At 56.8% G+C, this 135,117-nt stretch overlaps 8 protein-coding genes and 1 long non-coding RNA gene across 14 annotated transcripts in view; 5 read left to right on the top strand and 4 right to left on the bottom strand.

Annotated features, from left to right (window-relative positions):
* LOC134148738 (uncharacterized) overlaps window positions 1-6,287 on the bottom strand; it is a 15,764-nt gene extending 9,477 nt beyond the window's left edge. Inside the window, exon 1 of the long non-coding RNA XR_009960267.1 lies at window positions 6,161-6,287. This is a non-coding gene — a long non-coding RNA (uncharacterized LOC134148738). The remainder of the gene's footprint in view (window positions 1-6,160) is intronic.
* Window positions 1-22,349, top strand: part of NPDC1 (neural proliferation, differentiation and control 1) — a 33,568-nt gene extending 11,219 nt beyond the window's left edge. The window contains exons 2-9 of the mRNA XM_062591297.1: window positions 8,689-8,832; window positions 16,665-16,772; window positions 16,934-17,110; window positions 17,301-17,367; window positions 18,439-18,523; window positions 18,729-18,808; window positions 19,045-19,141; window positions 20,573-22,349. Coding sequence (XP_062447281.1) covers window positions 8,689-8,832; window positions 16,665-16,772; window positions 16,934-17,110; window positions 17,301-17,367; window positions 18,439-18,523; window positions 18,729-18,808; window positions 19,045-19,141; window positions 20,573-20,650 — 836 coding nt within the window. The 3' untranslated portion in view covers window positions 20,651-22,349. The remainder of the gene's footprint in view (window positions 1-8,688; window positions 8,833-16,664; window positions 16,773-16,933; window positions 17,111-17,300; window positions 17,368-18,438; window positions 18,524-18,728; window positions 18,809-19,044; window positions 19,142-20,572) is intronic.
* Window positions 22,350-27,442: 5,093 nt separating this feature from the next.
* On the top strand, window positions 27,443-32,381 carry LOC134148663 (POU domain, class 5, transcription factor 3). Its single transcript, XM_062591032.1, has 5 exons — window positions 27,443-27,970; window positions 29,877-29,988; window positions 30,466-30,596; window positions 31,306-31,470; window positions 32,130-32,381. The coding sequence occupies exons 1-5, from the start codon at window positions 27,443-27,445 to the stop codon at window positions 32,379-32,381; spliced, it is 1,188 nt and encodes a 395-aa protein (XP_062447016.1).
* A 3,263-nt stretch (window positions 32,382-35,644) lies between these two features.
* On the bottom strand, window positions 35,645-36,688 carry FUT7 (fucosyltransferase 7). The gene has a single exon (XM_062591295.1). The coding sequence runs from the start codon at window positions 36,686-36,688 to the stop codon at window positions 35,645-35,647; it is 1,044 nt and encodes a 347-aa protein (XP_062447279.1).
* Window positions 36,689-60,171: 23,483 nt separating this feature from the next.
* ABCA2 (ATP binding cassette subfamily A member 2) lies at window positions 60,172-91,837 on the top strand. Of its 2 annotated transcripts, none has more exons than XM_062591331.1 (48): window positions 60,172-60,193; window positions 62,227-62,338; window positions 62,858-63,024; window positions 63,313-63,440; window positions 63,735-63,839; window positions 64,330-64,515; window positions 64,836-65,054; window positions 65,767-66,101; window positions 66,697-66,856; window positions 67,168-67,296; window positions 67,836-68,003; window positions 68,413-68,509; window positions 68,977-69,150; window positions 69,230-69,332; window positions 70,132-70,246; window positions 71,052-71,242; window positions 71,671-71,821; window positions 72,107-72,311; window positions 72,914-73,078; window positions 73,437-73,617; window positions 73,927-74,139; window positions 74,500-74,696; window positions 75,185-75,367; window positions 75,878-76,062; window positions 76,430-76,550; window positions 76,853-77,143; window positions 78,331-78,549; window positions 78,940-79,042; window positions 79,481-79,809; window positions 80,351-80,564; window positions 80,746-80,851; window positions 81,261-81,372; window positions 81,812-81,872; window positions 82,100-82,274; window positions 82,362-82,477; window positions 82,781-82,928; window positions 83,350-83,473; window positions 84,434-84,566; window positions 84,817-84,934; window positions 85,146-85,324; window positions 85,650-85,791; window positions 86,212-86,346; window positions 86,649-86,752; window positions 87,068-87,160; window positions 87,481-87,583; window positions 87,784-87,921; window positions 88,178-88,384; window positions 88,724-91,837. In XM_062591331.1, exons 1-48 carry the CDS (start codon window positions 60,190-60,192, stop codon window positions 88,757-88,759), a joined length of 7,380 nt encoding a protein of 2,459 aa, XP_062447315.1. In that variant the 5' UTR covers window positions 60,172-60,189; the 3' UTR covers window positions 88,760-91,837. The 2 variants fall into 2 exon arrangements, with proteins under 2 accessions (XP_062447315.1, XP_062447314.1); XM_062591330.1 differs by having other exon boundaries at window positions 73,434-73,617.
* Window positions 91,838-92,376: 539 nt separating this feature from the next.
* On the top strand, window positions 92,377-96,136 carry CLIC3 (chloride intracellular channel 3). Its single transcript, XM_062591294.1, has 6 exons — window positions 92,377-92,412; window positions 93,265-93,374; window positions 93,876-94,001; window positions 94,115-94,221; window positions 94,629-94,804; window positions 95,211-96,136. The coding sequence occupies exons 1-6, from the start codon at window positions 92,377-92,379 to the stop codon at window positions 95,370-95,372; spliced, it is 717 nt and encodes a 238-aa protein (XP_062447278.1). The 3' UTR covers window positions 95,373-96,136.
* Window positions 96,137-96,466: 330 nt separating this feature from the next.
* PAXX (PAXX non-homologous end joining factor) lies at window positions 96,467-100,248 on the bottom strand. Of its 4 annotated transcripts, none has more exons than XM_062590600.1 (7): window positions 100,119-100,248; window positions 99,970-100,030; window positions 98,638-98,687; window positions 98,347-98,540; window positions 97,665-97,739; window positions 97,079-97,175; window positions 96,467-96,932 (listed from the first exon to the last, which is right to left on the bottom strand). In XM_062590600.1, the coding sequence occupies exons 1-7, from the start codon at window positions 100,214-100,216 to the stop codon at window positions 96,893-96,895; spliced, it is 615 nt and encodes a 204-aa protein (XP_062446584.1). In that variant the 5' UTR covers window positions 100,217-100,248; the 3' UTR covers window positions 96,467-96,892. The 4 variants fall into 4 exon arrangements, with proteins under 4 accessions (XP_062446584.1, XP_062446586.1, XP_062446585.1 ...); XM_062590602.1 differs by having other exon boundaries at window positions 97,079-97,172; XM_062590601.1 differs by having other exon boundaries at window positions 97,665-97,736.
* On the top strand, window positions 100,229-102,062 carry TMEM141 (transmembrane protein 141). Its single transcript, XM_062590604.1, has 5 exons — window positions 100,229-100,347; window positions 100,424-100,490; window positions 100,652-100,735; window positions 101,076-101,207; window positions 101,763-102,062. Exons 1-5 carry the CDS (start codon window positions 100,294-100,296, stop codon window positions 101,840-101,842), a joined length of 417 nt encoding a protein of 138 aa, XP_062446588.1. The 5' UTR covers window positions 100,229-100,293; the 3' UTR covers window positions 101,843-102,062.
* Window positions 102,063-103,887: 1,825 nt separating this feature from the next.
* ENTPD2 (ectonucleoside triphosphate diphosphohydrolase 2) lies at window positions 103,888-117,749 on the bottom strand. 2 transcript variants are annotated; one of them, XM_062590598.1, is made up of 9 exons: window positions 117,588-117,747; window positions 109,641-109,758; window positions 108,871-109,021; window positions 108,138-108,297; window positions 107,810-108,037; window positions 106,982-107,245; window positions 106,643-106,762; window positions 105,652-105,786; window positions 103,888-105,030 (listed from the first exon to the last, which is right to left on the bottom strand). In XM_062590598.1, the coding sequence occupies exons 1-9, from the start codon at window positions 117,696-117,698 to the stop codon at window positions 104,830-104,832; spliced, it is 1,488 nt and encodes a 495-aa protein (XP_062446582.1). In that variant the 5' UTR covers window positions 117,699-117,747; the 3' UTR covers window positions 103,888-104,829. The 2 variants fall into 2 exon arrangements, with proteins under 2 accessions (XP_062446582.1, XP_062446583.1); XM_062590599.1 differs by lacking the exon at window positions 106,982-107,245 and having other exon boundaries at window positions 117,588-117,749.
* Between the last annotated feature and the right edge of the window lie 17,368 nt (window positions 117,750-135,117).

Genomic DNA, 135,117 nt, shown 5'->3' with positions numbered 1-135,117 from the left:
GAGCTAGAGGCGCCTAAGCAGGCGAAGGGCTGAGCTCTCCCCTGCATCCGTGCAGTGTCTAGGGCTCTGCCACCTCCTCAAGGCCCTGCCCGAGGAGGGAAGGAGCCTTTCCAAGCCAGGCCAGGACTGCAGGAAGCCAGGACTTGCAGGAATCACCTGCCCAGTCTCCTGGGAAGTCACTTTGGGACACTGGGCAGAGACAGGTTACGCGAGTATGTGCATAGAGGGAGGTTCCTTGCTGCACTGCAGCTTGGTTGGTAGCTGTGACAGAGGTGCCAGGTTATCCCTGTCCTTGGGCTGTGCAGGGTGCATGCTGGCACTTGGGTGCTGTGTGGTTCCTTCAGAGACGGGACCATGTCTTGGTGGCTGCAGCAGCCCCATATACCTCTCTGCGTGGCCGCAGATCTCCAGGGGCAGTCAGGCTGGGCCGTTCGACATCCCCTGCTTCTTACCGTGTCCTCTGCTCCCCGTATGCACCTGGACCAGGCCATGGAGCCTGTTGCAGCAGGCCAGCAGCAGCATCGAGGATGACACAGCCCAGCTGGTGTCACTTCTGCACCCCAAAGAGCCCTGCACCTGTAAGCAGCTTTATGGGGACAGGCTTTCATTGTGTGTTTTATCCACCAAGCTGTGCCAGACCTCTGAGTCTACCCAGTAAAAAAAAAACAAACAAAGCAAACCCAAACCGCAGCCTAGTCCAGATAAAAAAGCCCAGCAGGTTGCTATTTGCTTGAGCAAAGCTTGATAAACAAGAATGCATACTGGTGTTTTAAGCTGGGGCCACTTTCCACTTCCACGCAGACCTGGAGGCACTGTGGTGTCACACGCCTGTGCCAGGGTAAGGCCTTACGTCTGGGGTACACGTTGCCTGGTCTGCATCAGGCAAATCGTAGACAGCACGTGTCTGTCTTTTAATTGCTTCTCTTCCTGAAAATCTGAAGTGAAGCACTTCTGACTGGAAGCAGGCCCTTATGCTGCAGAGTCAGCCCTGGCATGGGTAGGGATGAAATGTTTAATCCTCCTCAAAGCTGCACAGCCGGCAGACGCTGCAGAGACCGGACTGTGTAAGGAGCAAGTAGAAACAGGCAGCAAGGTCCTGGGGCTGGCCCAAACCCAGCAGGTCACTGGGAAATGCTGGGGGTCTGAGGTGTATTCTTCGGCTCAGTACGACTGGAACAGACCTATTTTGCTGTGGTCTGGGGGAAGGGGTGACGTGTGCTGGGGAAGGGCTCTGTGACTGATTCCCGCTGCAGTATGCACCCTAGGGAGAGATGTGTACCACTGGAGAGCTCGACAAGGTGACAGTGGTCCCTAGGGTCCTTCTCTTCTCCCCAGGTGATGCATGGTGGTCGCACCACCTTGAGATGATGGTGTGACCTTCTTGAAATGCATTTTTGAGATGACGTAGCACGTGAGGCAGTAGAAAGGGCATAGGTTTGTGTCCTCTGCCACTGCATGGCTCTGCGCTTGCATCTGCTAAACAGGCACATGCCTTTGGCTAGGTGGCCTTGAGCACAAGCGGTGGAGGGCGAGCGGGCAGGCTTTGGTTTGTGAGACTCCATCAGGGTCTGAAGCTGCGGTTTGCAGTTGTTTTCATCCATCCCGGTGCCGTATCCCCTTCCTGCAATGCCCATTAATCCTGTTTCTGTTTCCTTAATGTGCTAGGCAGAATGCCAAGGCGGTGAAGAGTAATTTTTTGCCCAATAAAGGGTTTTAATAGCAGTTACGTGAAATCCTACTCCTTCAGTTTGATACCAGCAGGTTGCCTGGTGCTCCCTGCTTCCGGGCTCTGAGGTCCATGGGCACGAGAGCTCCTTAAATTTTGGGGGTGTTTGTAGCTTGGGTTTCCTCTAGCAATACCACGTATGTCTTCTAAGGTGGGTTCCTCCTCTACACGTGTGCTTCTTGGGACTCCCTGCTTCTCTCGCTCTGCTGAGAGGATAACCCTGAACCCCATCTTTGAAGTTTTTGCGTTTCCCCCAGGTGACTAGGGCTGATTTGACTTAGTCTCTGGGATATGGGAAATGCTGTGGGTTGGTGCCCTGCATGATGCCTGCTGAGTTGCTTTGGAGCAGCCTGAGCTTGGGAGCGTGCAGTAGGGCCGTACAGGTCAGGCAGAGCTCCTGCACTGCCCTGGAGGCGGTCGCTCCTCGTCCTTCACCATTTCTTACTGGGGAGCAGCCTGCCACGTCTCCAAAGGCACCTTTACAGGCGGAAACATAATCAGGAGAGTGTTTCAGGGAGGGATTTCTTTTGCAGCAGGGCTGCAAGGCCCTGCGTGTCCTCAGTATGGCATGTGCCCCAGGAACAATCTGGGCAGAGGCTGCTGTCCCCTGCCCCATGCTGCTCTGTACAGCACGGAGCCCGGCTCCCTGCATTGTTCCAGCTTGGCCCTTGGTCCACATCCGTCGTCCCACCTTCAGCCGACACGTTGGGAACCGCGCGTCTTCCCCCTCTCGCTCGAGGCACAGTGAACTTCGGCTCAAAACTCTTGAGCCGTTTGCATTTCAGCCTGGTTTTTGCACTCAGTGGCTTTTCCTGTTGCTTTTTAGGCTGGATTCGTCCCCTCTGCCAGAGCTGGGGGGCGAACGCAGCTGCGCGGCCGCAGCGTGCCGAGCCCTGAGCACAAGGCTGGGAGCGCTGTGTCCCGCCGCGCGAGCAGGAAGCCCGTCTGCCGTGTATTGTTTTGTTCTGCTGGGCAGGGAGGAAGGAAACCTGCTTTGCAAAGCTCAGATTTATTATTTTTTTTCTAAGTGGGTGTTGCAGCTGAGGGTGCAGGACTGCAGAGGAAAGCACTGCCAAGCCGGTCCTGCAGAGAGCGAATCTGCGTGGGGATCTCTGTGTCCCCAGGCTGGTGAAGCGAGACTGTGAGTGCTGAGTCTGCCTGATTTGGAAAAAAAAATACAAACACAAACCAAAAAAATGACCAAAAAACCCTCCCACAAAGCAGCAAACGCAACCTAAGCCAGAAGGACTCTGGGCAGATAAAAGGATAAAAGCCCAGCAGATTGATATTGGCTTGAGCAAAACCTGATAAACAAGAACACAGATAAGTGTTTTAAGCTGCAAAGAGCAGCAAGGCGCTTTTTAAAGGATGATTTATTTACGACCTCCAGCACGGACTGGCGGCCTGGGAAGTGCTGTGCTGAAAAAGATGTTCGCTGTGCGAGACGACGGGAATGGTGGTCCAGCAGCGTGGAGGCGAGTTGGGGGACGTGTGGCACCCTAGCGCGGGTCACAGGATGGTGCTGCTCAGCGCAACCTCATCCGTCTGTCCGTCCGTCCACGCCACTGTTGCCCCAGGGTGCATGGCGAGGAGAGCTCTTCTGAGCAGGGAGCGGGGCCGCGTGAGCAGGGCTGGACTGAGGGATGGGAGAAGCTGTGTTGCAGCCCCTGTGCACTGGCATGTGGGCACACGTGGTGTTTTCCAGCATGCAAAGGAGTTTTTGCCTGGAAATAGTGTTCCTGCCAAGGATACCTGCCCATAATGTACTGCTTAATCCTGAAGGTAGCGGGGCCTGGTGTGCAGGCCCCAGCGTTATTCTGCTGGATGAGACCCTTTCCAGGCACTGGGACCCTGAAAGGTTTCTGTCTGCAGCTTGTTCATGTGCTCGTGCCATGCGCTCAGTTCCCAGGAACGTGAAAACGCAGCAAGTCTCTGGGTGCTTTGTCACACGTTTCCCATGCAAGAGCGATGGCCAGGAGGGGCCAGGCTTGACGCGGAGAAATGGCGGTGGCTGCAATTGCAGGGGGAGGTGGATCTGTGGGATGACTTGCTGACGGATGTCGCGGGTGTTCGAAACGGACATGGGCCCACAAGGAGAACAGAGCAGGTGGGGCTGGCTGCAAAAGAGGCGTCTGGCTCAAAATCACTTGAGCTGAAAACGGCCAAGGACTGGGGGGAAACAGCTCATGCAGTCACCCTGTCCTGGTCTGCTGCCTGTGGCCTTTGCTCTTGGTCTTGCTCCAAGGAAGGATGCCAGACCTGGGGACCATCGCTCTGAGGCGATGCTGCTCGTTGCGCTCCCCGGGCTGTGCCGTTCCCATTCAGCTCAGGGGCTGTAGCATGCATTCGGGGTACAGACAGGAGAGGCTGGTTGTGACCCAGCAGCGCTGCTGATGTCCACGTGGCTGTGGGACGACCGAGGGCATCACCTGATGCTCCTCCACATGGAGCATGGGCCCTTCTCCCCACCTAGTGACCAACTCCAAAATCTAGGAGCAAAAAAGCAGAGCTGAGCACTTCCTCTCTGCTCTCCAAAGCTAGCGTTTTGATAAAGTGTTTTTTTTTTCCCTCCGGAGCTGCAGGACCTGTTCTGTCTCCATGTGCCAGAGGAATCGAGTTTACTGCATTTTCAGAGGCAGGAGCACGGCTTGTGACGTGTGCTGGCTGCAGCCAGCAGCTGGCTTCCAGCAGCGGCTGGATGCGAGGAGCCAGAGCGATCCTGCCGCGCTGGGTAGCGGCTGCCTCCTGCAAGGAGGCCGATTTGGGCACGGCCTCACGTGACGCGGTGCTCTTCCCTCCCCTGCTCACGCTCAGGTCTGCAAGCGGCGGCTTTCGCTTCAGATGTCCTCATGACCTGGCTTGCTTTGAAGCTGTTCTTTGCTCATCCTCTTCCTGCTGAGGTCCGCTTTGCTTGCAGAGCTCGGGGGCATCCGTGCAGGCAAGCGCTCGCCATCCTTGGCACGTGGATGGGCCTCCCGGCCCAGAAAGAGCCTTCTGAAATGCAACTGGAGCACGAGCAATCTCCGGCTATTTGGCTGGAGTGGCTTCCTGGGTAATCCTATCCACCCAACCTGATTTTTGCTGGATGTTTTCCTCCTCTTTTTGTGGTTTTCCCACAGGAGGCTTCTTTCAGCCGAGCTGCGCTCGTGAGCCCGGGAAAAGTGCGGAGCTGAGACTCCTGGATGGGTCTCCCCAACCTTGGGGGTGGCACAGGTGTGCTGAGCAGGGCCTGGGCCACCAGTGACATTGAGAGGAGCCCTGCCTCCGCTCACCTTCTCGCTCGGGAGATTCGGCGCGAGCCACCAGGAGCCAGCAGCAATGCTTTTCTGCCCAGAAGGTAGTGGCCAGGCCAGGCCGCGGGAGCTGGATGGGGAGGGGACGAGAGTAGTGCAAAGATCCGTCCCTCTTCTCCTGGCCTTCCCAAAGCTGATTAGCACCGTGCCCAGATAATCCCCAGATGCTTAGCCTGGCCTCTTTCTCCCCCATCGGGGGCTTCCCTCGAGGTGCCGGCATCTCCCGGAGGCCACGGTTAGCAGCCCACTTCGGGCCGCCAGGGATCTTTAGCATCCCTTTGTGCTGGGCGGGAAGCTCTCCGGGCTGCCACTCGCGCTCAGCTACCTGCTGGCCGCCACGGAAGAGGGGCAGAGCCGCCGAGTGGCAGCGGATGCAATCTCCGGCTGGGCCCTGACCACTCTGCTTGGATGCGGCCGGAGTCTCGGATCTGGTTTCAGCACCGGGGGCTAACGTCACCATTTGCCCGGCGAGGCTGGGCGTTGCTTGTGTGCAGAGCTTGTGTGCTCTTAGAGGACTTCTCCTGAATTAATATCTCTCTTAAGCCAACTTTTATCTTTTCATCTGCTGCAGTTAAACACGCAGGCAAAATTCCCGTGCTCCTTTGCTAGCCGGATGTCCGCCTTTTGTTTTATTTCATTTTATTATTTTTTTTTCTTTTTCCCTGCTGTGCTTTTCCATGTGACGGTGGGAGGGGGGGGGGAAACATTTTACCCCAGGCTGTAAACATCAGTAATGCAGTACTCAATGTCTCAGCCGGGTCTCCGTATCAGCCCGAGGAGGGCATGCGTCGGCACCTCTGGCGCTCGCTCTGTGCCCGGTGTCCCGCGGGGCTCCTTGGGGCCTGGGTGAATGGCACGGCACCCTTGGCCAACCCTCGGATGGCCGCTTGGGTTTTTTGCCCTGGCGGCTGTGCGGTCGAGGGCTGCCGTGCGGAGGGGAGCACGGCGGGCCGCGACATTGTCCTCGGAGCCTGGGAGCCGCGGTGACGCCTTAGCACCTTCTGGGAGCGAATGGTCTGGGTGGGCCCACAAGTGGCGGGGATTGGTGCCTGGGGCACGCGCGGGCCAGGGGGGTCCTAGTTTTTGGTGCTACCTGCCTCTAGAGGGGCAGCTGGGAGGTCTCTACTGCCGCCGCGCTTACCTGGGTGCTGGTGGCAGCTCCGGGGTCTCTCTCGGGTGCCGAGCTGTGCGGGAGAGCCGCCGTCGGTGCGCTCCGCCGCAGCACGTGCTCACTGACGGGGAGGCAGCGGTGCGCGGAGCGAGGTCTCACCCGGGGTGGCCGGTGAGCGGCCCCGAAGCGGGAGGTGGGACTCGCGCAAAGCTGGCTGGGTGCCTTGGCGCGCGCTGGGTCTGCGGGGTGAGGCGGAGCGTCTTGGCGGGGGCTGCGCGGGGCCGGCGGAGGATGCCGGGCTTGCGTCCAGCCACGACGGGACCTAGCCGTCCCGTTTTCTGGCCGGACCAGCTTTTCCTCCTCCGTGGGCCCTGGGGAAAGCGTGCTGCTCGGGCGCCCACCGCCTCCAGCTGAGTGTGGGCCCCGCTGGCTCACGTGCCAACCTCCGGGGCCACCGAGCGAGGGGGGCGAGCGGCGGCAGATGCAGAGGCAGCTCCCCAAGCGACTCTGCGGTCTGTGGACTAAACCTCCCCTGCAGCTGCCAAGCGCCCGGCACCCCAGTCCCAGTGCTTGGCGTTTGCGCTTCTTGGTGCCCCTCCGCCCTCCTCCTCCCTGTGCCTGGCTTGTCCTGGGAATGCGGTACAGAGGTGCCCGCTCTTACCAAAACTCTCCAGAAATGGCCTGGAAAAAGCCTCCGCTTAGCTGCCCCTGGGCTGTCCAGCAGCTTGCAAAGCCGTAGTGGCTAAGCAGGGAGCCACGAGCCCGGCGCAGTGGGCTGATGCGTGTGCTCGCTAAATAACGACTGATTAAACATTTGGAGTTTAATTAGATGAGTGCCTGTCTCTCTTGCCCGTGACAGTCGCACAAGCACAGCACGTTCCTCAAACACAGATGACGACCTTCTCGGTATTCAACGTGGGGTTTTATTTAATCGGTTGCTGGGCGCTGGCTGAGGATGCTGCAGCTTGCAGCTCCCGCGGGGGAAGCGGCTTCAGCCCTTGGGCCCGGCTCTGTCCTGCCTCTGCACCCCAGCAAGGCTCTGCACCGTTTTGCGAATGGGGACCACCTTTCCCAAGCTGTCCTGCCTCCCCTGGGGAATCCCGCTCTCCTCTATGGTGGGTCTGTGGGGTGTCGACGGGATCTCGCAGGCCACTTGGCACTGCCAGGCATCCAGCAGGGCAGATCTTGCTTTTTTTTTTTTTTATTTTTTTTAAGATGCTCTGCAGTGGCAGATCACCAAGGTAATGCAGAGCGCAGCACACTTGCATCGGTGGCAGCCTCTGATTTTGAGCGACGGGTGGGCTGGCTTGCTTGCTTCTGCGTAAGAAAAGCTTTTTACAGGGGCTGTTCCTGGGAGAGAGGGGGAGGAAGGACCCGCTTTCTCGCACCCGTGACGCCTGAGGTCTCAGAGGGTCTCCAGCTGCTGCGTCCTCCCCAGCCCCACTGTGGGAAAATGCCGGGGTTTGTTCTCGCGGCGCGAGTCTCTTCCCTGGCAGGAGCATGGGGACAAGTGCCCCCAGCCTTTTGCAGCCCCCAGATGGAGCCCGGATTTGCCATCTCCTCTGCCATCCTAGGGAAACAGGGTGCTGCCTGCTAAGGAGCCCCATTTCCCTATTTGAGGTGTCCCCAAGCAGGATATTTGGAGATGCGAATGAGATGCCCTGTTGACCTGGGACTATTGACCTGGCATCTTAATGGGAGATGGTGGCTTTGACCTCCAAGCTTCCCATGAGCACGAGGATCTCCAGCCCTAGCAGCAGACCCCGCTGCAAGGTGACACTCAGGGTCCTGGAGAGCAGCAGCGTGGGGTTATGACAGTCTGGAACAGCAGCGCCCAGGCTTCGAAGCATGGGGTTTTTGTTTGTTTGATTGATTTTTTTTTTTTTTTTTTTTTTTTGATGATTTGGGGAGGATTCGATTCGCTGGGTTCTATTTCAGTTGCTGCTGCAGGAGCTGAAGACCCCCGTTGCAGATGGCCCAGCGGCGAGCTGGCCCCTGCTGGGCTGCCCCGGCTGCCGAGCTGGGGCAACACGCGCTGGAGGCCCGTGGTCCCAGCACTTGGGGTCCTTGATGGCGGAGGGGAGGAGAGCGCTGCCCACTCATCCTGCAGCTAGCCAACTGCCTTAAGCAGGTCGTTAGAGTGTGAGCTTAATTGCAGCGCCTAATTGCTTTGCAAAGGTGGGTTGCTCTGTTGCAGTGCTCGGCTGAGGCTGGGGCAAAGGGTCGGCTCCCAATTAGCTGCAATTATCTGCGCTCATTAACTTCTGCGGGAGCTGAGCTGCCCTGTGCACTGGAAGAACAGGCTTGTCCAGGGGTGGGTCAGAGCATGGGTGCACGGGAAGGGACCTGCGGCAGGTCCGGTCTGGGATGGGGCTTCAGCACAGGGGCTGCTGAGCTGTCGCCCTGAACCACAGCGGGCTCCAGGCCTGAGCTGAGCTGCGTGTAGCCAAGATGGAAGAATGCCCAGGCTGATGAAGGTCCTGGAGCTGCCCTGGCAGGAGGGAGCATGCCTGATCCTTTTTCTCCGCCTGACGTGTTTTTTCCCTCCCTTTCCACAGCGGAGTCGTGTCCCCGGAGCCTGGACTGCACCCTGCAGCGCCGGGAGCTCTGCCCGCCGGGATCCCACACCTGCGGGCCGTGCCTCCAGCAGTTCGTGGAAGATGACCACGGGCGATGCGTCCAGAAGAAACACTCGCCCACTGGTACGTGCAGCTCCATCGCAATCCTTCTCCTCTCTGTTACGGGCTGGTCTGTGTCGGTAAAAGGAACCTTGCTTGGTTCCCTGTCACCCCAAGCTTCACGCCAACAGTGGTGGCCACACATGCTGCTCAGGGCCTGCGGAGACCCACGGATGCTGGGGCTTCCCTTCTGCACGGAGGTTTTCGTGCCTTTTTGCTCATGCCCAGCAGCAGCGATGGAGGAATTTTTCCCGGTCCCCCACTCTAGCTGTTGGATGGGAGCGATGCTCCGTGCAGGGGTGCAGGTCTCCTTGCAGCATGCAGCTCATCTCACCCGCTCCTGCAGGGCAGATGGGGTACCTTGGGCGGAATTTCTCTCTCCGGCCAGGATAGGGCACCTTGCTCACCCCTGCAGCCGGGGGTGCTCCTGGGATGGGTTAAGCCTGGAGCCTGGCGTGGGCGGCCCCTTGCTGAGTGTGGGAGCTGACACCCTTCATGCTACCAGCAGTGAGCTGGAGGAAATGGGCTTTTCCCCTCCTCTCAGCGCTTCAGTGAGCCTGGCTGTGGGACATTGGTGGCTGACCGCCTTTTGGTGCTGTTTCCCGCTCCTTTCAGACGCTACTCAGCAGCTGATGGGGCATCTTGTAATGCGGGTTGGTGCACCTGAACGTGGGACCTGTGCTTGTTCCTTAGTCTCTTCCTGGGATCCTGGATCCTTCCATGCCTCTGCGTGCCCACCGACAGCCCACGCTGCTGAGCCGCCTGCTCACCAGCTGCTTTTCCCCCTGGACCCAGCGCCCTTCGCTGGGTATCAGGCTCCTGCCGCAGACTGACATCAGCTGCATGCAGTGCTTGGGGGCAGTGGAGAGCTCCAGGCTTTGCAGGAGCATAGCGGCTTTCCCTGCGCCGAGCCGTGAGTCACGCAGCCCACCCACCCTGCCAGCCGGGGCCGAGGAGAACCGGTGCCCACGGCTGGAGCCTGCCTCCTCGCTCATGCTGGCACTGAGCCAGGCTGGCGCTTGGGATCTCAGCCCTCACTTTGAGATGTCAGCTTACGCTTTGGGCCACCTCCAGCACCGTCTCCCCACGCAGCTCAGCCCACCGGCCCTCGGCTCTGCAGTGCAGCCGGGGGCGGCCTGCTCGGCGGCGGCTCTTCCTGACTTGCTTTTTTCCCTTGTGGCACTTTGAGCTCTTCCGGTTTCACTCCACCCCATCTCTCTGGTTGCATCGTGAGCCAGTGATGGCTCAAAACAGGAGCTCATGCGGAGGCGCCTCCTGCGTGGCAATCTGCAGGGAGGGTATGTTGGCAGCAGGCAGGGCTCAAGAGCTGCCCGTCGGAGGGAGATGGGACGTGCGTTAAGCAGGGCTTGCAACGGGGGAGAGCTTGAAGGCATTAAAGGCTGCATGGTGCGTTATCTAGATATTAACCTTCTCCTTTCCAGAAGGAACGAGGTCCCCATGGGGCTGTGGCTCTTAGCTGTGCACTGAGGGCCTTCCTAAGAGCTCCTCGCCTGCGGAGAAGGGCCAGAGAGGTGGACAGGAGAAAGGCAGAACATCCCTTTGCAGCAGGAGGGGAGTCCCCTGGTTGCCCAGCTCCACACGCAGCCCAGCACTGGGGTTCTCTCCACTTTGTTGGGGGAGAGGCTGTAGGTACTGGTCATCAGACCCCACTGCCTGCACAGAAGGATGGAGCATCCAGGTGTTACAGGATCCCTTGAGAAAGCACTTCCCGCACATCTCCAGGGGCTCCTCCCCACGGCTGGTCCACAGGACCTGGTGGATGAGGAGACACCCCTCTTCCTCTGGCCCCAGCGGGTTTCGGGTGCAGGCTGCACTGGGAGTGATAGGTGCCTGGCAGATGGGTGACTTTTGACTCTTCGTGTAGTTTGGAAAGGCAAATTAGCTTTAGGCAGGGTTATGTCTTTACTTCCCCCTGCCCCAGGCTTTTCTTGCAACTTCAATAAGCAGGTGAATTAAAACTGTAATTACAGCTGCACCCAATTATCTTCGCTCTATCTAAAACCCAGCAGCCTCTTTGCACCAGGCAGGAGGAAGTACCTGGCAATCCCCTGGCTCTCTGCTTGCCCTGGGCAGGTTTCACTGGCGATGAACTGGGTGTAAAATTGGGAGGTGCCTGATGCTGGTGCCCATGGGCAGGGTGCTGCCCTGCTGGAGGGCGTCAGCAGGGTCTGTTGTTGCACCCTGGGCTTTTGCTCTTGGCCCACCTCCAGCCCCGCTGCTGCTGTGGGCTCTGCTCCGCTGATGGGCAAGAGCCTCGTTGCTTCTCTGCCCCGAAGAACCACTGTGAATCCCGTTAATGCCATCTTGCATAGGGGAGGGGGACCAGGCTGTCACCATCAGTCTCCCTCTGGACATGCTCCCAGCAGCTGAGCTGCTTTCTTGGGATGTTTCTCTTAGCTCGCTGCTCCCTGAGCATCTCAGAGCAGTGAAGGAGAGAGCGAGAGCTTCCCACCCCTCCCAGGTCAGGGCCCATGCGTTATTTGTGGCAGCCCTTGCATTTCAAACAGCCCCATGAGATATTCACCGGAGCCTTCAGGAAAGAGCCCCAGAGGCCATGCAAAAGCTGGAAGATTCACCTAATGGTTGAGGCTGGCAGGGACCTCTGGGGATCATCTAGTCCACCTGCCCTGCTCAAACATGGTCACCTAGAGCATGTTGTGCAGGATCATGTCCAGCTGGGTTTTGAATATCTCCAGAGAAGGAGACTCCACCGCCTCTCTGGGTAACCTGTTCCAGTGCTCTGTCACCATCATAGCAAAGAAATTCCTCCTGTGGGTCAGTTTGTGCCCACTGCCTCTTGTCCTATTGCAGGCCACCACTGAAAAGAATTTGGCCCCATCTCCTTGACACCCTCCCTTCAGGTACTTATACACGTTGATAAGATCCCCCCTCAGTCTTCTCTTCCCCAGGCTGAAGAGGCCCAGCTCTCGCAGCCGTTCCTCAGAGGGCAGGTGCTCCAGCCCTCTGATCGTCTTCAGAGCCCTACACTGGACTCTCTCCAGTAGCACCATGTCTCTCTTGTACTGGGGAGCCCAGAACTGGACACAGTACTTGAGATGTGGCTTCACCAGAGCTGAGTAGAGTGGCAGGATCATCTCCCTCCACCTGCTGGCAATACTCTTCCTAATACACACCAGGATGCCATTGGCCTTCTTGGCCACAAGGGCACGTTGCTGGCTTATGGTTAGCTTGTTGTCCACCAGGTCCTTCTCTGCAGAGCTACTTTCCAGCAGGTCAAGTTTGCTCATGTAGGCTCCTTAGGGGAGACTGGGCAGGAGGACAGGAGTCCTGGCCCTCATCACCCCAGCTGTCCCACAGCTAGCATGGGGCCCAGCACTCTTCTCGGCTTGCTTGGGGCAGCAGTGGGGGCTTGCCCCACGGCACTGGAGTCATTCTGTCACCAGAGTCTGTCCCACTCATTGGATGGCTGGAGCTATACAGGTTGTTTCACAGAATCACAGAATGGTTGAGGTTGGAAGGGACCTCTGGAGATCATCTAGTCCACCCCCCACCCCCCTCCCCCCGCTCAAGCAGGGTCACCTACAGCATGTTCAGTTCTGGCTGCCTGCGAGGCTGGTTTCTCGGCCTCCGCGCGTCCTGCTCTGAGCGCTACCTCTCTGCTCGAGGAAAGAGAGGGGAGAGCACCAAGCTGGAGCCCTTTCGAGGTGAGGGCTGTGCTGAAGCGATCCCCTCGGGGCTTGGGCCAGTGGGGTGAGCAGCTGCATCCTGCTCATGTCGGCCTCTCCAAGCCCCCCCAGAGCAACTGGCTTCGGCGGGGGGCGTTACAGATTTGGTTTTTTCCTGTGAAATCTCAGAAGCAAGCAGCCCTCTAGGAAGGGATGCGCGTGCGCCCGCGTCTCCATAGCAACCCTGCGTGGTACCCAGAGCTTTGGCCGGCTGCACCCCCTCCTGGAGGGCGGGTGCGGTGCTTCCCTGCATCCCCCCCGCCCCCACCCTGCGCCTCGCTGCGAAGGTGGGAATGAGGATTGGGAATGGGGATCCCCCGCTGCCCCACACCCTCTGCCTGAGCTCACCCGGCGGCGAGGGTGAGGGTCGCCCCCAGGGTGCTCGTCTCCCATGGGAGAGCAGATGGCAGCCGGGTGCTGCTGGATTGGTGGGTGCTTTTGCGGCACCTGCGAGCAGCGGCGCCTGGCCAGCTCGCCGAAGCCAGCTCTGCAAGGGCTTTCCAGGTTGAGCTGCCACCGGGGGTGATGTACGTGTGCCGGCTTTTCCTCCCTGAGCGCCTGTGCGCCTCGGTGGCCGCAGGCATCGCCGGCACCACGTACCTGCCTCAGCACAGATCATGCCAGCCCACATGGGAAAACCTGTCTCGGTGCCCGCCGAGCAGCGGGCTCCCTGGCTGCAAGAGCGAGGGCCGCACCAGGCTTTCCTGGGACTCTCCATCCACGCCAGCAAAAGCCGGGATTTTTTTCCATGCAAAAGCAGGTCGAGTCTCCAGTTTGCTCTCAGACATCTCTGTGCCTGGTGCTGGGCTTGGCAGGCTCCTGCTTTAACGTGCTGGCGAAAGGTGCCGGCGGCGGCTCTGTTTGGCCACGGAGGTGTTTTCCACCGATGGGAGCGCGCACAGCTCCCTTGACCTCTCTGCCTCGGTTTCTGCGAGCGCCGGGGCGCTGCCGCCCTCTCTGCCAGCTGTGGGTGCTCGCAGGGTGCTGCAGCTGGGTGCTGGGCTTGGAGCCCGGCGCTGCCTGTGGTTTGGCACCAGCATCCCCGGCGGCTAGCCCCTGCTCTGCGATGCTCCCTGCACCGAGGGAAGGAGCGACCGTCGGCGCCGGCCGCCGCGTTGCCAGCCCCTCCTCGCCTGGAAAGGGTCGGATAGGTGCCCCTATCCCTCCTCTTTCCGTACGCTGTGCCCGGAGCAGCTCTGCTCCTCCTGCAGCTGCACAACCCAGCAGCTTTGCCGGTGGCTTGGTGCAGGTCGGAGCAAGGAGCGGGGTGTTACTCAAATTAGTGGCAATCCCTGCCAGCCCTTGGGGGGCACCTGTCCCCCTTTAAACCAGGCCAGTTTAAAGGGTCAGTGGGCCTTGCTCCGGCTTTGGGTGCTGGTGCTCGGTGCTGGCCAGTGGCTGAGGTTAAGCTGCAGCTGTGCAGGGGCTCCGGCGGGGTGCCAGCGCATCGGCGGCTCTGCTCCAGATACCACTGCGCCAAATCTTCGCAGCTTTTGAGACTTAACGGCAAAAGATGGGGTTTTTATGGAAAGATTCTAAATTTATTTTGAAAACTATTGAAAAGGGGGATTTTTCTTAGCCAAAAGAGAAGCAACTGGCAAAACAGGAAGGAGAGCGCCGTGCCCATCTGGTTCAAATTCTTTGTCGGGCACCGCTTGAAATACTGGGAAGAGTTTTGAAGCCTATGCCAAGTGGAGCCATCTCGGCAGCTCAGGCTGCCGCAGGTTTTGCTCGAGAGCCTCAGCGTGGGTTGCGCACTGGGCTCTGGCCCTGCTTCACAGCGCCTGCAGCAGGATGAGGCCTGCAGCTGCTCCCAGCCTTTCCTACATGATTTTTCAGCTTTTCACTTATTTTTTTCTGCTGAAGCAGGTCACATTAATCTGCTTGAACCATCAGCTGTTGCAATCACAGCTGCCCAAGGTGGAAGGGTACCACGGCGGGACTGCACACAGTGTTGCATTTCCCGTGAGTAAGATTTAGGAATATAAATGATGTAACATGGTTGCCCGCTAGGCCTGAAGGAGAAGCTTCCGTGCGTGCAGGGCTGTCCCACAGGATTACTCAGCACCCCACGAACCGCTCGGACCGCAGTGCCAGCCAGGCGCGAAGCGAGCCCAGCAAAGCCCGGGGCTCCGTAGCACTCCAGCTCCGTCGTCTCCAGCCCGACGGCTCCCCGGTGTGGCACCCCTCGGGTTTTGTGCCAGGGCTGGGAAGGGAGTTGGTGTGTATTTCCAGCACCGTTCAAACTCCAGGGGAGCTGTAATTGTTATAACCTTGAATTATCCTGGAACGAAGCTGCCGTGGTACCACCTTGCCTTTGTGTGGCTTTGATTTACCCTCCAGGGCTTCTCACTGCGGCCGGCCCTGGCTGAATGCAGCAATTGAGGAGCAGAGGGAGCCTGGACCGTCTTGCCGCTTTGAAGTTGAGTTTAATCCTGTTAAAAGCCCAACGCTTCAATAGCAGCCCCTGATAATGCGGCTGCTGAGCCATTTGCAGAAGCAGCCTGCAGAAGAGCAGGTTCCTCTCCTGCCCCCCCAACCCCTTCCCTGGGACAATGGGTCGAAATGTGCTGTGGGCACCGGGCGGGGGGGGGGGGGGGGAAGGGGGGGGTGCAGAAGCCACCCTTGCCCCGAGCGCCACGGTGACACCCAGCCTGCCCTGGGGTGCCCTGGGGTGGCGAAAACGCCCGATTTTGTGGTGGGGGGGGTGGGGGGGGAGAGTCCTGCTCACCTGGCTGGTTTGACAGCCTGTTGTGCAACTGGCAGCTTTTGCGCTGTGGGCGGTGGGAGGCTTTGCGGGGTAGGTGCAGTGCTCGCTCCGGTTTCATCCCTTCCCCGCTGAAACGCCCAGCCCCAGCGAAGCCCCCGAGGCCTCTGCGAGGTGTCCTCGTCGCAAAGGCAGCGGGAGCGGGCAGAAATGACCCTGGAGCTGTTGCTTGCAGTGAGCGGAGGGCGTCTGACATGTCCTCACGCTCCAGCTCCTTGGGTGTCCGGCGCAGAGCGTCCTTGCCTGCTGGGCCGGGCCAGGGGGCTGCCTTTCCCGCCGGGCTGGCCGGCCCCTGCTAGCTGCTTTCTCCAGCGAGCGGGTGTCCCAGCAGAGCTCTGCCCTCTGACCGCTGGCCCCGGCAGCTCTGCAGGGCTCAGAGGGCTCCGGAAGGACCTAGGTCACCCCTCTCGGATCGGTATTTCGGAAGCATGAATATATCTCCCTGGAGAGCAGCCTGGCTGGGGTGTCTTTCCCATGCCAGCCCTGCTCCCTGTGGGTGCCGGGAGCTGTTGTCCGTCTGGGCTCGGCTGCTCCCTGACTGTGGCTGCCGGGGCAGGTGAGGATGGGCCATGGCCAGTCCCAGGGGACGGGGAAGGCTCTCGGCAGCCACTTGTGTGAGGGGTGGGTGGGTGATTGGTGGTCTGGCTGTCTCCAGAGGTTTCACATCGGCGCCTTCGGCTTGCTCCGTCCTGCCGCGGGCGAGCCACATGCTGTTACATGGCTTTGTAGCCCCACCGGATGCTGTCATGGCCCCTCAGGGTTCCCCAGGACCATGGACCGTCCCCATCACCTTTCTCTCTGCTCTGGGCCAGGCCCTTCCGGCCCCACACTGGGGCTAGCCTGGCTCCCAGCAGCCAGCCGGCCTTTCCTCTTGCCCTCCAATGAGACTAGTGTGGACCCACGGCTCACAGGTTGAGGAGGAATATGAGGGCCACCAGCCTTGCTCTTCCTCCACATCCTGGTGGCACCGCATCCTTGTCTCCAGCCACGTTTGTGACCTGCCCTGTGCAGAGGGACGCCTCCGGGCCACGCTGCTCAGGGTGAGACGAGAACACTGGGGCAGGCAAGGGCTGGCAATGTTCGACATGCCATGGCCAACCTGGGCTGCTCCCCAGCGCCTCTCTTCCTCCCCTTCCTCCCCTTCCTCCCCTTCTGCTGGCTTTGTGCAGCCTGGCCCCAGAGCACCCAGGGCTGCTCCCGTTGTGCGAAGGGGCTGCGTGTCCCCACTGACGTTGCGTAGGAGCCCCTTGCCAATGAGCCTGTGTGCTGCTGGGCACGGGGCAGAAGGCCCCACGGTTGGAGGGTTGCTGCCAGCTGCTGGGCATGGCTTCGGGCGGCCCTGGCTGCCCCATCTCACGCTCTCTGGCTTTCTCTTGCCTCAGGGAGGGCTTCAGTTCCCAGCTTGGAGGAACAAATCGATTTTCTGGCAGACGTGCTGGCCAGGCAAGATGCTCCTCATGCCCACCCACTGCACGATGGCAAACCCAGAAGTAAGTACGCGCTTCTCCCAGTTTCCTAAGCCTGAACGACACATGCCAGGCAGCACCCGGCTGTCCCTCTCCTTGGTGGAGGGATGCCTGCTCTCACTTTTAACCCTCAGTACCAGGTGTTGCTCTGCTCATGCACCTGCTTTCTCCTGCCTCTTCTGCAGCTGTTGCAACCCTGGCGGGGAGGCATCGTGTGGCCAGCAGGTTGCAAGGGGAGTCTTTGCAGAGGGATCCTATGGGCAGCAAGGCAGCCACGACCCTCCCCACCTCTACGACCGAGGCAGTCCAGAAATACCCTGTGGAGGCATCGCCCATGCCTTCAAATGATGACGTAGTGCTCGGTAAGATCCGAAGGACGGGCCTCTGGGGCTCGGTGGAGAATGTCTTGGTGTCCTCGCCCATGGGACAGGGGCAGGCAGAGATCCAGGCTGGCTCCTCTGCGCTCTGTGCAGAGCCGGGCCAGGCGCTGGGCTGTCAGAGCTGCCGCCGGACTCACCCCCACGGTCTCACTGTGCCGTCCCTCCTCCGCAGGGCTGATTGTGGTGTGCACCGTGGCTGGGATCTCCGCTCTCATCGTGGCTGCTGTCTGCTGGTGCAGGTAAGCCGGAGGCTGCTGGTCCCAACGAGTACCGAAGTGTCCTCATGGTACCTGGGGGAGCTTCTTCACACATTTCCCTGGGGTCAGGGGAAGATTTGGATAAGAGGAAAACAACTGTACTTACTTATCCCACCACACATGCACTGGTGTCTGTGTCCACCAGGGTACGGCATCTGCCAGACCGGGTGGAGGACAGTGCTGTGGGTACACGGGACTCCTCGGGAGCCGGGGGTGCTTGGTTCGGCAGCAGGCTTTGCCTTGCAGCCCCCACCGCAGGCTGCATGGGATCTGGTAGGAGCCTGCAGGAGGCTCCAGCATGCTCCAAGCTCATGATCCCAAAGTGACTTGCTGCCCCAGAGAGTTTTGGGGAGCACAGAGGTATTGTCACCCGACCTGCCAAGGTGCTGGCTCTGCTTGCGGGGAGCAGACCGCTTCACTGCTCCAGGTTGTCCGCCTCAGACTCTGCTCAACCAGCTCACTCCTTGGCACAACCACTGTGCGTTGTGTTTCAGGGCTGCTGGTGCTTTCTGACCCTGGCTAAGAGAAGCAGGGAGCGTGCACAGCAGCAGCTCTGTGGTTTTAAAATAGAGGAATATGGCTTGTCCCATAGTACCCTCTGAGGGCCAAGTCTGCAGGAGCAGACGACCTTTGATGGCATGACCTGGTGCTCAGGGGACTGCAAGAACAGAGTCTGGGGCTGAGCAAGTGAAAAGCCCCACAGAGTCCGTTCTGCTTCCTTGAGAAACCCCATGAGCTGTGGTTTCCCTTTCCTTCTGAAACACTGGGGGGGGGGGGGTTTAAGTACGATTCCAGCTTTACTGCTCGGTCCTTTCCTGAGCTGTCCCGTGGCAGCAGGACCTGCCACGTGACGGTCTCGTGCATGGGAAGCGCTTGCCTGGGCAACCCCAGCCCTGGGCCACACTCAGCCATCCAGGGCCCTCACCATGCTGCTTGGCACAGCCAGGGGTGCTGCTGGCTGTGGGTGCCCCTTGCAGCAGTGTGGATCCGGGTGGGAGAGCTGGGTCCCGCTCTGGCCACTCCTGCCCGACTGCTGTCCTCTCCCCTCGGCAGGCTGCAGAAGGAGGTCAGGCTGGCGCAGAAAGCAGACTACTCAGCGCAGAGAGCATCCAGCCCTTTGCCCTACGACAACATCTCGGTAAGGTGCCCGGGTGCCTCCTGACAGGGCATCTGGCACCTGAGCCAGGCCTGCAAGAGGCTCCCAAACCAGAGGCGAGGGAACAGCCGTTAGTTAGCTCAGGCTCTGCTTTGGGCCGCTGTCCACCAGGCAGAGCCCACGTCCTGGGGAGGGCTGGCGGCTCGCCGGAGCCCCGCGTTCATGTCTGCCATTGCTCTCTTTGCAGCCTGGGGACAAGACGCTGGCTCAGAGTGCCCAGATGTACCACTACCAGCACCAAAAGCAGCAGATGCTCTCCATGGAGAAGTAAGCAAGCTCACCCTGAGAAGAGAAAGCAGGAGCAGCCCCCAGAGCTGCCCCGGGTGGAGGGTGCCAGAAGCCGGGGACGAGAGTGCGCAGTCCTGGCGGGTGCCCCAGTTGCTGGGTGTTTGCCCCAGTGGGCAGTGCTCAGAGCTTGGAGCGCGCTCGGCCCGTGCTGAGCCGTTAACAGGGGAGTCGTCCCTCTGGGCTTCACCCACCCTCTCTGCAAACTCTCCCCACAGGCATAAAGAGGAGCCCAAACTGCCAGACTCTGCGTCATCCGACGAGGAGAACGAGGATGGAGACTTCACTGTATATGAGTGCCCGGGGCTGGCTCCGGTAAGGCACAGGGTCAGAGCGGCGGCCGGAGCAGGGCACCCATGAGCTCTGCTCCTGCCTGCCAGCACCCTCTGCACAGCCGAGCTGCAGCGAGGGGCAGAGGGGAACCTGCACATCCGAGGTGGGCTCTGGGGTGTGGGGGTCCTCATGAGGAGGCCGTTTACAAATGTCCTTTGTCAAACTCGCTGATGGTCCAGCCCTGCTGTGTCCCCCAGCAGCTCCCGGCAGAGCGCCCACCATCCCGCTTGCTTCGAACACCAGGCACTCTCCCGGCCAGAGCTGTTGGGGCAGCTCAAGGCGATGTGAGATGGGGCTGCTGCTGGTCCCCCTGTCCATACTGGTGTCCAGTATGGGTGCTAGTGTCCACAGGGGCTCCTGCTCACTGCTTCAGGCCCAAAGCTGCCTCAAAACTTCCCCCGCAGGGAGCATGAGGCTGGCTTGGCTCTGTGAGCAGGGCTGGTGGTGGAAGCCAGGGCAGCTCTCAGGGCGAGCAGGTTTGCATTGCTGCAAACATGAAGCCTAAGTTTGCTCCAAGTATTTGAGGGACAGAAGTGGGGCTTCTGGACATGGGGACATTCCTTGGGGAGTGCTTCCCTGCTTTGTCTCAGGAGCTGAGAATCGCAGCGTCCATCGGCAAACCGAACCCAACCACCCCCGAGATGCAGGCAGCAAGGCCTCACTGGGGCTCCTGGACGCTGGAGATCTGATGGCTCCAGGCCACCAGGCGGATCCAGGCCCCGGTCCATGACCTCCCTGACCACTGGCTGGACCATGGGAATTGTGGCCAGAGACCTCACTCAAACCCAGAGGGGACTTTTCTGGCCCTTCAGCTCAATGGGAACCTTGGAGAAGGGCAGCTCCTAACAGCCCTGCTACAGGCCAGGGTGTAAAGAGCACAAAGGGACCCAAAGGGAGCCTTTCACATGGTAATGGCTGTGGTGCCCAGCCATCAGGGCCCAGTTAAGGGTCATCATTAAGTCTTTACAGGCCCATTAAAGGGCTGTTGATGACACACTGGCAGTCTGGGCAACCAGCCCATTGCTGTCAGCGAGGCTGGTGGGTGCTGGCATGGGAGAGCACTGCCCATTCCCCCCTGGAGCATCCCATCTGGTCAGTCAGAGCATCCCAGTCTGCTCCCTCCCCACCCCAGTACAGAGCCAGGAGCTTTCCCAGCAGTGGGTGCTGGGACTCTGGCGCATGTCCCCCCACCCCCGGGACTGGACCGCCCGGCTTCCCACCCAAGTCTCTCTCCCTCTCGGCCTCAGTTTCCCCCCCGGCTGGCTTGCGCGTGAGCGGGTGCTGTGCCTCCGGGGCCCTGTGCGTCGGGGTCACTCCCGGCCCCATTACGGAGACGGGCTGGGGAAGCTCAGGAGCCCATCGGCTGCTTTCTGACCTGCTTTTTTCCCTCCCTCCATCCCGGCACCACCGCAGACGGGAGAAATGGAAGTGCGCAACCCGCTGTTCGATGACTCCACCTTACACCCCCCGAGCCCCAAGTTGCACCAGTAACACCCGTCCTCGCTCCTCGCACCCAAGCTCGCTACGGACTGTACGCAGAACGCCCGGACCTACCGCAGGTGGCCACCGCCGCAGGGCACCCGCGGGGCCCCAAAAAACCCCGCTCTGCCAGACTGTTCGCCGCCTGCCCAATAAACACCCGCTATCAGCTACGGGACGGGGGGCCGCCCCCCCTGTTTCCAGCCTCCTTGGTCTCTTTGGCGACAGTGCGTCCCTGCCTTGCCCCATGGCTCCCCCGTGCCGCCGCTGTGGCACGGAAATGGGGGGGCTGCAGTACCAGCTCCAAGGAGGGGGGCGAGAGCTGCTCTGACACCCGCAGCCAGGCTAAAAATGCAAGAGGAGCTGGGAAAGGTCCTGAGAGGGAGGCACAGAGCACCGACAGGGCCGCAACACGCTCTCGGCTTCAGCCGGCAGCGCGGCCAGGGTTGGTCGACTTTGCCGTGAGCCCATCCAGGAGGGCTGGAAACTTTCCCAGGATTCGGCAAGCATCTTTAAAGGCTGGCACTGGGCTGCCTGCTCTGTCCCCTCCTGCCCCCAAAAGCCTCTGTGCCCGGGGCCCTGCTTGAGAAGCCCAAAGCGGGAACGAGAGGGAGATGAGGAGGCTACAGGCTTTGCTCCAGGTGATGCATCCGTGACTGCTGCCGCCGCAGGGAGCATCCCCGCACAGTGCGCGGCCGCTGCTTTGCACAGGCAGCACAGTGGCCTTCCCCCCACCGTGGGCCCAGTGCTTTACTCCTTGCTGGGGCTGCTGGTCCCCAGAGGTGCCCATGCTGAGGAAGGCCCAGGTGCCCATGGGGACCCCCTTGCCCAGGACGGCGGCACGAGCCCCTCCAACGGGCAGGGGATTTCCTTGAGATGTGCTCGCGATGTTTTAGGCTATCTGCATCTTCTCCACTGCTCTGGCCGCCGTGGGGCTGGATTTTAAAGCGCCCTGGGGTGCCAAGGACAAGAAAGCTGTCATGTGCAGTGCTCAGCACCACTGGGCTTCCCGGGCATCAGTCAGAAAAGGTTAAACATTTTGCTTTGAAACCGGCTAGCAGTGGAGAAGAGAGCAGAGAGCAGAGCATCCCCAGGGCTCGAGGAGGGCAAGGAAAGCCGTAGCCAAGCAGTTGTCCGGACGATGGCAGAGCTTGCCAAGTGAGGGGCGCAGCAGGCACCCCCACGGCTCGCTGCAGCGCCAGCACAGCTGCATTGGGACCCTGCTGCCCGCCAGCATCGCCCCGTGCCCGTCCCGAGACACCGGTCCCTGTGTAGGCAAATTCCGGGCTGCTCCGCTGCAGCCAGTACTCCCTGCATGGCACGGGACGGTTCCCACGTCCATCAGGGCACTGTGTCTGGCTCCGGAGCCATGGTGGCCAGTGGCTGCATGTTGTGCCCACTCGCCAGCCCGTGCTGCCACATCCTGGCTGGGAGCCCCACATCTCTTCCCAGAGCCTCCAGGGTGGTTGCTGCATGCAGGTGGCTCATTGCACGCGTGGGTGATGCAGGCAGAGACGTGGCCCCGTGCCGGTGAGCAGTGGTGCAGCGGGGCTTAAAGGCAGAAGTCGTCCCTTCATGGATGCTTTCTCTTCGCTGCACTACGTTAAATGTGGGTTGCTGCCCCCTCTTCCCTGACAGCATCGTCATTGTATGGATTGTAGTTATTTTTTTTTAAAAAAAGGAGATTTTATTAAAACAACCATGTTTGAGACCCATTGCGAGTGTGTGGTGTGGGGCCAGATGGGCTTCTGCCCACCGTGGCCCCTGCTCTGTTGCATTGGATGGGGGGATCCTCTCGCCCTGGGGTACTCCTCACCCAGCCGCCTGCCCGGGTGCAGGGGGCTCCAGGCTGAGACCTCTTTCCTTATTCCCAAGGAAGAATGCATCAAGGCTTGGAGCTTCCCAAATGCTTGGGCCTCTGCCAAAGCGTCTGAGTGGGGAAGAAGGCAGGTGAGTGCAGGATTTACACCCGGGGCCCGTAAAGCAGCGTCGGGCCCTGCTGCCCGCCTAACGTCTCGCCCTCCAGGGCCGGGTCCTTCACACCTTGGTCCTGGCCTCAGATAAGAGCTATATCGGGTGCTCCTCCAGCCTCGCATTGTTTAGCAGGGCTAAATGTCTTAGTTCCTCTCCCGGCCCAGCTCTTTGATCACATTAACCCCCTGGTGCTGATACAATCTCGGCTCCTCCGGGGTTTCGGCAGCGCCGGAAGGTCGGGTGCTATTGTCCAGCCTGGAGCCGGGCATCTTGGTCACTTGGTGACTCACCTGTGGTCAATGGGGGGGGGGAGGGTTGTCCCCACTGTTGCAGGCTGCCATCACTATTAGCCCCATAGAGCTGTTGCTGGAGGGCCTGGCTGGCATTGCCCTGGGCTGTGACGGGTGCCCTGAGCCCCGCCACAGCCACTGCCTGGTTCCCAAGAACCAAGGACAAAGCTCAGCCTGAGCACCCCGATTTGGCCCCACATGCTTGAACCCTCAGGGACACGATGCAGGTTCCAGCTCCGTGGCGAGTGTGGCATCTCTGGTGAGCTGCATAAGGGCCGTAGCTGCTTAAATGGCTGCAGGCAGAGGTGCTGTGGCCTCTTACAGAGCTGTCAGGCAGGAGAAGATGCTGCCACAGAGCAAAGGGGGAGCTGGGAGGGGGGACCTGTGAGTCACCCTATGGCTGGATGGGTGCTGCCAGCATGGCAGCTGCACAGCCCGTGCCGTGATAAAGGTGATGCTTCTCATGCAAGTCTTAAGGCCAGAAGTGGGGAGTTCATGCTCTTCTGGGGCTTCTTCAAGTCTTTGGTGGCTTTTGCTCTCTAAGTGTGAAGACAGCATCCCCCAACCACTCCCGGTTGGGTGCCGAGGCCACCTCGGCCAATGCTGCCCTGGACCTGGGGGACTAGAGCTGCCCGCTCCCCCTTGGGAGCCTTCCATCTGCTCTGCTGCCAGCCAGGAGCCACCCCGGGCTCCCGACCTCTGGCTGCAGCCCTGCTGGGCTCCCACGCCTCGAGGGGACAGAAAGATGCCTCCTGTTCAGCACCACGCAGCACTGCTCGGACGCACATGACAGCGCCATGCGCTGGGACGCTTAAAGCCTAGAAAAGGCATCTGCCCTGGAGCAACACTTCTGTCCTGCCGCAGCTTGGACGCAGGGGCTCTGCTGGGCCCCCAGGCTGTCTGTACCTCAATTCCCCACCACCACCACCTCCAGTAACAGCAGAGAGGAAGTGCTGGTGGTTCCAGCTCACGGTGACATGGGTGATGTCTGAATTACAGCCCAGGCTCTGTACCACTGGGCCATTTTAATGAGGAGGCCAAGTTAACAAGGACACAGATGTGGACCAGATCACCCTTCAGGGCTTTCATCTCAGCCTAGGCGCGTACACTACAAGCAGCCCTTTCGTCTTCCCAGCGTCAGCAAGATGTGGGGCACGGGGGTGGGGGGGGGATCTTCCTGCCCGATGCTGTCAAGCCAAGGGCATGTGGTGAGGGCAGGAGAGCAGCACCCACCTCCGCTCCTGAGGCCGAGCAGTCTTGTCCCACACTCGTGGGCAAGGCTGGGGAAGCAGGACTCGTAGGTCATGGACCGTGGCCAGGGGTGCAAAGAAGACTCTCCATCACCCCAGCTGCATGAGTCTGTCTGTCCAGCCCTGACAGGACCATTCAGCTATGGCCAAGCAAACTGGATTGCCATGGAGGAGCTTCAGTTTTTGCTCCCACAGGAGGGAATTGGGGGGGGGGGGGCTGAAGCCACTGGCCTGACCCTTCTCAGATGGACCTGGAGTGAAATTTTCAAAGGTGGACCCAGCTGGGCCCTTCATGTTGCTGCTGACCACCTCCGCCCCAAGCCCACCTTGTGTGGGGCTGCAGCCCACCACATCGCTCTCCTTTGAGCATATTATGCAATAAACCCAGGGGCATCCAGCAGAGGCCTCTGACAGCTCCTATCTCCCCTGTCTGGGTTTGATAGTGATTAAAACAACATCTTCGGCTACACGTCACACCACCTTCTGCCACCAAGCCAAACCAGTATGACCCAGCAAATGGGAGAGAGACAAATTCACGTACACCTCAGTGCCCCCAGCTTGCTGTTGTCCCACCAAAGTGAGCAGGATACAGCTGTCACTTTCTGCCCCCCCTTCTCCTAGCAGGAGCCCACCGATGGCTGCTTTGGCTGGGGGGTTTCCCACCGGCCTGGAAATGCCGCGGGTTGCCGTCCTTGTCCTTCCTCCGCTGAAGCACGGGGACTCCGGCAACGTCTGCTCAGAATGGAGGCTAGCCGGATGGCTAGGAGCTGCGACCGGGGGTGGGGTGGGGGGGACCGTTGCGGGGGGGTGCTCACCCCATTGAAATGGATGGAGATAGGGGGGGACGGAGAGAAACCCCACTGACTTGCTCCACATCCCCCAGCGAAAACCATCGCTGCCCACAATGGGCCGGGCTCCTACAAAGAGGCAGTTCAAAGTCAACGTCTCCCCTTCTCCTCCGCCTGTATATGAAAGGGAGCTGGAATGCGTTTGAGGGCGCGATGGCTCGGTCCCGCTTCCTGGGGGGATGGAGAGAGAGAGCAGGTCGGGGGGGGAGGAGGCGGGGGCCCCCGGGCGAAGAACAATAAATCAAAGGGGAAAGAGGAGTTGCTGCCGAGCTGAAGACTCTTCTAAAAACGTCCCAGCCCCAGCTGGAGCCCGGCCCGAGCAGAGCTTGATCGCTGCCCATCGGAGTCCCGCGGCGCCACTTCCTCTGCCCGCGGGCCCCGGCGCAGCCTCCGCGGAGGGGCCTTCGGCGGCCGGGCAGCGGCCCAAGCCCAAGGCGGCGCCCGGCCACGTCGAGCAGAGGGGGCTTCGCTTCTCGGCCTATTCCCCCACTCAAGACTGCTTTATTATTATTATTATTATTATTATTATTATTATTACTACATTTTTTGCAGCCGTCAGGTCTTCCGAGGGCATTTTCCGAAGGGCTGGCCGCTCCGCGGCTTTGCTAGAGCAGCACGGCACACGGACCGACGCTGTAGCAGCAGGCAGCTCATCCCCGTTTCAGGAAGGGCTCCAAATCCCGCATACCCCCCTTCCTCCTTTTTTTTTTTTTTTCCCTCCTCCTCCATCTATAAAATTCATTGCAATGCAGGCGCTGGTTCCTCCCCCCTCCCCCCCCTTACACGCCCGCACCCACACCGGTGCCCAAGGCGATGTGTCAATGGCCGCCGAAAGGAGGGAGGCTGCTCGGCCTGCCCGAGGGGAGCCCGGCCCAGCTGCTGGCGCTGCGGCCACCACCCAGAGCAATTGTGTCATGAATGGGTGACAAACCGCCTCCCTTTCAGGCCCTGCCAGAAGCCCCTATCTCCTCGGCATATCTCCTGAGTGCGAGACTGCAGAGGGCCAAGCCGCAGCTCTCGGTAATCCGGGTTAATAAACAGCGAAGGGTTCTGGCGGCGGGCCTGCCCCTTGCCCTGGGCATGGGGCTACCCCCCATCTTGCCTGGGGAGGCACCGGCTTGATGCCTGGTCTGTGGCACAAGCTCCTCCGCAGAGGTCCATGGGGCAGCAGGTCAGTGCCACCTCTGCGGACTGTCCTGGAAAGCCACTGCAGATGTTGGGGGAAGGGGGGAAATGCCTTGAGCCCAGCTCCGATAGCTCCATTGCGAAAGGGCAGTGGGAAAGGAAAGCCCCTGAGATAGGGAAAACATCATGCCAGGGCCATTGTGCAGCAGATGTCCCTGATAGCCCCAGCGGCACACCCAGTGCTCCGGGGGCCTCTGCACAGCGAGAGGCAAGAGCGCAGCTCTGCAAAGCAAAGCAGGCGCCCACCCTCCCAGATGCCAGCCTTCCTCCTGCAGCATGAGGAAGAGGAGAGCACCAGCGGGAGCGCAATGGAGCCCAGCTTGCCTCCCGGCCGCTGTCCCTGTGGCATTGCCGTGGTGCTGCAGGCCTGTGCTGCTCGGCCCATGCTTCCTGCCTTGCTGCAGACAGGCACCAAGTGCTTGCAGAGCAACCCCAGTGCTTGAAGGCACCAGCATCCTGGTGTCATCCCTGGAGTTCATCCTCGGTCCTCTTGATGAGGGGCTGCCCGCAGCCCTAGGCAAGATCTCCGCTCTTGGGCACCTCCAACTTAGCTTAGCTCAGGCTGCTGCGACTATCACCTGCCCCCAAAGTGTCCCCTCGACTGCTGTTTTCCTGCCCTCCATGAGACCCTACAGCAGGAAGTTCCCCAGATCAGCAGCTGCTCAGAAGGGAGCATTGCCCAGGGAGGGATGGAGACGTTGGCCTCCCCCTTCCCGGGCGTCCTGGGAACTGTGTGCAAGGGGACAGCGAGCCCTGGCCCTGCCACTTTGCTGTTGGCTGCACAAACAGGGTGTTCACAGCTTGGTGGGTGGGTGTCCCACGGTGCAGCTGCTTGCCGGGGTTTATTACCCCACTCATGTGACATCGAGCCTTCTCCTTTCTGTGGCCCTCAGTGGGAAAGGATCCCAGAGAGCCATAAATCACATAGTCCCTGTGCTTAATTTCCCCTCTGGGTGCACACCCCCGTGGCCGGGCCGAAGGTGCCCGCTCCTCATCCTCTCACTCCCTTCCCCCCTCCCAGAAAAAGGGGATCAAGTTCACGCCCGACCCACCGGTGCGGCCATGCCGCCGGGGCCAATGGGGCCGAGGCCCATTTCCATACGGTCCGGCCCGGCCCGGCCCGGCCCGGCCCCACCGCCCTCAGTGGCCTCGGCGGCGCCGCAGCATGGAGGCACCGTCGGGTGAGCTGCGCCCGGCCTGAGCGCCGCGGCCGGGCCTTGCCGCAGCGCTGCATGGAGCCCTAGGGTCGCGGGCACCATGTTCAGCCCGGATGGGGGGCTGCCGGCCGCCCCCTTCGGCCTGCTGCCCGACGGCGGCCCGCCTTTCCCCCGCGGCGGCTACGACGGCGCAGCCGCCCAGCAGCTTTTCTTCCCCTTCGCGGCCGAGCCCGACGGCGGCCGCGACGCCGCGGCGGCGCCCCGCGCCTGGCTGCCCGCGCCCGCAGGGCCCGCGGGGCCCGCGGCCAAGGCTGAGGCGCGCCCGGCCCGGCCCTGCCGCCAGGGTTCCCCCGACGGCCGCGCTGCGCCGCCCGCCGCGCCCTGCTGCGGCCCTGCCTGGGCGGCCCCGCCGTGGGGCGGCCCCGCGGCCCCCGCCGCCACCGCCGCCGCCGCCGCCCTGCCCGGGCCGCCCTTCGCCTCCGCCGCCTCCGCCGCCTTCCCCGCCGGCCACGGCCTCTGCCCCGCCGCCCTGCAGCAGGGTTCGGGCGGCCTCTCCAGCCTGGGCAGCAGCGGCAGCTCCAGCGGCGCCGCGAGCGAGGGTGGACAGTCCAGCGACAGCGGCGACGAGGTGAGAGACTCGCGACGCCGGCCCCGGGCCCGAGCAGAGCATGCGGCGGGCAGGGAGGCCGCGCTCCCGGGCGCCGGGCGCGCGCCCCATCGCGCCTCGCCGCCTGCCCCGACGGTCGCCTGCCCTGGCCGGGGCGGCTGTTAGGCCGCGGTGCCCTCGGCCCTGAAGCCCGGCCTGGGGCAGGGCCGGAGATGCTACCGTCGCGGGGGCGCTGCCGGCGCCGTCGGGGTCGGGCCCACTGTGCCCGCGCGCAGCGAGGCCCAAGGAGGCACCTCGCACGGAGCAGACGGCTCAGGCGGCACCCTCTGAGTTGGAAGGGGCGCTCCATCCTCCCCCCTGCTCGGGGAGAGGCTCCCCTGGCTCCGGGAGTCACTGGCGTGCCTGCCTCCGACACCCTGCCGCTGGGCGGTCTCTGCTCGCTTTGCTGTGGTCCTACCAAAACCACTTTTTAAATGCCTTTTTTTTTTTTTAAGGGGGTATTGGGCTTTTTTTCGGGGGGGGGGGACTTTTTTTCCTGGGCATTTCAAAGCAGAGCTCCTGGGTGGCAGTTTTGAGTTGGGTACGTGTTACTTCATGACAAAAACCTCCGCTTAGATGAGAATCGCCGGAGCACCACAGAGGATTAAAGCTCTGGGATCTGTCTTGCTGCATCTGATCTAGCCGCTGCAAGAGTCGCCTCCAACCTGCGCTGCTGCGAAAAGACCCCACCTCTTTCTTCCACCCCGCTCCCCACTCCCTTTTTGGAAAGTTTTTGCAAAGTTTTTCCACTGTAGGTTGGTTTGTTGGTTTTAGGTAGAGCTGCTGCAAAGTAGCTGCCTAAGGGAGTTAGAAGCACTCGGACCCCCTGAGTTCAGGCTGTGGGAGCCGGTGGGGGTGCATGTGGTGTGGCATCGCCTGGGCTCTCCTGGCCTCTGTGTGGCTCTGTAGTGCCAGATCGGGATTAGATAAAACTTTTTCTCACCTGAGAGAGGGATCGGGAGTGCTCTGTGGCAGGGATGCGCTCAGGCTTGGTGTGGACGATGTCTGTGACCACGTAAAGGGGACTTGTTGGCAGGAGGCACCTCTGTAAAATCTGATATTCTGCTATGAGTATGGAAACTTGGCAAATGGTTGCAAAATGCCCACTGCAGCAGTTTGAGACTGTAATGCAGAGAGGAGATGAAGCGCTTGGTAAGCAGCTTTCCCGAAGTGAAGAGCCCAGTTGTTGGAAGGATTGGTTTAAAACCCACTCAAATCATCTGCGCTTTCATCGGTTTCTTTATCTGAGTCATTTTGCCTGCCCTGGGCATCACCAACAAACCGGGCTGGTGCCTGCCCCTCTCCCTGCCGCAGAACTGTGGGAGGCAGAGGCCTGTGATCCTGGGGAGCTGAGCCCCGTGGTACATGTGGCAGGGTGGGACAGAGGAGAAACGCCAGGGACATCAGCGAATGTGCCACAGGCTGTGTCTGTGCTGCCCCTGGGCAGGAGCAATGGTCTGAACCCGGGGGTGGAAGTGCTCCCTGGCATGTTTAAGTGCTCACCATGACCTAACCTTTGCACCAGCCATCTGAGAGCAGTAGCTCAGCCACGTGGTGCTACCGTCTTGATGAGCCACTGCCAGGATGGTTACTGATGGGTTTTTCCAGGTGATTCTGCTGTGGAGCGAGGTGGGGTGGAGACGTTTTGGGCTTCAGAGCCCAAGAGTCCTTTGCTCAGTGTTTGGGAAAGCCTTCTGCATTGAGCCTGGTGGCGGCAGCAGCCGGTTGATGTGTGCACTGCCGAGGGCTCAGCTGAGCCCACCCCAGTCCCGCTGCTGTGGTGTCCAGGCACATGCAGGTCCTGGTGGGTGGACCAGACCCCTTTTCTTCCCAGCTCCAGCCCACAGAGGTGCAAGGTTCTACTCTGACTTTGCTTCTGCCCGTGCAGGATGCACCAACATCAGAAGAGCTGGAGCAGTTTGCCAAGGACCTCAAGCACAAGCGCATCATGTTGGGCTTCACGCAGGCTGATGTGGGGCTGGCTCTTGGCATTCTCTATGGTAAGAGCTGTTCTGGGTCTCTTCCCCCATACCCAGGGCCCTGCATCACGGTGAGGAAGAGGGGAGGTCTGCCTGGGGAATGGAGCAGCCCTTGGGTGAAGGGGTTGCTGCTGCAGAGTGCCCTACAAAGGAGCTGGTGAGCATGAGTGCCCTGATCCCCTGGAGTTCCCTTCTCCTCCTTGCCGTATTTTATGCACTTCCATAAACCTGGAAGGATTTGAGCCTAGTGTGAGCAGTAATAAACTGCTCAAAATAGCTACAGCCGCTTTTTGAAGGGTGTTTCAGAGCTTTAAATCCTGCTGAAATAGCAGGGAAAATGCCCTTACCAGATACTTTGGTGCCAAAGGACAGGGCTCCTGGGGGGCTGGTGGAGATGGGAGCTGCAGAGCTCCTTTCCCCAGGCACGTGGTGTGGGGAGCTCAGAGATGGGAACTGCGAGTAACCAGGGCCCCTGCCTGCCCTGTCTCCTCTGCCCAGGGAAGATGTTCAGCCAGACGACCATCTGCCGGTTTGAAGCTCTCCAGCTCAGCTTCAAGAATATGTGCAAGCTGAAGCCGCTGCTGCAGCGCTGGCTCAATGAGGCAGAGAACACTGACAACATGCAAGAGGTGCTGAGCCAGAGTTATCTTCCTGTCCAGGGCTCGGGGGCATCCACAGGCCAATGAACCATCAAGCGGCAGTTCCTCCTGCCTCAAAAAAGCGGTTTGGGGGAGAGGAGAGAAGCAGGCTTCCCCCATTTTAGTGACAACATTCTGCCCTTCTCGCAGCCAGGGCTTTGGTCCCAGCTTGCCAAGCTGCAGGGGGAGAACCGTATCTGCTGGTGACCAGGTAACACCTTCTGAAAGGCTGGCAGGAGAGCAGAAGGGGCTTCCTCTGAGGGAAGTGAGCCAGCATTTCCAGCATATATCCCTTGTGACAGCTTTGGCAGCTCCCTTGTTGGAGCAGCCAAGTATTGCTGGAGCCTCAAATGTCAGCCAAAAAAAAAAAAAAAAAAAAAGCTGATGTAAATTTGCAGAGATTTAAATGCAGATTCAAACGTGTCCATCTCCCACTGCACCACCTCGCAGGCAGAGTTAGTGGCAGGACACTGGGCATGTCCCTGGGTGCAGTAGGGTGAAGCTTGAGAGCAAAGTCTTCTACTGCATCTCTCTGGAAAGCAACTGCTGTGAAGAGGCTGTGCTGACAGATATTCCCAGGGACCCGAATTTGTCCCCATCCCTCTCCAGACCTTTGCATGCATCTCCAGAGACTGGGAGGGACGTTCCCAGGCCTGGACTGCTCTGTGACCAAACGCCATGGCCTTTCTTCACTTTCCAGATGTGCAATGCAGAGCAAGTGTTGGCTCAAGCCCGGAAGCGAAAACGCAGGACCAGCATCGAGACCAATGTAAAGGGCACGCTGGAGAGCTTCTTCCGCAAGTGTGTGAAGCCCAGCCCCCAGGAGATCTCCCAGATCGCTGAGGATCTCAACCTGGACAAAGATGTAGGTTTGGCAGAGGGCAGGGAGGGGAGTTGATGCCCAGGCAGCGGTGATTCCTTGGCACCCCTCTCAGGCCAGACGAATGCTTTTCTGTGGAAAACAGTGCTCTGGTTTGCAGCACAATGGTAGTTCACAGTGGGATGTTTGCTTTTTCAAGAGCGCTAGGGCTTGCAGGGTGAAGGATACCACAGCTGAATATAGCCGGGTCACCCTGGCACCTTGTGGAAGGTGGGACTGGGGAAGTTCATGCCTTCCATCTCTCTTCGGATCAGTCTGTCCACCTGGACATGTTCTCCATGAGGGTTTGGGTCACTAGAGATATGTTGCTCCTAATAGCAGGGGATGGAGGAGGGTGGCTGGTCTGAGGGCTGGTGAAGAGTCCCACTGCCTTGAGAGATGGAGTGCACTGCACTGGGAGCGGACTGCCCCAGCTCACCTCGGGGGAGCTGTGAGAGTGAGGCCAGGGCTGGGTGGTCGCCTGGCCATTTGCTAGCGCGCCTGTCCATCCTGAGCCTCCAGGAGGAGCTGCAGCATGGATGGAGCCATGTGGGAGGTCAGGATGCTGTGGGGCTGTGGAGACCCACTGTCAGAAGGGCTTTTTTGGTCTCTAGCTCAGAGTTAGAGCTGGCTGAGCTCATGCACCTTCGTCCCATCCCTCGCAGGTGGTCCGGGTCTGGTTCTGCAACCGGCGTCAGAAAGGCAAGCGGCTGCTGCTGCCCTTTGGCAACGAGGCAGAAGGGGTGATGTACGACATGAACCAGTCGCTGGTGCCCACCGGCCTGCCGATCCCAGTGACCTCCCAGGGCTACAGCCTAGCTCCATCCCCTCCTGTCTACATGCCGCCATTCCACAAGGCTGAGATGTTCCCTCAAGCTCTGCAACCTGGGCTCTCCATGAGTAACAGCAGCCACTGAACCAAGGGCTGCGGGGGCAGTTTGGGAGCTGGATGAAGGTGTTTCCCAGACAGCGCGGCTCGGCTGGTCCCCTGGAGGCGGCTTCCTCCCCTCGCCCTGGAGGGGCCCGTGGCTCTGGTCCTAGTGCCCAAGAGCCTGGCTGGGTGGTTGGCTGCATTTTCTGTTTTTTTGTGCATGAGGGGCAGAGGAAGGGCCGGGAGCCGGGCGCAGAAGCAGTCCCCACTCTCTGCGGTTGCTCCCAGCCCTTCCCGGTTAGGTGAATTGGCCGGTCCCAGCGCTCCCACCTCCATCCTGGGCCCGGGGGGGGGGGGGGGTCAGCATCCCCTTCTCCCTCTCCAAGCTGGGGGCAGCTGCTCCTGCCTCACTTTGACCTGCCTATGCCAGCTGTGCCCAGGGTGCTGAGCCGAGGCCCCATGCCCAGGGTGCTGAGCGGAGCCGCCTTTGCCTCCTCCCGGCTGAGCTGAGCTGCTCTCCTGCAAGAACCACAAAATGAAGCATTTTTTTTAAATTTGGGGTTAAATGGGGTTAAGGGTTGGCGGGGGAGGAGGGTAGGGGCTGGTTTTGTTTTTGTTTTGTTTTCTTTTTCTTTATTTTATTTTTGTTCCCCCCCCTGTGGTTTTTGGTTGTATTTCTAGTTTTTAAAAAGCAAAACTCTTCTCTGTAGCGATTTCTAGTTTCCCAGCTGCCTCCCCTCCCCGGCACGCGCTGCGGGCATCTATGCCCCGGGCTGGGGTGGGAGGAGGGCACCCCAAAGGTTCTCCCCATCTTCTGGGCACCTGGGGCTCGCCAAGAAGCCTAAGGGCTGTCATGTGGAGGGAGGCGACCCTGCGGCCCCCTCCCCAGGCTCGGCCTGCCTCGTCCTCCCAGCCCCCCCCCCTTCTCCCCCAGCTTGGGAGGGATTTGGCCCCAATGCCCAACCGTGGGGTGGTAAAGAGGGGGGCCAAACCCAGGGCCCACGGTGGGGCCAACGCCATCCCATCCGTGCCGCTAGCACCCCTGTGCCTTTGAGCTTGCTGTAGTTAATGATTTTTTTTTCTCCCCCACCCCCAAACCTCTCCTTTAATCATATTCCCTCTGGCAATGAAATAAATCTCAGTTCTTTGGGGCATGAGAGCCAAGTCTAGCCCTTTCCTTGCCTCTGTGCACTGCAAGTGGAGGTGCTGCCGAAACCCCGCAGTAAAGGGAGCCCCGCAGAGAGCAGCTTGTTGAGGTTGCGCCTCCCTGGAGTGGGCCCGGGCGAGAAGGGTCTGCCGCTGGCCTGCTTTCCACTGCCGGTTCCTTGCTGACTGCTTTTGGGAAGGATGAAAATCCGGCGGGGTCACACTCCCTAGGTTTTTCTCCCAAGCAGGAGAACGGCAAGTGCCCTGGGGGATAACCGCACTTTCCCGTGCAGCGTCCTGTGCACGCAGCAGCAGCCGTGAATATCCCGGGGACTTTTCCCACAGCAGAAGCGATGCAGTGACCGACGCTGTGGTGTAACCAACCGGCGTCCTGGCGCACATCACTGGCTGCAACCCCCCTAGCAAGGGGCCGGGGTGCTCCCCATCCAGGCTGTGCAACCTGCCTCCTGCCCTGGGACTGGGGGCTCCCTTTTTTTTATTTATTTTTTTTTAGGGAGTAGGATTTGTGCCTGGGTGAGGTGGGCTTGGGGGCGCCCATGAGTGTCCACACACCTGCAGCCCACTGGAGAAAGGAGAATGGCAGTGGTGGACGATGACTCCTTGGTGTACAGGTCCCCTAGCTGGGTGGGGTGGTGTCACTCATTGTTTGCAGGCACAGGTAGAGCTTGGGGTGTCCCCAGGCCTGAAATGAGGGAAACTGGAGTGACACTTGTGGCCAAAGAGGACATTAATGGCATAGAGCTGCAGAGGCACACGGGAAGGGGGAGCGCAGCGGCAGGGACTGAGCAGTCAGGTCCTTCTACTGGGTGCTGTCACCCAGCCCCAACTGGTGCTGGTGCTGCCAGCCCACACCACCCGCAGCCTGGGCAGGTGCTTCCCATGGGATGCCTGAGGGCCACCTGTGTCCATGGCACAGAGTGTCGATGGTGCAGGGGGTGTGGGTGGTGCAGGGTGCCCATGGGGCAGGATGTGTGCGGTGCAGGGGATGTGGGTGGCACAAGGTGTGCAGGGTGCCCCTGGTGCAGGATGCCCACAGCACAGGGTGTGTGTGGAGCTGGGTGTGTACAGTGCAGAGGGTGTGTTGGGTGCAGGATGTGTGTGGTGCAGGAGTTGTGGAGGGTGCAGGGTGCCCCTGGTGCACATGGTGCAAGTTGTGTGTGGTGTAGGGAGTTTGGAGGGCACAGCATGCTCAGGGTGCCCCCGGTGCACAGTGCCCACAGTGAAGAGGGGCTGTGGTGCAGGGTGCCCCCGGTGCTCACAGTGCAAGGGGTGCCAGCAGAGCAGGGTGCTTATGATGCACAGTGTGTGTGTGGTGCTGGTTGTGCACAGCTCAGGGCGCAGCGGCTGGCCCAGTGCACCCACAACGCAGGACACCTATGTGCTGTGGGGTGCCGTGACGGCGGGCGCCTGCAGCGTGGCGTGCGTGCGTGTGCGGGGCAGCGGGGCTCGCCATGCAGGGTGCCCACTGGGCAGGCGCACTGCACGGCTTCATGCCAGAGCAGCGTGCATGCCAGAGGGGTGCAAGAAACCACAGCCGTCTCTCTTATTCCGCCGCGCACTGAACAGGCTGTGATTGCTTGCGAGATAGCATCCGGTGTCCTGCTTGTTCTCACTGCCTCCTCTCAGCCCACATCCTCCCTCGTGCAGTGACACCCATGGCCAGGAAGCAGGGGTGGGCACAGTGGGTGCTGCAGGGCTGCACCAGGAAGTGGCAGAGCAGAAGGTGTTGGAGCCAGGGACGCCCACGTGGGCAGGTTGAGGGAACCTTGGGTGATTCCTCCTGCGGTCCCCACCAGCCCTTGGCCCAGCCCAGGTCCTGAATGACAGACAGAACCTCTGGAGCACATGCTTTATTTCCAAAGCACCTTCTTGTCATCCCGAACACCGTCACAAGGTTGGTCAGTACTGGGCAGGGGTGGGGGGTTAGTCATATTTTGCAAGAACTCAAGTCATGCACAGTTGCTCAAGGTCACGTTGTGTGGCAATAGTAGGGCTGGGATGAGAGGTCAGGACTCCTGGGGCCCTCTGTGCTCAGTGTGCCGTTTCACAGGAAGGTGCCTCGCTCTCCCCTGCAACTGTTACCTACCGCCCACACATACCCATGGTGTCTCCAGACATTGCTGAGTTTCCTCAGCACACATGCTAGGCATTGAACCAGCTCTCCAGGTTGGTATAGACATGACTCTGGGGCAGGCTGGGATACTTGGGACAAATCATACACATCCGCTCCCTCCAATCCGTGTAGACCTTCACACTGTACCTCTTCTGCCATCCAAAGAACTGCTGGTAGCGGCTGGAGTTCATGGTCTTTAGGAAGCTGGCCAGCTCTGCCAGAGACTCAAAGTCGTTCACATGGATGAAAGAGTCTGCAGGAACAAACTGCTCATAGTTGGCCCGGGGCGGGCCCAGCACCACAGGCACAGTACCAGCCATCAGTGAGTTCCTCCAGAGCTTCTCAGTGATGTAGTCCCGGTGGATAGAGTTCTCGAAGGCAAGATAGAACTTGGACTTGGACGTTGTTGGCAAGAGGCAGTCCTTGCAAAGTGGCTTTTTGTTTGCCTTCCCATATATATCCACATGGAGGTACCTGGAGAGGTTTTTGTAGACTTCTGCTCTTTTCTGAGTCCTATGATAATTGCTAATAACCCAGGACACCAATCCGGTCTTCCTGGGGATGTTCACACTGGCTGATTGGTTGGGCACAAGCTTGCCATAAGGGATGAATATGTCAGAGTCTTGTCTGTATGTCATGACCCAGTTGAAGGTCTGGTTCCATCCTGTTAAAGCTTTAGTGTTTGTTGGGGACTCCAAGGAGACCCAGAGCCAGTTCTGCCCAGGAGGCTTCTCCTTTGGAAGCTTGTCCCTGCTCTGCTGGAGCATGTTATGGTGGAACACCACCACATCTGCCTGACTGAGCAGCCCACGATCCGTGGTGAGCCAACAGCCCGTGATGTTGTAGAGGTCTCTACAAATGTCTGTGCTGAAGTTTGGAGCCTGCTTGGAGGGCCATTCCCAGACCAGGATCATCAGTGGCTTAGTGTGCTTGGGGGCTTTATTGAAGATGTCAGACAAGTTAATAACATACCTGAGGTTCCAGAGCATGATTACAAATAACCCAACAGTAATTAATGCCTTCACACTGGGCAGGCTCCGTGGAGACTGTGGCAGTGTCCATGCTCGGGACATACTGGTGGGTTTCTTGCTGGGCTGATTGTCACCTCCTTGTGCCCCAAGATCCCACACCTGTGGCAGAGGAGAGTCAGCAAGGGAAGACATCAGCTCAGCTTGACCAGGAAGCAGGGCTGGGCTGCATGCAGCGCCTGGAAGGTGGGGAGCCCGGAGGTGCCAGGGTTGGAGAGGATGCAGAAAGGGCTCCTCTGCAGTTTCCCTCACAACTAAAACCCTGGCAGGAGGCTCAGAACCAGCAATGTTGGGTAGGACATGCGATCCCTGGAGACTGCATGCACCAGGTGGATATGCACCAGCGCTGGGAGAAAAATGAGGGGTAAAAAGAGGCTTCCAGGCTGGCAGTGTAACGTGCAACACCTAACCCTCCTCTCCAGGCACTTTGCATTTTGGCCAGGTTTTTGTGTTCAGTTTTTGATTATTTCATTTCATTTCATTTCATTTTCCTTCTTCCTAAGCTGAGGAAATCCCTTGTGCAGAATGACATCAAAAGACAGAGCCTGAGGCTGCGCTGACGGCGTAGGAAGCAGCAGGAGCTGCCTTACGCAGCCCTGCCGCGCTGTGGCTTCCCCATCTCTCAGGTCAGCCCGGCGCGTGGCAGAGAGGGGCCTATCTCCAGGGCGAGGGTGGCAGCAGCCACCTGCAGCGGTGCCAGGGCTCTGCGAGGCTCTTGGGGTGTTCAGGCACAGGGGGTCCCTGGGCATGGGACAGGCTGGGAGCTGGTTGCCTCAGCACCAATGCTGAATTAACTGATTTTATTTCTGGGCCATCATGAATTTCCAGTCGGAAGCAGAAAGCAGATTCACCGTGCTGTGAGGAGATGGCACAGCCCCACGGCTCAGCACCAACCGCATTGAGCAGCGCCGGATACTCCCTGGCCTTTTCCCGTGCTCCTGCACTGAGCAGGATGCAGCCGGGGGGAGCTGAGTGAGCTGCAGGACATGGCACTGGGAGCGCTGGGAGCTCAGCGTTCCCATCTCGGGGGCTTGCCACTATCTCCCAGCAATGTTTTCCCACCTGTACAGACCAGCTGCATTTTTTTTTTCAGAAGTTGCAGCCAGATTTTTTTTTTTTGGCAGGGCTTGGTGCTTGCGGGCTGCCTGCGGTGTTCAGCACCAGAGACACTTTCCCTTGCACAGTAACATCTGCAAAGGGCAATGGGTGCCCGAGCCACGCTGCTGGCTGGAGTTTGGAGCCTCATGGAAAATGAGACCCTCCTTTAACACCCAAGCCGCTTCAGCTTTGCTTTGAAAAATCCCTTCCCTGCCTTCTCCATTGGCCCCGTGAATACACAGGAGCTACGCTTAGGCTTCCGAAAAATACCTGCCCCCCTCCTCCGCACGCTGGGCGGGGGGGAGGACCAGCATGCCGGGCACCCACTGCCCCCCAGCTTCTGGCACCGTGCTGCCTGCCGGTCCCATGTGTGGCTCCGTCACCAGCTCGGAGCCCCAGGAGCCCCCACACCCCTCGCCGTGGCACCAAGTGGGGAGGCAGCCTGGCCCGAGGCCTCGCTGCTGCTTTGGGGCTGCGGGTTTCGGCGAGGCTGTTTTGAAAGCGCACGCGGGTTTTCTGCTTCTCAGTCAGTCCCAAAGAGGAAAGCAAGGAATAACGGGGGTTTGGGGGTTGCTTCAGGCTGTTTCGCTCTTTTTTTTTCAAGGTGCATTTGGTTGCTGTGCCTGGATTTAAACCACAGAGTGCTCTTCTCCCTCCTCCCCAGCTCCCTCGTCAAAGAGGCACTGGCCCGATTTTTGGGGGCTGCTGCAGGGGAAGAGCTCCCGGCTCCGAGCAGCACTGCGCTCCTGGCAGTGTGGGGCAGTGACCCATTCCTCGGCTCCTGGTGCCCGTGGCGGGACCGCGGCGCACGGCGGCCCCGACCCTGGCGGCACTGGCGTGTGGGCTCAACCCGCAGACTTACCGGGGCTGGGAAAGCTTCACGGCGCGTCTGGGGAGCCTGTGTCTGCCCTGCTGCGTGCGCGCGGGTGGCTGCAGGCGCTGGGCCCGGCCGGCAGCTCGCTGCACTAGTCAAGGTCACTGGAACGCTTCCTCTTTTCTGTGGCTTTGCCACCTCCTGGCCTCCGAGCAGGTCCTTCCTGCTGCGCTCGGCTGCTGGCACAACCCTTTCTGAGCACTTCCCCCCCCGCGCTGCACCAGTCGTGGTGATGCGAGGGCTTTGCAAGCTGGCAGTGTCCGTGGCGAGCTGCATGATGGGTGCTCCATGGCCAGGTGCACACCTCATGGCTAAGTCAGTGCCCCGTGATGGCATGCATGTCCTATGGCTAGGTGAGTGCTCTGTGGCTGGGTGGGTGCCCCATTGCTGGGTGGGTGAACCGTGCCTGCGTAAGTGCCCCATGGCCAGGTGCATGCCCTATGGCTGGCTAGGTGCCCCATGGCTGGGTGGGTACATCATGGCTAAGTAAGTACTCTGTGGCCAGGTCCGTGCCCCCTGGCTGGGTCAGTGCACCATGACTGGATGCATGGTCTACAGCTGAATGGGTGCTCCATGGCTGGGTGGGTGCCCCATGACTGGTTGCATGTCCTATGGCCAGATGCATGCCTGATGGCTGAGTGGATGCTCTGTGGCCAGGTCCATGCCCCATAGTAGTGTCTAGGCACCCATGGGAAAGGCACCCCAGTGTACGTGCTGCTCATCACCTCCTGTGCCTGCATAATCTGCTCTGTCCCCTCATGTTTCCCCTGCGACTTGCCAGCAGGCCACAGCTCCAAGGCTCCTTGGAGAAGCAGTGTACACGGTCACTTGTGGGGTTTCAGTTCACCAAAGCAGTTTTCCAGCAGGTGGGTTTGAAACCAAGTCTGAATCTCATCTCCTCTCTCTTGAGCCCTCTCCTCTCTCAGCCTTCAGCTGGACCCCCCCACGCCTTGGCCAAGTTGCATTTTATTGAGGTGCCCTTCCTCAGTTTGGGATTTGCAGGACAGCTCTAGGGCTCTCCTCCATGCTGCATGGAAGGAGCACATCTCCTCACAAGCCGGGGGCTTGGACCATGCCCATACTGGCTGCTTTCATTGGCGTGGGGCGACTGAGCTCCAAACACTATTACTATTATTATTATTTGCAAGTAGGATTTTCAGCTCTGGCCCTAATCTCCCCGGACACACAGCTATTTCCAAAATCACCCAGGAGCAGCAGAAGCACCAAGACGCCCTTTTGGCTTGGGCTACAATCTGCTTCCTCAGCGTTTGCTTTGCCCTGTTGCAGAGGCACCAGGCACGAAGAGGCACCTCTGCCCAGCCCTGCCGTGCGGACTGCCGGTGGCGGTGGCGGGGGGCGGGTGTTGCCTCCTGCAGGGTGCCAGGAAGATGCTGAGCCCAGCTGCATCTGAGCAGCCAGCATGTGCTGAGACAGCCGCAGGCAGCACCCTGCCCTCAGCCTCGCCGGCGTGCCCCCCTGCCGCCGCTGCATCGAAAACAGGATGCCAGCCTCCATTCAGTTCCCGCTGACTCATCTTGAAACTGGTTTCTAGGCTAGCGTGGCACTGGCAGCTCCGTGGTGCTGCCAAGGCCGGGCAGCTGCCCTCGCTGGTGGGTTTTCTGCCACTGCAGGAAGCGGGCAGGCTTTTGCCTCCTCTGCAGCTGTGGGGGGAGCTGCCTTCCATGCCCAGGCATTGCCTGTGCCCGCTGTCCCCAGCATGCCACGCACCCGCTGGCTTCCTTGGCAGGCATCAGGGTGCCCTCAAAGCCCTGGCAGGGGGAAGGGAAAGGGGGAAACTGAGGTGGGGGGGGGCAGCCCACAGCAGGCTGTGCTGTCCCCAAAGGGGGCTGGTGCTTGCAGATCCATGGCACTCTTTGGGATGCCTCAGGGTGCTCGAGCCACATCGGGTTTGGCACCCCTCTCCCTGCACCCTCGTTCCCCTCCCTGCTAGGCTGCCTGGAGCCCCCCTGCAGCCTCCCATGGCCTACTGGGCTGGTGGGGCTGCTTGTCACCCTGGGGTGTCACCATGACCCTGGGGTGTTGCTGTCAGCCTGGGGTGCTGTCATCCTAGGGTGCTGCAGCAGGATGGCCTGATAGCAGGGAGAGTATCTGTGGCCAGGGGGTCCAGGCACCTTGTATCTTGGTACAGAGCCCTGGCAGTCCAAGGTGTCTAGGGGGAGCTGGGTGCCGGAGGCCACGCTGCGCTGGGGCTGTCTGTCCTGCTCAGACTCACGCTGGGAAGGGGACATGGCCCTGCAGCCCCTCTGCACCCTCTGCCCCAGGCTGGCCCAGCAGAAACCCTCTGAGGCCTGCAGCCCAGCTGGGGATGAGCACAGAAACCCAACCAGCACCCAGCCCTGGGCAGGGAGGTGGGTGCGTGCTGCCCTCTGCAGATGTCCCCCTGTGGCTTGGCCGCACACAAGACACCGGGCTGCAGCGGGTGGCCACAAGGGGTGCTCAGAGCCCCAGCGTTCGTAGAGGAAATGGGCCACCCAGCACAGCCCTGGGCTGGTGCTGAGCCACGTCCTGCTGCCAAGCCCCTGTCGGGACTTTGTGATTGTGCCAAGAGCAAGAGGAGCTGCAAAATCAGACCAAGAGGCAGCAGGAGGGGTGGAGGCGGGAGACCTGGGTTGCAAGCACTGCTCTACAGCAAGTCATCAAGCCCATGTGACCCATGGTCCCACTGGCAGTCCTCATTTTACTGACCCTCTCAGCTGAAGGTCCATTCCACTTTAGGGCAGAGCTTTTTTTGTTTTTTTCTTTTTTTTATTTATATTTTTTTATTTTTGGTGAGCGAGAGAGAGAGAGAGGTTTCTAGCCAGGCGCTAATTTTCTGCCCCGGCGCCTCAGTGCCCAACCAGGGGTGAAACCTGCACTGTTCCTGCTGCCTGAGATGGGCAAAGCAAATGAGCATCACAAACTAGCAGTGTTTCGCATGCATTGGGCAGCAGACCTGCGGGACTTCTTGCCTTGGAAGCAGCATTTGCATGGCATCAAGGGGAAATGGAAGAAGTTCACAGAGAGACCTACAAGGCCTGCAGTCCCTTGGGAATAGCCAAAAGCTGGGAATATGCTTGGTGGAAGTACACTATATGCTTATGTCCTTCCCCAGGGACCAAGTAAAAGTCACTGTTGGATCGAGGATCCTGGACTGGCTGGGCCATTTTCTGAATTGCTATGGCTTGGTTTACATTGGCACTGCTCATGACATTGAATATCACCGGGAATACAAAGCAGAAGAAATGCTAGCAAGCCTCAGGGTCAGCCCAGGGCAGCAGTCCCCAGGTCGCCCTGTGCGGGTGCAGGTGGAAAGGTGCCCATTCCAGGCACAGGCATCTCCCTGCCTCGGATCCTCGCTGAGGCCTCGCTGCCCACCCGACCACACCGCCAGCACCCTGGGGCCTTCTCTGCAGGAGCAGCATCGCAAGGCGCTGGCCAAGCTGCTGCCCCAAGGAAATGGCCACCCTCACCAGGCCACCGAACAAGAGGGACGCGGCTCCTCTCCATCACCGTGTCCCTGCCAGGAGAGCCGTCCTGAGCCCTGGCGCAACCTACATCTTTGGTCACTGCCTGCAGACCTTGGGAGGTTAAATCCGCCTGGCAGATAGGCTGTGCAATGTTTTGGCCAGAAGTTTGGGGAATAATGGCACTTTGTTGCAGGACAACAGGAGCTTTTGTTAGGGCCTGGGCAGCTGTTCCAGAGCAGTGATTGAAATGCAGTCACCCTTAGCAACAAAACTTGGAGCTGGGGTGGCCAAGTAAGTTATTCGCAGCTCCCAGCTGCAATTCAGCCATGGAAGCAGCACAGAGACAGAGATGGTTAAAGATAGCTACAATAGAAGAGAAGAAGCGTGAGAGAGGTGGTTAAAGATAGCTGGGGAGGATGCTGGAGAGAAGGAGCGATGGAAAGAAGGGTGGATGGATGAGTGGATGGATAGGTGGACAGATAGAAAACAGGACTGATTCAATTCTTGCTGTCACCTGCAGCAACCTGCCCATCTTCGATGTCAGAGGCAGGCTGGCGATATGACTTATTGCAGGCAGGTGGATCCCCTCCAAGAACCCACATGGACACTCCATCACCCTGCTTGTCCATGGAACTGTCCATGGAGCCACAGGTGTCTGGGCCTGAGCCAGGTGGGCAGCTGACCTCTGTGCAAACTGAGTTTAGGGCAACCAGTATGTGGTGGGGAGTAATGCTGCCCTCACACATGGACCTGCTCACCAGGGTCCATCCACACCAGATCATGCTGGGCATGGCACCCTTTGCAGCTGGATTGCAGCCCATGCTGGGGAGTGCCAGGGAGAGCCAGAGTTCACAGCAGGCTGACCACCAGGGAAACAGGACACTACTCACCAACAAAAGAGAACTGCAGGAGAAGATGGGACCATCTGAACCCCCCCAACCATCCAGCCTTTCCATGTGTATCAAGGAAGGTCAATGGTGCTGATCACCTCTCAAGGTGAGGACAACACCTGCTGACCCCTCCAGCATTCACATTCCTAGTGATGGGTTTTTCCTGAAGCAATGATGGAGGAAACTCTTGTAGGCAGCATCTGGATGATCTTCTCCATTGCTTTGGCTGGGAGAGGAGCACAGGCAACTCCACAGATTGTGTTTTGTGGCTCTCAGCTGTACATTCAGGGTGGGTAGGGACAGGAAGACTAGACGCAGCCTGGACCATGCCCACTCATGCTGGTCTCTCACCAGGGAGGTGGGAGCTAATCACTGGTAGGAGGGCATCTAAGCCCCCCCCCCCCAAGTGACTGTACCTCAAACCCGACAACAGGGCATTTTATGAGGGTTGACGAGTTCCAGGACAGCAACTCTGCAGCTCTTTCACCATCCCACAGCTGTAAGGATGAAAACCTGCAGAGGCAGGGGGTTGCACTGATGTGTCCCCACTCTCTGCTCAGGGCAGGAGCACCGCTCCTGGCCAGACCAGGCCATGCTGCATGGGACAGGCTCAGGAATGTCTGACTTCTGTGCCCAGCTTGGCTGCCTCCCCTCTGTGCCATCTCAGCCATGTTCCTGAGGGCCCTGTGCCTCAGTTTCCCAGGAGAAGCAGCCATGGCAGGTGAGCATCCTTTGGCACAATCTGAACTGCAAAGATCTGGGAAGCCCTTGTAGGACGGGTGTAACTCCAGGCCCAGCAAAACCACCCCTAATATAATGAGGGGTTGAACAGGCTGCCTGTGCTCTTGTCCTCTGTGGTGGTGTGTCCCCTGGCCCTATGGCATTTATCCTAGGGCAAGAACCCCTCTGCCACAGGCTCTCGCTCTCTTCATCTGCCATGAGAAAGCCCTGGCTTTCCCATCATGGCCTTGCCTGGAGATGTCTGGGAGCCACAGGGGCCAGCGCAGCTGCAGCCCTGCTGCCTGGGTGCCACCTTGCCATGCGCTGCAACCTGGTCACAGTCTGGCTTGTAGAGTTAGCTCATCCTCAGGCCGTGCAGGTCCTCTAACACTCAAAGAGCTGGTTGTCTTGAGAGTCTCCTGCATTTCTTTGGAGGATCTGTGAGGCACTGGAGCCGGGTCTCAGCTGGGGCTGAGACAGAACCAAGGCTCCTGGAGCTGGCAGTCTGGCATGTCCTAGCACTCTTGCTCTGTGCTCCCTTGGCAGCCCAGTCAGCTCCCACAGCCGGAGCAGCCAGCGTGCCCTGAGCCGGGCCCTGGCGGAGGCTGGGTACAGAGCTGCAGCCGCTCACTGCACTGACACCACCACTTGTGTCACCTTTTGCCCCTGGCAGGAAATCAGTTCTCTGGTGCTTGGCTAAATGGGTCAAGCAAGGTCTCTGTGAGTGTGGGCACGCTGGAGTGGGGTGCCCTGCCTATCAGCCTCATACAGACCTCCTGCTCAGGTTTTCCTATCTCTGCCCCTCTCCAGGTCTTGGTGGTGGTGTCAAGCAGCACGTCTGCCAGGCAGCCACCACCACCACCACTGGGAGGTCCCCACTGCAGAGCTGGCTGTCAGAAGCTGTCCCCGGATCCTGCAATCACAAGCTCTGAGCCACTGGAGAGGGCTGAACAGCTTCTGAGCAGCCAGGCAATGCCCCTTGCATCCCCTCCTGGTTCCTGATCCTCTCTGAAACACGTGAGCATCTTGCAGGCAAACCCTGACTCCATCTTTTGTCTGTGTCTCCAAGGTGATATGTTTAACTGCTCCCAGCTCATGTGGTCCCCACGAGAAGGGGAAATTGAGGCACGAAGGGATGAAGCAGTTGCTCTGGGCAAGCCAGGTCAGTGGCAGAGGTAGGAAGCACAGCCCCATCCACCCTGTCTTCCCTATCCACCAAAGCCAGGCATTGCCTTGGCATCTCCCTGTTCCTTCTGCACAGCCCCAGAGCTCAGCACTGAGGTTTCAGAGCTGGTTTGGAGCCTAGGGCCCAAGGCAGCTGTGTTAACACACAAGGGCCAGGAATCATATGTCTCTCCCGGTTCCTCGTCTCCGCAGCTCAGGGCTCTGCAGAGCAGCCTGACGTGCTGCCTGGGGAAGGCGTCCGAGCGGGGTTTCATCCCGGATTCTCTCCACGTTGCAACAACTAACTCTGCAATTGCCCCTCTGGCACAGCCCTGGGACAGCCACACGGGCACTCCACTCCGGCTCCCAGGAGTGGTAGTGACAGTGGGGAAGGTGTTGGGCACGGCAGTGACCTGCAGCGGGAGCCCCATGGGCCATGCATGCTGGAAGCTGTTTGCAGTGAGCAGCCCATCTGCGAAGCCGCCGGTCAGGGACAGAGGATGCATTACTGAGAGCAGGGCAGTCCCAGCATCATCCGGGCCACAGTGTTGCCTCCTGCCTCAGTTTCCCCGGCCGAGCAAGGCAGGGACGCGTTGCCCGTGAAGACCTGGATGGGGCCGCGGCGTTGCGGGGTGGGGGGGGGAAGGGGACAGGGCTCGAGGTCTGCTCCGCGCCTGCCCGTGGGTAAAAGGACGATGCAGTTGGAAGGAGGGTGGTGGCTTGGCGACCCCGGGCCATGGCGAGCGCGGCCGCGGCCAGCCGCAGCGCCGTCGGGGCGGGCCCGGCGCGGGGCTCCTGGCGGCAGCCGCGGAGCGGCGGGGCGAGTGCGGCTCCGCGGCGCCTTTAAGGGGCGGCAGCGGCGGGCGGGCGGTGTGGGGTTGCGTTGCGCAGAGCCGGGCGGGCTAGGCCGGACCGGGCACGGTAGCGGCAGCAGGGCCGGGGCCACAGGAGGTCCGTCTGCTCCGCTCCGCGCCCCTTGCGGACAAAGGAGGCCAGACCGGGCCGGGCCGGGCATGGCGGTGGGCGGTGGGTGAGCGGCGGCGCTGCGCGTTGCGGCGCGGTTGCGGCTCCGCCATGGGTTTCCTGCACCAGCTTCATCTCCTGCTCTGGAAGAACGTGACGCTGAAGCGGCGGAGCCCGGTGAGCCCGGGGGGCGCCTGTGCAGGGTCCCTGAAGGGTGCTGAGCTGCACCTGGGGGGGATGCATGTCTGTGTGCGTGGAGGGGGGGTGTCCCCTGGAGGGTGCAGAGGGGCGTCGGGACTGCGTGGAGGATGCTGAGCTGGACCTGGGGTGCAGGTGGGGCCTTGGAAAGGGTGGCAGGGGGTCCTTGCAGGAGGGCGGTTGGGCACAGAGCGGCCCCAGCCCTGGCCTCCGGGGCTCTGCAGCCGCTGGGGTGCTATGCCTGCCGCGGCTGGGGTGCAGCAGCCTCAGGCGCTGCGAGCTTTGGCACCTCTGCAGTCCCTGGGAAGGCCAAAGCTGCTGTGCTGGTGGCAAAGCTTTGCTGGGGTGGGGTGGGGTGGGGGTGGAGATTGGGGGCGGGAGAGGGGGCACGACAAGGCCGCCACCCCATGTCCCTAGTCCTGCCTCCCCTGAGCTGGGTGCAGAGGGGCAGCAATCAGCCCCTTCCCCTGAGCAGGGCAGGCTCACCCAGGCCCTTGTGCTGGTGGAGTGGGAAGCCTGTGGGAGCTGCTGGCCTTCCCCGGCTGGGAGGCTCAGCCTCCCTGGGGTGCCGTGACTGTGCTCGGGAGCCCCCTCCCATCCTGAGTTTGGGGTTTCTGTAGATGTTGTTTGGATCTCGTTGCTTTCTGTTCACTCGCTTTCTGTTTGCTCGTCTCCACCTTTTTCCCTGCTGGTGCCAGGCTCTGGAGATGAATAATGCATGGCATGGTGGTGGCTGCAGAAGCCTAGTGATGTCTGCTTGCCTTGGGGGCTGGAGGAGCGTGGATGTGGTCTATTCCTAAACCCCTCGGAGCAGCCCCTCCTTGCCCAGCTGCTGGCATGTCCGTCTGTGTGCCCGTGCCCCACAGCAGGCTGGACAGCTTGGTGGCACAGATCTCATAGCAGCAACAGTTGGAGCAGGGGCAGATGAGAGACCCCACTACGTGCCTCTCTCTGTGGGAGGCAACCAAGGCCTTTGGCAGCAGCGGGCACCATGTGTGGGTGCCTGCTCGAAGAATCCAGGCCTGCTGGCTGGCTACAGTCTCTCTTCCTTCTCCTCTGCTCAAATCTCCACTGGAGGCAGCTTCCCCATTTGCATCTTAGACCTGTTTGAGAATCCAAATGCCCTGGGCGCTGGCAGGGTTCTGGTCTCAGGGGCCACATCTCTGGCGTGGGAGCATTTCCCAAGCTCTTGGTATCTGCGGGCTATAATTAGGCTTCCAAACCGTATGTGGGTCAGAGCCACATCTTTTCTGTGTGTTGGAGAGAAGTGCTACTGCTTTTTCTGGACGCCAGAGAAACTTGGGGTTCCCTAGGGGTTCACCTCTCTGACGGGTCCCCTCCTAGGCTTGGCAGAAGGAGAGGCAGCAGGCATTTTTTTTTCTTCTACCTGGTTGCTAGCAGGCAAATGGATGGCAGGTTGGTATGCATATAGCGCTGGAGTCAGGAAACTAATTTAACCCTTCCCTGGCATTTTCTGCCTGGTTGGTGTTGTGGGGGGATTATCAGGCTCAGTGGATCAGCATGTTCCTGCTAGACTGGTGGTAAGGGGGTGCAGTGGCAAGGTGGAGGATGCTGGGGCAGACCTCCAACTTTGGGGAGGCTCTTTGCTGCCCCCCAAGTGCTCGTTTACCTGTCATGCTGGGCCTTCGCATGAGGAGTGGGGAGGTGCTGAGGTGCCTGGGGAAAGGGGCCCTGGCCAGTGAGCTGGGGAAGGACCGTCCCCAGGGATGTGGACAAAACCCCCAGAGCTGCATCGGTGGCAGTCTCTGCAAGGGGGATGGGTGTGCTGGGCTCCAAGGGAGCTGGTTATTTTTAGAGGCTGGGGGAGGGTAGCAAACTGCTGCTCCCGAGCTGGTAATTCTCCCTCCTCTTCTCGCTCCCAAATATCCTGCAGGCCTGATCCTGCATGCTTTTCTTGCTGGAAGCACCCAGGAGCATCAGACTCTGGTCCATCCTGGTATCCAGAGCACCAGAGTCCACCTGAGCCAGGGGAGAGCATGGGCAGCTCTGGGCCAAGCCTGCATTGTGGGTAGGTGCCTGCCACATGGGTAGCCTCTGTCCCACTTAGATGGGTGAGGGAGCTGCTCTTTGGCTGAGTCATCTCTGCTCCTCACCCTGAGTGGAGCTGAGTGGCCACGGGAAGGGACAGTGTGCCACAGATTTTGCCCTCGGGGGCTCCCCGCTGCCCATGGGCAAGCAGGCTGGCACAGCTATCTTGTGCCTTGCTGGCTGCGCCTGGCATCTACTGCCCCTTGCCAGCTGCTCCAGACTTGGAGACTGTGGCTGGTGGGATTGCAACCTGGGGTGTGCATTTCTTTTGGCCCTCCTCGCTGCTCCTTCCCAAATCAGCTGGGTGATGTGGGAGTTAATCTCCTAAAAAGTTGCTGCAGTAGCCTTCTGGTTCCAGGCTTGCTGGACCTGGGAGGAGGTGCCCAAGCCTCTCCACCCCTACCTGAAGACAAGTGTTGCCTGATCCCTGCTTGTTGAAGGTGGTGAGCAGGGCATGGCGCTTAGGGAAAGGCTACCAGACTGGCATCCCCTGACCTGCACAAAGCTGCTACGTGTGCAGAGCACATAGAAGGTGGCACACAAACATAAGCCAGGTACCAAAGTGAGAGCTGCCAGTCCATGCAAAGGGTGGTCTGTGGCCCATTTGGGTGCAACCTCTGGTGCAGTTGTTCCCTGAGGACACGTCTGTACCCGGCAGGCATCACCTAAGCCTGTCTCCTGCTTTCTTTTGCTGATGCTGCTTTTGAGTCCTGTGGTCAACTCAAGCTCCCTGTGTTTCAGGTGTCTGCCCACCTTGCTGGCTACCTGGACACCAGCCTGCAAACTCCTGCCAAAGCTCTGCACTACCCCAGACAGCCAGGGAGCAAAGCTGACAGGCAGGTTTGCCTGCCAGGGTAGAGTCAGACCCATGCCAAAGTCCAGCCTTTCAGCACTGGCCTTGTCAAGCTGTGCTGATCCCCACAGCTTGTTCTCCCTGTAGGTGAAACATCTCACAGTTGTCTTCCCATGCCCTACTCAGAGGCAGGTCTCATCAAGCTAAAACAAGCCCAGGTACCTGCAGCACCCCAGGAGGAATCCTGCTATGCTGGACAGAGGTTAGTAGGTCAAGCTGGAGGGATTAAAGCATGGAAGGGGGTAAGCACAAGACCTCTACCATGATAGGTCACAAGTGAGTGGCAGTTAGGCAGGGATTGCTGGTCTTCTCCTAAGCCCACAGAGGGTATGTGGTGTATGTGTTGCCTTCTCCCAACAGGCAGCCAGACGTCATCATGGCCACATGCTTGGCCCAGGGCACTGACCTCAAGTGCAAGCCTCAAAGTGCCTTTCCTTCCCAGTAATACCGAGGCCAGCAGCTCTGGTGCACTGGAATGAGGGACGGGAGGGTCTCTCTGATATGCAAACTCCTCATGTTCAGCAGCATCTATGACTGACAGGACGCTGGGCTGGAACTCAGAACTGAGGCCAGCTTCTTTCTCTGCCACTGAACTACTGGGTGACCCTAGAAAGTCACCTTGCCTTTCTGGACCTCGGTCTGGTGTTGCAGCTGGGCTGTGTGCTCCTATGATGGAATGAGTTAGCATTCACCCTCAGCACCTAGGTTTTTGGCGGGGGGGGGGGAATTTCAGAATTAGCAATGTAATGAGGCACAAAAGCTGTTTTGGGACAGACACTTTGTCTTCAATCTCTGCATTTTGCTTGTATGCTTCAGGATGCTCTGCACTGGCAGGTCCTAGCCCTGGTTGGGAGATTGGCAGGAGTTGGTGCAGTAGGGCTGTGAGATTGGGTGACCTTCTTGGGAGAGGTCTACCCTGAACCACTGTGCCATGTGTCACCTGCTTCTGTAGCCCTTCTGTGTCCCTGGGCCCCACTGGCACCTCAGTTCTCTGTGGAGATACTCATGACCTTGCTCTTTTCTTGAGAAGAATTTGTTCTGTGGTAGAGGCCTAATTCTGTGGTGATGGTGGTGTCAGGAACCCTCGCTGTGGTCTTGAGACATGATGTGCATGGACTCAGCAGGGAAGATGTGGCTGAGAAGGAGGGAAGAAAGGCTTGGCCAGCTGCAGGATCCAGGACTGTGGCTGGAAAAAGAGCCCGCAGGGGAAGTGGGGGAGGAGTATGCACCCTTCACAGAGTAAGGACATCATCAACTTGTTTGCTTTGTGTCTGTGTCTAAGGAGCACCTGCATTGTGGTGAGGATGGCATTCCTTGACTGTGTCATGGAGTCCTTGTAAGCACTTGATCTGAGTCTGCAAGAGAGTGTCTGACTGCCCAGAGTTGCTTTTCTGCTTTGGGGGCTGCTTTGGGTTTGGCCAGGATTTTATTCTTCCTATGATGGAAGTTCAGGCAGAAGCTGCTGGGATGATGAGGTCCAAGGAGAACATCACCTTTAGATGAAGTGAAGCCAAGATGATCAGTGCTCCAAAGATAGACAACACTCTGGGAATGCAATTCTTTATAGTCCTGGCAAGTCCAGACTTGAGGACTCCCTAAGTCTAAATCTCCTTAAGGTAAGAAATCCAGTAAGTAACCTAAACTCTGCCCTACAAAGGGCCTGGAGGTGGACAGTTCTCTGGGCAGATATTCTAAGGGGTAGTTTCAAATGACTTTTTAGCTTCTTAAACCTACAGTGGATTTAAAATTAACAGGTGAACTCTCAGATTACTCCCAGGTGCTGCATGAGGGCAAAGTTAAGGGTGTTTGGCTGCATTCCCAATTGCTTTCTGTGCAAATGCATTCGGAAAAGAAAGGTAACAGAAGTTCCTGGCTTTTTAGTGAAGGAAGGGTGCTGCGGATGTTGTGAGCCTGGCAAAGTGTGCTGACTGTATAAGGACCCTCTTGGAGGAGCCGTGAGCAGGAGTGGAGACAGCAGGGCTCCTGTAGTCTGAGCCCGGGGTGGGGAGAGGCTGTGTCCAGCACTGCAGGGCTGGGAGCGAGCTGGGGAGCAGGAGAAGGCTTGGCCTCACGCTGGGGAGGATGTGTGCATTCTGCTGCTTCTTGGGCAAGAGCTGGGAAAGCTCCCACTGCTCTAATGTCCAAGGAAAAAAAAAGAATCTGCCCCATTCTCCCCCTGAATGGGAGCAGGTCAGATGTAGGGTAACCTTGTTGCTTCCAAAATAAGCCAGGTGAGATGAGGAAGAGGAGGATCGTTCTTCGTCTGGGAGCTGCTGTGGCGTCTCCCACAGCAGGGCACAGCTCCCTCCACCACTCGGGCCTGCGACTCCAGCTGGGAACCTCTGCAGGGGAGCGTGCCCTGTTTCTGTGGGGGTGCTCCCGAAAGCCAGCCCCGGCGCTGGGGTGGCAGTTGGGAGCCTGCCGCTGGGCCCGGCCCTGCACCGGCTCCGGATGGTCTTTGACCTCTGTGTTTGCAGTGGCGCTGGTGGTGGTGGGGGGGGGAGGAGGAGGAGGAGGAGGAGGCAGCAACACCGGCATGGCTGTGCCAGGCAGCACCCGCCTGGCTCGCCCCCGGCCGGGGTGGGCAGCCTCCTGCTCCGGTTTCCAGAGCAGCGCAGCCGGCACCTGTTGCCGATTCCTTCATGGCCGCAGCAGGCCTGAAGAGGCGGGCGGGCGGCCGCGAGGCGCCATGCCGCTCCTCCCCTGCGGCTGGGCTGCAGCCTGTGCACGCGGTGCCCTGCCTCGGCCGGCGTCCTCCCCTCGTCTCCCCGGCCGCTCCGTGCTGGTGAGAGCTGTCCCGTCCTTGGGCCTGGGTGCGAGCAGCGGCAGCTCGGCCGCTGGCCTCCGCAGGGCCGAGCTCCCTCCTCCTGCCGCGAGAAGCAGCCATGTCTGAACGACAAACAGTGCTGGGCTCACAGCAGCCCCTGGCCTGGGAGATCGCTGCCCCTCATGCCAGCGAGGGCCTGGGCAGCGTTGGAGTGAGGCGGCTGGAGGGAGCTACACTGGGCGGCGCTCTCCACCGGGCAGCGAGGGGCTGGGGGTGACAGACCTCCCTGTGGCTGTGCAAAGCTCTCCGGAGGATGTCTGCAGGAGCCCAAAAATGCTCCTTCTGCCCCTGTGCCGTTCTACTGGGAGGCTGTGCCGGCCCCTGCAGGCAAGGAGCTCTGGGCTGCTGTGTTTAATCCAGCCAGGGCTTGGGCAGCAGCATAACAGGGTCGACCTGGGCTTCCTGGAGCAACGGCCTCTCCTTCTGCCTTGCTCTTCTGGCTGGGCTCCCCCGAGAGCTGAGCCGTTTCCACCTTTGCATTTCACTGGATGTGCGGCGTTTTTTTGGTCTTCAGCTCTGGAACAGGCTGCCTGGTGAGGTGCAGTCCTGGGCAACTCATTGATGTGTCTCCATGGGGATTTTTGATGACTGTTGTCTGACTCTAGTGGAGTTTGACCCTGTGCTTCAGCAAGGAGGTAGACTTAAATGGCTCCAGCCTTTCCACCTCTGGGTGGCAGGCCAGGTGCTGAAAGCGTTAATGCTATGCTGGATCCCACTGACCCTCTTTATGCAGTGTTGGAGCTGCTCTATGGGGAGATGACAGGCATGGTGGATCATGGGTGGCAAAATGTGTCTAGCCAATGGGATGTCTCCGATGTTGTATTTGTCACAGTTGGACCCTGTGCTATCAACTACTGGGAGCAGGGCTGGTGCCAGTCTCCCATTCTGAGGGGGTTTATTTGGGGGCAAGAGTGACGGAGGATCGGACTGGATTTCTCTGCCTTCCTCTCCTCCCCTCCCCCATGTTGTTTTAGTGCCGAGAAACTCCTCTGGGAACACGTGGGTAAGGAGCCACTGCAAGGCGGGTGGCAAGCTTGCGAAGGGAGGTTGTGCTGGTAGCTGCAGGAGAGTGGTGCCTGGTACTAGGCTGGAGAGCATGAGAGCAGCTCCAGAAACGAGGTTCACCAAAATGCTCTGTGGGGTGGGAAGGCAAAATCAAGAGGTGGGTGAAGAACCTCTCCACTGGTTGCAGCCATTCAGGGTCTTGGTCTGAAAGAGCTGCCCAATGGCTTGTCCTGTTGGATCCTTTGCTCTGGTACCCACCTAAGGCACCGGGGCCAGAGCAGGGGGAGGAGCTGTCTTTGGCTCTTACTTGGGTGAAGGGGTTATAAAAAGCTTTAGTCATCCAATACAGGGAGTTCCTCCTCCAGGTAACTTGCTACCTCCAGATTCCTCCTCCCCAAGGTGTGTCCTGAACTCACCTCACAGGCCTGTCATCTGGGCATGTGTGTAAAGGGAGGGTACAGAGGTGGAGACAAGCTCTCCTGGAGCTGAATGTTAATGGGACAACAGGCAATGGGTCCAAGGTCCATCAAGTGATGTTCTGATTTAGATATAATGGAAACATTCTTCACAAGGAGAGGAGTAAGATATTTGAAGAGGGACCAGAGAGGAGATAGGCTCAGAGTGCTTGGCTGGGATGCTAGGAGCCTTGCTCCTCTGAAGTCTCTGGTCTCTTCTTTCACTGAGACAGCCTTTTGATCTGTTTGCACTCCCCAGCTGTAAGGTCATATTTGCAGATATTTGACAATGCTGTGATTCAGTGTTTTACTGGCTCCAAATTTCAAAGCTTTTTCTTTGTCCTTTAAATGCCATTGGAAAAGTTTAGGTGTTGGTTCTCTGCAAACTGATGTACCCCATCCCCTGGGGCTTCTGTGGGCTGGTACCCTGATGCCTGCTGCCTCTGGTCTCTGTGGGCAGAGCTTGGACCCATGGAAGAGGCTAGTGGAGAAAAGGTGGCAACAGCAGGGCTTGTAGTCTTCTCATCCCTCCCCAGTGAAAAGAGGTAAATCATGCCCTTTCCTGCAGCAAGTGCAGGGTTTTTCACTGTTAGGCTAGGCTTGCCCCTTGCTGTCTATGGTGCTCTTTCAGCTGGATCAAGGCCAGCATTGGCTTGCTTGCACCACAGGAACAGCTGGTATTTTTTTTTTCTTATGGCAAAGAGTGCAGGAAGGACATGACCAAAGCCAGAGAGAATCCTGATGGCAAACAGCAGGTGCCCAGGAGTCCTGCTCTTGCCCCCCCCCCCCCGCTTACTCTTCCACCCTTGGAAGGGAAGGAAGGTCTGGTCAGGGAGCAGCCAGCAGTGCTGTATCTTCCAGCTCTGCTATGAATTTGGAGGCTGATGCAACACATCCTGGAGGACTGCCAGGGGTTCCACTGAGCTGGGAAGGGGATGCAATGGCAGGAGAGGTCAGGACTGGTCTGGAGTTAGTGGTACACTGGTCCAAGCAGAGTTGGACCAAGGAGGTGGGAGAGGAACTGGGAGATTTTGGAGCTGGCTCAGTTGTCCCTGGTGCCAGGCTCAGGCTGGAGGTGGTGCAGATCTGGCAGGTCTGGGATGGAGGGGTCTTCACTGGGGTTGCCACAGGTTTCGGAGCTAGGGGAGTGGGCTGGAGGCAGCAACTGCACCCCAGCTTGGAGGGGTCTTGGCCAGTGGAGGGCTCTTAATGCTCCTCTGCTGTGTTGCACTTATATAAGGCGACAGCCTGTTGGTGCTGCCGCAGGCGCAGGCAGCTTTCTGGCAGTGGGCAGGAGCAAACCCTCAGTGGTGGTGCTCAGCATGCAGAAAGCTGCCTCCATCCTGGGCTAGGCTGACCTTGTGGAGAAAGCCCAACCTGGCCATTCCAATGTATCTGCTGCCACCCGTGTCCTGAGCCACCAGAGCTGGGGCTGACAGGGATGATGTCCTGCTGAAGCCCAGCATCAGCCTGACCATCAAAAACCCTTCTCACAGTGTACAAGCTGCATCATGCTAACCTCAAGCTGTAGCACAGCATTTCCCCGGACAGGAGGCTGCTTCCTTGTTGCTCAGGCTGTGCTGTGTCATATGGCCCTGGCGATGCCCAGCTGCTTCTCCTCTCTGGTCTGTGCTCCTTCCCTGCCATAGCAGGGTGCAGCACAGGCTCTAAACAGTTGGCGTGGTGCTCCAGGAGCTGAGTGTCCACGCAGCAAAGAGCTATGTGCCTTATGTCCACATCATGCTGGCATCACCTAGGGCTTCATCTCTTGCCTTCCTGAAGCTGGGGAAAGCAGGGAGCCAGGGCTAAATATATCTTGTGACCTACCAGCTCCTTTCCTGATAGCCTCCCCCAGGACTGGTGCCCTCTTGGCAGGCTGCAAGGACCAGGGAGTCTGTCCCTGCATGGCCTTGGGATTGGTATTCTTTTTGTTTTTTTTTAAGGATGGTACCTGGGTCCAGGATGGAGCCCCCACAATGGGGAGTCAGCATCGGGCAAGGGATATGAGATGGGAAGGATGATATGGAGGGAGGATGCCCTAAGGGGGTGGCAGAGATGTCGAGGGCATCGAGGGCACATTGTGTGGTCTCACCGTCAAACCGTGCCCAGCGGTGATGACCTGAGGGGCTGCGAGGCCGGGCCCTGGGGGCTGCCACCTTGGAGTGGGTCTTACTGGGCACTCCGGCCCTATGGCCTCCAACAGCCTCACCACAGTGGGCAGGAGGGACAGGTGGGCACTGTGCTGTGCCCCACCACCCATGGGGCTCCATGTTCCCTATGTCTATGCCTCCCTGGCCCTGAGCTTATGGGAGACAAGTTGATGGAAAGGTCAATGACCCACATCAAAAAACAAACAAACAATTAAAACCCCAAAGAAACAGGGCCCTCCTTTTCTCAGCAGTGCCAAACCGAGCACCCGCCTGGCACGCAGGGCTCAGCGGGAGGTGCCAGGCAGTGCCGGTGGAGGGCACAGATCCGCAAATGTTTGTGTACAGAGGCCTGATTGTGCGTGTGGTAAACAGGGCTCCCGGCGGAGGACAAAGGCCACCGCGCAACAGGTGGCTGGTCCCACGGGCTGCCCGCGGCAGGGCCTGGGTGCCCCCCGTGACACCCATCCCTGCCCGGCAGAGGGGTGCCGCAACACTGGGGACCGTGCCAGCTGCTCAGCGTGCCACGCAGAAAAGGGATCCCCCAGCAGAGTGGGGCAGCTGGATGGCCTGGCACCACTCCCAGGCTGGCCAGCCTCGCTCCTTGGGCATCCTCCGGCCTCCGATCAGCCTCTTCCCAGCGGGCCCTTGTTTCTCCTGTGTCTCCTACTCTCTAAAACAAAACCCAGGAGCCGGGGTGTCGACAAGTGACTGGGCCTGCTCCCTGGCTGCCTTCACCCCTGCTGCCCTGCTCCTCCTGGCCACAGTGCCCTGGCGTCCTCATCCCCACCGGCTCCTCCCCGCACTGGCATTGAGCAGATGACTGAGCTGGTGGCAGGTGGGTGGAGGCACTGTGGGGTGGGCATGCGGCACCCAGGGCGGAGAGCCGAAAGTGACTCTCGAAGCTTGCTGGGCTCCATGGTTCCTCTTCTTGCCCCAGCGTTGGCGTCCCAGCCCCACGGGGCGTCAGCAGTCCTGTCGTGCTGGCCTTCGCCTGCGGGCTGGGGGTTGGCGTGGCATTGGGACAGAGCTGCTGGGGAAGCATTTGTTCCCCAAGGCCCTTGTGCTCTTTGTAGCCCTTTTGCCGCTGGAGAGGGCAGAGTTAAGGGTATAAGCAAGCTGCCTCCAAATGTGGCTGTGGGACACATTTGGCAAGGAGATGTGGCATGACCTGTCCCCTCTAGCAGTGCCAGTCCCTTCCCCAGCTCTGTCCTGCCCCCAGAGCAGGATGCAGCCTGGGAGCAGGGCCATGCATGCGCAGGAGCCTGCTGCGCTGACGTGGCATGCTAGCAGGTCCCAGAGGTGCTGCCGGAGTCCCTCGGGCATGTGCCAGCACAGGATCCTCGTGCGGGGGGTCCCCCTGCTTACTGCCTATTTGTTTGGCTGAATTAGCTTTTTGACAGAGTTCATTCAGCCCTTGCAGGAGTCCAGAGGGATAGCGAGGCTGCTGCCAGCAGAAAGGCCTGGCCTCCTGTCACCCACTGCTGGCTCTGTCGTTCCAAGCAGTCACTTTCATTTTAAAATCCTCTCTTCATGTTAAAATCTAGATTTATACTGAGTTACCCAGTTGATGATTTACAGTCTTCATCCTCCATAGCTTCTTTTAAGCACTAGGACTCACCGGGAGTGCACTTCTGCTGAACAGCATCCTTCAGGATGGCTTGGTTTTGCTCTCCTTCCATGCATAGAGAGTTGCTTCTAGCTGTCCTAACCCCAGTGTGGCCCAGGCTGGGAGAGCCAAGCAGGGAACTGCGTTTCCCCAGAAAGCCCAGAGAGACCAACCCAATGCTCAGCTCTGTGTCCACTTGCCAGGGGATGCAGCTCAGGATGGGGAGGGGGGTGTCCATCTTGCCTAGGGGCATGGGGCTCTGGCCAAATTGTGGGCATGGCTCTATCTCTGCCTGGCCTGGCCTCTGGACAAATCCTGCAGGTGTCCTTTCTGGGCTGAGCCACTGTTGTCTTCTCCCACGAGGTGAGCCTTTTCCCTGAGCTGTGCCCAAGCATTGCCTGATAGAGTGCTTGTTGGCATGGGGCAAAGCTCGCCAGGCAGTGTGCAAGTGAGCTGGAGAGTGGTGGGACTGTGGTGAAGCCCACCTCCTGGGAGAGTGGCCAGGGATAAACCTGACCCAGGAATCATGGCCACTTACATCCTGAGGGCCCAGCTGGCATGTCCTATGGCATGGATGGATGACTGAGCAGCAGGGCCCTTTCCCAGGGCTCCCAGGCTAAGCATGGCAGATGCTTGCTAGGTCTCTATCCCATCAGACCCCAGCCCTGCCTGCCTGGTATGAAACAGGTCCACTCCCACAAACTGAGCTTGTTGGAGCGTGGTGTACAAGTCGGGTTCCCTGATGCATGCTGTGGCCATCGCCTCCTGCCCACAAGACCCCGAGGTCCTAGGCTTGCTCCTCATGGTGTTCCATTCGCATGGAAGCAGCTAGCACTTGGTCAACACAGGTGACTGGGCTGGAGCAGGAGCACGGTGGGACAGGAATGGCTTGCAGGTGCCTTGGTGAGTGCTTTCCCCATGAACAGGGCTGGGACCTGCAGCACCAGAGGTGGCAGTGGTTCCCAGTGTGCAAGGAGGTTGCTTTGGGGACCTAGGCCAATGCAGTCCTGGGATAATGTCATGCACGGCGCTTCTGCCAACATACCTGGGTTTGTGTGGCTCCCTCCCAGGACACCTGGGTTCTGGTCTGGCCCTGGAGTGGCTTGAGGTAGACTCACCTTGTCCCCTGTGCCTCAGTTTCCCCAGCAATGATGTTTGTCCATTTGGCAGCAGGGGCAGAAACAGGGCCTTGATGTTTTCTGGCCACTGTCCGTGCAAACTCACCACCAATAGCATCGCACCCTTGAACTGGTACCCTTTCTCAGCATGGGAAAACCGAGGCACCACGCTGCACCCAGCCTACTTGGGAATTTGGTAGCTCCAGTACTGGTGGTATGGTAGGGGCCTGCCTGCCTTGCCAGGGTGCTTCCCTCACTGTAGAGCCCCCAGTTACTGCCAAGTCCATGGCCAGGGCCAGCAGCTTGTTGAGGGTGTAGCTTGCTGTGCTAGCCTTCTCCTTGCCTCCACTGAGCATCGGGCATTCCAGGATGAGATTGTGCTGACAGTGAGCCAAGCAGGCTGGCCGCTGGCTACAGGAAGTGGTTGAAGGTGTTTGTACCTGTACCCAGGGTCTTGGTGTGCCAAGCCCAGCCTGGGCTGTGCCTGCTGTTGGGGTCAGGGATTCCTGAGGATTTGTTGTGATTTACTATGTGCTGTTGGAAATCCTATGCAGCTGGTTGCCTCCTGGGATGGTGTGGAGGGGGTGCTAGGCAGAGGGCACAGGGCAGGCAAGTGGCACTCTCAATCTCCTTGGAATTCTTCTCCTTGCAGGATGGAGGACACTGAGGTTCAATGGGAGGTGGAAAAAAAAACAAGTGCCCAGATAGTTGGTTGTAGATTTGACCCTCTAAAGCTGCACTCTGTCCCTGTGATGGAGAGCACTGGTGGATGACAGGGCCTTTGTGTCCTGTGGGCATGGCCTCACCACATCCATGACCACACATGTGGCTCAGGTACCCCCAGGCTGTCTCCTAATGGTGGGAGCATCAGCCTGGGCTTGGTGTGCACACTCGTGCTGGCTCTCCCAGGATCAGGACACGTGGAGCCAGGCTCTGAGGGCTCAGTCCCACCCCAGGGCTGCTTCAGAGGATAGCCAGGCTTTGCCCAGCCTAGTGCCCTCCATCTCCAGGTACCCTCCATTTTTCTAACACTACATAACCCGGATGCAACTAGCCTGCACAGCCAGGCTCCAGTTCATCTCTGGGTACCAGTGGGACTGAGCCACAGCAGTGCCATCAGTCACTTGGCAAGACACAGGCACTGGCCCCACACCACACCAAGCCACCTCTGCAGCTGTAGCATCTCCTGGGAGAGGGCAGAGGGGTGCCCCAGAGACCCCTGTGCTGCTGCCCGCACTCCTCCTTGGTAGCCAGGTCCTCTACCAAAGTGTCATGGTCCCCTCCACTTTGTCATCCACAGTGGGTGTTAGCCTTTGAGATCTTCATCCCCCTGGTGCTCTTCTTCATCCTCCTGGGGCTGCGGCAGAAAAAGCCTACCATCCCTGTGAAGGAAGGTGAGTGTGAGCTGGGGCAATATGCAGAGCACCCTCACTTGGGATCAGGATGGGGTCACCCTGAGGCTTTGGGGAGCTTCTCTGACCCTCTGGGGGCAGCCTGGGGCCTAGGGGGAATCTCTGGCTGGGAGAGCCAGCAGAGGGGCCATCCAGCAGAGACATCAAAGTGCAGGGGCCTTTCAGCGATGTAGCACCAGATGGTGGGTGCCAGGGTGCTGCAGCAAGGGTTTGAGCTGATAGGCAGACAACACCTTCAGCCTCTGGGCTGGCGGGTCCAGAAACAGGAGGGTTTAGAAAAGCAATATTGTTCTGAACCTTGGAAGCTCCCTGTGGGGTGACCAGGCACGAACAACCTTCGGATGACATCAGAAGGGACTTTGTCTTTGTACAAAGGCACTTGGAGGAAGTGGGGTGATGGATCCCGGGACCCCAGCCATGGCCCAGGGTAACGGTGGTCTGAGCTTGTGTTTCAGCTGTGTCCTGGTGGTGTGCGAGGGAGAGCCAAGCTGCAAGGAGTGCCGGGGCCCAACTACGGGCGACGGTGGGCGGAGTGCTGGTCCCCACCCTGGCTCTGATGTGTAGTCTATGTGTTGTGGGGTTTTTTATTTTGTTTTTTCTTTCTTTTCTCTCATGTTTTCTTTTTCTTTCCCACCATCATCCCTGCCCGCCTGCCCTCCATGCCTCTACTGCATGCTCCAGTCTGTAAGTTGGTTGGATGGGTGGGTACCTCTTTCTCCCTCCCTTTCCCTGCCTTTGCCAGTGAATTGTGTTGGGGAGATGGAGCCCACTGGCTCCACTCACTCTGGCCTAATATGCACTTCTGTAACCCTGTCATCTCCTTCTTTCTCAGCTGGTGAAGATGAGCTTGGGCAGCCCAGTGTGGGCCATATTGTGCCTTCTCTGCTGTGCCTGCAGCTATGACTGCCCCAGACCCCATTGGTGTTGCGCTAGTTAGACCAGTCCAGGGTGGTGTTTTCATCTGGTTTTCTTTGCCCAAAGCCAGTGCCTGATTTACCAGGTGCTGAGGCTGATCATGGCTGTGACCAAGGTTGATTGAGGCTGGAAATGGCTTTCCAGACCAGGCAGAGGCTCATCCTGTCCCTTCTTGCCTCTTTCCTGGGGCAAACCCTGTTGGATGCTGGCTCTGACGTAACATGTGATTGCCCAGTTTTGCCTGTGGTCCCCCACACTTGTTCCCCAAAGTGACCTGGCTGGAGAGGGCTCCGCAGTTCCCTTGCTGTCATGTGACTTGTCCTGACCCCATGCAGCCAGGATGGATCTGTGAGGTTGGGACACTATTAGAGAGGGCCTGGAGCACAGCAAGGTGCCACACTGATGGTGGACTGGAACATGCCCAGTGCCCCAATGCCTGGCTTTGTCACCTAACTGAGGCACAACTGTCAGAGCAGACTGCTTTCCCAGCCCACCCAGGCCAGGCTGCTGGCCTATCCTGTGTAATGTTGCCCTGGGATATCCTTTTTCAGTGCCCAGAAGCACCTCTTCACCAGCCCCTGTCTCTTGCGGCTGTGCTAACAGCACTGATCTCCTAACTCTGAGTCCACCAGGGCTGCTGGTGGAGACAGGCAAGAGAAAGGTCCTGCTGTGTTAACCTCTTGGTTGGAGGTGTGGGGAACTAGCCAGCTGATGTTTATTCAGGACAACATCTCCAGATCATGGCACCTTGCTGCCACCCAGATGTCAGGCACTGGGCTGGAGTGGAGCCCAGGCCTTCTTCCCAAGGAAAGGGTTCTTTCCAGCCCTCCTTGCTGGGCCCAGCACCATCCCCACTAGGAGTGAGAGGCCAGGCTTGTCCCAGACACCCTTGCAGCCTCGCACTAGCAGTTCCCGTCAGGCTGAGCCAGGAAACCCTGCCAAGAGCCAGGGCTCTGCCAGGTGGGTTTGTGCCTGATACAGCTTCAGGTTCAGGGGTGAGACACTCCTAAAAATGGCACCACTTTGCAGGAGTCTCAGTCCCCAAGAGGCATTGTCTGGAGACAGCTCACCCCATAAGGGATGGCCACAGATAGGACTGCTGGGCTTGTCTCACCCCAGACCCCAGGACATGTGAATGTCTTGGTTAGGAATAGCCATCAAGTACCAGGGTTGTGGGTGAATGTTTGCTCTCTCCTCATTGCTCATTTTTTTTCATCTCTCCCCACTGCTTCAGTTTGCATTTATTCTCACCTCCTCCAGCCGCACATTGGGGCAGCCAGGCAGGGAGGAGGATGGGTTTCGAGAAGGGGCCGTGGGTTCTTGGAGAGCTGTAGATGCCAACTCTTCACCCTGTCATATTATTTCTCTTCTTCCTCTTTCTCGGGAAATCCAGCGGTGCCTCTCAGACTTACTAACAAGAGCGGCCAAGAGGCCAGAGGAGATTGCTGGCAGTCCTAAGGGCAAGGGTCAGAAGTCCAGCAACATCCTGGGGTGGGAGGGCCACCATCACCCAGAGGGGAGTGGGCAGATTGAAGAGGGCGAGTAGGGCCTAAGAGCCTCTTTGGGTACCCTGGAGACAGGCAGGAGAAGCCTGTCCAGATCCCTGCAGCCAGGGGAGACCCTATGTGACAATGCAGCAAAAGCAGCAGACTTCTGACCTTTGCCGTCTGCCCTCCTGCCTCGAGGTGTGACCTCCCATGGTGGTCGTGTGGTGCAGTGCTCCTGCTTCTCTCTGAACTGAGTGTCTCTCTCCGGTGGCCCTCTGCTCCCCTGCCCCTTATCTTTCTCCTGGCTCTTGTGTGGGCTCCTCTGGCTCCAGCTTTCTACACGGCGGCCCCCCTAACCTCAGCTGGGATCCTACCTGTGATGCAGTCCCTGTGTCCAGATGGCCAGCGGGATGAATTTGGCTTTCTACAGTACTCCAATTCCACGTAAGTTGGGCCCTCTCCCTGCTCTCCTTTCCTCCAGCCCCTGTTCATCCCACACAGTACAAGCACATGTGTGCAGCATATGTCTTCTCATGCTGGCAGTGTCCTATCTGAAAAATGCACCAGCCTGTATCTTCCAAAGCATTTGGGTGTAGTCTTCTGGGTCCCCAAGGTGCAGAGGACATCTCAGCCTGTTCCCCCTGGGTTTGCATGTCTCAGGTACCTGGCAGTTTACGGGGAGGAGGGAAGGAGATAGCCCCTCAGGGACTTTGCAATGCTGGTGCTCTCCTTTGCATCCCTGGTATGTATTTCAACTTGGTATGAAGGCAAGAGAAGCTCCTAGGGATGGGAGTGTGTGTAGCTGGACAATCGCCCATGCTGTCCCAGGCAGGAACAGCTTTCCCCTGAGGGGCTTTGGCCCACCCCAGGGCCGTGCCCTGGCTCTGAGGAGGAGCACACCAACCCAGCAGTAGGGCCACAGGGCCCATGGCTGACACTCCCATGATGCTCTGCTTGCTTCAGGGTGACACAGCTCCTCGAGCACCTCAGTGAAGTGGTGGAGCAAAGTAACTTGTTTGACCCAGACCACCCAGGCCTGGAAGAGGAGTTGGAGTCCCTGCGTCGGCGCCTGGAGGCCCTCAGCAGCAGTGAGCCCAGCTCAATGGAGACTCACTTCAGCAGCCAGGCAGGTAGGCGTTGTGCCCTGCCAGCCCGCACACTCCTGTGCAGGTGGAGATGGGTGGATGCGGGTTTGGAGCAGCAGCCAGCAGGGTGAGGGCATCCTGTCTGCTTCCAGGCCAGCCACCAAGTGATATGGCACTGTGATATGGCAAGCCCCATCACTTTCTTTCCTCCCTGGGGACCCTGCATGCAGGTGCAGCACCAGGTGTGAAATGTCCCTTCCATGAGGTCATGCCATGTGTCCCTGCTGTATGTAGCTGCTCTGACCTTGTGCTGACTGTTTTGCTCTTTGCCAGGATCTGACTTCACCCTTGCGTGGGCAGCCAAGGACCGGGGTGAACTGCACCATTTCCTCACGCAGAATCTGTCCCTTCCCAACAGCACAGCTGAGCTCCTCCTGGGATCCAGTATCGACCTCCGGGAGGTAAGTGAGCAGAACAGGACAGGCCCTGCCTGATGGTGTGGGACTTGAGGGACGAGTTTATCCAGGGACACTAAGCTGCAACAGCAGATGTGCATTTCCTGACTCAGTCCTAGTCCTGATCACGATACACTCATGATGCGGAGCCAGCAGGCACTCAGCAGGGACACATCCTGCCCTGTGGTCCCTCTTACCCCTTGCCTCTCATGCCAGGACATTGCTGAGCAGACAGCTCCCTCCACTCTCAACATGCTCTTCCATGGCATGCTCACCAACCCTGTCACATCCCCATTGCAGGTGTACCACCTTTATTTTGGATCTTCTCCTTCAGCATCTGACAACACCCATGAGAGACATCTGTGGGATCGGTTTGGCCCCAGTGAGAAGATCATGAAGCTAGAGGTGAGAAGTGTTTTGGTGTTACAGGTGGAGGACATAGCAGGGTGTAGCTTGTCCTTCCCTCCCCCTGTACACCTGCGTGGCTTGCCCCAGCCCTGCCCCACACTGCAGAGTTACTTGAGGTTGTCTTTCCAAGCAGAAGGGATATGATGAGACATTAGCAGGTGGCTGGAGCAGGAGCTAGGGATGCCCTGGTCCCATCCTGGCACTGCCACTGCACTTTGAGGAAGGCCAGTCTTTGTGCCTTGGTTTCCCATGGGTTGCCACACAGGTTGCATGTCCAGGATATTGGAGAATGGGGCAAAAAATGTCAACTCCTGTGACCTTGACTGTGGAGACCAAGCTCCGTGCTCTGCCAAGGGCTGTACTCCCTGAGATCTACATGTCGTCTTTCCCTGTGCCCTCCCTGGAGACTATGTACATGTATACTTGAGGGGATGAAGGAACAGAGGGGGGCCTTGGAGACAGCCGCTGCTATAGGTGCCTCTTGCAGAAGAGCCTTCCCAGTGGCTGGAGGACCCTGCGGGAAGGGTTGATACACAAGGCCTTGCGCGACCCCTCCAGAGCCTCACACAGGCAGACCCTGCTGCACCTGCTCTCACAAGCTCTGGGCCTCGCCAGTGCCACCCCGGGACCCGCCGATTCCTACAACCCCCAGGCCTTCGTCACAGAGATGGAGGTGAGCAGCCTCGTGCTGGGGAAGATAGACTCTGCAGGTAGATATCCCAGAGCCATATGGGGAGCAGACCCCTCCAGGGAGTTACTGGGCTCCAGTTGGGCTCTCTGCCAGGCTGGTTATGGCACATGGCCAGGTCTTCACCGTGCGCCCGAGATGGGGACAGTTCCCCTATCTGCCCTCCATCTCCAGTGCAGAGATGGGGGGACATGAGAATGGAGCAGGAGAAATCACCAGGGCCTTGGGCAGTGCTGTGATGTCCTAGCCCATCTGGAGGCTCTTCACTCTGGGGGCAGTAATGCTGCTGGCTCCTTGCCCTGCAGAATATTGTCTTCACGGCACCAGTGCTGGAGCACCTCACATGCGACCAGAGCCAAGGGGGGCTGCAGCATCTTCTCCATGTAGCCCCCAGCCAGCAGGCACTGCTGCAGGCCTACCGGGTGCTGGTGTGCAACGGGAGCCAGGTGGCCCGTGAGGAGCGCTTTGCTCAGCTGGCCACTGAGCTCAAGGATCAGCTGGATGCCCGCAAAATCGTCAGCAGGGTGAGTGCAAGACAAGGATGTGTCCTGGACTCATTTTCTGTAGCTGCTGGGAGCTGTGTTGGGCCAGGCTCTTGGACCATAGGACTCCTTTCCCAGCCCAGATTTCTGTGTCAGACTTCAGGACACGGCCTGTCCCCTTTTGGTCGCCCTCCACCCTCTCACACGGTGTCTCCCTGCTGCCCAGAACCACAGGCCCCTGGGATTAGTCTTCTCCTGCCTCTCCACTCCAGAGGGACAGCACATGATGGCCCTCTCCTGGTACCCACTCATACTGCCTGTTGGATGTGGCAAGGGGCAGAGCACTACAAGGTGCCCCAGCACCTTGTGTCCTCCCAGCGGGTCCTCTGCAGAAATCCCTACTGGTGAAGACCTTAGTGGCATGACTTCTTAAGGCCCTGTCTAGTGTCTCCTTCGTGCCATCCTCATCTAATGTGTCCTTTTCTGAGACTTATAGGGGACATCCTGCCTGCAGGGTGCATCTTGTGTTCCCCACCAAGACTCTGTTAGTGCTTCTTGCTGTCCAGTTTCTAAGGATTCAGTAGGACAAGTCCTGGGCCCCAGCTGGGCATGACTCTAGCCCTTTAGCAGGGAAAAGGGACATGCCATAACTGAGGTCCCCCTTGAATCCCTTTCTTCAGTAGCAGATGAGCAGGATGCCCCTTTGCACTAGTTTTCTGGCCAGGGATAACTCCTTATCTGCTTGACTTTGCAGCTGAAGCTGGATGAGGTGAACAGCACGGCCACCCAGCACCGGCTCCATGCCCTCCTTGAGGACCTCATGGAGATGGAGAAGGTTCTCCATGATATGGATATTCTCTCAGCTTTGGCTAAGCTGCTGCCCAAAGGAGCTTGTGCCAGCAAGGCCCCGCCACCCACTGCCAACAGCACTGGCTGGGCCAGTGGCAACGCCACGGCAGGTGGCAACACCACAACAGAGGAGGAGAGCAATAGGGAAGAGGAGCCAGGCGGTGAAAACCCACAGGGGCAGTTCTCAGCCTTCGTGCAGCTGTGGGCTGGGCTGCAGCCCATCCTGTGTGGGAACAACCGGTAGGAGCCCTTGGAGGAGGTGGATGCAGAGCCTGGGCGCGCCGGCGGTGTGATAGCATATGGCTGAGTGCTTAGGTGCTCCCATCCCAATGAGACAGTGGGTGCAGGAGAACCCACCCTGCCAGGGCGAGTGATAAATGGAACATAGACCATCACTGGCTGAGCCCTTGGTTGGGACTGGTACCACACTGAATCCCTGAGCCCATGCTCTGCCCATGTGGCCTTGGCCAAGGGAAGCTTTCCATGCCAAGCAGCACCACTGTGGCATCTCACTGGTTTGGGAGTCGCTGTGAAATCCTCCACCTTAGCAGCAGTGAGGGAGGACAGGGAGCCTGGGCTGGGGGTGGAAGGGCTGGGGTGAGTTTTTCACCCTAGTGTGTGGGCACTGCCAGGGGAGGTGCAGGAGGAGCATGCTGGCAGGGTGGCTTATCTGGTGGCAGACCTGACATGGTGCTGTTGTAGCTCCCCCACTTCCTCCTTTGGTTTCCGTGGTGGGGAGACCTGTGCTGCTCCATTGCCGAGGCATTTGGGGGCATGCTGGGTGGTACCCTGTGTTCCCAAAGCCCCTGTACCCAGGACTGACCCGTGTTTGCAGGACAATTGAGCCTGAGGCACTGAAGCAGGGCAACATGAGCTCTCTGGGCTTCACCAGCAAGGAGCAACGAAACCTGGGCCTCCTTGTACATCTTATGACGAGCAATCCCAAAATCCTCTACGCGCCTGTGGGCACTGAAGTAGACAAGGTCATCCTGAAGGTGAGGGCTTAGGTTTGTGATGGTGCAAGAGGCCAGGACGCACATCCTTCCTCTCCCACCACCCCTGCTCCAAGAAGAACATGCTTGCCCAGACAAGCTCAGCAGGGATGGTGCACTGTATGAGGCCAGGGCTGAACTATCTGACTGCCAGTGCCATTGGAAATCTGTTGCCACTCTGGAATGTATTGGGATGGCAATGCCTGCAGGGAGGTGGGCAGATGTCTCTGTGCCTGCTAGTGGTGGAGGGCAATGCCTTCCTAGAGAGTTGGGTGTCCTTGCCCATAACCACTGCACGACTTTCTTCCCCCCAGGCCAACGAGACCTTTGCTTTCGTGGGCAATGTCACCCACTATGCCAAAGCATGGATGAGCATTTCCCCTGAGATCAGGACCTACCTGGAGGAGGGCAGGCTGCAGAGACGCATTCGCTGGCTTCAGCAGGTAGGATAGTATCTGCAGGGCCTGAACCTGACTAGACCATACTGCCTCGGGTGCAAGCAGGGGGTCTTCTGCCCCTGCCTACCTCTCTTAGCCTCTGTGCTAATGGGAAGAGGGAGGGTACAGGAATAGATTCTTCACGTGAAGGTTTTCATATTGTCCCTGGGTGCCTACCCTGCCTGCTCTTACGAGCACTAGGCTGGGTTCCTTGTGCAAGATGGACTCTGCCCCCCTTGTTCCCAAGAGGAGTTCTGGGAAGGGTTGGTCCTGTCTGTCTCCATAGGAAGTGCAGCAGTGAGAGGCAGGGAGTATCCCAACTCCCTCTCCCTTATCTTGACAGAGCACTGGAACAGGTTGCCCAGGGAGGCTGTGGAGTCTCCTTCTCTGGAGCTATTCAAAACCCGCCTGGATGCAATTCTGTCTAACATGCTCTAGGCGACCCTGCTTGAGCAGGGGGGTTGGACTAGATGATCTCCAGAGGGCCCTTGCGACCTCGACCATTCTGTGATTCTGTGATTCTGTGATCTGCCTCCCTGTCCCAGTTCACAGCTGACCTCCACAAGCACCCAGAGATCCTGAATGTCTCCAACAGCAACCTTCTTCACAGCTTCCTCAATGGCAACTTTTCCCTGCCCAATGCCAGTGTTCTGCTCCAGCAGCTGGACACCATCGACAATGCTGCCTGCGGCTGGGTCCACTTCATGTCCAAGGTGAGGCTGTGCATGTGGGGGCCAGGGCAGGACTCAACATCTAGAACACAGGGCCAAAGAGGGGGTCAAGTCTGCTTTGACCTTTTTGAGGCCACAGGTTCAGGTTACAGCATCTTCCCTATCACAGGGAGAAACAATTATGGGACACCTGGAGGAGATGGTGGCTTCTCTGGTGTAGAAGCTTATGGGAAATGTTAAAGGCAGAGGTGCCCATTTCTATGGTCTTATGGCTGTCCAAGGGCTTTCTGCCCCACTAGCGGGGCCTTGTGGGCTGGGCTGGCCCAGGTGATGGCTGAGAAGCAGGGACTTAAGGGGTCGCTGTGAATGACATACTCCGCAGTGTGTGCGGGGTCTACATCTTGGACACTTGAGGGCCAATGGGATCTCACTAGTCTTCCTATCCTGCCAGGTCAGTGTGGACATCTTCAAGGGCTTCCCGGATGAGGAGAGCATTGTCAACTACACACTGAATCAGGCCTATCAGGACAACGTCACTGTCTTTGCTAGTATGTTCCCAGGAATCAGTCCCTTCATGGATGGTCCCCAAAAATATGTCATTTGCCAGACGTTCCCCAGGCACAGAGCCAGCTCTGGGATGTTGACTGCTTTCGTGCATGATTTGAGTGAATTGGCTTTGTGCCAACTCCTTCTCACAGTACCCATCCTCTCCCTCCTGCTGTTCCTCAATCTTGGCCAAGCCCTGACAAGGCCCAGAGTCCTGAGGCTGTTATAGCTCACCTACCATGGATCCATGTCACCTGCCTGCCCTGGGCTGGATCCTGTGCCAGGGCCATGCAAGCCTTCCCTGGTCCCAATAGCCATGGGCTAGCTTTTTGACTTGGCCCACTGGGGACACATTGATCCTGGGGGTGCCAGCAGAGCTCTAATGTTCCTGCCTGTCATAGTGTGTTGGCTGGTGTCACTAGGCTCCTGTGGTGCCAGTGCCCTCCCTGCCTTCCCTCAATTCCCGTAGGCGTCATCTTCCAGACCAACAAGGATGGTTCGCTCCCCCCTCATGTCATGTACAAGATTCGGCAGAACTCCAGCTTCACTGAGAAAACCAATGAGATCCGACGAGCCTACTGGCGGCCTGGCCCCAATACTGGTGGGCGCTTCTACTTCCTCTACGGCTTTGTCTGGATCCAGGGTGAGTACCAGCTCCTTGCCAGGGCTGCCCTCCATCCTCTGCCCATGCCACATGGCTCACCTTTGCCTCTCCTCTCCAGACATGATGGAGCGTGCCCTCATCAACATATTTGTTGGCCACGATGTCGTGGAGCCTGGCAATTACGTGCAGATGTTCCCATACCCCTGTTATACCCGGGATGAGTGAGTAGCCACACTTGCCACAGGATGGGTAGGGGATGGAGCTTCCATTTCTCCTTGGGGCAGTCCAAATAGGTCAGGACTGTTCAACTGGGAAAAAGGGAAAAGTGAGGAGAACCTGAGAGGTTGGTGACATTGGGAGTGATGAGCAACTAGTTATGCCATGTTCCTTGGACCATTAGTCAAAGGGGAGCCCTCAAAGTAAGTAAGAGGAAGGTTTTTTTTTGTTGTTGTTGTTGTTTTTTTCCCCCAGTTTGTAATTCAAGTGAGGAACTCTCTCTTCTGCAGGAGTCTTGGAGGCTGAAAACTCAGGGAGGACAATAGGTGCTTTATAAGTTCATGGTAGATGGATCTGTCAGTGGTTATTAAACATATTAGTCCAGATGAAGCATGAGGTGCATGAGAAGTCCCAGACTCACCAACCCTCCAGGGCAGGAGGGTAGAAGGGCCTGTCCACATTAGGGTAGGAAGGGCATTGGGCTGAGACTGCTGCTGGCCTGCCTCTTGGGGACCTGCCAGCCAGGACACCTGGGTTTTGCTCTGGCCTTTGCTATGGGATTGTTAGAGGACCTCTGAAAAATATTTTCCCCTCTCTGTGCTTGAGTTCCTCTGCTTAAAAAATGGTGGCAAGATCACTTGCTCTTTCAGAGCATGAAGGAACTGATGAACTGGGGGTCTGTGGTCCTCTCTGGGTGGTGGGAGAGCCCCTCAGGTGCCCTGGGGATTCTCCCCCGGGGCTCTTCCCCATTCCTGGCTGTGATGCTGCCATCCAGCTCTCCTTTCTCTTCATGTGCCCCACCAGCTTCCTCTTCGTTATTGAGCACATGATGCCCCTGTGCATGGTGATATCCTGGGTGTACTCTGTGGCCATGATGATCCAACACATTGTGACAGAGAAGGAGCATCGCCTGAAAGAGGTGAGGATGCTGGGAGATGCCTTGGAAGGATCTAGGATCTTCCCTGTCTTGCTGCCCAGAGGAGGCCAGGTACGAGGCCCAGTCCCACCTGCCGAGCCACCTGGTCCTCTCTGTCACCCAGTAGCTGTTCCCAGATAGTAGCACTCAGGATCCCTCACTGACCCTGAGCCACTGGTAAGAGCAGATGGCCAGGATATTGGAGAATGGGGCAAAAAATGTCAACTCCTGTGACCTTGACTGTGGAGACCAAGCTCCGTGCTCTGCCAAGGGCTGTACTCCCTGAGATCTACATGTCCCCTTTCCCTGTGCCCTCCCTGGAGACTATCATTTGCTTTTAAAGTTTTTGTCCTGCAGTGGACAAAAACATGGCACAGTGCCAGGCCAAGCTGGTTGGCTGTCTCAGGGAATGGCTGCCAGAGGACAGGGCAGTCTGCAATGGAGAGCAAAGCACTGAACTCCACAGCTGAGCCTGGAGCCCTATCATCTCCAGGCCCTGCCTTGTTTTCCTGGGAAATGGGTTGCATTCCTAGGGCCACTGGGCAGGGATGGGTCCAGATCCCACAGAGCTCTGCTACAGCTTGTCCCTAGACCTGGCCACTCATTCTGAGTGTCACCAGCACAAACCCTGCCCAGCACAGGAGGAAATCTGGCCCATCTGCACGCTGGCAGATGGTGCTGTGACCTGCCCACTTCCAGCAGCCCCCAAGGGACTTCTCCATGCTGTCGTTTGCTCTCCCAGCCTCAGTGAGTGAGTCAAAAAGAAATGCGCAGGGGACGGCCCCACTGAGAGATGCTGGCCTTGCAGGTGATGAAGATGATGGGCTTGAACAATGCAGTGCATTGGGTGGCTTGGTTCATCACTGGCTTCGTACAGCTCTCCATCTCAGTCACAGCTCTCACTGCCATCCTAAAATACGGCAAAGTCCTGATGCACAGTGATGTCCTCATCATCTGGCTCTTCCTCGCCATCTACGCTGTGGCCACCATCATGTTCTGGTGAGCCGTCAGATTCCCTCTGTGTGAATAGGGGGCACCAAGTAGCACTGGCCCTTGTGCCCAGGGCGAGGGTTCTGGGAACTGTACCGACGGGGCTACTGGAGGTACACAATTTTCCCCCAGCCAGGTGATTTGAGGGGAAGTTTGTTACTGTGACCCGAGTGAAATCGGAATATAAGGGGAAAGCAATTTGCCATGCCTGCTCTGGGGACCGCACAGCCCTGGTAGGCAGAATCTGGGACTAGGTGTTCAGGGACCCCTCTGTCCTTGAAGGGAGACAGCTCTGACACTCCATTCCATTGGGGGAGGGCAGTGCTGGGGTGCAGGAAAGGGGGATACTTGGGTGGAGGGCACAGCTTCTCTCTGGTGGGTAGGGAGTCACCAATGTCTCACTGTGGGGCTGGTGGGTAATGCAGTCTTTCCTGCAGTTTCCTGGTGTCAGTGCTCTACTCCAAGGCCAAGCTGGCCTCAGCCTGTGGCGGCATCATCTACTTCCTGAGCTACGTGCCCTACATGTATGTTGCCATCCGGGAGGAGGTGGCACACGACAAGATCACAGCCTTTGAGAAGTGCATTGCGGTGAGTTGATTGTGGCTGCTAGGGGAGGGTGCCTGGGTCAGGATTTGCCCTGGGCAACCCGTGATACCAGCTACAGTGGCCACCAAGTCCTGGGCAAATCTATGCAGTGCCCATGTGAGTCACACTGCTGCACGGGGCTTTGGATGCATCTCCAGATAGTTTGAAGCATCTCTATGGGCCTTGGTGGGGCAGAGCTGTGTAGGAACTAGCCCCAAGTCATTCCTCCTGATGGAACCTGGCCCATAGTTCCTGCTGATACCCCACTTTCTCTCCACCCCTTCACAGTCCCTTATGTCGACCACGGCCTTCGGTCTGGGCTCCAAGTACTTTGCCCTGTACGAGGTGGCTGGTGTGGGCATCCAGTGGCACACCCTCAGCCAGTCACCCGTGGAAGGAGATGACTTCAACCTCTTGCTGTCCATGATGATGCTGAGCATAGATGCAGTGGTGTATGGGGTGCTCACGTGGTATATCGAGGCCGTGCACCCGGGTATGTACAGGCAGTGGGGCAGGGTGACACAGGGGCACCCCTAACCTCATAGGAGCCTCCCCACTGGGGATACTGATGGTTCCTGGCCATGCTTTGCACTGATATGGGGGAATTTGTCACAGCCTGCCTCCAAACTCTGCTGCATGTGTCCCGCTGGCGACTGCTGCCCTCATGCCCTCACCCACTGGCAACACCCATGTCCCTTGGTGGGATGCCTGGATCTTGCTTGAATTATGTGTCTCAGTTTACTGGATGACTAGCAAAACAAGGCATCCGGGACTGGAGAGTTTTTTTTTTTTTTTTTTGATCACTAGTTGGGTAGGAGTTTTACCTATTTCATTTCCTTTTAAAGTAAAACTGAAATGTGGGCCAGATCCGGTTTTGCTTTGGTTCCTTGAACAACTCCACAGTATTTCCCTGAGCCCAGTCGCCCAGTGCATTCTCAGGCTCCCACCTTCCTATGGTGTTTCCATGCCAAGGAAATCTCCTCAGTACCAGTGACCTGCTCTATGCCAATCCTTGTCAGGCTTCTCTGAGGACATAGATGGCAGAGATGGGCCTGGAGAGGCTCTGACCTGACTCTGGAGGGATTGCACTTGCAGGTATGTATGGCCTGCCGCGGCCCTGGTACTTCCCTTTCCAGAAGTCCTACTGGTTGGGGAATGGACGAGTGGAGACATGGGAGTGGACCTGGCCCTGGTCTCGCACCACCCGCCTCAGCATCATGGAGGAGGACCAGGCCTGTGCCATGGAAAGCAGGAGACTGGGTGAGAGCACTTGGAGGAGAGCAGAAGGGCAACTGGGTCTGACTGTCAGGTGCTGGGGTTTGGCCTTGCTTTGCCACAGCGTCCTGCTGTGGCCATGTACCCCTTTGTGTTCCTGCATTACCATTGTCCTGAAGGAAAGGGTAGGATCCTGGGTCAAAGGCCAAGTGCTGCTGCCTGTCAGGGAGTTGCTTCCTACCATTTTGGGAGAGGGGAGCTGGTGAGAAGCAGAAGGGAAGGGAGGCCAGGAGCCCAGGCAGCCACCTGGGCAATGGGGATGGTTCATTCCCTGGGAAGTCCTGCTCTGAGCCAGATTCCCCTACCCACCTCTCAGCTCCTCACCATCCTGCTCTTGTAGCAGAGGAGACGCGGGGCATTGAGGAGGAGCCATCCCACCTGCCATTGGTCGTTTGCATTGACAAGCTCACCAAGGTCTACAAGACAGATAAGAAGCTGGCGCTGAACAAGCTGAGCCTCAACCTCTATGAGAACCAGGTGGTGTCTTTCCTAGGACACAATGGCGCAGGCAAAACCACCACCATGTGAGTATCTGCCAGGGTAGACATGGACTATGTTCTTCTAGCCAACTGGGGTGAGTCAGAAGGGTGCTGCGTGGCTGTCCTTGCAGGATTCTATAGCTCTGCCAGTACCATGGCCAGAGGGAAGTGGTATGGATGTAGGGGTACCACAAAAGAGGAGCAGGCATTGGGCACATGGCCCTGCTCTGACATTATTCTGTCCATGTCATTGGCCAAGGACTCTGCCTAGCAAATAGGCTGGGAGGTGGTGATTGAGATCAGGATTGGACAGAGGCACATGAAGTCCCTCACATTGTTGCATTTCTTTACTAGGTCCATCCTGACTGGCTTGTTCCCTCCAACATCGGGTTCTGCTACCATCTATGGCCACGATATCCGGACAGAGATGGATGAAATCCGGAAGAACCTGGGCATGTGTCCGCAGCACAACGTGCTCTTTGACAGGCTGACGGTGGAAGAGCACCTCTGGTTCTACTCACAGCTCAAGAGCATGGCAGAGGAGGAGATCCGCAAGGAGATGGACAAGTAGGCAACCTTTCCTCAGCAAGAGCTGCAGCTTCCCTTGCCCCCTCTTTTCCTTTGATGTGAGTAGGTCCCCTTCCCAATGGCTGTACTGTGGTGGGTGACCTAGGAGCTGAGATGTCTCCAAAAGCAGCTTCACAAAGTGTTTTGTGAAACTGGGGGTATTGGACTGTGAAAACCAGCATTAAATCCCTTTGTAGCATGGCCATAACTAGTCTGTCCCCATCTGCCAAGAGCTTCAGGCACCTGCATGGGAAAGAGGTGTGAAGTGCTGCTGACAGGCACCAGAGCTCCATAGCAGGGGCAGATATGGGTGTAGGCAGGCCTCAACAGGCCATAGTGCATCTCTCCTCCTTTCCCTAGGATGATTGAAGACCTGGAGCTCTCCAACAAACGCCACTCCCTGGTGCAAACCCTCTCAGGTGGCATGAAGAGAAAACTGTCAGTGGCTATAGCCTTCGTGGGTGGATCACGGGCCGTAATCCTGGACGAGCCCACGGCTGGTGTCGACCCATATGCACGCAGGGCCATCTGGGACCTTATCCTCAAGTACAAGCCAGGTGAACAGAGGCAGGCAAAGCCTTGCACCACTTTTCCCCCTTGCACAAGTTCAGGCTCCCCCACATTAGCTACTAGTGCTTGAAGAATGGCCAGCCACAGTGCAGAGAAAACTGACACTGGATGTAGGGCCTCCCCTGGAAAGGAAATAAAACCCCTCACTGTACTCCCTGAGAGAGAGCAGGTGAGCTTCAGGACTCCTGTGTTCCCTTTTGTTCTCTGCTTCTGCCTCGCTGCCCAAATTGTGGCACATTTTCTCTCCATGTCTGTTTCCCTACGGCAGTTGGACTTCCCTGTGCTTGGCACTGTGTGTCCCTGGGCTGAGCTGACATTCATAGGGCATTGCCCTCTGTGCATGCAGTTGCTTCCCTCAGGGCCTAGAAGCAGTTTATCTTGTTCAAGCAGCACCTGGTAAGGCAGGTACAGGCTGCCATGGCCCTGGCATGGCTGTGTCCCTCTGCCTTACTGACACTCTGTTTCTGCTGAGCAGGGAGGACCATCCTGCTCTCCACACACCACATGGATGAAGCTGACTTGCTGGGTGACCGCATTGCCATCATATCCCATGGCAAGCTCAAGTGCTGCGGCTCCCCGCTGTTCCTCAAGAGCACCTATGGTGACGGTTACAAGCTGACAGTGGTCAAGAGGCAGTCAGATACCAGAAACAGCACAGGTCTGTGGACCCAGCATGACCCTGGTGTTTAGGGGCAGGGTAGATGGACCCAGCTCTTTTCCTGTCCAGAAAGGGGACAAGAGTTCAAAACCCAAATGCTCCCACTGCCAGATTTCCATAAGCCATGTGGAGGGCTTAAGTGGACATAGTCAGGGATGTAGGATGTGATATCTCTCGTGCTTGATTTCTCCCTTCTGGGTCTCTAGTTAGATCATGCATCGAAGCATTTGCCTCCAGGGTGCTGATTCTGGTCTGGCTCCTGCACTGCTTGCTGAGATGTTGAGCTGCAGGCAGTGGTGCCCTGTGAGGCTGGAGGGCAGAGAGCCTCTCCCCAGGGCTGGGCAGTGCAGGCAGGGACAGCCATCTCTGTGGCAGAGAAGCTAGGAAGTTGCCAAGACCCTGCAACTGAGGATGAATGAAATCCTGAAGTGCTAGGCTGTAGCTTTGGCATTGGGGTGGTCCTGGTCAAATGACATGTGTGGAGTGATTGGTGCTGCCTCCCTGCTGTAGAGTCAGGCCAGCCACATAGTCCTCCGTCCCACTCCTCCGTCAGCCCCTGCTCTGAGCCACGTGTCTCCCAGTTCATCAGGAAGTATGTGGCCTCCTGCCTCCTCATCTCGGACACCAACACTGAGCTCTCCTACATCCTGCCCAGTGAGGCTGTCAAGAAGGGCTGCTTCGAGAGGCTCTTCCAGGTACCCAATCTGCAGCAGGCCCCATGCCAACCCTGCTGTGAGGATGAGAGTTGTCCTCAAGAGGCAGGATGGGCACAGATGGGCATGGTTCTCCCATGAGGCTCTTTGGGGAAAAAATGCAGGTGGGCTTGTGCAGAGTTGGCCCCAGAGGAGCAGGACACAGTGCTGGGCCTGTACCAGCCCCATCCGAGAGCTTCACCTGCATGTGCCTCCTGCAGCTGGCTCAGGGAGAAGATCCTGCCAGCACTGGGTGCTCATGGGGTGAATGGGTGCCTGAGGGATCCCCCTGTGCCATGGCAGGGTTGTGGGAGGCCATGTGGGGGAGATGAGCTTCCAGCCTTCCTCATGTGGCACTTTTCCTCTGTAGCACTTGGAGCAGAGCCTGGAGGAGCTGGACCTGACCAGTTTTGGGCTGATGGACACCACGCTCGAGGAGGTCTTCCTCAAGGTGTCTGAGGAGGACCAGTCTCTGGAGAACAGTGATGCTGGTATGGACCCTGCAGGGCACACGGCAGTGCCATTGGCTCTGAGACATGGGGGAGAGAGGGAAAAGCACTGTGTATCATACTTGATGCAGACTTTGTGGCTCCTCTCCCCTCTCGCATGGCAAGAGGAGTAACCTCCTCTCCAAATGGCGTGGCAAGAGAGGCTGCCTCATGGCAGCCAGGGGTGGCCAGGTGCCTGCTTCAGACTGGGTTTGCAAAATGTATTTGGGCCCCCTCCCTGCTGTAACATCACCTCAAAGGCTGGTATGGCCAGCACTGAATGACAACCCTCTTTCTCCTTCCAGACATGAAAGAGTCCAAGAAGGATGCCATGCAGCCACCTGCCCCTGAGTTGGGCCCAAAGCCTGAGGCCAATGGGGAACCCCTTGCAGAAGCAGAAGTGCCTGAGAAGCCGGAGGTGGAGCTAAGCAACCTGGTGACCTGCTCCAGGCTTACCCAGTCGCAGGCGTCCCTGCGCTCAGCCTCTTCGGTGGGCTCCGTGCGGGGTGATGAAGGTGGGGCTTATTCGGAGTTCTTTGGGGATTACTCTCCGTTGTTTGATAATCGGCAAGACCCTGATAACATCAGTCTGCAAGGTTTGTAATACTGCATGGCAGCCCTTCACTTTGCTAGCGGGAGGTGTGGGACATGCTCACCCAAGTGAGATGCTCCAGAGGTCAGGTGCTCTCTTCTGGGTTGGGGAGAGTGACTGGCAGGTGGCACAGCATGGACCTTGGCCCATGCACACTCAGCTTCCATTCCTACTTCCAAACAGGGAGGCAAGCTGACCCTTGTCAAGGGACCCTGATTTCCCTCTGTGCTGGAGATCAGGGCTGTATCTGCTCAGGCAAGTTCCCATGCTGGGCTGAACCAATGTACAACAGACAGATGTGTCCAGGGACCCTGTGCAGAGAGAGAGAAAGGGAACCCTCTGGTTGGGCAGGCCTAGGGAACAGCAATCTCTGGGAGACAGCTGACTGCAGGGGATTTGAGTGGGATTTTGTCTGCAGCTGAGTGCTTGCAGCCAACATTTGTAGCCCCCGGAAGTGGAAGCACGTATGTGAGGACGTTCGATGTTGAGACCCGAACCTAGAGGGCTCACTGGCTGATGTTAGGACACAGCCAGCATCAGTTCTTGGTCTCTTCTCTTATTTCCTTTGTCTCTCTCAAATCATCCTGCAAGCTCCGACCTTCAGCAGACCCGCTCCCACTAACACGCTCTCTCCTTGGACTAGCAGCCTGGTGGTATGGGTCTGGTGTGGTGGGTGCGCTAACACCTTTGCCGCGTGGCTGCATTTTTTCTCTTGGCTGGACAGTCTGCCTGTGCAGCAGAGAGCCATTTTACAGAGAGCGGGTTTGCACTCCAAACTCCTGGCACAATTTCAGCACTGTATCCTTGTCTGGGCGCTCAAGTCATGCAAGGATACAACATGCAGACAAGGGCCCAAAGGCTACTGTTTTATTCACAATCCCCTGTTTTTGAGTTATCCCACCAGCTCTTGTCATGATTAATTTAGAGATATGACATTCTTCTTTTCCTGCCAGGGCTGCATATTGCCCTGAGGATTACCAAATTTGACTCAGCAGGGAGGCAGAGCAAGGGCGGCTGCAGCATCCCAGCTGAGCTCTCTGAGTTCCAGCCCCAAGCTCACTGCCTCACTGCGTCTCCACACCGGAGACCCATCTACTCTGCTTCCTAACAGCACTAATCCACTGTGCTGCTCATGGGCTTTTGAGACCAGCCTGCTCATGTCTCTCTTCCCTACCTGTCTTCTTACTCCAGATCAAGAGGCTGACATGGAGGCAGAGGACCATGACCTGGCAGGACAGGGGAGCTTTAAGCTGGAGGGGTCATGGCTGAAGCTGCGGCAGTTCCACGGGCTGATCGTCAAACGCTTCCACTGTGCCAAGCGCAACACCAAGGCCCTTTTCTCACAGATCCTTCTGCCTGCCTTCTTCGTCTGCGTGGCCATGACTGTGGCACTCTCCGTGCCTGAAATAGGTGCCTACGAGCCCTAGTCTCAGTGGGGTCAGGAGGAAAAGGAGATGTTTGCCCCCTGTCCCCTCTCTGGTGTTGGATTTGTACCCCAGAGCCAGACCAAGCATCTCTCATCCTCCATCTTCGGAAGCTGCTCCAGCAGCTCAGGAGCAAGAGCATCTTTCCCACTCTGCTGCTCCAACTGCCCCTGCATGAGCCGAGTCTCACTGGCTTTGCAGCCCCAAGTACTGTGGGCTCCTGGTAGCCTTCTATGCCTGCTCCATTTCGGCTGGTGGTGAAGCTGCTGGGTGTTGGGAGGGAGTCAAGGTAGAGGCTTGTGGGGAGTTTGGCCAGTCTGTCTGCAAGGGAGGCAGTGGTACTGGTGCAAACAGGTTCCTCTCCTTGACCCCACAGGTGATCTGCCTCCTCTCATCCTCTCACCCTCTCAGTACCACAACTACACTCAGCCCAAGGGCAACTTCATTCCTTATGCCAACGAGGAACGGCGTGAGTACCGGTGAGAGCCCCTTACTGCCAGGAGAGCAGCATCCTGTGCCCTGTGCCTGTCCCCATCCCCTGCTGCAGCGCCTTCCTGGGACTACACTTGTGCGGGGAGTGGGAAAGGGAGTCCACAGCAGGTCTGGCACTAAGGCTGGCTTGGGCTTGAAGCACAGCCATGGCCAGTGCCATGTGCCCATGCAGAAAGCACCTACTGTCCTTCCCCGTGGTGATGCCAACCCTGACACCAGTGCTGACTGCGTCCAGCAGCTCGTCTCATGCCAGGCCCAGACTGCAGGGACTCCCAGGACTGTATGGCTAGGGTGCCCATGTCCATGCAGCTGTAGTCTGTAGAGACCCCAGGCCTAGCAGAAGAGGGCTGATGTGACAAGTCCCATATCTCTTCAGTGAAACCCCTGCTTCTAGCTTCTCCTCACCCACTCTTCTCTCCCCGCAGCATCAGGCAGTCTCCTGATGCCAGCCCCCAGCAACTGGTGAACACCTTCCACCTGCCCTCAGGCGTGGGTGCCACATGTGTGCTCAAGACCGCCTTCAACAACACACTGGACCAGCACATGCAGACCCTGAACCTCAACAGCAATGAGTCCAAGATGCTGGCGGCCAAGTACTTTGATGCCATGTGCATTGACTCCTTCACACAAGGCCTGCCACTCTCCAACTTTGTGCCACCACCTCCATCCCCAGCCCCATCTGACTACCCCATCTCGGTGGATGAGGACCTGCTCCGTGCCTGGAACTCCACGACCTTCTCCTCTGCCATCAAAGGTATCACCAGTGCCTACACCTGGTGCCCAGGTCTCTCCAGGCTCTGGGTTCATCTGCAGGAGGGGTGATTTATCTCTCTTGCAGGAGCAGTGCAGGAACCCCTGAAAGTGCCCCTCAGGCATGGTTTGGCCTGGCCGTTACAGAGATCATGCCATCAAATATCTTGTGGCCAGCTTTGTGACACCCTTACTGGACCAGTTACTTGGATCCTAGCTGGAGAGATGGCTACTTTGCCTTCTCCAGACTCAATGCACAACCTCCATCTGAATTGTTTCCATCCAGGGTCTGTCTCGTGGCTCCTCTCTGTCATTGGGACCCAAAAGGCCTCTCAAAAGACTAGGCTCTGGCCCTTGTAGAGTAGAGTGATCTCTTGCTGCCCAGCCAGGATCTCTTGGCTGAGTGTAGAGCAGGTCACCCTGGCATGTCCATCTCTGCTGTCCTCTGCTGCCCTGGTATTGCCTCAAGCAATGCCTGTGACTAGAAGCTGATGAGGTGGTTCTAGTTAGAGTTTTGCTTTGAGTTGCCTTTCTCTGTTCCTCAGATGCTGTCACCTCAGCCCCAGCCCTGCCCCGAATTATCCATGAGCCCATCAAGTGCACGTGCTCCATGCAGGGGACTGGCTTCTCCTGCCCCAGCGGTGTGGGAGGGCATCCCCCACAGATGAAGGTCGTGACAGGGGACATCCTGGCAGACATCACTGGGCGCAACGTCTCTGAGTACCTACTCTACACCTCGGACCGCTTCCGGCTGCACAGGCAAGAGGGAGGGTGGGAAGGATTTTCCTTGTGCCCTTAGGGCAGTGAGCATGCAGGGAACGAGGTCCTTGTGGAAACGGATCGGGGACAAGCTGGAACCAGGAAAGCTGGATAAGTACTGTCCTGCTTCTGGACCTAGGAGAGAGTGATCACAGCTTCTCACTGGTGACTTGTTCCACAGGTATGGGGCGCTCACCTTTGGCAATGTCCAGAAGGCCATCCCAGCCTCTTTTGGGGCCAGGGCTCCTGCTATGGTGCGCAAGATAGCTGTCCGGAGAACAGCCCAGGTAGGACCATGCTGAGCCTTGGGCAGCCTGGCCCAGTCCTGGGGCAGCTGGGGAGAGTGTTAGACAGCAGTGACCTTGGCACGGATGGGGAGGAGAAGGGGGAAGGCTGCTCTGCCAGTGTGGTGGGGTCCATTCATCCCCCGCTGTAAGGCAGGCCTCTTTTCTGAGGGATCTATGGTGGTGCCCTCACTCCGCATTGCACTTAGTGGCACTCCCACACCAGCCTGTTGGGCCCAGCATGGTCTGTAGTGACACACTCTCCCCACAGCCTTATGCACAGGAAGTCTGCTCCATGGCTGCCCCTATTGCATCCCATCTTGTCCTGTCCTGTCCCAACCCTCCCATCTAGCACATTTGTCAGTGGCCCAGCTCTCCTGCTACCTCCCACCACTCTTCTCTGCTCCTCCAGGTCTTCTACAACAACAAGGGCTACCATAGCATGCCCACCTATCTCAACGCACTCAACAATGCTATCCTGCGGGCCAACTTGCCCAAGAGCAAAGGCAACCCTGCTGCTTACGGTGAGGGCCTGGAGGCCTTTAAGGGTGGAAGCATGTCAGGAACAGCTTTAGGGTGTGGTCTAACAAAGGTCTGAAGTGAAATGTTGCTGTTCGGCCCAAGCAGGCTACAAACAGTTTGGGGCAGGGGTTCACATATCTCACGTGTTTGGTTTGAGGTCTGGGCTAGACAGGGTCTAGGTTGGTCCAGTACTTCTCAAGATGCTGCCTACTGGCTTCTGGACTTGCAAACGTATCTGAAAAATCCTTTGCTGCCAGCTGATGGGAGGGGAAGTGTGGCCCGACCTGCTCAGTTGCTTCAAGCAGCTCAGCTTCTGCACTGGATTGCAGGGAAGGAAACCTGTCCTTAGAAGCAGGGACAAGGCAGGCCTGAGGCTGTGGGTAAAATTTTGCCCTGAGCTGTCTTTCACATTTTTGTGTTTCCTCCTGGGCCTTCCCATAGGTATCACCGTGACCAACCACCCCATGAACAAGACGAGTGCCAGCCTGTCTCTGGATTACCTGTACGTCCCACGGGCCGATTTGAGGGAGGGTGTCCATCATGGAAAAGGGGAGGGAGCTCCCTGATGTGATTTGCAGGGAGAAACCCAAAGTTGTGGGTGTGTCATGGCCATCTCTGGGCTGTACCATTGCCCTGTGTGCAACTAGAATGGGTGGCCTTCGTGGCCCTTTCCCAGGCAACTGAGAGTGATGTGATCTGTGCTCTCCTCCAACTTGATCCCCAATGCAGCCTGCAAGGCACGGATGTAGTGATTGCCATCTTCATCATCGTAGCCATGTCCTTCGTGCCAGCCAGCTTTGTGGTGTTCCTTGTCGCTGAAAAGGCCACCAAGGCCAAACATCTACAGTTTGTGAGTGGCTGCGACCCTGTCATCTACTGGTTGGCCAACTATGTGTGGGATATGGTGAGCAGGGCAAGCAGGCCCAGCAGTTGAGTTCCCCAGGGCCAGGGTAGGCAAATGGGGGATCACAGAAGTTTCTCTCTTTTCCAGCTTAACTACCTGGTGCCAGCCACATGCTGTATCATTATCCTTTTTGTGTTCGACCTCCCAGCGTACACCTCTCCCACCAACTTCCCTGCTGTCCTCTCACTCTTTCTACTCTATGGGTAGGTTGCTCTGAGGAGGTGGGTAAGGGAGGGAGACAGAGGGCCAGGACCTGCTGGTGGGATCCTTCGGATCCTCTGCGACTAAATTGGCAGGATCTGGCACTGGGGCTGCCTGTTTAGCAGTTCTTTCCAGCTTCCATAGCTGGTGGGCTGGAAACTTTGGGCTGGGTAGTGGGAGACCCTGGAGAAGATTAGACTGGGAGATGGGCAATCCTGAAGCTCACTGATTGGTGCTGCCACATGGTATTGAGCATGTGCTTCTTCTGCTGTGCTCATATGGACTTCTGCCACTTGTTTTCTCAGCTGGTCCATCACCCCCATCATGTATCCTGCCTCCTTCTGGTTTGAAGTGCCCAGTTCTGCCTATGTCTTCTTGATAGTCATCAACCTCTTCATTGGTATCACAGCCACCGTTGCCACGTTCCTGCTGCAGCTCTTTGAGCATGACAAGGTAGAGGGTCTCACAGCTCCAGCCAAGACCACCAGGAAGGGAAAAGATGCCTCCCCCAACTTGGTGAGAGGGGGGATGCCCCAGCCAGGACCCGGGAAGCCTGGTCTCTGGGTCTGCTATGCCGTGACAAAGCTTGTGGCTCTAGCACAGTGATCGGAGGAAACATGCTGCCTCTGCAGTTCTTTCAGACCCAGAACAGGGTGCCTGCTTGCTGTCAGGTTGATGACAGCTGTCAGATTATAGGACGACTCAGGTTGAATAGGATCTCAGGAGGTCTCTACTCCAAACTCCTGCACAAAGCAGGGCCAGCTATTAGATCAGACTGAGTTGCATCTTGTTGTTGAGTACCCTGATCCTCCCATGCACTCACAGTCCTTGTGGGTTTTTCTGATGGTAATGTCCTCTCTGCCTGTTCCCATAGGATTTGAAGGTGGTGAACAGCTACTTGAAGAGCTGCTTCCTTGTATTCCCTAACTACAACCTGGGCCATGGTTTGATGGAGATGGCTTATAATGAGTACATCAATGAATACTATGCCAAGATCGGTATGGCCTCTTGCTTCCTCTTTCCCTTCCTTCAGCACATATGGACCTGCAAGGGGCCACTGTGTCAGCACATCCCCGCTGCCTGCCCCAATGGGCTCTCTGCAAGACTCAGACAACCTGGAGCAAAAAGGCAGGGGATGTGAACTAGACTGGGGCTCAGGAAAAGACGCAATTGAGTTCACGCATCTCATGGTGCTGGATCTGACAAATCCATCAAATGGCCATGCTTGGTTGGATCAGTTCAACCAGCTGAAGTTGCAAAGTGATTTTAACGGCAAACAAGCTGTAAAAAAACCAGCCTTTTTCTGATCTGCCCTCATGCCAGCAGGACCACATAGTCCAGGACAGTTACAGCACCAGGCCCAGGAGGCAAAGGATGCAGACACAGGAGCAGATCTGCCCTCCAGGCCCTTGCCCCACCTGCTGAAGACACTATTGCCTCATGCAGGACAAATAGTTCTGCCCAGTTTGAGTTTTTTTTACTGTGGTGGATGGGGTTAAACTCAGCCCTCTTTTTTGGGGGAAACACAGTATTGTTTTCTCCAACATGCCATGGGGTGTCCTGCACACACAGAAGTAGCTGTGCATGTGGCCAGTGGTGCTTCCCAGTGGTTAGTTGTACCCCAATTCTCCCTGTAGAGCTGGGGCATGAAGTCAAGGGGAGTTTAGGGTTATTTGAAGGCCACATGTTAGCAGATCTTGGGGAACCCAGTCCCTGCAGCAGTTCCCACCATGAATATTTGCTGCTGCTTCAGGAGGGCTATTTTAGGTTTTGTATAGTCTGTGAGACAAGGATCCCCTGTTTCACCCTGCCCAAGGGAAGAGGTTTGTGTCTCCATCCTTCAGAGAGGAGCTGTTACAGCGAGCCTCTAGGTCCAGCTGCACCAGGAGGCCACATTAGCTGCATATCTTTGCCAGTAACTGCTCTTCTGACCCCTCTGTCCTCTTCATCCCACCCAGGGCAGTTTGATAAAATGAAGTCACCCTTTGAATGGGACATCGTGACACGTGGGTTGGTTGCCATGACAATTGAAGGCTTTGTCGGCTTCTTCATCACCATTATGTGCCAGTACAACTTCTTCCGAAAACCACAGTGAGTAAGGGAGCACAGGACAGAGTAAGGTGGGGCTGATCCCTCTGCGGTGCAAGCTTTCCAGCTCTTCAAAATGGGAAAAAGCTTTGCTTGCAGGGCTTGTTGTGTCAGGGGAACCCTTCTGGGAGGCACAAGTTGGGAAAATGACCCATGCCCAGCATTCACCTCCTGGGAGGGACATGGAAAGGCAGTGCCTGTGACGTCTCTGCTGGCTTTGCATCCTCACCTTGCTCGCCACACCCTCCTGCAGGCGACTACCTGTCTCCACCAAGCCCATTGAAGATGATATTGATGTGGCCAACGAGCGGCATCGTGTCCTGCGTGGTGACGCTGATAATGACATGCTGAAGATTGAGAACCTCACCAAGGTAAGGCAATCTTCAACCTGCTCTGGGCTCTCTGGGCACCTGCTTGCACCGCGAATGGAGCTGGGGAAGCTCTGAGGCAGCAAAGAGAAAACTCAGAGCTTTTGCCACCCAAGGGAGATGGGTTGGGGCTGGGGTGCACTGGGTGCATTTGGACTTGGTGCCCAAAATTACCCTTGCAGCATGTTGAGCTCCTCTTCTCTCACTGTGCAAGGTGTACAAGTCTCGCAAGATTGGGCGCATCCTAGCCGTGGACCGGCTGTGCGTGGGCGTCCGACCTGGAGAGTGCTTTGGGCTGCTGGGTGTTAATGGCGCAGGGAAGACGACCACCTTCAAGATGCTTACGGGGGATGAGAGCACCACGGGTGGAGAGGCCTTCGTTAATGGGCACAGGTACAGGGGTGCAGGTATAGGCTGGATAGGAAAATGGGGAGTGTCCACTGTCCCAGGGCCAGGATGGGGCCTGTTTTGGGTCTTCTGGAGAAAAGGCACTATGAATCTGCCTGGACAATTCACCAGGACTCAGCAAGCCCATGTCCTGCTGGACGAACCTATCACCTGCAGGGTGGCAAATGATGCTAGGTCGCAACCAATGCTGCCCATTGTGGCTCCAGTATAAAGGGCTGTAAAAAGAGGGTGAGCAAGAGGGTATTCCCAAAAGGGAAACACTAGCTCAGCAGTTTCTGCTCCCCATGGTCCCTCTGTCCTCTCCCCACAGCATCCTGAAAGAGCTCCTGCAGGTCCAGCAAAGCTTGGGCTATTGCCCCCAATTTGATGCGCTCTTCGATGAGCTGACAGCCCAGGAGCACCTGGAGCTCTACACCCGCCTGCGTGGTATCCCATGGAAGGACGAGGAGCGGGTATGGCTTTGGGCAGAATACGTCTACCAGCATCCCAAGGGCTGGTGCTGTGGCATGGGCTACTCTGGAAATGGCATCTCACGAGGCACCGAAGGGGCCCTGAGCTGCTGCTATCTGCCCTTGCAGCAGTGCCTGCTGCTTGCTGAAGGGCAGTGCCACCCAAGTGGTGCTCCCACTTGAGATGCTGAGGCCCACAGACACTTGCAGCTGTACAAGGGCATGCCATCAGGGCTCCATTACCCATGGCCATTCGCTGACCATGCCAGGTGCAGGATGGCTTGCAGCATCCTTGGCTGCTGGTTTGTACCACAGAGCCCAACCACTTGCCCACCATCCCCTGCCAGCTCTCTGCCTGCTCTGTGGCCCACAAAAGCATTCTGGGGCCTGGGCAGGGTGACAGCAGCTCTTTGTACCCTGCAGGTGGTCAAGTGGGCACTGAAGAAGCTAGAGCTGACCAAATATGCCGACAAACCTGCCAGCACCTACAGTGGAGGCAACAAGAGGAAGCTGTCCACGGCCATAGCACTGATAGGCTACCCATCCTTCATCTTCCTGGTGAGGGCCTGGCCTCTGCAGGTGTCCTGTGAAATATCCCATATGGGGGTTTGCCTGATCTCAGCACTTCTGGCAGAGCCAGGCCTCTGTTCCATTCCATGTCTTTGGCACTGAACCCGGCCTTGTATGGAGCAATCCTGGGTAAAAGAGGCCCCTACGGTGGGAGCCATCTACTGCCAGTTTTGCTGTGAGTGTCCTGGAGCACGAGATGGTGTCCTGAGTTGAGGGTTAGGGAAGCAGAGCCATGCCTATGGGTGTCCCTGGGGGTGGCTGGCGTAGCTGAGGTACTCTCCTTCCCACAGGACGAGCCCACGACAGGGATGGACCCCAAGGCACGACGCTTCCTTTGGAACCTCATCCTGGATGTCATCAAAACAGGCCGCTCCGTGGTGCTCACATCCCACAGGTCCGGGGGGCTTCATGTTGGGTCCATGGCTCCTCCAGGCACCCTAATGTGTGATGTGGGCAAGAGACCAGGAGAGAGAAGGGCTTTTCATCCCAGGGGGGCAGATGCTAGCGAGGGCATTGGGCACAAAGCCTGGAAAACTGTTTCTTTCTCCCATCATGGGTGGCTCGGTGGCAGGGATGAAGGCCTAAAGAGCTCAGCTCCCCATCTCCCTGCCAAGTCCTCTGTTGCATCCTCTGGCAGATGAGCATTGCCCTATCTGCCTGTGCCATGTTGCTGCTTCTCACCCTGCTCAACCCTGTGCTGTCCCCTCAGCATGGAGGAGTGCGAGGCGCTTTGCACCCGCCTGGCCATCATGGTGAACGGGCGACTCAAATGTCTCGGCAGCATCCAGCACTTGAAAAACAGGTAAGAGACTGGTGAGAGTCTAGCACTGATCTGCTAGCGCTGCAGGACAAGAGGGTGGTGGACTTCCACATGGCAGGGTGACAGCATGGTTCCCATGGCAAGATATCAGCCTTTTACATGGGTGGTACTTCAGAGGATGGGCATGCAGATCAGGGAAGTCTACACTTGTGCTTGACCATCCTGGTACTGTCTTAGTGGGTACAGTCCCTACCAGGTGAGCATCATCACCAGTATCATCACCAGGTTTCCGTGGGGTCCATCCTCTGTAGAGGCCCAGGTGAACAGGCAGGCTCCCCATGACCTCCCTTATTTCTGCCCAGGTTTGGAGATGGCTACATGATCACAGTGCGAACTAAGTCCAGCCTAAATGTCAAGGAGGTGGTGAGATTCTTCAATCGCAACTTCCCTGAGGCCATCCTCAAGGTAAGATGCCTTGCAGTGGCAGTGCCACCTTCTGCCAGCCCATGTGTTGGGCTGATACCACCCTTCATCTTCTGTGGAAATTAATGGCCTTATGCCATTCCTTCATCTAGGACTCCTTTGTGTCCCTCTCTCCCCTTGCGGTGTAATGAAAGAGGTTTTGGCTTGTGGGGGCTTGGACCTGACCTCACTGTCCCTTGCAGGAGCGGCACCACACCAAGGTCCAGTACCAGCTCAAATCAGACCAAATCTCACTGGCACAGGTCTTCAGCAAGATGGAGCAGGTGGTGGACGTGCTGGGCATTGAGGACTATTCTGTCAGCCAGACCACCCTGGACAATGTGAGGCCTGGGGCGGTGCAGCTGGGTGGGCATTTGCAGGGAGGCCATGCCTGGGGCTGCAGTGCCAAAATACCTGGCAGAAGCCTTTGCTGGGATCTGAGCCAGTATGTGGTTTGTGGGTGGGGGGGATGCAACCACGGCCACTCTCCAGCAGAAATTGCCCCAGGACTGTGGGACAGAGATGCCAGGCAATGAACAGTCCAGTGTGGGGGTCCATGTGGCATCTCTGGTAGCCGCTCACCCCTTTTCCTGCCAGGTCTTTGTGAATTTTGCCAAAAAGCAAAGCGACAACCTGGAGCAACAGGAGACGAGCCCCAGCTGTGCCCTGCAGTCACCTCTGGAGCGAGTGCTCAGCCTGCTGCGTCCACGGGCAGCCCCCACAGAGCTTCGGGCCCTTGTGGTGGAGGAGCAGGAGGATCTGGAGACCGATGATGAAGGCCTCATCAGCTTTGAGGAGGAGAGGGTGAGAGGCCATCCTGGCACAGGCCTTGCAGGGCCAGTGAGGAAGCATCTGGGTGTCTCTAGCCCAAGCTGATGCGTCCTGCTGTGGGGTCATGCTGGGCAACACAGCCCCTGACCAGGGGCTTGTCCCAGGAAAACATGGCCCTTCAGGGCCAGAGGCAGGCACAAGGATGCTCTCCGGGATGGGAGGCTGCAGGGACTCCCCCTTCCACCTTGGCCAGATCCTTACCCTAGGATCATCCCCAGGACTTGCTGTGCTCCTCTGCCCCTGGGCAGAGCTGGGGGGTGACCTGACACCCGTTCCTGCCCCCTGAGCACTCCCTTGGCTCCATCTCCACAGGCTCAGCTCTCATTCAACACGGACACACTGTGCTGAGGACCCAAGGGGGGAACCAAGTCCCCCAGCTTTGAAGCCACCGAACTCTTTTCGCCTCTCCCCTCCTTTCACCCTCGTTGCACGGACGCATCCAGCGGCTGTCTCCGCCTGCCCGGAGGGAGGCCAGGCCCTTCTGCCCGTGGCTGGAGGAGCGTGACAGGGAGGACAGACGTCGAATGCAGTGCTAGCCTGTATGGACCCCAGGAACTGTTGCCTGCTGGGCCGGCCTTCATGTCCCCTTCAGCTATGGGGCAGCGTCTTTGGATGGCGCCAGGGGGCTGCCATCCTCAGCCGATTTGCCCAGCTGGTGCATGCCATGGACAAAGACTGTGAAGCAAAGGATGTGGCTTGGAATTGGTGCCATGAGCCCTGCACGTCTTGTGGTGGGGAAGAGCACAGTGAGCGTTGCCTTTGGATGCCCATGTTTGTACCCACCCTGAGGAACTGCCAGCAGTGGGGACATCTCTGCCCCACTGTCACTCCTGGAAGTCACTCCTGCCTGGAAGGTCAGAGAGGACAGATTGCTGCTTTGTCCCTATTTCCACCACCCCTTCATGGCTTGGCACCTCATCTGGCACCCTATGGGCCTTAGGGGCACTGTACCAGCCATCCCAGCACCATGAGGGGCAGAAGCTGTGCTTTGTGCTTTACCTGTGTTTGTTTTCTGTCCCCGCCACTGCCCATGGGATGTCACCAGTGACCTTGAACCTGTGAGAGACGGGCATCTTGGCCCTACCAGCCGCATTCTACCCGGACACTTTTCTTTCAGGTAGAGCAGTCTGGACCCCCTGGACGTAGCCTGAGCCCGCAGGTGCCTCGTGGCCGTGGCTGCCTGCTACACGCTCTGTGCCAACCTGGCACCGCACAGTGCCTGGCTCTGTACCTTGCCCAGCGCCAGTGCCTAGCACCAGCTCTTGCCCACCCCAGCCTGGCTCTTTGTCCTGCACCTCTTCCTACTGCAGGGAGGCACCAACTACCTGGTCTGTTGCTGGGCACGTGGCTTCATCCCTGAGGCTGGGTGCCAGCACCCTCCCGGAGGGGCACATGGTGGGGCAGAGGGGCATTTCACAGGGTATTTCATATGCTGGCACCAGCTGTTTCTCCCCTCTGCCCCCAACCATGTCCCTCCTCCCAGTGCCCCTCGCCTGCCCTCCTGCCTGGCGTCACTGCCCTTGTCCATGTGCCCCGCTGAGGCCATGCAGTGGGCACCAGGCATTACCTTGCTGCTGTGCCACCTTTCTGGTGTCTTCCTCTTGCTTTTCTCCCTTGCCTCAGCATTCATCTCTTGGAGACTCAGCATCTATCCCAGTATGGGAGCCACCTATGCTGGTTTCCCTGTTGGTTTACTGGCAGCACCGGGAGAGCTACTCCTCCAGGAGGATTTTTGAAGCTGGGCATCGGGTGGCATCAGCAGCAAAGGGCAGGACAGCCCAGAGGGCCCCACCAGCAGCCTGACCGGGGCGGGGTGGTACCCAGATGATACTGGAGAGAGATGGACCATGGTAGCCAGGGTAATGCTCATGTGTGCAGCCACCAGCAGCCCTTGCTGCCACGGCCTCAACTGGCAGTGCCGCCAGGGTCGGGCAGGAGGAGCACTCTTGCAGCCATGTCCCCAGGCACCCTCTCAGACAGCAGTGCCCCTCCTTTCTGCAGAGGGTCCTGCTGCCTGCTTAGGGACTGGGGATGGTGTGGAGGGGGAGGGGTACACTGAGCCAGTGCAGCTCTTGGGCTTGTGCCACCTCCCTGCCTGCTGCAGTTCTGCAGCCTGGAGCTGTGCCCAATGCAGAGTCCTGCCCACTAATGCCAACTGCCCACTCAGTGCACCTGGGCTTTTGCAGTGCCCTGGCGTGGCTTTGTCAAGTGTGTAGTCCTCCCTTCACCTCAAGCATTGTCCACGCCCTGCAGGAGCGAGTTTACCATCTGTGGGCACCTGCAGCATCTTACTGCAGCTGGGCACTCGTGCCCTGCATGGGCTGCCAGTGCCCAGAGCTTCGCTGCCTCTGTTCACGCGCTTGAGTCTCTTCACTCTGCTCATTCTAGGGCTTGGAAAGGTGGGGACTGAATGGGGGCTGTGGTGGCCCCTGCTGTACCATGTCTCCCCCTGGCTAATGCTCGCCAGTCCTTTATGCCACGTGCTATAGATTGTGATACAATATACAGTATTTTCAATAGGGGAAAACTGGGGGGGGGGGAATAAGCTCTATTTTCAGACCTTATATTTTTTATGGCATAGTGGAGACTGGCTGGTGCCCTGGCTGGTATGGGTAAAGACAGCTAACTGATGGTCCCCCTCACCTGGGGGGGGGGGGGCGGAAAGCAGTGCTTCTGCCCCTGTGCGCAGCAGGAGGATGAGCCAGCTTTGCATTGGTCCTCTACCACCAGGGAGAGGAAGGCTGGTGTTACCTGTGAGCCTCCTGGCGTGGCATGGCTCAGCCCCCTGTCCAGCCAGCTGAGCCTCCCCCCCCCACCGCCACCACCACCCTGGGTGCCCACATGAGGGTGCAGAGGTGGCTGAGCATGGTGTCCCCCTGTGGGTGGGTGGCCCCACGATGGTCCCCAACTCCCACAGGGTGCAGATGCCAGCCTCAATGCACCCATTGGCAGAGCGATGTCCCAGCTGGCCTGACCTGGAGGGGACCACGCTGTGCTCCCAGGGCCCTGGCACCTTGGCTGCTTTTATGCCCACCACGTGGCATGCCCGGGAGACGTGGTGTGCTGTGTGGCCAGCAGCCTGGCCCGGCTTCAGGGCTGGCCCGGGAGTGGGGCTGCCTTAGCCTCGGAGATGCCCGGCGGGTGGCTGCAATGATGGAGTGCCTCGTGGTGGGGCTGGAAAGGGAAAGCGTTGCCTTGGGGCAGGGGGTGGCTGCTCTCTCCCAGCTCTGGTGCTGGGCGTGCTGCCTTAACACTATTTGCTTTACAGAGTTTGGCCCCCGCTTGCTGCCTCGCCTCCGCTCTGCACTTCCTCAGCTGCCAGCGGGGCCCTGGGCTGCTCTAGCCATGGGCACAGCAAGCCCTGCCAAGTACAGCCCTGGGCACTTGGGGGCAGGGAGTGGAGGGGGGGGGGGAACGCTCTGGGAGAGCCTGTATATTGCTAGCAAATGAAAAAAAAAGCAAAAAAAAAAAAAAAAAAAAAAGGTGAAATGTGAAGACACTGATTGTTTTAAATAAAAAATAATAACTGGAGCTAGCGAGACTGTGGTTGCCAGCTGGAGGTCAGAGCTGCCAGTGTGCCCTGGGAGGGTCCTGGGCCGGAGAGGGGATTTGTGGTGCTTTGCTGCAGAGGGTGGCACAGGCAGAGGGAGCTCGGCACAGTACGGGGGGGCGGGGAGGGGGGGCCATGCTGGTGCTTGGCATTTTCGATGGCCGTGGCAGGTGGTGGAGGGTGTCTGCAGTGGCACTGACAGCCCAAGCAGGGCGGTTCCCCATGGCGGGGTGAGCTGGCACCCAGGCCGTGAGCAGCAGCCAGGGCCTCACAGCAGGGCGTCACGGGCCCTGCTGCGGGGCTGGGCGTGGGTGGCAGGTGGGTGCACCCCGGCGCAGGAATGTGGGCAGGGAGGGGCGGCGGATCCAGGCGGCTCCAGCACCGGCACTTGCGGCGCAGCCATCTGCCACCCAGCATGGCTGAGAAACCCCAAATCCAGCTCTTTGTCAAGGTGAGGAGCGGGTGCACAATGGCGGTGGGTGCATCTGGGATGCCACCACAGCTGTGGGGCCAGCAGCTCTTGTAGGGGAAGTGGGGGGGGGGGGGTTGCCCAGGGCTGGGGTGGCACTTGCCCAGGGCACTGCCTGGCCAGCACAGCCCCCAGCAGCACCCCGGGGCGCAGCATGGATGGCTCAGGGTGCTCTGCTGCAGGCACAGCTTGCTGCTCCGGCTCCGGGGAGCTAGGGTTGCTTAGTCCGGGGGTATTGGGCTGGGGGGGGGGTGCCACCTGCCCAGTGTCCCTTTCCTGTGCCCAGGGAAGGTGGGGGTGGAAGGAGAGGCCTGTCCGGCTGCCCCAGCCTGCTATCCTGCCAAGAGGCTACGGGAACCCCTCCGCCAGCATCACCATTGCCTTCCCTGGCCGCATGCAGCCCCCCCACCCCAGGCTGTCCCCTGTCACAGCTGCACCAGGTGCCCCTGCAGTTGCTGTGCCCAAGCCCCGGTCCCTAGACACTGCTGGGGCTTTAGGAGCTCAGAGGTTCCCACCACCACCACCCCACCAGGCTGGGCCCCACCCTGCTGTGCCACGCGGCCACTCCGGGCTGCAGCGTGGTGGCCCCATGAGCAGGCTGGGGCCTGCGGCCAGCTCTGCACTTTGCGCTGCGGGTGGCTGCCCACGTCAGAGCTGGTGCTCTGGCCAGGGGCCAGCCCTGGGCTTTGCCAAAAGGGCTGGCAAGGGACCTGCCCACAGCACTCAGACTCAGCCACGGTGCCTGCCCACCTGGGTGGGGGCTGCTTCCCCCTGCCAGGATTCAGCCCTGGCTGGGTGCTTGAGCAGGGGCTGAGCTCCACGTGTCCCCCACAGGCAAGCGAGGATGGGGAGAGCATGGGCCACTGCCCCTTCTGCCAGCGGCTCTTCATGGTGCTGCTGCTCAAAGGGGTGCCCTTCACCCTCACCACTGTGGACATGAAGAGGTGAGTGGTACCTCCTCCCTGCAGGCATGCACCCACTGCTGTGCCCCAAAAGCCTGCCAGCCCTGGGCAACAGCACCATGGGCACAGCCCAGGGGTGGGACATGCCTGCCCTGACACAAAGACACCTAGTGGGATGGATGGATGTGCTGGGGGACAGATAGGTCCCCAACACCTTGGGGCATGAAGGGTGGGCACTGTGGGATGTCTACAGGTCTGTTATACTGCCTGGTTGCCCACCTCCTGCTCTGAGGGAGGTCAATGGGCATTTCCCAGGGCAGAGCCCCACCATGAGCATGCACTGGGGCAGAAGCAGCCCCAGGGGACCACCTTGTCCCTCTTCCCAGGCCATAGGCTCATAGGGGACAACTCATGCTATGCTACAGCTCCCTGAGCTTGGCAGAGCCCTAGTCTCCCCCTGACACTGCCACCAAGCATACATGTGGTGCCCCGCACAGCCCTGGACAAATGCCAGGAGTCAGGAAGTGCACTCATCTCCCACAGGGCACTGGACGTGCTGAAGGACTTTGCCCCAGGAGCCCAGCTGCCAGTTCTCCTCTACAATGGCGAGCCCAAGACCGACACTGGCACCATTGAGGACTTCCTGGAGGAGCAGCTGAGGCCTCCCACGTCAGTGGCTGGCACTGCCCCGAGAGGGGCAAAGGAAATGTTGAGGAACAGGGGGTGGAAGGGAGGGACCACAGCATCTGGGTCTCTCCCCAGTTGTACTCATGTCCCCACAGGTTCCCCAGCCTGGTCCCACGGTACAAGGAATCAAGATTGGCTGGGAACGACGTCTTCCACAAGTTCTCCACTTTCATCAAGAACCCAGTGCCTGCCCAGGATGAGGGTGAGGAGCTGGGAGGTACTCCCTGCCATGTCACACTGTCTCACCCCATGCAGCCTTTCGGGTGCCATCATTCCAGAGCCTGTCCAAGGAACACTGCACCTTTCCAACCCTCCACTGCTCACAGTCACTGCTCCTATCTCTCCAAGCACCAGCAAACGCTCTCCTCACACTGTCTGTTGCCCATGTGGTCTGGCACAGCCATGCCAGGGCTCCCTAGGATGGGCAGGGGAAGGTGCTCACAGCTTTTGCCTGGTCCAAGCAAGGCAAGAACAATGTCGGCAAGGGCCATCTGGGCACAAGGACAGGGTGGTGGAACAGGCAGACGTAGTAAGGGCATCACACCAAGGGTATGACAAAGCAGTGGGGCAGTGTCATGACACAGCTGGCTTTGCCTATCTTCCCCACAGTGCTGCAACGGAGCCTATTGAAGGCCCTCTTGAAGCTGAATGAGTACCTGAATGCCCCCCTGGAGCATGAGCTGGCCCGTGACCCTCGTCTCCTGGTTTCTCAGCGCTGCTTCCTAGATGGAGACCAACTCACATTAGCTGACTGCAACCTGCTGCCCAAGCTCAATATCGTTCAGGTGAATATGGGCATCCTAGCACTGTGCCCTTTCCCTTGTCCCTGCTTCACAGCACTACTTCCCCCATGCCCTCACTTCCACCTGGGTGCCAGCCCGTCACTCCCCTACAGCCTTTCCCTACTCCTTTGCCCCCCACTCCCCTTGCCAGACCCTTCTATTACCCCCTGTTCATCACATCTGCTTGGTGTATCCCTGTCAGTGACTCCTGTCCACCATCCAGCATGAGGTCCTCCTGCAGTCCTCGTTCCTCCTTGCATCCCCCATGCAGCACCTGAGATGTCCCCTCACCCATTGCCACCTGTCCTGCTTGCTCCTGCCCATGAAAACCATCACCCTGGCTCCAGCCTACTTGGAATGTCACAAGCGTGCAGGGCCAGGCTAGGTCTCACCCCATTTCTGCCCACAGGTCATATGTCAGCATTATCGCCGCTTTGGGATCCCCAAGGACCTGCACGGTGTGTGGCGCTACCTCAACAATGCCAAGGAAACCAAGGAGTTCAAATACACCTGCCCCAACAATGAGGAGATAGTGCAGGCCTATCGCTCCGTGGTCCGGCCTCCACAGTGAGCCAGGCACACGCCCAGGTGGGCATGGGGCCAGGGTTGGGCAGCAGGCAAGCATTAGCCTGGTTCCTACCATGACCACTGCAGTCCTTCCTCCAGCACTCAGAAAAGCAGAGGGCATAAGCTATATTTTGGGCACCCAAATTCCCCCAGCTGGCACCCTTGCCTGAGGTGCTGGCAGCATGCTTCATTGTACTGAGCCCACCAGTGGGTTCTCACTTCTTGTATCATGCTCCCCTCCTGGCCAGGACCCCCTCACGTTCCCTGAACCCCCCAAGCATCAGGACTGATGTCAGGGAGTCTCAGCTGTGGACACTGTAACAAAGCTGCAGAGTGTCCAGGCTAATTGCAAGAGCAGATCTTCATGCTGGGAAGGAAAAGCTGCCCAGAGCAGAGGGCTACGGGGCCCAAGCACAGCTCTGACAAAAGCTATCCCTGCAGCCTCCCTCAGAGAGGCACCATGCCACCCTTAGCACGCGTGCCTCAGTGACAGGAGCCAGCAGCTATCGCAGGATGCCAGTGAGGAGCAGCACAGGGTCAGGGAAACTGACAGCCACGTAGAGCCTCAGGAATAGAGTCGGGCGATGCAGAGGGTAGTGGGCACAACACTGTCTGAGGTCCCCCATGCTCTGGGGTAACGGAGTGGAGAGCACCATCCCCCTAGAACCTGCCATTAGGAAGCTCTTGGGAGCAGATTTGGGACAGGATTGGGGGCAAAGTGGGGAAAGTCAAAGCCATTTATCACAGCACCTGGAAATCAATAAAAGCTTGGCAAGTGAGACATGAGTGTGCCCTGGTGTGATCAGCCCCAGACCGCAGCAGCTCTCCACAATGGACACTGCATTGTCCTCCCTGTCCTCCTCCAGGGAGGCAGGCATCCGTGTCTAGCAAAGGCTGAACCCCCCCTCTCAACTCTCCACTGGAAAATCTAAACACTCATGCACCTCCCCACTGACACAAAACCGGCAGGGAAGTGACTTCTCTGAGCCCTTGACCCTAAAGATTCAGTGAAAACTGTTCATGGGGTTGCAAAGTAATGAAAGGGAAGGCTCGACTAACACATAAATGCACTGTCACGCTGACCTGGTCTCCACAATATTTGGCTAAAAGCAGCTTTATTAGCAATAAGTTAAGCACAGCCAGTCTTTTAATTACACTATGATATCAAAGTTCTTTAAAAAACCCACCAATTCATGCCAAGTGAGGTACATGGGTGGCCCTGCCTGCAACAAAAGAAGATATCCATCCCTACTGTCACCTTCCCTACTCTATACCCCCAGGAAGGTCCTCCCAGAGCATCAGCCATGGATCTGCTTCCCCCTGAGACCTGCCAGGAGCTGGTCCAGTTCTTGGGTGCCGGCTGCCCTGTTCATCTCTTTGGCTGATCATGAGAAAAGACAAATCATTCACACCCTTTGGCAAGAGAATCAACAGGTCCAGGGTGCAGTAAAATCACCACCAGCCTCAGATGTGGTTGAAAACCTTCCCTGTAGGACAGTTGTCAGGGGGATGGGACAGCACAGGTCAGGAGTCTTCAAAGTCCACTCCAGATGGTGCCTTCTTGCTAGAAGAGGATGGAAGGACAGTCACAGGCTGCAGTGCACAAAAGCCAACCCGAAGCCACGTACCCTGCTTCCCCACAGCCACAGAGCATAGAGCAGGAACTTTGTGTAGCCCAGCCCCTGCATCAGGCCCTGGACCAGCACTTACCTTTTGAAACCAGGATTAATGAGAGACTCTCCTGGGACCCTCCTCTTGGCTGGCAAAGTTGAGCCAGCACCTTTGCTCTTCCTGGAGCTTGGATCTGCTTCAGTCAGGAGAAGGGAGAATGAGGAAGGCAAGTGGTGCTGGTCAGCTGGTTGCATTAATAGCCCCCACAAGTCCCGGGTGTGCCTTCACCTGCCCAGTTTGGCTAGCCTCAGCCCCCTAGTGGACAAGGAAGGGTGAGGCCTTGCCTCCTCTTGCAAAGGACCAGGATTGGAGGCATAGCCTCCAATTTGGAACAGTGGTGAAGTCTGAACTCTTGAAGACTAGTGAGGGACCCTGCCTGGTGATGCCAGGCATCTGAACTGAGCACAGCACACCCCAGGCACCCCAAGAGCCACTGTGCTGAGCCTTAGCCAGTTCTGTGCCAGGAGGGACACCAGAAAAGCAGAGGGTCAACAGCAGCCACAACAAAAGGGAGTCAGAGTGCCCTGGCGAACACACAGATAGGGTAGACAGCAGCGTCCTAGAGAACAGAGGGTAAACAAGCAGTCAGATCATGTTCTGTGGGTGCACACTGGCAGTTGCCTACCTGGCATGAAGAGCTGCTGGCTCCGGGCAGCATTCTTCTCAGGACTGCATGAAGACCCTAGAGTGCCCACCACTGCTGAGAGGGAAACTAGAGTCAGAGCTTGTGCCAGTGCACACCTAGCACAGCATGCAGCATCCTGGGCCTCCCCAGCAAGCTCCCTCCCCAACACGAGCCCTTAGCCAAAACAAGCCTCATTCTCTTCCCAGCACTTCTAGCCAAGTCACCACCAGGGGTCTTCCTAAGGCTCTAAGAGATGTGACTTCTGTAAGGCAACTTCCAGGCACAAAGAGATCATGGTAGGCTGCCAGCCATGAGGACAAGATTGTGTTTCCACATATAGGTGCAATACTTTCCTCTGGTTCCACACAGACCTGTGCTGCCCAAGATGGTCAGGAGACCCTGGCCAGCTTTGGGAATAGGCCAGTCCAAATGGGACAAAGGTAGTACCTCTGTTGCCCAGCCTATATCACTTGCATCCTGCCTTGCCAGTTCACCCAGAACAGTGAGCAGAAACCACATGAGATAACACAAGGAGAACACTAGCCTCCTATCTGCTGCCTCCTCTGGCTCTCAGACTGGTTCACTTGGCACCGCTTTAGTGGCAGTGAGGTGATACCAAAAAGGTAACTGGAGCTTCCCACCCTTTCTCCTGCCCTATCATGCTCCAAAACCACATACAGACCTTCAAGACGTTTCTCCAGATTCTTGACGCAACCCACCAAGTCAAACATCAGTGCCTGTAGCTGAGTCCTCGCCTCAGTGAAGGGCAACTTGAAGAGATCAAAAGTCGAGCACCAGGCCTCCTCCTGGAGCTGCAGCGTAGCCTTGCCATCATCGTGCAAGCTCAAGGAGGCCACTCCATGCTCCAAGGCCTCCCTGTGCAGGCAGGAGAGCAGGGTGAGGCAAGGGCCTCCAAGTGCCTCCACAGAGGAGCCCAAGTTCCCACAGCAGGTGGTCAGGCCTGAGCACCCACCTGATCTTCGTGCTGTGATCCTCTGACAGGCATTGTGTGCTCTGAGATGTCTGAAAAGAGAGAGTACTGCCTGAAAGGAAGGGGGCTTCTCCGCCTCACTTACCTAGGGTGTGGGCCCAGGTCCCCACCACCTCTCCAGCCCCTACTCAGGACCTTCCCCACCTCCCTAGCCCACAACTCACCTTTCCAGCCTCCACCCAGCACCTTCCCCACCTACCCACCCCCCCAGCCCACCTCCTCAGATTCTCACTAAGGGCTTTACCCACCTCCCCAGCCCTCAACTCACCTCCCAGATCCCACCTAGGGCCTTTTCCAGCTCCCCAGCCCTCAAAGCACCTCCAGAGTGCCCACCCAGGGCCTCCCCCCACCTTCCTAGTTCCCACCTGCTTCCCTGGCCCCCACCCAGGACCTTCCCTACTTCCCCAGCCCCCACTCAGGGCCTTCCCCACCTCCCTAGCCCCCAACCTGCTTCCCTGGCCCCCAAACCACATTCTGACCTCCACACAGGGTCTTCCCCATATCCCCAGCCCACAACCCACCTCCCTGGTCCCACCCAGGACTTTTCCCAGCTCCCCAGCACCCAGTCTGCTTCCCTAGCCCCCAACTCGCCTTTCTAGCCTCCACTCTAGGCCTTCCCCACCTACCCAGCCCCCAACCTACCTCCTCATGCCCCCACTCAGGTCTTTCCCCATCTACCCAGCCTCTAACCCACCTTCTAGCCCCCACCCAGCACCCTCCCCACCTACCTGCACCCCCAACTCACCTTTCCAGCCTCCACTCATGGCCTTCCCCACCTACCTGGCCCCCAAACCATCTCCTTGGGCCAGCACTCAGGACCTTTCCCAACTCCCCAGGCCCCGAAACACCTTCCCAGACCCTACCCAGGCTCTTCCCCACCTCCCCAGCCCCCAACCTGCTTCCTTGGCCCCAAAACCATATTCTGCCCCCCACTCAGGACCCTCCCCAGCCCCCAACCCACCCTCCCAGCTCCCACCCGGGACCCTCCCCACCTTCCCAGCCCCCAACCCACCTTCCCGGCCCCCGCCCAGGACCCTCCCCACCTTCCCAGCCCCCAACCCACCTTCCCGGCCCCCACGGGGGGCCTTCCCCACCTCCCCAGCCCCCCAAACACCTTGCCGGCCCCCATCCGGGGCCTTCCCCACCTCCCTAGCCCCCAACCTGCTTCTCTGGTCCCCAAATCAACTCTTGGCCTCCACCCAGGGCCTCCCCCACCTCCCTAGCCCTCAACTCAGCCCCAGCCTCCACTCGGGGCCTCCCCGCCCGGCCCTCGGTCCTCAGCGCCCGCCCGGCCCCCGCGGCCCCGGTACCTACGCGGCCGAGCGGCGAGCTGGCGCCGAGCTGCCCGGCCCACACCTCCTGCCCGTCGGTGACACTGCGGGGGCAGCACAGGCTGTGGCTGCCGCGAGGAGCCGCCAGCCCGGCCCGGCCGCCCGCCCGCCCGCCTCGCTCCCCGCACTCACTACACGGTGGCGCCGGCGCCGGGCCCGCGGCGGCAGTAGCAGAGGCAGCGGAGCGACCCCGCCAGCAGGACGCGGAACGGCCCCGCCGGCTCCGCCATGATGGCGGCGACGGCGGAAGGGGCAGGGCCGCGGCGGACAGCCGGCGCCGCCGCGGGGCCCCGACGCCGGCGGCGCCATGGTGAACCTGGGGCTCCGGCGGGTGGAGGACAGCGTCGCCGCCAAGCACCCGGTGGGCAGCGGGGGCCAGCGCGGCGGCGGCGGCGGCAGCACGCTGCCCGCCGCCGGCCCTGACTGTGTGCTCGCAGGCGCTGCAGCAGTACGCGGCCTGCCAGTCCCACGCCTTCCTCAAGGGCATCGGCACCTTCGTGGCAGGTACGGCCCGGCCCGACCCGGCCCCGGGGCCGCCCTTTCCCTCTGCCCCGAGCCCGCTGGGGGCAAGGGGCTGCGCGTCGAAGGCCCCTCGCGTGGGGGCCCGGGCCCGGCCCGGCCCGGCCCCCTCCGCTGACAGCTCCTGGGCTCCTCGCCTTTCCCAGGCACGGGAGCCGCCTTCGCCCTGCAGAAGCTGCTGAACAAGAAGCTGCCCTACACCCTGCAGTGGAACCTGCTGCTGTCCGCGGGTGAGCGCACTCCCTGGCCCCTGCGCCCCCTGGGCTGGCGGAGACCCCACTCCTGCCACAGGGCCGCAGCAGCTGCGCCTTGCTTACGCCCCATGCAGCCTCAGCAGCAGGTCTGCAGCAGTGGGAATAGGGTGGCGTTTGCAGGTGCAAGGGCTGTTCGTCATTAGTTGGCGGAAGTCTTTTCTCTGATGTGTTTTGGAATTGCTGCTCCCGCTCTCGAAAGCCCTGGGAAGCTCGCAAACTGCTTGCAGGCAGTTGCAGCAGCTCAGAAGCTGGCAAGTATTTTCCTGTAGTAAATATCCTTGCTGTTGGGAAGATGTGCCCGTCTTGTTCTCTTCAGTTGCAGGATCCCTTGCCAGCTATGTGGTAACCAGAGCTGAGACGCAGAAATGCTCCGACTTCTGGATTTTCCTGGAGACAGGCAAGTCCCCACAGGACCGTGCCACGGCTGACAGGATGTCTCAGCCCCCAGGTACCTTTCACATCTCTCCCTGCTGCATTCCCTGTGCTTCTTTTGCCTGTTTCTTCCCTGCTACAACTTCTTGCTGTCCTGCCTTTTAACTAAGCTGGTGGCTGTTGCAGTCTTTGCTAGAATCCCTATATAAATCCTTCACTGGCACCCTGCAGTTGAGGGACTGTAGCTGAGGCTCTGCAGGTATCTGAGCAGGGCTGGTGGCATCTGAGATCAGTGCTCGCCTCTGCTTTCTGGCACCCTGTGTGTGTGAGTTCACAAGAACCAGCATGAAGGGCTTTTGGCTTCCCAGAAGAGGAGGGTGGGGGATGGAGTGACCTGTTCATATTAATGCTTGAGTCAGGCTGGTTGGTGTGGAGGGCAGAGCAGGCAAGGACACTAGGACAGCTGGTTTTCCACAGCTGCCTGCTGCTTTTTCCCCTGGGTATTGTGAGCTTTCCAGGCTGGGCTAAACTGAAGAAGCTTTAAACACTTTACCTGTAGTGGTCTACCCAGCCCTGGCAAATGCAAGAGTATTGATTGGGGGTCCAAGGAGCTTGTTCTTGTCTGTTGCAGAACATATACACAGCCCAGAGGATGGAGAAACTGTGGCACTACCAGTAAGGAGGAACAAGTATGGGGATGTTGTGGAGTAGCCAGTGGAGTGTGCAGCACCATGCCTGAGTCTTGTTGCAGTTCTGTTTTCATCCCGTCTTGTCTGCACAACCTGCCGCTGCCTGTGAGACTGGTGGGGGTTGTAGAACTGCCTCCAGGAGTTTGGATGTTGTGAGAGTATGGTGGAGGCAAGATTGCATTCCAGGTGGCCTCTATGTGATCATCACACATGAGATATGCAATAAAAGTCCAGAGCTACAAGTGCATGCTGTGGATGAAGCAAAGGCTCGAGATAAGAAGGGAAGAGCTGGGGTGTGGGTGGTAAATGCTGTCTTGAGATGGTTCCTGCAATAAATACTGGAGCAGAAAGATCCAGTCCCTCTACGGCTGTCAGACTAGAGTCTTAATCTGACAGCACCAGGCTGTGAAATGCCTCTGGACATAGGTGGGTTTGGGCTAATCTGTGAGGGGGCAGAGCTGTTGCCATGTGCTTTCTGTTTATTGCGTGTAGTCGGACATGGTCTTCTCTGTCCTCCAAAACAATAAGGCCCTCTCTCACCTGCCTAAATGGAGATGACGTGAGCGCCTCTCATTTCTGCCCACGTAAAGGGAGCAGATGTATGTGCGTGTCCAGACCCCAGTCTGTGCAGTGCCTGTCTTCCTCGCTTTCAGCACACATTACCCAACCAGAATCTCAGATTCTTCATCCTGATCTGTAACCAGCCAGGACGGGAAAGGTACTGTCTTGAATCTCAAACATCCAGCAAGGCATGTGGGAAGATTAATATTCTCTTACTCAATTTATTCCTAATAACAAACCCCAAGCTATGATTAGAGCAAACTGGCTGCTTTTGTTGGAAGTCCAGCGCTGATTCAACTGCAGCTGCATTTTTAGATAGGGAAATCCAACCTGGGTTTTCAAGGGAAAAATAGTTTCTTAGAACAGAAAACAGCTGTTCAGCTTCAAAGAGAAAACAGAAATGCTGCCTTTGTTTCAGTGCTGGCTTGTGAGAGCTAGAGACAATGCCTGATTCTAGCCACACGAGGGAGCTGCCATGTTGGGGAGAGGAGAGGCGTGGGAAGGAAACTGGTTTTAGGGGTTCAGACCATCATTTGAACTTGAATCACATATGGTCCTATACAAAGAGGTGAGAGAGCAACCATTGGAATGGATAGAACTAAAGTGGCTGCAAAAAAAGGGCAGGCCAGGGAAGAGACAGCATTATAGGAGCTCAGAACAATGAAAGAACTTGGTAAGTGAGCAAACATTAGGAGTGGAGTTTGTACTGTCTGTAAGAGCTGGGAGGGGAGGTAGAAACCACAACTCTCATTAAAACCATTCTCTTCCTGGAGCATGTGGAAGAAGGCAGTGAGGGTGTAAGGCTCTCTTTCAAGATGGGATTGATGAGTTATGACTGGCCCTATGCAATTTTCTGATCATTGAATGAATCCCATGGTTGTTCTGTGAACTGTTAAGCCTGTGACCGTGCTAAAAGATTGCTGAAGCCCTTTGGACGTCTGTTCTGCTCTTTTTGGGTACCAAAATCATTTCCCTTCAAACCAGAGGCTCCTTAAATGATTTCCTTTGTGTAAGAAGCTGTGGTCCTGAATGCAAAAGTGAATGTGTGGGACAGACTGTAACTTGAATGCTGCCAACTCATGTCTTTGGGGTGACTGCACCTCTAGTGCATGGGAAACATGAACTTTTCAGCCATGGTTGGCTGAAAGACGCTCTTGTGCTTCTGGGTGGGCTTGAATGTAGACCAGGGTTTCAAACCTACTTTTTTCCATCTTGGGGAGGGTTCTCCAGGATTGTAGAGCATATATAAGCCTGACAGCATCTCATTATTGGGCTTCAGTTGAGCAATATGGTTAGAATGAGAATCCAGGCTGGAATGGGATTAAAAAGAACCTCAGAGATTTTCCCCTGCTGCTCTAGTGGCATGGGAGAAGACAACGGATTGAGGCCTTCAGGCACAGCTCGAACAGCAGCTGTGTCAGAGCAGGCCTCATGAGCTGCTCTGCCCCTGCATGATAGCTAGGCTGGATCTGCCTGTTGCTTTGACACAGCCACAAAGCCTTTAGGAATGGTTACAAAGATTTATTTCTGATTATTAAAAAACAAAAACAAAAAAGCCCTTTGCACATTCGTGTATCTCTCTTTTTACTTGTTTGGGTATGAAGGCATGTCCTCCCAGCTATCTGCCTTGGCTGGTGATGGAGGGTTTAAATCCTAAAACAGCAAAAAGCCCTGCTCCCATAGTGATTCTACTATCTCTGGGCTGGCTCAGTCAAGCACTGAGGTGCCTGAAGATCCTCTGTCCTACAGGGAGAGGCTTTTTATACCTTACTCTGTGACCGAGGAGTGCCAAGTAGACAATGGCTGTGGCAAACAGGAGACTGGCTTAGGAAACACCAGAATAAGGAAGACACAATGTCCGGTTGCTGAAGCAGGGAGCTGGGAAGCTGCTTCTGACCTGAAGCTTCTGTGCTGAGGCAGATGGAAGTCCGGCCCCATAGTGTGGCCTTCAGCAAGGTCATCAGGGTTTGTGCATCAGCCAGGAAAAGAACAAAAATTCCTGGATGATGCTCAGTTGAAGGTCTCGGTTAGTTCTCCAGGGATGGGCTAGTGACATCAACTATAAGGACTAGCATAAGTAGCATTCCCTTCCCACCCACACAAGAACAAAGTTCAGCTCACATCTGGTGGCAGAGAGATGCCCCAGATCTGATTTTCCAAGTCTCAAGCCTGCTCCAGGATCTATCCCTGAGAAGCACTGGGAAACCTTTAAGATGTTCTCCTCCTGCAGCTGTGCAGGATCAGCAGTCCTCCTTTGTCCTCTCCTTTCTGTAACTTGAAAGCAAGAGGAGGGCAAAAAGGGACAGCTTTCCTTCTGTGACAGACAGCATCAAGTGTCAGGGGAGGATGTCTCCAAGCACTGGCTGCATCCCAAGTATTCAAGCTGTGGAGACGGAGCAGGAGGGATAGTACTCGGTCTTGCAGGCAAAGCCTCTCCTGTCCCTGAGGTTAGATTGCGCTAGATTTGCTGCGCCGGAGCAGGCAAACAGCAGTCACCAATGCCATCAGGGTGGTGAACACAAAGAGCAGGATGAGGATGACCCAGCTGTTGTACAATATGCTTTTGTGGGAAGCTGGTTCCTCTGCTGGGATCATGTTGGTGAGGTTCAGCATGTAGCCTAGAGCCCAGCCAATGGAGGTTTCTCCTGCCTGTGGAAACAACGTGACATGGTCACTGCCCTGGTCAACTAACCTCCACAAGCCTCAAGGGACCTTTCAGGGACCAGATCACTGTCAGCCCAGTGGAGGATAGGGAGAGTCAGCTGCACCCTGAGCCTTTGCTGGCCCTGAAGCCTCAGTCAGCCCAGGGTGAGGCAATGACCATCCCCTGGTCAGTGTCCACACTTTGAGCTGAGCTCGTTTGATGGGAGCAGTGTCCTGCCCTTGCTACGCATTCTATGGCTTATGCACATCCCATGGCAAAAGTGGGATCCTGCCCTAGGGTAACTTCCCAACAAGCCTGAGCAAAGTATTGTTTAAAATGTTTGGTGTCTTGAGGGAATGGAGGACCTTCAAATTCCTTACTTTGTGACCACCCACCCTACAATGTGTTTAACTCATTTTTTCCATCTCCCAGAAGATCCACACAAAAACTGGGAGTCCCATCCTGCTGCTGTCCCCAAAAATCTTCCCTCAACCATTGCTCAGGCCTTTCTTGGCGTGGGAACATCTTTTTTTTTTTTTTTTTTTTTTTTTTTTTTTTTTTTTTTTGAGGAGAGGCTAATTCCAAATGGGTACTGTAGGATGGAGCTGTTTTCCTGTGTTACCTACCTTCTTCTGAAAGGCGATGTTGGGGAAGGAGTGGTTATTGAAGTTGTAGCCTTTGGTGGTGAGCAAATAAACAAACGTGCTGATAGCGCAGTAATCTGGCAGCCTCTTCTCCATTTTGGGGGCTTTCTGGAGCAGCTGGGTGGGATGCATGAGGGGACAGAGAAAAGGGGTCAAGCCAGCAGAATCCCAGATTCACAGAATCACTAAATGGTTGAGGTTGGAAGGGACCTCTGGAGATCATCTAGTGCAGCCCTTGTGCTCAAGCAAGATCACCTAAAGCACGGTGTCCGGGACTATAGCCAAATAGCTTTTGAATGTCTCCAAGGATGGAGACTCTGCCATCTCTCTGGGCAACCTATTCCAGAGCTCTGTTACCCTTCCAGGAAGAAAGGTTTTCCATATGTTCAGCTGGAACTTCCTGTGTTTCCGTTTGTGCCTGTTGCCTCTCGTCCTGTCACTGGGCACCACTGAAAAGAGTCTGGTCCCATCCTCTTTACACCCTCCCTTCAGATATTTATATACATTGATAAGATCCCCCTACACACAGTCTTCTCCAGGCTCAACAGGCACAGATCTCAAACTTTCTTTGTATGAGAAATGCTCTAAGCTGTTAATCATCTTAGTAGCCTTCTGCTGGACTTGCTCTGGTAGCTCCACATCTCTCTTGTATTGGGGAGCCCAGAACTGGACGCAGCACTCCAGATGTGGCCTCACCAGGGGTAAGTAGAGCGGAAAGTGGAGGGCTTTGTTTCTGCTGCCTGAAGCTCTAGGTGATTGCAGCTTGCTGGCCAAGGCAGCAGGCCTGTCCCCATTTGAGCCTCTCTCGGTCCCGTGTGGGAGCAGTCACCCACCCTCTTCCTACCTCATGGCAGGGAGGATGCCAGGACACCCAGCTGCCTCAGAGGGCTCAGAAAAGGGCTGCTCTCAGAGCCTGGGTGATGACCCATGCAAACCAGCTTTTTTTTTCCCCCATCATGCCCAGAGATCCCACCTCACTCCAACTGGTGGCACAGATGGCCTCGGCAGCATCCCTCAGGTCGCTGGGCAAGCGCACAAGTCTCCCCATCACTGTCTGGATAAAGTCCACTGTGTAGAAGAAGGCAGAGAAGGCCTGATGGAGGAAAAGAAACATCTGTAGGAGAGGTTGGGATGGGCAAGGTGAGCAAACCTTCTCAACATGCATAGCTGCAAATTTGCTCAAACCATTGTGGGCACAAGCAATTGTCTTTGCAGAACCATGGACATTGGTTTTGCCACCATGCGATGTCTGGGGGCCAAGGGACTCCTGCCTGCAGCAGCAGCCAAGCCACCATGCTGGGCAGGGACTTACAATGAAGTTTCCTGAAACGTCAGGCTGGAAAATGCCATCAAAGGAGCAGCGGGAGAAGGGGCAGACAGTGAAGCTGAAGAGCTTGCTGACGTATAGAGTGCAGAGGTTCCCATTGCTGCTGCCAACCATGGTGACAGAGGTGCTGAGAGGAATGCTGGGCTTCTTCTCCGTGCAGGGGGTGTCATAGATGCTGCTCAGTGACAGGTTTTTGTGGTAGCCTGTGGGCCAGCAGGGATTGGTGATGGTTTCTTGGTAGTTCCCAGCCTGCCAGGGAAGCAATGCAGAGGCCATATCAACACTCTCACGATCCTGGCTCCCCCCATGCCTCCACAGCAGGCAGTGCCATCTGCCTCCATTTCCTCACTGAGATGATGAGGACTTGCCCAGGTAGCAGCAAGCAGAGCAGCAGGCAGCTGCCGCAAGCATCATGAGGTGACGTGGGGTGTCTTGGATCAGCCTGAGGAGCACAACATTTCATGGAGAAGGTGAGAGGAGGTCTTGGAACCCTGAGAGAGGCTTAGATGGCAAAGCCAAAGGTTTACTGGGAAGCATGTGTGCAGTGGGTCCAGTGGGGCTGTCCTGGAGAGAACAGGGTTAGGAGAAAACTGCAGAGGAACTATGAGGCCTGGAAATGCCAAAATCTTTGCCATTCATACTCTTCCCACCCCAGCCTCCAAAATTAAACCTAGGAGGGAATCAAAGGTCCAAAATGAGATGTTCGAGAGGAGCTGGGAGTGCCTGGCTTCTCATTATAAAGTCTGGGGTGAGGGTGCAACCAGCAGAGCAAAGAAGGCTGGTATCTATTCTGGGGCAAGCACATCCCAGTACCTGCAGGAGCTTCGAGAGCAATCTCCTGAGGACCTGGTCTCTTCCGTAACAGAGGAAGCTGTGAGTGTACACTTTGTATGTCTGGCCATACAGCTTCAGCATAACCTCATTTTTGGGATCTTCAATGGGGTCCTTGGTTTCAAAGGTGATCTGTGTGGAAGCACCACCAAAGTCCATGGCTCCTAGTGTCTTCTTCTTGGGCTGGATCCATTCCCCAAGCCAGCCACGCTGGACAAGGAAGATAGAAGCAAAGGCATGGAGACAGTTAGCTTCATGATGGCCTCACCACCACAGCCAGCCCAGCTGGCCACCACATTCTCCTGCTCACCTTGATGAAGTTCTCCAGAAGGTAGTTTGCTGTGACCCAGCCAAATACCCCTTCCTCTTCCCCTGACAGTATCTTTGCCCCGCGGAAATCAAAGGGGTATGTCTTCAGCATGGCTGTCACAGTGCTGAGTACAGCATCTGAGGCCCGGTGGTTTGTGATGCTGTGGGCCACACAAAAACATTTAGCAGTGCAAGAAGGCAGAGTTACACAGCTGTCCCCAGGCCTCCAAGAACTGCGCTCTGCACTCCTTTGCCCCTAATAGCCTCCTCCTGGCCCCCACCCAGGGACCCAAAACAGGAGCTGGCTGCAGGCAGGGGGATACTTTCTCCCTCAGGTGTCCATAGGAAATGTCCCCTCCAAAAGATATAGTAAGTAGAAAAGAATAGGTGAGTTACCCTGGTACTGACCCTGCTGGTCTTTCATTGCCTACTTTTCAGCTAGCATCCAGGGGTGCAGAGAATGTGCTGACTGTGTCTTGCAAAGCATCTCAGACAGCTTGGTCTTCTCTGGAGAAAGCCCCAGAGCAGCTAGGCTCAAAGCATCTCCGCAAAGGCAGTGGACCCACTGCTTTAGGGCAGCAAGAAGGCAAGGAATAACTTTGGCAAGGGGTGTGTGTGACAGTTCATCTTCTCCCCCTCCCTGTAATGGGTGACAGGACCACAGGGTGGAGTGGCAGGGTCTCCCAGGCAGCATTTGAGGCCATGGAGCTGATGCCACTGGAGCAAAAACTCACTTGAGCAGGCGCATGCCAGCTGTAGCACCCAAATAGAGCGGAGTGCTCACATGCTTCTCCTTGGGCACATCTCTCAGAGCCTGGTTCAGGCAGTGGACTAAGCTTTGCCCAGCACCCGGAGGGTTGGTGTTGTAGCTGGAGATGCCTGGACCTGCAGAGAAGGAAACAGCATTGTTCCCCTGCAGTCTTGCACACAGTAGGAAAATGCCCAGTGAGCAGCATTGCCCCAGGCACCCTTGAATGCCTGTCCCAGCTCAGCCCCCTCCCAGGCTGTTTGAAGAGCAGGTGCCAAGGACTCTTTGACTGGGTTTCTGTGATCACTCACATGGGCAAGGAGCCATCCTGACTACCAGAGTTCAGCCACATCTCCCCAACTCATGCCACATTCTCCATTAGCTGACAACCCAGCAAAGCTTGGTTGAACGAATGGCTGAAAACTCTCTCTTGCTCTTTGCTGTGCTAGCTAGTGAGCCAAATTGGTTCTCAGGGGTTTGGTGCCTGCCAGGCATAAGGCAAACTGCAGGTATGCATAGTTGCAAGCCTGGGAGGAAATAGGATTGGTTTTGGGGGCAGAGCAGGACTCCCTTTTAACACTTCGCAGCATCCGGTAAAAATACAGTCTTAGCAGTCAAAACATTCACTGCAGATCCCAGACCAGGACGGCTGGACCATGGCAGGGGCATTCACACTGTCACAGCAGCCCTGCCAGCAAGGAATGTGCCAGCTATCAGCGGTGGATGTTGGCCCCCAAAGGCTAGGATGGCCCTTACCTTCTACATCACACATGCTGTGCTCACTGACCACACCAGTGTCATTCTCCTTGTCTGCAGGCCACTTGTAGATGAACATGGCTGTGTGGGAGGAACCGGCATCCAGCACAATGCCATACTGCAGGCAAAGAGGGAGATGGTCAGGCCTGGAGAACCAGGAAGCTCCTCTGGCAGGCTCAGACCAATTATTTCAAGGCAGGTTGTTGCAGCTGAAAGATCTGCTGGTTCCTGTCCAAGAAGTACCCTGGGTGCAAGTTTGAGGAGCATAGCTCAAGCCCAGGGCTGGCAAGATCTTGGACCAAATCTGCCCTCTTGGGACCCCTATCCACCTTGCTCTTGTCCTAGCTGGGATATGGCTGGGAGTGGAGTGCTCTCCTTGGTCAGGGACCAACAGTCACACTGAGGCAGTACTCAGCACAGCAAGGAGACTGACTTTTTAGACTTTGGGACCCTCTCACCTCCTTGACCATAGAGGCAGGAGGTTCTTTTCTTTCCATTTCTTGCTCTACTGTCCCTCCCTCCCGTAGCCCTTCTTGCCAGCAGGACCTCTAGGCAAGTGAGTGAGAGCCACCTGGGAGAGGCTCCTCCGGGATGCAACTCACCAAAGATGGGCAGCCAGCCACCTCATCACTCCCTGCCCATGTATGGCTTGCCTTTCTCCTTCTATAAATAACCTTGCTCCTTCCCACCAAACAAGGTTTCCAGAGCTCCCAAGGAGGAGCTGCCTCTGCATTGTCCTCCACCGCCTGGCCCCAGCGTGGCAGCTCCCAGCTGCACCTCTCCACCCCATCTTTCAGCTGGCCCTTTCCAGCCCACAGGCACTGAGCCACCCTGTCCCGGTCCTTTCCGTGTCCCAGCCAGAGCTGCTTGTCCTTTGGATAGGAGGCTACTTATTTTAGGGTCAAAACAAGACATTATTTCAACTCAGCCCCAACAGAGCATCTCTCCAAGGTGAAACCACTTAAGCCTTAAACCTGGCTGAAAAATGACCTTTTCTACATGCAATAAAGACCTGCCAAAAGTCCATGGTGCCTTTGAGCCAGAAACAAACTACTCCTCTCCCTGCAAGACTGCTCCATGCAGCACCATTGAGCACCCAGAGCCCCCCCAGCACCCTGCCCATGGGTGCCCACATCACTCCCTGCCTATGCTGCCTCTGCAAGAAATCCTCTGAGTGTGTTACCTCTCCTTTTCCCCAATGAATCTAGCAATCAAACCCCTAACAATCAACAAGAGTTTTGCTGGGCCATCCCTGGTAGACACATGGGGCACTCAGACCAAAAGCTGGGCCCCATGCCATGGAAAACTCCATCCAGATGGATAGTCACCATGCAAGATGTAATTAGTAGGTGATAAAACAGGTTTTCCCTGGCATTCCTCATCCTCAGCTGAGGCCTCCTGGTACCTCAGGGATGCCCACAGTATTTTAGGAGAAGCCAGGACACTACCTGGCCTGGGAATCCCTTGATGGCATCCACTGTGCATGTGCCCAGCCCTACAGCCACCAAACATGTCCGTGAGCCCTGGAGCCACTGTGCTTGTGCCCAGGAGCCCTATGGCCACCAAGTGTGTCCATGAGCCCTGCAGCCACCACATATGTGCCCAGGAGCCCTGCAGCTGCCATGTGTGCCCATGAGCCCTGGAGCCACCACACATGTATCCCAGCTCCATAGCCACCATGCATATATGCACACGACCACTGCCAGTGGTGGCACTGGTGACTGTGGAGGAGGGCAGGGATGATCACCAGAGCAGATACAGGCTAAACCCCCAAGGTGCCCCCCAAGAGGCCGTGCCCAGCCCTTTGATGGCCACCATGGTCACACAGTGTCACCTCCATGCCACCCCCAGTATGGCCCCAGCAGATCTGCTTTCCAGGGGGCTTTGCAGGTAACAGGGAGGACAGTGCAGGACATGCACTGACCATCATCGGCTTTGCACAACTCACAGAGAGCCAAACTCAGGCTTCCTCACTGCCAGCCGGAGAACTCAAACACAGCCACAGGGAGGTGCAGGTAGGGGCCAGTGGAGGCTTAGCAAGCTGAGACTCATCCTGCATGACTCACTCTAGTATTACGGAGGTGAGAAAGCTGTCCTGGAAGGTGAAGCATCACTAGTTTGTTAACAAAGCCAAAGGCTGTGCAGAGCTGGGAGCCCAGGAGCAGCTTGGAGTTGTGCTGCTAGTTTCTTCGGTGATGCTGGGGCGATGTAAGGGATGAAAACTTGTTAAATTTGTAGGCCTAGAGCTGGGGGAGGCAGGAGCCCACCAAAAGGGACACAAGGGCTGGTAACAGGGATAACTACTGCATAGAATGGGCCTAAGAAATGCTGAAGTGGAAGTCAGCGAGGGAAGTGCTCACAGAATGGGCAACAACTGGTACCACAACCCAGGGACTGGAATGGGATCAGCACCATGGGAGCAGTGTTACTGGGCTAGAGATGTGAGATCAGCTCCATGGCGGGAATAGAAGTGGCCCACGTAGGCTTGGAGATGCCCGGGTGGGCAAGGAAAATCCCATGTGCTCATGGTAGATAGAGAAATGTCCCACCACAGAGGGCTCATCTGGAGGATTTCTGCTCCAGGGCTGACCTTGCTGCGCTCTCCTTACAGCCACGCAGAGAGCAGGTGGGCGTGTGTGTGTGCATGGGGGGATGCATGTGAGTGTGCACATGTGTAGATGGTCATGTGTGTGTAGATGGGCATGTGTGGGGTTGTGCATGCATGTGTAGATATGCATGTGGGGAGGGGTCTGCATGCACGTAGGTGTGTGTGTGGGTGTAGGTGTGCATGCATGGCTGTGTGTGTGTGCTTAGGTGTCTGTGCATATGGGGGAGCGAGTATGTATGCATGTAGGAGTGAATGTGTGTTTGCTGCATGGACATGAATGTGTGTGTGTTAGTTGTGTGGGCACGTGTATGAGCATGTATGTAGGTATACCTACATGCAGGGGGATGTGCACGGGATGCATGCACCCAGATGCATGTGCTTATGTGCCTGTGCACATGGGGTGTGCATGCATCTGTGAGTGCATGGAGCTTGCGTGCATGAGCATGCGTGTGGGTGTGGGTGAATGTGAGCATGCCTGTGCGTGCGTGCACATACGACGAGCCTGGGGACAGCCCCACTGCCTACTGAGCCCCATAGGAAGCTTTAACCTGGGGCAAGGCTGGGCATAAGTGAGGCTAACTTGCTGCACTGAGCTAGGTCAGAGCTTTGCCAGAGCAGGAGCAAGGGAGAGAGCGGCTAGCCACCCCAGACAGAACTCCCACCTACCTGCCTTAACCATGCCAAACTTGCCTTTATGCCTGCAGATTTCCTCTGCTGCCATCTGTCAGGGAGCTGGGCTGCCTTAAGGCACACGTTCCCTTACAGAACCGAGAACTTGCATTTTGGTGCATCATTGGCCCTGGCTAGAGCTCGAAGAGTGGCTCTCCTATGGGGAGGCTCCTATGCCTCTCAACCTGGGCAGTCTGCAGAACAGGCCACCCTTAAGCGGATGCATCCCAGCTCCCTTTGCTGTAAATGCCCTAGGGATCTGCATCTTGCACTCAGGGATTTGTAAGCGGCCAGACCTCATCACTGCAGCAGCCTAAGGACTCTTGGGTAAGAGACAGTCTGCAGGAACCTGCCAACCTGCCATGGGGGCACAGGTTGGGCCCAGGCGCTGCAAGAAGCAGGCAGCAGGATGAGTCGAGGTAACGGACGTGCGGCAACATGAACTGCTGGTTTGGCCCTAGAACGTGGCACTGCTTGGCAAAGGGAGCACCCGGCGCAGAGCCAAGCCACCAGCCCAGCCGCCCCTGTGCCGCAGCAGCAGCAGCCCCGCAATCTCCGCACTGCACTCCGGCACCCAGGGCATCCCTGCCGGTGGGGAAGGGCCCTCTGTCAGTGCCATGTGCACTCACGTGTGCAGGCACAAGCGCAGAAATGCAGACTCAGATGGCCAGGAGACAGTGCCCAGATGCAAAGGGCAGCCCGCTCCGTTCCCCTAGACCTGGGGTCACACACGTTCCCAAAGTACCTGTGCAGGAATCGGCAATCTGATCAGCCACCTGACATGGTGATGGCTGAGGCAGCACGAGCGGCACACGCCAGGCAGGCCACAGGGCTCCCTATGCTGAGGCGAATGGAAATTGGGGATACAGAGGGCCCAGAAACCCAGCACGGTGCACCCCTGAAAGCAAAGCCCAAAGGGCACTCTTGGTCCTTCACCCAGTTGTCCAAACCACTGCTTTAATTAGTGCAAAGCGATCGGAGGCTGGGGCTGACTAGCCTAGCAGCACCAAGCATCACTGACAGGTCATTTGCAAAAGCCATGCACACAAAGGAAGCCTTTGGAGAAAGAAACACTGCTCTGAAGTACATCTTGTTAGTGATTTTCAGCATAAGCACTGCACTGAGCTATTTCAAATGAGGTCTCCTGCTCCTGCCAACAAACGTGCTGGAAATGAGAACTGTCAGGGACACGTAACATCTTGGCAATCTCCCACACTGCTGCCTGTCTCCGGTCACTCCCCTCATCGGCCTGGTCCTGCCTGACTGCTGGATCCCGGTGCTTGGTGAGGGAATTCACACGCACATGTACTGGCCCCACTGCTGGCCTGCAGAAGAAGTCCCATGGGCCAGCATTTCACAGAGCACGTTTTTTCTGACTATGGGACCCTAGGCCACCAGTCTCTGGTCCAGTACCCTCCCTGCAGAGGAGGACACAGAGGGCAGTGGCAGCAAGGTCGAGGTGAATGTTTGGGTGTTCCTGCCAGTGAATGCATGACTCTAACCACTAAGCAAGCCCACCCTGTGGCCTGAAGGTATGCCCAGTGCCAGGAAAGCCCTGCGAGATGCACGTATCACTCTGGTGCCTCCTCTGGGAGATGCCTGTGAAAGGGAAGGGGGACATAGTGCTGAGAAGCCGCCATCTCATGGTGGCAGAGGAGGAAGATGAGGAGGGTGCTGAGAACCTCCCACCTGGCCATGAGCGTCTAGGGTCCATGGCAAGGCTGGGACCTGCAGCCACCTGGGCACTCTTCAAGGCTGCCCCACAGCAGGGCAAGGGCTTAGCTAAGCTCCGGGAGCATTCCACCACCCTTGGGGAGAGGGACAAAACTTGCCAGGGTCCCCCCCCAGGCTCAGCCCAGCAGTCCCAAGCCAGATGACTTGTCCCAGAGGCCAGGCCTGGACCTGCCCACCATGATGCCTGGCTTCGCTCACCCTTGGTAGCTCTGGCAGGCGCAGGGACAGCTGCTGCTGATGTTGCCCCTGGACCTTCCCCTGCCTCCTGGCACCCCAAGCCTCCTCTCCCCATCGCTGCCCAGGAACCTCCCCACCAGCCTGTCAGCAGGAGCCAGGGCACTTTTGGGGGCACTTCACAAGGAAAGACCCCAATGGGCTTTTAGAAAGACCATCGGAAGAGATGTACTAAGCTGTGGGGGTGAGAAGAAGGAAACAGCTCTGAGCCATCTGAAGTGGTGCGGTAAACCCAGCTGTGTGCCCCCAAGGGAAGGAGGAGGCACCTCTCCTGCCATCGTTTCTTCTGGCAGCAGAATAAATAGTCTGGGGTATTTTTAGGGCATACTCTGAGCAGAGATTGGAGCTGGAAAGGGAAGAAATGGAGCTTTGTGTCTGCCTGAGCAGGAGCAGGGCCAGATGGTGCTACGGCCTGACTCCAGCCACCACCCCCAAAACCCATGGGGTGCCTCTGTGCCCACTTCCCTAAGGTCCCTGTCCCCATCCCCAGCAGTGGGCAGTTTGCTGATGTGGAGTGGTGTCAGATACAGTCATCACTGCTTGTTGAGCGTGGTCATATCTCACGTGCAAACAGTGTAAGGCCTGATCCTTGGGCTGATCCCCAGGTGCACAGGAGCCCATGGTGCCAACCTATTTGCATGCGGTCACCCCACATAAGCAGTGACACAAGTAGGTAAGAGAGGTGCATGGCTCCCAAATACAGCCGAGGGCAGAGGAGCTGCTGCCTGCATAGCTCACTGCACTGATCCATGGTGTGGTGCCCTCTTTAACTGGCTGGGTCATCACAGAGCTGCCTCTGGTTTACTGCTGCTCCACATCCTCCTGCCCATGGACCAGCCTGTGGGAAACCACTGCAGTCATGGTGCTCTCCGCTGCCATGGGGCTGGGCCAGCTCCACATGCGGTCTCTTAGGGACCCAGCATGGCAGAAAACACACCTGAGCCAGCCACTTATTCCCAAAGGAGAAGACCAGACAAGAAAGAGAGTGGGGGGAAATAATGAGCACCAAAGTGGTGCTGAGCATGGGGGCTTCCTTCCACCGGTGATGGGTGAAGAGCAAAGTCTGGGCCAAACCCAGAACAGCTCCTCAGCAATGGGGCTAGGTCCTGGGTCAGCCAGGGTTTTGACCAAGTGCAAAACAAGATCTTCATCTTACATCCCTCATCTAAATGGCATCAGCACATTTCTGATTGAATTAAAATAAGTCAAAAGACAAAGCTTTGCATCTTCAAAGCAGTCCTGAGCTCCTTGCAAAACCCACTGCCTCTGTGCCCATTTGCTGCCAACCCCAGAGGAAAAAGCACCATGGTGACAACTGCCCTGAAGAGCAACGGGTAGAAAGCGTCTCCGCACTCACCACATCAGAGCTTGTGTGCGCTTGCCACAAGCAGCAACGGTGCAAAACCTTAAGTCCCCAGTCAGGGGTTGCTGAGCCTCAGACAGAGAGGTTGCTCATCCAGGTTGCAGCGAGCCCAGGAGCTGCGGCTGTTTTCAGGGCACTCAGCCAGGAGAAGGCACCGCTTCTCAGACCCAGACCCCAGTGCTGCACTGAAACTGCAAAGATCCTACCAGAGCATCATTCCTCTATGTCCAACGAGGTAAAACCAGCCTTTATACCAGCTCTGAATAGAGCCCAGCATGCTATGGCACACAGCTGCGGGAAAGGATTATGTACAAGTCAAAGTAACGACCAGATCTTGGCTAATCTAGATCATCTTCTGAAGCCTAATCGTCATTACTTCTGACAAACCCCGAGAGAAGGCAACACATCTGGGATTCAGGCTGGCTCAGAAAGTTTCCAAGCAAGTTGATTTTATTGGAAAATGAGGGTTTGGGACAAAACATTTTCTAAGACAAAGGCTTGGTCCCCATGGAATAGTTGAGTTTGTCACAGAAAATGTTAGGATCTTTTTAAAACAAAAAACCTGTGCTGTGGAAGAGTTCCTTTGGGGACTTTGCTAGAAGAAATTATTTGGGAACTTCTTTCAGTGTCTGAATTTTCAATGAAAAAAAAAGTCTGTCCCCTTTTTCACAGAAAAGTGCATTTCTTTTTCTCCGGTACTAACTAAGGCAATGAAGCTTGAGCCCAGAAACGCTGGGTAACGGTCGGAGGGTGTCCCCAGTCTCCAGAAAAAGCCACGGGAGCTGCTGCTGACACAGCTGCTCTGGACCACGGTGGGGGGATGGGGGGGGGCTGCATCCCGACAAGACACGGCTATTTGCCTTTCTAAAGACTTTCAAAAATGAAGTGCTGAGCTTAGGTGAGAGAGAGAGAAGGTGGCAGAATGCAATTCTGCCTCACTGCAGGGCTTGCAGACCTAGCCGTAGATGCCAGGCAGAGTCCTCCTGCAGCATCCCAGGCAGGGGCTCGCCTCTGTGGACCTCATTCTGCTTCTGCCCAAAGCTCTACCTTAGCTCTGGGGTGCTCAGCTCTGGGTGTCTTCTCTCGGCATTGGAACCCCCCCTCCAATCTCTGTACCTCTCCTAGCACTGGGAGACTCGAGTGTCCTGGTGCCCTGGCTCTGAGGGTTCCCTGGATCCCGGTACCTCTCCTGGCTCTGGGGGACCTCCTGGCTCTCTGCTAGCACTCGTGGATGCCCTGGTGCCCCCGACCCCCGCCAGGAGCCCCTGTCGCCCCTTGTCCCTCGCCGCCGCCGGTGCCCGGTGTCCCTGACCCCCTCCGTGCCCTCGGTGCCGCTCACCTTGAAGCTCGGCCGGCCGCGCATGTCGCCGGAGCCCAAGCACAGCAGGAGGATGCCCAGGAGGCAGCCGAGGGCCAGGAGCAGCAGGACAGCGGCGACCCGGCGGGCCATGGTGGGGCGGCGGCAGCGGCGGCGGCGGCGGCGGCGGCGGCAGCGGGGCCGGGCGGCGGCGGCAGGTGAGCGGCGGCTGCGGCGGCTTCTGCTGCGGCGGCGGCTCCTTCTGCGGCGGCGGCTCCTCCTCCTCGCCCGCCTCTCCCGGCTGAGTCACCGCCGCCCCGGCGCAGTCGGGCGGGACATCGGGCCCGGCCCCGGGCACCGCGCCTGCCTCTGCCCCCCGGCCATCGCCCCTGTTGCTACCCTCGCACCGGGGCGCAGCCCAGTCCCGGCCCCCACACCCCGGCCCACCCCCTGGCCACCCCAGGGCATCACCCCCATCCTCGGGCTCAGCCCTGTCTTGTCCCCTCACCCCAGGTATTGCCCCTATTCTAGGCTCAGCCCTGTCCTATCCCCCTCCAGGCATCAGCCCTGATCCTACCGCAGCATCACCCGTGCCCCTGCCTGGGCTCAGCCCAGACCTGCGCCCCCCCCCCCCCCCCCCCCCGCAGTCATCACTTCTTCCCCAAGTTCAGCCCTGTCTTGTCCTGGGCAGGCATCATCTCCCCTGGACTTCGCCCTAACTTACCTCTCTGCACATCATCCCTACCCTGCTGCTCAGCCACATCCTGCTCCCCTTGGGCATCATTCCTGCCCTGTGGCTCAGCCCTGTCCTGCCCTCAGGGCACTGCCGCTGCTCCTGCCCCAGGCTCAGCCTGATCTCATCCCCCCACAGGCATGGTCACTGTCCCAGGCAGGCTCTGGGAGGGTGTAGGTATGACAGAGCCAGGGGTTGTGAGCCGTCAGGTAGGGACTGGGGGCTCTCATCTGCTTTGGCCATGGTCTCTCTAGTACCAAGCACCCAGAGATGGGTTTGGTGAGGGGAAAGAACACCCTGAACAACAGAAAAGCTCTAATAAGGTGTCTCACTCACCCAGATTAACTGTAACAAATACATTACTGCTTTTAATCATCACAAGGAGATTGTGACAGCCCTGAGGAGCCTGGACATTATATATATAGAGGTTGTTTTTAGTAGGGTCACAAGTGAGTAATGTAATGTGTTTCCACATGGAGCATCGAGCCAAGGAAGGAGGCCCCTGGCTCCGTGAGCAGGACATTTTGAGAGCTTGCTTACACAGAGGGATAAAACAGTGAACAAAATAATAAACACAGATATCACCAAGGAGAGGAGTTTGAGAAGGACATTGTTTCCAGCCCAGCTGGGCTGCAAGCTGGAGGGTCACACACTTCTTAGCTCCTTGCAGACTAGCTCACTTTTTTTTTTTTTTTTTTTTTTTTTAGAAAGCCATTTTTACCACAGTCCACCACAGTTTGGCACCCAGCATGCATTGGTCTGGCCCTCAGGTTTCTTCAGAGCTTCCTGCCCATCGCTGCAGTGTCTGGGCATAAGGGCACTCAGAGGAGCCCAGCCTGCAGTAAGTCCTTGTGGTCTACGTGTTCTTTGCCTGTGCTTCCTGCTCACACTCACCATGGGCTGCTGTACTATGGTGGCTCTGCCACTGCAGACCACCAGCCCAGGATGTGCTCCTGTTCTTTCCCTCAAGGCAGTGATTTTTCCTGGGCTGAGATAGGATTTTCTTTAGAGGAGCATCAGGCTGTGCACAAGTGTCTCACAGGAAAAGTCCACCATTCCTGTACTCCATGACTGAAACCAGGAGGGCTCTCTCATACCCTGTATACAGACCAGAGAGCCCACCACACTGTGAAGAAGGAGGAGACACACAGCTCTGCTGTGTGCAGCAGCAGCCCATGGTGGCACAGTTTTCTGAGTCCTCCCAAAATGGGAAAAGCCTTCCATGTGCAAAGGGACAAGCATAAGACCCTGATGCCCTTCAAAGCAGATGCACTTTGGCCTCTCTTTGGTCCTTCAAGGTGAAGAGCATCAGCTGAAGCTTCACTCTGCTCCTTGTTTCCAAACGTGACCAGCAGCAGCATGCCACAGAGGAGAATGAGTAAACAGAGAGTGATCCTCACGGGCCCAGCACCCACTGTCAGCAGTACACAGGTTTCCTCCACAGAGGCTGTCAGGATGTTGTGTTTAATAGTCACTAGTGAACTTGTTCACAGATGTGTCTAGCTCCTCATTTTCATTCTTTTAAGCATTTAACCTCTGTAATAAAGCCTCTGTCAATAAACTCTGACACTTCAAGGCATGTATTTGACTTATGTGGAAAAAAAAACCCACTTTGTTTTCAGTCTGCTGTTGATAATAACAAGGTCTTGAGAATTAGCAGAGCCTATTTCCCTCTGCTTTCTTGCGTCAGGGATGACTTTATGAGCTTGTGTCAAGCTTCCAAGGGGAAACATGACTATACTTGACTATCCTTGCCATCTTCTTCATTTGTCTAGTATTTTCAAGGTTTATGTCTGCAACCGTCACAGGTGTCATTGCACTAGAGAATTATGCAGAAGCAGAAAGATCTTTTTTGGATCACTCTTAATTCCTTCCCTAATAGTTTCCAAGCCTCTTATTTCCCTTATATGCTGGATCAGCAGCAAGAAGTGGTCTTCAGAGACTACTTGAAAGGTAACTAAGATGTCTCTTCTGGATACTAGTGAATAAAGAAAGGTCTGGTATTAGTTATGTGAAGCTAAGGATGTTCCCTCCCTCCAGTCCTTATTTTGCGTTTAGTGACTTAGGAACTTACCTGCCTTTTTATCAGGCGATTATTCAGTATGATGATATCCTTCTGCAAATCTTTGCAGGTAGATGTAGATTTGACTGTCCTTAATATCTTGATCTCCTGTGCAAACTCTGCCACCCCATTTCCAGATTGCCTGCATGCAGCTTGGAGCAGAGGGTTTTGCATTCCCTAAGCTGTTACCCCTTATTTAATCTGATATTGTGTTTGCCTGGCCTTGAGGGGAAACAAGGCCTTGAGCTGAGGTCTGGGGAAGCCTGTGGCTAGTACTGGTCCTTTGCTGCTGTGATTCCTGCTGCATTTACACTACACGATAGTGTCTTGAACTGGCCCTGATATCCTGACCAGAGGTCACCAAAGCAAAGAATTGATGGAGCTTTTTGCACGTCTGTGGCTCCCTTGAGCTGCGTTCACATCGCACCACTAATCACACTGTGGCTATCTGGCAGCTGGTGGCTTCCAGGGGCAAACAGGACCTTGGCACAGCCCAAAGTCAAAAACATAGACTGTCTCAGAAGCTTGCTTCGACCAAGGGAGGTACCAGGTGCTGGGGCATGCTCTCGGGCTGGGCATGCTCCCATCAGTCCAGGGAAATCACAGACATATGAACTCACACCTAACCAAAGAGATGTATCAACAATGATGCATTTACATGTAAAGCAATCACATGCCAGCACTGATACACCTGAGCCCAATATTGTTCCTAGGCAGACAGGCAAAGATTTGGCACTGCCTGCTTTGGCCCAGAAGGGGAGACTTCCATAAATGGCCTTTTCTCTCTGTGTCCCTCTTAAGTGAAATTGTCCCTGGAGGGGGGAGCAGGCCCAGGAAGGAGAAGCTACACCTCTGCTTTTGCACAGGGAAGGGAAGGGAGATAAGCTGCCATAGGAAACCAGCCACATCCCCAGGCAGGAGCCGGTGTCATACTGAGAAGGCCATCCCCAATGGGCAATGGGTGTCAAAAACTAAAATAAGCTCCAAGCATGACTAAATTTAATGAGATAGAGAAAGCAAGGGGTTTAGGAGGGCTTTCTCACAACAGAGACTGAAGCAGGGGATTTCCTGATGCCTAGGAAGAACAGAGCATAGCCTTGTTTGTCTAAGGAAATCAGAAATATGTGTACTTTGGATGCCAGCAATGCAAGGAGCATGTTCAATGGCACAGATATCATCTCTGTTGGATTCCAACAAAGAGCAAAGGAATCACCTAAGCGAGCAGGTTCAATGCACAATCAACCATGCAGGGAGCCAGCCTAGTGGAGCCAGGCCAAGCTGCCATGTCCACTGCTTCCCAGACACCCTGAAACATTGCACCAAAGACTTCCCTCATTACCCTAGTGTTATATAGCAAGGCAGGAATGGAGGGAGAGTGAAACCAGCATCTCTGGGCCCTCTGCCCCAGGAGGGAGTATGGCTATCCAACACTTTCAGAGTCTCACTCTTCTCATGCCTTCCACGCCACTTCTGATCTTGACCTTCAGCCATTCAAATGTAGGAGTTTAAGAAGTCCAAAGACAAGTGTTTCCAAGTGGCAGCTTCCCAGTCAGGTAAATACCCCACTCAGTGCACCACAGCCAAATTCTGAAGGCACCTCTGATCTTAAAAGCATGAGCAGTGGGGGTCCCTGGAGGAAGGTGCTGGCCCTGTTTTCCACATATCTCAAGGTCGCTTTACAGGTCTCAAAGGAGCCAACCATGGCCCCCAGTCTGTTAGGCAATGTCTCAGGCAATGTATAGGAGCCAATCTGCTAGGCTCAGGCAATGTACAGAAACCAGCTGGATGGCCAGATTAAAGGGGGACACCCACTACTGCAAACACCAAGCTGCTGAGAGCATCTCTAGGGATGGAGGTGCATGATGAAATTTTCCCAGGGCCCAGTTCTACTACTTTGATAGTAGCAGAGCTCCTCACCAAACCCATGTATTTATTACAACTTCAAATAATCATACTTCAGTAGCTGGAGGGCCAAGGCTTTGCTGCAAGCTTGCAATAAGATCCTCATGCTTTAATATGAATTCTGTGTACTTACAGTCAGGGTATAGGGTAAATCTGATTTAGGACTTGGCACCAGCACACCTGACACATCGTGAACTCAACATATATCTCTGTATCACCTACAGCAAAAGTAAACCCAACATTTTGACTTCAATTCTTGTATTGAGCTCAGTTGAGCCAAGCAAGACAGAGATTTCTTCCCTAGGCCTCAACTTGTCTACCTGGATATGAGGCATTAGGCACAGATTCCCAATAAAAGGCATCTGGGATGTGTTTGCCCCGTGGTGAGCCCTGCCATAGCTATGCTAGGAACTGAACAAAGCCTGTCCTCACTCCAAGGAAACGCAGGGAACAGGGCTGGGCTTCTCAGCATCCTCAGTACATGAGGATGCTGCAGAACATCTGAGAGCCGAAGGTGGGAGGCACTGCAAGTCCAGATGTGGTTGGGAAATAACAGGAAGAAAGAGATGAGCCTGGAGTCATTGGAATGGGCCAAGATCCAATGGGAGAGATTTGCTACAGGAATTTCTGCTCCAATTTGGGAGCTCATCAGTTGGCTGCTAGTGCAGAGGAGAAGCATCTGGGAGCATTTGATAACCTTGGGATAAGGATAAGCCACCAACATGGCCCAGTCATGAGCAAAGCAAAAGCCATCCCACGACACATTCAAGAGCTGTTATAGCAAAACATTGATCTTGATCCTCACGAGAGCCCCAGGGTGGTCCTGATCTGCTCCTGAGTGGGTGCAGGAGGGCAGTGTAGGGGCACGGTTAATCTGTAGAGACATCTAGAGTGAGAAGCACGAGGCAGAGAGAGGTGCTGGTTAGAGGAAAGTACTATCTTAGGGCTGGCCAGGAGTAAACTGAGGATGGAAATCAGCAGCAGGTCTCTGACTGTCAGAATCAGGAGTTTCTGAAGTTGCCTCCCAGCAGGAACACAGATCTCATCTGCTTCACAGGTGACTCTTGGGACAAGGGCAAGGATAAGGCTGCCTGACTTACTGCACAGTCAAGAAGTGATTTGAGTCTGCTGTCCTGCAGATAGCAGGGCAACGTGCTTTGGACCCCAAGCCCAGCTCCAGTCCTACTCTTAAGCCAAGTCCCAATCCCAGTCCTGCCTGAGATCAGCATTTGAGCAATAGCTAGCTCAGAGGAGCTGTAATCTGCTCTTGCTAACTGTGTCCTGGAGTCCCCAGGGCCATGTGAAAGCTGACCAAGGTCTACAGGTCTTGCTAGAGTCAGGAGCAGGGCTAACCCAGCCCCAGGGACTCAGCTGAGAAATCAGATGTGTTTTTTGGAGAGAGTAGCCCAAGGGAAGGACTGGAATGGAGCTGCTTCCACCCACCAAGCACAGAGCAGTTCCCTGCTACTGGGGACCTCCAGGCATAATACAGAGGGCTTTCCAAGCTGCTGCTGACTTTCTCTCCAGTGACTCTTTCCCTCAGATGGAGGTGTTCAAAACTGCACGTTGTACTGAAAGCCCTTCAGCAGCCTGAGGTCTGTATGCCAGGGGGAAAGAAGGATCCCTTTGCCCTCTGTTTGTGCCCAGAGTGGTGCTTTTTTTTTTTCTGATCTGTTCACAAAAGGTGAGAATTCACCCTGAAGTTTTTGAATTTCAGCTTTCAGCCCAGAGCTTTTCCTCTTACAGGAACCAAAGCACTCAGATACTGGCACGATACCAGTGCGGCCAAGGCTTAAATCTCCCTCCTGGCAAGGAGGCACGCCTGGAAGGGGTAGAATAAAGCCAAGTACAAGTCTCTATTCTTGCCTTAGTTTCTAAAACCTTTTACATCCTCCATTTCCCAGGCCTGTCTCTGCAATGCCTCACACAGATGGTTCCTTGGTGCTGCACAGTGCAAGGAGGACAGGTCCTTTCAGCAGGTTTGCAGGGCCTATGCACTTTGGTGAGCAGCTCCCCATGTACTCCAGTGCTTTTCAGTGCCTTCTCTGATGTAAGGAAATGACAGATGCTTTTCAAAAAAAGCACCGTCAGTTTTGCAGGTTGCCTCACAGCCTTCTCATGACATTGGGGCAAAGAGTGAGTGAGCAGGAAGCCATCTAGCCACAGGGCTGTCACTTGCACAGTGCACACAGGACACATTGCAGAAAGAAGTTTGTGGACTAGTTTACACTAGTTTGGGAAGGTGTTTTGCTTTCAACTCTGGAATTGCAATGTGAGAGCTGCTGCATAGGGCCTTGCAAGGCCTGTTTTCCTGGTTATGAGGCCATGGATCCCACTGCAGGGCATGGGACCCACTGGCACAGCTTCCTTTCCCCACATTGTGGCTCAAGTGGAAGTCATGTGCCTGAGTCTGAAGACCCAGGAGAGCATTTGCAGCCTGCCAGCTGTGCTCAGTCCTCTGCCTTCTCTGCCCCAACCTCTTCTCTCACCTCCGTGTGCCCTGGAGAAAGGGCTCCCACAGGAGCACCCCGCAGCAGGGTGAAAGGGGCACATGGGGAATACAAACACCCCAGGGCCTCTCCTCTCCAAATCTCCTGCAGATTCAAATAGACTTACAAACTGGCATGGGCAGAATAGACTTCCCAAGTCCCCAGCATTGACCAGGAACATACTTGGATCAGGGAGGGACTCCACTCCTCTGAAAGAGTAAGACGTTGTCTGCACCACTCAGGCCAGTACAGTCGGCCCTGGGATGGGGCAGCAATTATCTCCATCCTGTAGCTGCACCAGTGGAGCTTTCTCAGAATAGCAGCTCACCATCCAGATCTGTCCAAGACCATAGCAGGCTTTTAACTATAGCTGAGCTTTTTGGCTGCTTCAGCTCTCTGGATCTGGGTCAACTCAGCCAAGCATCTGCCTGGGGGAAGCGCTGCTATGTTCCCTGGCCACAGCCTTCCCTGGCTCGTGCTTCCCTAAATCTGTCAGATGGGACATGTGGACAAGAACCACACAGGTTAAAAGGAAGGTGAGTAGATCCATGGCAGGGAGGAAGCACACGCCACCAGCTAAAAGCTGCAGCCTTGCACACTGCATTTGCAAGAAAATAATAGCTGATCTCTGTCCTCAGCATGGTTCCAGGGATGGCATGGCTGCAGAACAGAACTCTTCCTTTGCAGTATAGGTTAGAGCTGGTAAGATGGAGATAGAAAGTACATTTTGCTTGGAATAAAGCAGGCCACTGTTACCTATTTTTCTTAAAACTGGCCAATACTAGCCAGGGCCTGCAGTCACAAGTGAGAAAAACACATTTTGAATATCTCTACTCATCATCAAGAACCCAAACCCCATGCTTACTTTGTGGCCAGCATCAGCGAGCAGTTGCATAATGCAGAAGATGAGCTATCTAATAGGATTTTGAAGGCAGCAAGGCTCATTGGAGTAGTGCACTAGGTGGCTTATGGCACATTTCAATGTTCATGCGCCATGCAGAGTGCCACAGCAAGTGCAGGTTCTCCTGAAGACCACCCTAGTGGGATGCCAAATATAGCAAGGCTTCCCCTAGCTCCCCAGCCTGGCAGGCCCCTAAATGCTAGCTGGAGCAAGAAGGAGCAATCCAGGGCGAGAACATCAGAGGGGCTTCAACTAAGGATGAGACTGTCAAAGGGCAGCTCTGCAGGACCACTACAAGAACCCTCTCCCTGAGCAGCACCAGGGAAGGCAGGACCCACAGAAGTGTTTGTGGTAGAAGAGGGTCAGTGCCTGCAGCAGTGCCTTCTCCACCTGGGGTGGGAGGGAACTCAGCAGTCCACTCTTCCCTCATCCCCACAGCAGTTTCTAATCTAAGTGTTTTTTCCCCCACATTTATCTACATTTAACTCAATTCCATGAGTGGTTTTGCCCCTTGGAAGTCCAAATGGGTAATTTTTCCATTCATAGCCTTTGCATTAACCTGCAAGGAGAATTTGACTAACCTGGAGAGGCCTGGTTTGGGTTAGCCCCTCTTCACTAGTTCACTCATGCAGTGAATTTGGTCTTTTATCATTGCTGTTGCCCACAGCAGAGAAACTCTCTGTTCCAGGATTCCCTCAAATTCTTAAAAGTGTTTAGGAACCAAATCATCATTTTACTCAAAATCAGCTTGAACACCAGGAGGGACTTGTATATTTGTTGTCCTTCCAGGGCATCACAGTAGCCAGGGTCAGGAGGTAGCAACACCTCTCTTAGGACCTTAGCCACTTTCCCATCATGATCCTACAGCTATCTGGGCAGCATGCTCCAGGTCCAGCAACTTGATGCTGCTCCAGAACTTCTTTTCTTTGCTCAAAGAAAAGCTGCAGGAAATTGTCAGTCTGGCACAATCCCATTTTAAGCTGCTACTAGTAAGGTCATTCTGTGTCCCTCTAATGCATGTAGTCAGTTTTGCAGATTCACAGCGTCCCTTGGAGAGTTCCCGCTTGCCAGATGAGTAATCATGTCTCTGGATTCTGGTGCACAGCACTATGGTTGGAAAGCAGTCCTACCCCAGGGGGCCATTCAAATCTTTGGCATCAAACTACACTTGGTTAATCCAAGCTCTCTCACTGAGAATGCAATCCAAGGGAAAGGAGGGGTCTCTCCTTTTCTTTGGCAGCATTTTAATAGAAATTGGATTTAAAATGCAGCCCGGGGCTTCCTGGTAACTTTCTCAAGAAGAGGGGGAAAGCCACAGAGCTGTCCCACAGCATCCCATTTCCTCCCATGCCACAGCCAGGGAAAGCTCCTTGCTGGTGGGGGATCTTGTCTGAACTCCCAGCTGCAGCATTCCTTTTCCCCACCCTTTTCCAACACAAATAGAGAAAACAGCATCTGGCCAGCTCATGTAGCTGGATGATGAGCAGATACCAGCACGTGGGGCTCAAAAAAGGAGCAGAACCATGCATCAGCTGGCCAGGAGGTCCACATGAGCAAGAAGCAGCCCCTTCTTGGCCCTGCTGTGCAATTTCACAATGGCTAAATTTAAGTAAGTGTATGATAAGCCAGCATCTATCTCAGCACTCTGACTTCAGCATTGTGGTTTCTCACTGTAACAACAGAGTTTCTTTTTGATAGATGGTTATTGTCTCTATTTAAAGGGACACTCTCCCAGGGACCAAAAGGCACATTTCCAGCCCTTCCCACATCCCAAAGCAGAAGAAAACCCTTGAGTGCAGTTTCTCTTGTTGAAGCTATAGCACCAGGGCCTGGTCCAGCTGCAGCTGAGCGGGACATACTTTATCTCCCCGCCCTTAGTCCAAACGGCATTTTCCCGTCATCCTCCCCAAGCAAATAGGTATGTGGGCAGTCAGATCTCTCCCTGCCCCTCAAGCCTCCATCATGCAGCCTTGGTCAGCTTTCTGGGGGGAGCAGAGAGGCAGAAAGTGACTTGAAGCCATCCCTGTTGATCCAGATCCTGGCAGCGCATCCTTTCCCAGTAGCAGGAAGCCACATAGGTCACTTGCTTGGCTCTGGAGGAACCCAGGGAGGCTGCTCCCATCCTTCGGAGACATCTCCATAGAGCAGGATAAAACCAGTCCACAGGGCTGCAGCATGTGCCTTCAGTGAGCTGAGCCCGCCTGTTCCTTGTAGCCCAAGTGCGTCAGGACTTCACTCCAAAACTGTGGACATTTGGGCACTGGGCAGAAACTCTCCTAGCTCCCTCTTTGGTCAACCACAACCGGGGATTTGCTCTTCTGGAGCTGCTCATTGTGCTGGATCTGTGGGGCAGGAGAGCAGGAGGAGTGCTTCAGCACCTCACAACCCAACCCGCCCCCTCTGCTCAGTCCCCTGAGCACCCAAGCATGCAGCAAGACACAGTCTATTACTGAGATCAGGTTATCTAACTGATCCGCACCCAGACCAGCAAATCCATCAGTTTTAATCAATTGATTTATCTGACTGCCATTTGTTCCCATGTTTCACTCTCCTGTTTCACCCTTGGTGGCTCACCCTGGGGTCTTTCTTATGGATTCTCTTTCTAAATTCCTGGTGAAGTTACCAGTTCACTGGGCTACATCTGCTCTGCCCCAGTCTCTCCTCAGGTTATTTCTCAAATGACTCTGAACTGTTCATCCCAAGACTCAAAAATGAGAGCCAAATGCTGGAAAATGATGATTTTTAAAAAAGAAAAAGTTAATGAGTGGCAAAGATTTTGATCGTTATGGATTTTAGTTTTTGGACGTAACTGCGAAGACTATATCTTTATTCTTGTTTCAGTGAATACTGAAGTATTCACTGAAACTCACTGAAGTGGAGCTTCTGACCCAATTACAGAACACCAGCAGCTGCAGTTGGAGGAAATCACATGCTATGAAGCTCTCAAAAAGCTCTTGAGAGCCTCATTTATTTTCTCTTAGTCCACATGCTATAAAGCAGTATGATTCAGAAGCAGCTGGACACTTCTGAAGATGCCCTGTGGCACAGGGACTTCTCCAGCTGTGGAAGAATAACCTCAAATGCACTCTGGTGGTGCAGGTTACCTGTTCCTGCCCCCAAAACAGAGATCTGTGAGGGCTTTCCCTAAGATAATCCAGGAAAGCTAGTTGGCTTCTTGTAAACCTCTTACTTAAAAAGTTATAACAAAGCCAGTTGCTTCAGCATGAAGCAGATAAAAACTGCTCTGAGTCCCCTCCCCAAGTCTGCAACATAGCATGGATAGCAAGCATCCCAGGCTGCTGCAGATACTTGCCTGTGAATGCCTGTGCACAGCTCTCAGGAAGGGATCCAGAATTCCTCCTTCACTAATGTTTGCAAAACATTTTGAAGAAATAAAGTCCCTCAAGAGATTCCACTGCTGCAGGATGGAAGAGCAAGCAGAGCCCACATCTAGAGTGGCATGGGTTAAAAATACAACCTTTACATTGAAGCATGTTGCAGAAGTAATGGAGTCACTGGCAGAGGAAAGGAAATGGAGAATAGCTGTGCCCTGAGATGATCTCTGAGTGTTTCTGCTCCAGTCTCCAACTGCGCAATTTCAGGTTTGCTAATGCTTCATTCAGTGCCATTGCCTGAGACTGCCCTACCCTTTTTAGAGATGTTCATGCTTTGTAACTGGGACAAAGGGAAAAGAATAACTCACGCAGGTCATTTATGGCAACCTGGCAAGGCATTGCTGGCTGCGATGCAATGTCCAGGTGTTCCTCCCTGCCTGTGGGGGTGGGGGCCATGCCAGTGCAGGCTATGGAGCAGCTGCTCATCCTACCTTCAAATTCACTCCTTCAGCAGCTGACTTGGATAAAACTATTGAGTCCAATTTTTCCCAGCCTCCACTGGATTTTGCTTTTCTGTGGCATTCTTCTCTCTGGCTTTGGGTTGGAAAGCAATTGTTACTTCATCAACTATTGATGGGAGCTGCCTCAGAGACATGAGGCATCAGCTCTGGAGCAGGAAAAATCATACTGTACTGGAATGATTTTTTCAGCCTCAGGTCCTCGAGAAGTGTTGAAGATTCCATTAAACAAGAAAATAGCATTTTTCATGGCTGAAAAATTGGGGGGTTTCATAGGGATGATGGAAGGCTTGCCAGAGACAAATTCAGCAGTCAGCCAATCTTTGTTCATCTCCTTTCAGAGTCAAGGCTGAAGAGGAGCAGCTTCTGAAATACATGCCACAGTGCTGGGTGTCCAAGGAGGAATGACCTAGCTGGGCTTAAGTGTTGGGTGAAGATGGGTGAGGAGCCAGCCAGGGACAGAGGTGTGCATGGATAGAGGAACCAGAGAGCCTGGGTATCCAAAGAAGGAAATTAGACCTGCTGAAGAGTGGAACATTGAAAGATCTGCTGCAACAGGGTAGTCCTCAGAAGAGCAGAAAATGGTTAGGTTTAAGGGAGGCTGCTTTCAGTCCAGAAATTATGCCTGCCCAGTGTACACAATGGGAGCTAAACGGCAGCTGGGCAAAAGCTGCTACAAACAAGTAACTGCATGCATCTAATTCCCCTGCATCCCACCTTCAGATCCTGTGTGGTTCTCCTGTCCACTGATGGGGACTTCATGTTTCATGCCAAAGTGCTAGCCCTCTTTCCACCCCTCCAGAAACCCTGGTACCCAAGGGCAGGTAGTCCAGCCACAGCTGGCCCAGGGGAAGGTCTCTGGCTGCAGAGCAGATGTAGGTAGTGCCGCCACCTCACACACACAAGGGGTATTCACTATGAGCCGATGGCTTTCATATCTGCAGACATGAGCACTGCTGTTGGATGCGCACACAGCTCTGCACATGGTACCACAGAAGCAACATGCTTGCATCCTGCTCATGTCTGCAGCTCCCCAGGATAGGAATCTGCTCAGCCTCAACTCAGAGGCCTGGTTTGAGGGCTAACAGTTCCCCAAAGTCTGCCTGGGTGTCATCTCACTCTGTCCCAAACTGTCGTATACAAAGGCTTGTTGCTGCCTTGCTAAATGATTCAGCTTCCTTTTCCTACATCCTACATGTGCCCTTATTTGAAAGTGGCCCCAGGGATCTGCACTTTCAGTTCTCCTGTGGCTATGTGGGTGCCTAACCGCAGCAGCACTTCTACAAACAGTGGCAAAACACAGTTGCCAGGTGGATCTCACATCCTAGCCAGTGCCAGCAAAGGGCACATTGCACCGGACTGGAGGGGTTGTGCTCTGTGCCATTCTTCAAGTATATCTCAGCCTCTTCCAGTTATTTTGTGAGAATCACCACATCTGCATGGCTGAAGGGCAGATCAGAGAGGAGAGGCTGGATGTCACAACCAGTGGTTTCAGCCCTTGGGGCTGTGCAAGTTGGGGCCACTTTTCCAGCATCTGGAATAATTGGAGACCCTTGAGAATCGCTGGGAAGCTCATGGTGAGGAGCTCACCTGGAAATCAGACAATCACATAAACTCTTAGAAGTGGATTTATACATTCAGGAAAGATCTTTTTGGCTACAAGTTTCTGTGGTTTAAAACCTAAGCATTTCAAGGCCCAGACAGAGTCTGGGCAGGCTGTGTTCTCAGCAGACAGGCTCTACTCCAGCCAAGGCATCTTGAGGGTAGCTACCAAGTAATACAGCCAGGGTATCTCCAGGATCGTCCCGCTCCTGCTCCCTAGCAGCACAAGGGCTGTGCAGAGCAAGACCCTGGTCAGCCTAAGGTTGAGTACCAAAAGTTGAGACACAAATAAGATCATAGTGAGCATCCATGATACTTCCCTTGAATATTCTTCCAGTCTCCATCTATTTTCAGTGTGGGCATTTCCTGAGTTTGATTTCTCTGCTTCTTCAGCCTTCAATATATTCCTCTTCCATGGGCTTATCCATTCTCCCTTTGGAGTCATGTAAGCCTTTAGCATTGGCAGCACCCTTCAAAAAACAGCTTCTGCTACCCTGGTACAAAGAATTGCCTTCTTTTGGTTGTTTTGGACCTTGTTCCCATGCTTCATCTGATGTCCCTTGTTCTACTGGATGAGATGGTGACTCAGTCTCTCTTGAGCCTTTGCAGGACAGTCCTGAGTATACAGAGCCCCCTCAATTCTGTTTTTTCTGGGTGAAGGGTCTCAGCCTGCTCAGACATTCCTCATGAAGGTCCCTTCCAGCCTGAATTACCCAGTGATCCTACAGTCATGGTAATGCCTACAGACAGGGCACTGCCTGGGGACAGGACAGGGGAATGTCCCATAGGGAGCTCCTGCTTTGCTGCATGTGCCCCCATATGCCACCCCCCCACTCCCACTTCTTTTCTACTACCCCCAGACAAGCAATGGGCAGTGATTTCATTCCTCCTTCCTAGAGCAGGGCAGGAAGCAGAGAGGTCATGGGATGACTGGTCACCTCCAGGGCATGTCCAATCCCACTTCCCCATTGAGTACAGCCTGTGGGCTGAGGTATCCTTCCAGCCTGATGCTGGGTTGGGGCTTGGAGAGGTAACAGCCATATCCCACTGTCCCCGTACAGCTGGTTACTCTCTGTGTGGAACTGGACCACCAAACACATTGCTCTAGGGCAAAACTTGCCCCTGCATGTGGTGTTGGCTGGGGCTCAAGCCCATCCACAGGTGTTTACCAGGATGAAACCTGAGCACCAGCTTTGGGGACTGACTGGAAGAGGAGAGATTACTGTTTACAAGAAGCTCACAGTAGCGTGTCTTGACACATGCATGTAGCCGCACCTGGGGACATTAAATACACCTGCCCACAAGCGCTCACTGTAACATATGAGCAGAAAAGATCTGCTTGAGCATGTCCTGCCCTCACAGACTGCGTTGGCCTCCTTGGTACGTCCAGGGTATCTCAGGGTTGAAAGGTCAGGTCTGCTTTTAGGTATTGCCAGGGAAGCCCTGCCAGGACTCTGTAGGGGATTTACTGATGAGCTGCCCCTAGGAGGTTCCTTGGCTGCTTGACAGGCTCCCAGTCCCAGCACACAGTTCATTGCCCTGAGGAATAGGTGGGACATTCTCTGTCAGGATCAAGGTAGGCCCCTCCAGTCCCACAGGCAGTGTTGGCAGGCCCAGATCTCTTTGTTTTTCTGTCCAGTGATGTATTTTCCACTGTATTTAAAAATAAAATCTGGTTGGTAAAAGTTCCAGCTAATTTTATACCCGGTCTTATTTTCTCAGGCTCCTGCAGGATTAGGTGGCTCCTCACAGCTTCACAGCTGGGAAGATTTGTTCCAGCTCCCCATGCACAAACGTGCTCACCCAGGCAGAATGGGAAGGGTGACATTACATATCCCATGTGGGAGTGCATGTGTGGGGCTGGGGATGGGAGGATGATTACAAAACCCTGGCAGTTTATTGCACAGAGCGGGCTCTTTCCTCTTTGCATTGCCAGAGAGCCAGCAAATGAGCGGTGCAAGTGTTTGGGGCCAGGAGGAAAGCCTGGCATGGTGTGAGTGTGGTCATGGTGTGCAGCACTGGGAACACAGCTTAGCATGCTATGGACATGGTCTGGAGTGCACCCACATGGCTGTGCTGGTGTGTGTGTGCATACCCATGGTGGGAGGGCTTCTCTTCATTGACACACATGTTCCCAGGTGTCCATGTAGACCAGTGACAGTGAATACTGACACCCCAATGTCCATGCTGGCTTCTTCCTGCAGGCAGCCCTGTTTTCACCTGTCTGTGAGCCACTCTGGGGGAATTTGTTTCTATGCTCATGGGACGCTCTGGAGCACCCCACAGCTCTCAAACATCCACCGTGGTCTGGAGCAACGTGCACATTGCTGGCCAGGATGTAAACAGAGCTGCCTCCAGCCTGTGCAGCCCCTACTGCTTCAGGGAGATGGGTGACAGCCCAGTTTGTAAGGTCTGTCTGGGATGGGATCAGAACAGGAGCACTGAGCAGTTAGAGATCCCAGAAGGAACCCGCAGGAACAGGTCCTGTCCTACAGACCCACACCCTGGAGCCTGCCACATGTAACCAAGGGAGCAAATCATCCCGATTCCAATGGAAATTAAACAGGGAAAAACAACTCACTGCACTGGGAAATTGACGGAAATTCCTACAAAACTAACAGCTGAGAGGCTGGGTCCAGAGGCGGATCAGGACCATCAGTGCAGCATGGTGGGTAAGCTCAGACCTCTGCAAGGGTGAAGAGCCCGTGGCCTGAGGCCAATTATACAGCCCCATCAGTTAAGGAGATACAAGACAAATCCACCTGGAGAGCCTGCTGACAGACCAGAGCCATGCTCTAGCAGGTGGCACGAACCTGTTGAGGTCATTTTCATCAGTGTCCGATATCACCCACAGAGCTGCTCCCAACCTGGCCGTAACCACCCAATGGCCTTGTGCATCTTCTCAGCTGAAGAAAGATTTGTGCAATATTCTGTGTTTCAGTGGCTCCTTTGGTTACCTAAGCCTGAGCTTCTGTTAAAGAAGTGTGTTACATTTCCAACCCTGCTGGCTGCAGACGAAAGCTGGAAGATGGGACTGGAAAAGGCTTTAGGACCATGGAGGAAAATAAAAGTCCTCTCCTAAATGCATTGTTTACAGAAACTGCTTTTGTTTTTTTTTTTCTTTTATTTTTTTTCTTCTTCTTCCATTTACTTATTTTTATCTGGGGGGAAATTTCATGGTTTTAGAAGGCCCAGGGAGATTTATGACTTTCCAAGAGTTGGCAGTAGGGCAACAACCTACTCATCAGAGGAAAATGTTAAAAATGGCTTGGCTGGAAAACCCCTTAGGATTTTAGACAGCCCCTTAGGATTTTAGACAAAGAAGCAAAAATGAGCCTGGACAGTCCCAGGTGAGTGACCTGGCTGGTGCCAAGCAGGGAAAATCAGAAGAGAAAGAAGTTGTCCCTTCACTTGAGCTTGACTGGCAAACAGCACAGCCTGGCCAAAATCGATGGTAAGCCTCCAGCCATCTTGGCAACAGAGCCAACTTGCCTTGGTGGAGGCAGATGTCCGCCTCAACACTGCAGAGAGGCCAGAGATGAATCTTTGCCTCAGCCTGATGGAGGGAGTTTCCTGGCTGTTGCACCCATTGGCCTCTGTGGGATGAGCCTGCCCACTGGCATGGGCAAAGGTCACCTTCTCCTACCGGTGGCTCTGATAAGCTGTGTGGCCTCAGCCTCACAGGCGTTTCCATCTGTGCAAGAGCACAGTGCTGAAATGTCTCTCCCATGCTCAGATCATTCTCTTGCTGAGCTATCAAGATTAAATATTTAATGCTTAAATTATTAGATTATTATATTATCAGCTTAATGCTTAAAGCAGTTCAGGTATCTCCAAGCTGGCACTGTCCTTCTCCATGTGAGCTGGTTTGGAGCTGGGGAGCTGGCCTGTCTCTCACTAGGGACCAGGAAAACTGGAGACCGGGGTCCTTGCAGAGCTGAAATCCAGAGGAGCTCCTGGGCCTGGCTGCACGCAGTGGTGCCTGAACTAGCTTCTTTCAGGAATAGCAGATAAGGTGGGACCAGTGGAG

Source organism: Rhea pennata, chromosome 18 (assembly GCF_028389875.1).
Source record: "Rhea pennata isolate bPtePen1 chromosome 18, bPtePen1.pri, whole genome shotgun sequence".
NCBI classification, from domain to species: domain Eukaryota; kingdom Metazoa; phylum Chordata; class Aves; order Rheiformes; family Rheidae; genus Rhea; species Rhea pennata.
This window is presented reverse-complemented; position numbering and strand designations above follow the sequence as displayed.

Bases quoted from the DNA above. Each gene is read 5' to 3' on its own strand.
- LOC134148663 (XM_062591032.1), top strand. From the start codon at position 27,443: ATGTTCAGCCCGGATGGGGGGCTGCCGGCCGCCCCCTTCGGCCTGCTG. The intron at 30,597-31,305 runs GTGCTGAGCCAG...TTCACTTTCCAG, and splicing joins ACACTGACAACATGCAAGAG to ATGTGCAATGCAGAGCAAGT. The intron at 31,471-32,129 runs GTAGGTTTGGCA...CATCCCTCGCAG, and splicing joins ATCTCAACCTGGACAAAGAT to GTGGTCCGGGTCTGGTTCTG.
- FUT7 (XM_062591295.1), bottom strand. From the start codon at position 36,688: ATGTCCCGAGCATGGACACTGCCACAGTCTCCACGGAGCCTGCCCAGT.
- ABCA2 (XM_062591330.1), top strand. The intron at 63,441-63,734 runs GTAAGTGAGCAG...TCCCCATTGCAG, and splicing joins CCAGTATCGACCTCCGGGAG to GTGTACCACCTTTATTTTGG. The intron at 85,325-85,649 runs GTACAGGGGTGC...CTCTCCCCACAG, and splicing joins GCCTTCGTTAATGGGCACAG to CATCCTGAAAGAGCTCCTGC.
- CLIC3 (XM_062591294.1), top strand. From the start codon at position 92,377: ATGGCTGAGAAACCCCAAATCCAGCTCTTTGTCAAG. The intron at 92,413-93,264 runs GTGAGGAGCGGG...TGTCCCCCACAG, and splicing joins AAATCCAGCTCTTTGTCAAG to GCAAGCGAGGATGGGGAGAG. The intron at 93,375-93,875 runs GTGAGTGGTACC...CATCTCCCACAG, and splicing joins ACCACTGTGGACATGAAGAG to GGCACTGGACGTGCTGAAGG.
- PAXX (XM_062590600.1), bottom strand. From the start codon at position 100,216: ATGGCGGAGCCGGCGGGGCCGTTCCGCGTCCTGCTGGCGGGGTCGCTC. The intron at 98,688-99,969 runs GTAGGTACCGGG...CTCTCTTTTCAG, and splicing joins CCAGCTCGCCGCTCGGCCGC to ACATCTCAGAGCACACAATG. The intron at 97,740-98,346 runs GTCTGTATGTGG...TTTCCCTCTCAG, and splicing joins TCTGGAGAAACGTCTTGAAG to CAGTGGTGGGCACTCTAGGG.
- TMEM141 (XM_062590604.1), top strand. From the start codon at position 100,294: ATGGTGAACCTGGGGCTCCGGCGGGTGGAGGACAGCGTCGCCGCCAAG. The intron at 100,736-101,075 runs GTGAGCGCACTC...TGTTCTCTTCAG, and splicing joins GAACCTGCTGCTGTCCGCGG to TTGCAGGATCCCTTGCCAGC. The intron at 101,208-101,762 runs GTACCTTTCACA...TGTCTGTTGCAG, and splicing joins CAGGATGTCTCAGCCCCCAG to AACATATACACAGCCCAGAG.
- ENTPD2 (XM_062590598.1), bottom strand. From the start codon at position 117,698: ATGGCCCGCCGGGTCGCCGCTGTCCTGCTGCTCCTGGCCCTCGGCTGC. The intron at 107,246-107,809 runs GTACTGGGATGT...CTTCCCTGGCAG, and splicing joins TGCTCTCGAAGCTCCTGCAG to GCTGGGAACTACCAAGAAAC. The intron at 105,031-105,651 runs GTAGGTAACACA...TTGTTTCCACAG, and splicing joins ACATCGCCTTTCAGAAGAAG to GCAGGAGAAACCTCCATTGG.